This window comes from Corvus moneduloides, chromosome 5 (assembly GCF_009650955.1).
Source record: "Corvus moneduloides isolate bCorMon1 chromosome 5, bCorMon1.pri, whole genome shotgun sequence".
NCBI classification, from domain to species: domain Eukaryota; kingdom Metazoa; phylum Chordata; class Aves; order Passeriformes; family Corvidae; genus Corvus; species Corvus moneduloides.
This window is the reverse complement of record NC_045480.1, coordinates 35,702,721-35,846,899: the sequence shown is the minus strand read 5'-3', so window position 1 is coordinate 35,846,899 and position 144,179 is coordinate 35,702,721. Positions and strand designations below refer to the sequence as shown.

The 144,179-nt window shown below is 37.3% G+C and overlaps 2 protein-coding genes and 1 long non-coding RNA gene across 6 annotated transcripts; 2 read left to right on the top strand and 1 right to left on the bottom strand.

Moving 5' to 3' along the window:
* The first annotated feature begins 33,093 nt into the window (after window positions 1–33,093).
* NEIL3 (nei like DNA glycosylase 3) lies at window positions 33,094–61,763 on the top strand. 3 transcript variants are annotated; one of them, XM_032109012.1, is made up of 11 exons: window positions 33,094–33,189; window positions 36,458–36,573; window positions 38,545–38,679; window positions 39,940–40,153; window positions 41,245–41,319; window positions 43,794–43,960; window positions 46,775–46,944; window positions 49,295–49,697; window positions 51,534–51,708; window positions 52,540–52,696; window positions 60,432–61,763. In XM_032109012.1, exons 1-11 carry the CDS (start codon window positions 33,094–33,096, stop codon window positions 60,443–60,445), a joined length of 1,722 nt encoding a protein of 573 aa, XP_031964903.1. In that variant the 3' UTR covers window positions 60,446–61,763. The 3 variants fall into 3 exon arrangements, with proteins under 3 accessions (XP_031964903.1, XP_031964902.1, XP_031964904.1); XM_032109011.1 differs by lacking the exon at window positions 60,432–61,763 and having other exon boundaries at window positions 52,540–54,410; XM_032109013.1 differs by lacking the exons at window positions 33,094–33,189; window positions 60,432–61,763 and adding an exon at window positions 33,318–33,421 and having other exon boundaries at window positions 52,540–54,410.
* Window positions 61,764–66,522: 4,759 nt separating this feature from the next.
* Window positions 66,523–83,839, bottom strand: AGA (aspartylglucosaminidase). 2 transcript variants are annotated; one of them, XM_032109014.1, is made up of 9 exons: window positions 83,531–83,714; window positions 81,491–81,644; window positions 80,754–80,866; window positions 76,259–76,371; window positions 75,362–75,476; window positions 73,344–73,419; window positions 72,514–72,621; window positions 70,318–70,451; window positions 66,523–69,506 (listed from the first exon to the last, which is right to left on the bottom strand). In XM_032109014.1, the coding sequence occupies exons 1-9, from the start codon at window positions 83,673–83,675 to the stop codon at window positions 69,406–69,408; spliced, it is 1,059 nt and encodes a 352-aa protein (XP_031964905.1). In that variant the 5' UTR covers window positions 83,676–83,714; the 3' UTR covers window positions 66,523–69,405. The 2 variants fall into 2 exon arrangements, 1 of the variants encoding a protein (XP_031964905.1); XR_004240140.1 differs by lacking the exon at window positions 66,523–69,506 and adding an exon at window positions 71,751–72,022 and having other exon boundaries at window positions 70,368–70,451; window positions 83,531–83,839.
* Window positions 83,840–100,682: 16,843 nt separating this feature from the next.
* Window positions 100,683–127,828, top strand: LOC116444654. Its single transcript, XR_004240430.1, has 5 exons — window positions 100,683–100,721; window positions 120,665–120,785; window positions 122,635–122,723; window positions 123,939–124,050; window positions 127,701–127,828. It is a non-coding gene; the product is annotated as an uncharacterized LOC116444654 (long non-coding RNA).
* The last annotated feature ends 16,351 nt before the right edge of the window (window positions 127,829–144,179 follow it).

The following is a 144,179-nucleotide window of genomic DNA, read 5'->3' as shown; positions in this document are numbered from 1 at the left end:
CAGGAGCACAAAATTTGAAATAAATATGAGAGTATTTGGGTTTCTGGGTCATGTATTTCTTAAGCATGACTCCAGAAACTCTAAAATTTTTGTCACCCAGGAGGTGTCTGGGTTTTTTACTAATGATTTAAATAGTTTCCTTTAGGACTAGATGTTTATCAAATTTTCTAACCTCAGAGAAATGGAATTACCTTTCTCTTTACAAGAAAGGTATAGTCTTTATATTAATTGGCAGAGAGTAGTTATGAAATTGCTAACACTGCTGACATGTTTGTAATAAAAGATTATGTTTTCAGTTCAAAGTAGATAATTGCTATATTGAAAGTGTTTTACACGGATGAGACATATTAGTTGGTATTAAGTTTATTCCAAACTATTATTTTTACTTTTTTGAAAGGAAAATGTTTAGTGAGTAGTTTCAAAGGCTTCAACTTTGGCATTACCTAAGAAAGAAAAACTGTTAAAAGCATCTTTATATCTGGATCAGATTTGGCTGTGGTTGAATGACAAAAGACAAAGACAAAATTATTGCAAAATACCTACTTAAAAAAAATAATATTATAATAGTTATGGTATCAATATTACTTTCATTTTACCTACTACTCTGCTGGAAGGTATTATGACCTAATAATTGGTGAATGAGACTTTACTACAAAGTTTTGAGAAAATAAGAAGTACAAGTGTTAATTAAAGAGACCCACATGTAGGTTTCTTTACAATTATTAAGTGAAAGTCAAGTTAAAATAGTTTGGTTTGTAAGAGAGTAGTACATAAGATACCATAACCACAGCAGAATTCTATTGAAAATTCAGCATTATTTGGATATAATAAAAATTAACTTTTTGGTGTTTTTTATGTCATCATTGTATCCTCACGTAGAAAGGATCCCAGAAGAAAGTTGTACACTATCATAGTAAAATAGGACACATGAGAAGGCAAGAATAGGCCAGAGAAGAAAACCTGTCAAGCAAGGAAAGGTGTAAAATCATGTTGGATGTGGTGCATTTTTAACTCTACAACTTCCAGGAAACTGCAGTGGGATTCCAGACTGTAGAGGCCAGACTGGCGATCTTTCCAAAGGACATAGGCTATCCTATTTCTGTACTGAGATTCAAAAAAACCTCTTACTGTTAAATGCAAGCTATCATACTCTAATGCAGGATCAGGCAAAAATACGAGAGAAGACTTGTATTATATTTTTACATGGGAATGTTGTCAGGTACATAAAGGAGCATGGACAGCTCAACTCCATCTTTGGAGTACCTCCATGTGTGTTGCATCCATTCTGCACATCAGTTGATGCTGTAGGTCCTTACCAAATACTGTCACATGAAGTAGATGACAAACTAAGCTTCGATTAAAAATTTTTGTCATCATAAAAAAGTGACATGCAATCTTGTGGCATATTTTTCTATATTCCCCTCACATCTATAGATGTCTAAATTTGAGGATTAACTGGCTTTAAAGGCCAAGTTACTTTTTGACTAGTACCTTGACTTAATAGGAACTGCTGCTGAGTAAAATCCAGTTGTTTGTAAACTAGCACTAGCAGTTCCCTTTCAGTACTGAATGTCTGTACAATGTACATACTATTTATACTCCAAAAAGAGAAGTTTCAAAACAAAAGAATGCTGACAGAGAGAAGATTAATGATTTTTTTCCTGGAAACAGAATTCCACGTTTTTCAAACATAGTTTGAATTATTACTGTACTTTTTTTTCATATTTATATAAATTTCTATAGAGAAAAAAGAAATTCCAATGAAAAGGAATTAGACATACTGAATGAATACGTCAAAAAAAAAGAAGTCAGATATCAAATTTATATATATATGTGTATGTGATCCAGATCAGTCCACAAAAGGTATTTTCAAAGATATTAGTCTTCAGCTTCCTATAATAAGTCAGTTAAAATGGTACTTTTGAAATAAGAATTTAACAAAAAAAAAAAAAAAAAAGCCCGTATTTTTCATTTTCATTTTAAAAGAGATTTACGAAATTTGTAGGAACCATTTGAAAGAGAAACAGAAAAAGTAACTCCAAAAAAAAAGTTTAAGTGTCTAAAGAAAAAATTATTCTCATATGACAAAATAATAGGTTCTGGTTTCAGTTAGAATCACTAGAGGAATAGTGAATTTCCTGAGATATAAATGATATGGCACTCATTCAAACTTGTTATGTTCAGTAACAAGCCAGGTTTTTCCTTACATATGGTTTTGGAGAAAAGATTTACATGTTCTCATTATCTCTCAACACTCATGAGAAAGCAGAGAGCAAGCAGACTCTCCCCACAGTTTACATGGGGAAAAGGTTTCCCTTTATCATAATGATCTCTTGAATCTTTTTAATCCTCTGTTAAAAAGAGCAAGACAGCTGCATTTGAAGCCCTTCTTCCAACTGTGTATTACTCAGGGCTTGATTTTTCATGGAATTTGGGAATTGGTGTAATTAGACTGCAGGGAATTGAGTCATGCTTATCAACTAACTCTGCTAATATAGCTGTTGTGTCTAAATGCTCCTTTTGGGCATCTGTGTAAACATTTTCTCTTGGTAATTCACTGCTCTCCACTTCTCACAATAATGGATTGGAAGCTCCTTCCACTATCTATAGCCCATGTTTATCAACCTTTAAGTTAGATATATGAGAATACAATTTCTTTATTAATAAACTGAGTAAATAATAGTATGACAAGAGATGGATAAGGTGATCTCAGAAAGCAGATTATGAATTTACATTAGTGCAGACTGGACATCAACATTTGAAAGATTAAGAATTCTACACTACTAATTACTTTTATAATTGTAACTTGATTCACTTGTCAGTGAAATATAATTCAACCTTTGTATTACAGTCTTTAATTCTGATCATTTATAGTGCAGTTAGACAAGGTTCGATTGTGGAAGGAGCTAAGGCTTCATTTAGTAAAGTTAATAGAACTCAGTACTTTACACAATCTGGTCAGAGAAAGCGAATTTTTTAGTTGTTGTCAATGAGGGCAGCACAAGAAGGGCCAGAAGTTGTTAGAAGAGTGAAGTATATTTAAAAACAAATAGGCTGCTTTGCAAATAATTATAAATAAACAGTTCTATTAGAAGAAGCAACATGGAGTCATGTGCCATAAGACTAATAAGAAAACATTCTTTTTTGATCTACTACTGAAACAAGATAAGTTATTTCACTTCTCTTTTTCTTCTGCCTGATATTATGTTCTTTAGAGCTCTGTCGCTCAGCATATTTTGTATAGTGCTTAATAGGTCAGCTCCTTAATCCTAATTATAACCACCAGTTTTGAATTCTGTTTTTCTCAAGAAAGAGATATAAGCACACAGAAATAACCAAAATTAAGTCACAATAAAAACCTGTTGCTGCCAAAGACCGAAGTGCCTGATTCCCTGAGTACTGCAATGCTTCGGCTGTGCTCACAGCATTTATATGGCAGGATCTTGTTCAAATCCAGAGCTGATGTGCTGATATACTAGAGATTAACTCCTAATTTCCATATAAATCTGGTATCATTCAGAAAACAAGTGATGTGCAAATCCAGAGCCCACATCTAGCAGGACTTTTAAGGTCACACCTAGCACACACTGACAGGAGTAACCTACTTCCAAGCTCATTTGTGACTGCTTTATGTCTGTAGAGAGAAACAAGGAACACAATCACAGCCCTTATATGGAGTAAGGAAATCAGACGCTGAACTTCAATTGTCCAACTCTTGATGCTCAGATCTCCGCCTCCCACCTGACCCCTACTTTGGACCTGTCTCTGTAATACCACCAAGCTGTTCTTCATAGGGCATATATGCATTCAGGTTTTAGTTCAGACCTATAGTACACTGGTCATGTGAACCTCCTCATCAGCCCTATTTATTGTGCCTTGGATCAGATAACAGAATTGCCTTCCTTTCAGAGGATGCCCAACTGGAAAATACAGTCCAATTGTCATCAAATGTGCTTTGTGGCAGTTTCTTATATGCAGCAACTACCACTTGCAAGAGAATCACTCCTTATTCCCTTCCTGTTCCTTTCATTTTGTTCTGTAAATTTTAATTTGGCCTAGAGAAAAATCAAAGCACACAGAAAATGTCACAGCAAAATTGTTAATAGTTATTTAAATATTCAGAAAACATTACCCCATAAAATACCAACCAATCAGAGTGCATCATTTGTATCTATTAAGCATACTACCAATCATTGCTGATGGCATCAGAAACAAGAACAGCTAGCAGAGAGTTAGAGCAAATCTTCACAAAAATTATGTAGCACTAAAGAAACAGCAAGGTGTAAAATTGTCTTCATCATCATCTTCATCCTTCATCATCACTGCCTGCTGCACACTTTCTCTACTGAGTAAGCTTCCCCCATTAGAAGTGATGTGTTCCTTCAGCTACAGATCTCACTAAGGAATCTTTATACCTGCAAGTCCATGTAAGTCTTGTTAACATCTGTGCAACAGTGGGTTCTCTCCTCCTGGGAGCCCTACCTTTCACATTGCTTTCTGCTGCTTTCTTTCCACCTACTAATATACATGAGTGCACTGGTTTTAGAAAAAAAAAATAACAAGACAAATAAAAGATGAGACACCAGTGAATTCTTCTCATCCTGCTAAAGCAAAATCCCAAAATGCAACTCCATCAATGAATGCAGTTTTATATATTGATTAAAGAAAAAAAGTCTTTTCCTGCTATTTTCTCATTGTGAAGAACGCCTTTCCCACTCACAAAGTTCTTATAGTGCATGGGATTTTCTTCAACTCTTGAATCCTTCTAGACATGCTTTGAATAGCTCTTTCTCTTCATGAATGTCATAGGTTAGCAAGCATAGTCCCGGAAGGGACGTCCTTGCTAAGGGGTGCTTACAGTTTCCTCTGGGAACTGATAGAACCTATCAGCTGGCCAGTTTGAATATGGACAATTCTCTAAGCCACTTAAAGTTGTGATCACCTCTGTGATCCACATTTAAGAATAGACAAACTCCCCCTCCAAGCTCTCTCTCGTTTCCGGCGCTGGGACAGGTGGCTGCAGGGCCCCGTGTGGGGGCCAGCGGGCCCGGCCAGGCCCTGCTTGGGCCAGGCCGGGCCGGGCCACGGCCATCCTGAAGCCGATGGACCTGTTCCAGCCATGGAACCCCCCCCACTGCCTTGCCGTGGGCAGCCGGAGCGGCTCGGCTCTCCCCCCTCTCCACTGCGATAAGAAACATTCAACATTCCAGCTGCAAAGCTGCAAGGCCGAGGTGAGAGTAACCCTTTTATTGCTGTGAAGAGCTGAAAACCTGAGGGAAGAGAGAGAGGAGATGCTTAAAGCTGAAATTCTGTTGTGAAGCTATGATATATCAGAGTATCCTGTTGTCATTTCATGAAGATATGGGGGGTGGAGTGTTCAACTCGTAAGCAAAAGCACCTGCGCTGAGATAGGCAGATGCTGACGCAGCTGTAATTTCATGAGAAGTTTGGACAGGGAGAGATGGACCAGATGAGGACTTTTGCTCCAAACGGGAAAGGAGAAAACCTCAGTCCCTAGAGATGCTCCCAGAGATAGTCCTAAAGATGAAGATGATGAAGACCCTTTGCTCCCAGGGAAGGAGAAGGGCCTCTGTTTTTTGTTTCTGAACGGCTCAACCTTAAAATTGTACCCCAAAAAACTTCAAGAGTGGACCCTCGAAAGCAGTTGCGGGAAAAGCTGCAAGTCGGGGGAAAGGACTCACACGCAGGCAGAGAGACTCCTCTTCCTAAATGGACTGAACGATATTTGGAAGTGGGCGGCTGTCTCGTTGTGATACTGTTTTCATAGCATGAGCAAGAAGAGACTTCTCTTTCTAAACGGACTGAACAAGGTTATTATGGCAGTGGTAAACAGACTGAACATCTAAAGGGTTGTCTTTGAACATTGTCAGTGGGAGAAGGGAGGAAGGTGGGGGGAGGAGGAGAGTTCTGAAGGTGGTATAATTTTTTTTTCCCTCTTTTAGGTCTGTTAATAAACTTCTTTATATTCTTTCAAGTTTGGTGCCTGCTTTGTACTTCTCCTAATTCTTATCTCACAGCAGATAAACAGTAATGAGTATTTTGGACCAAACCACTACACTAAATTGGTGTTTCTGCCCGGTTAAAAACCGAACCCGCGACAATGAACTAGAGGACAGAATGGTGACATGGAAGAGGAAGATAAGGCTCCTCTGGAATAGCTCAGATTCTGTCTGCCTGGCCCATAAAAGTCTAGGAACTTTTGTATTTCCTTTCCCATGGTCATAAACTCTGGAGAGAATGTGGAACTTGTGTCAAAGGGGAAGACTACTTATTTAATGACTTATGTTGCTTATCCTTATCCTTATTTAAGAACTTGTCTGAATCAGACGATTGCTATCAGAAACATCCTCCTCTGCTAAGAACCGTGGGGGTGTTTTTGTCTGGTGAGCCTTGTTTGAGATGGGGAAAATCCTAATTTAAGACTTCCTGGACTCTTATTCTTCTTTGTCTCCTCTATACTATCCTGGCTCTTGGACAGTTATGGCAAGGGCTTACATTTTAGTGCTCAAAAGGACCACCTTCAAACTGAGCTGTGTAATGATATTTTAACTATGTTGACAAAGAGTTGTAAGTTACAGCAAAATCGAAAGGACAAGAAGAAACTCACTGCTGGACAGAAAAGACAACATAAAAGCCAACTAGAAAGTAAGGTAGCGCAATGGAGGAGTAGAGAGTTAACACTTGCTCTGACTGATGCTTCTGCCTCTGTCTCTGAAACCACAATTAGCAAGACAGTCCTTTCTCTGGGTTCATTGATTGCCACTAAACCACAATAAAATAAGAAGAAAAAGCAGTTCAACTTACCAAAGTCGGTTGTACAAACATTCTCTTCCCCTCTTTTCCTGGGAAAGAAGCTATTATGGATGGCAATGTACGGGTCACTATTCCCTTAGGGACACTGAATACTTGCAAGAGAGACTGGTTTTATACTGGCAGTATACTGGCAGTATTTAGCATTTGTCTGCATTTGGACACATTCCAGTCATTGTTCAGTTTTGAATAAGTGTTAGGGCATTGGGTATGTAACAGATTATTTTTATAATATGTTTTTTGAATATGAGCGTATTTTGGGGGGGGTTAATATATATATTTTAATTTTTTACTGACCATAAAATTAATGTACATAAATGAAAATTAAATTCAGCATATAAACCAAAATTACTACAATAAAGTTTACTAAATCCCAGCATAGGGTCAATATTTTCATGTGACTTTGTTAGATAGTTATTATTAGTTATACAAAAGTAGCTCAAATAATCACTCATCTGAAACAAGTTTAAATGACATAATTCATTCGCTATTCTGAAGAAAGGTAATAAGAAATGCTTGCTTCTTGCCCAGAATTCTTGTCAAAGTGTGATTTGTGATCTTTTCAAGACCCAGAGTTTCAACGCAACTTGATCAATAGTGATTAAAAACTATGCATCAAAACAGGCATTTTTCTTGCATGAACCTTTCTATCCTTTTCTAGACCCAGGATTGCTCTTATTTCAGTTGCCAACCCCAGTGCTAATTTCTGTTTCAAATCTTTTGGGCTTTGCTACTCTGAGGAGTATATATGTACCAAATAAAAGCATTTACCCAAATAATCTGTATAAATTACTGGAATTTTATACAAAAGGAAAGCTATACATTGGGATAATCAGAAATATCTCAGTTCAGCATTTTGTGTTTTATTCTTTACACAAACTAGTAAATTCTAGATAAAATATTCAAAAGCTGGAACAAAATTTAAGTCCAGTCAGGGCTGAATTGATACACACAAATAACTCAATGGCTAATGTAATCATCTCAAAAACAGGTATTGTAAACACAAACATTTAAATGTTTACACTGATAATGCAGAAACATTGTAACACATATAAATCTGTATGAGTAAATCCAAGACACAATTATCAGTAAGTGAATGTAGAAAAATAAGAGATCTCTTTCCCTTGGGATCAAACACTGTGGATTGCATGATTATAAAAGGTTATTACTATAGGACAGAGTGTCAGCTTTTTGATTGCTTACCCAGGCAAACCAGTGACAATTGGCTAAAGCATATGATCTCTTAGATCTTCAAGAAAACATACTTTTTGTTCCCTCCAGGAATAATGTTCCTGTTATTAGTATTATTCTCTACAAACCATTATTTCTTTATGGCAATACATAAAGTCTTCACTCAGGTAAAGTCGATTTACAGTAAACAGTAGCAAAAAACGAAGAACAGATTATAAGATTACTATATATAACCAAATCTAAAGACAAACTTGGATTTCTTTTCCAAAGTAAAAGAATTTTAGTACTGGCACTGTAGAAATGTATACATGTTAACAAGTATCTATACACATCAGAGAAGGCCTAGAAAATACACTGGCTAGAGTTCTTTAATTTTAATTGTAGTGGTATTTCGATAAAGGTTGCTTTTTTGTGGTTATTGGGGTGTTTTGACTGATCACTCACCCCATGATAACACAAAAGTTTACTGCAAATTCATCACAGAATGTAAAATACAAACCCTCTGCGTTTGGAGAACAGCATGTTTGGACTCAGCTAAACCCAGATATTTTGTATCGTTGGTTGAAATATTGCTAAACTTTTACCAACTGGGAATCTTACAATGACAATAAAAAGAGAAAAATTGCAAGAAACTTTCATTTTGTGTTACTCTCTTTGTCATCACCTTTTTCAATTTCTTAAAAAATAAATTCCATGTTCTTCCAAGGGTACCGTTTAACATGCTGCTTTTCTTACAATATTTTTCAGGGATAATATAATGTATAGAGAATGTATTACAATTGTATCCCTGGTACTTTTTCCTTTTAGTTGTTGATAAAGACTACATCCATACAATCCCTGTGGGCCTTTCTAGTATAAGTATCCTTATAAAACCTCTCCATAAAGTGTCCTTTCTGCATTCATACAGCAGACCTTCTAGGATTTGTTCCAGTTCCAACCTTCCTGTAACACAGCTATTCCACAACCTTACCGTACAGTACAATATAAGGAACTCTACCTTGTCCCACCAGTGTCTCATAACAAGAGTGGTGAAAATCTTGGGCCAGGGCAGTACCTCTGCATTAGCAGCCATCTATACCATCCTTCCAGGGCCTTTTTACATCTTGGAGATAACAGCCTTCATGAGGTAGAGTGCACTGTGTCTGTCTTCACAGGGCTGGCCTGATGGAATTTTTCCATCACACACCAGTGTTTCCTGTCCCCATCCCAGGCTGACCCCTGTCCTGCAGAAGCAGGGATGCCAGAAGTCTCACGTGCAGGCTCTCTTCATCACCTGACAGATTGTACCAGTCTGTGCCTTAAAGCCAATCTAAAACCATAACGTGGACTCTACAGAGCTTAAGAACACAGCATGTAGAGCAGGCTACCTACAAGGACCAAGTAGGAAAAAAATCCTTCTTCACCTTATGTAAGAAGGCAAGAGTAGCAGAACTTGGAAACTGAATCAGGAGACACACATTTTATTCACACTAAAAGCCAGGGATATGCTCTACTGTTTTCCAGGCCAACACACCCTTCCTCAGAACTTAGGAACAGAACCTTATAACCTCCAAAGAAATGTTTTCAAAGGGCTACAATATACTGCAGACCTTAAAAAAAAAAAACCTGACAAAACCAGCCCCAAACCAAAACAACCAAAAAACCCCCCAAACCAAACTAGATGAAGTGACTTTGTCTCCTTATCCTAGGATAATCTGAAATTAGATGGTTTAGGAGCATTGGTCTCTTGCTCCCTAAACATGAAGACACTTTCTCAGACAAGAACCATTGAAAAGAGTCTTGTCAGCTATTGCCAATCAGTGAACAGTATTTGACCTTCAACAACACTGATTTTTCAACCACTCATTCTGTTTCACTAATGCTGGTGGAACAGTTAAAGTTCCAGATTGTGTCTAGAAAAGTAAACACCAACTTGAAAACCCATAAAATATTTAAAAATATGCAAGTACACATACCTTTATTTTAAACTAAAGGAAACATGTAAAGTAGTGCCTTTACTTCCTAGGGGTTTTAAAATAATTAACTTGACAGAAAAATCTGTTTTCTGAAGTATTTCAAAATATTTTGGAACACTTTCACCTCTACAAACAAGAACTTCATTGGCTTTTCTGAGTTATCCCAGTTTATTCTAGATGTGCGTTAAATCCTTCATGATCTACAGATTTATTGGAATAACTCAGACAGGGAGAATGATAATGTGAGAGCAACTGCATCTCAAAACACAGCTAACAGAACTTACTACAGCATCCAGTCTGAGCAGCCAGGTTATTTAGTCCTTCAGGACTGACAATCTGCTAGTTCATATAAGTATTCTAGCTTATTGAGCAAAAAACCTAGCACACTGAATTGTAAAGGATGTCAAAGCCTGTAGATACTGTACCATATTATGTCACAAGCTATGCTGTATTTGGCAGGTGTAATTTTCTTAAGAAACTGCTGTGTAACTAACAGCTTTTAAAAATACTTATTTGTCTCACTTGTAGACTGTAAACAACTATAAAATGAATACAATATCATGTAGAAAATAGGTACATAACTCAGCCACATTTAGAATATCACACCCATAGGAGTATTTGTTTTGTCAGTACATGAAGCATGAGACTCTGGTTCAAGTTTCTATTTTCCTTGCATAGAACTCTATTTGCCACTCCAAGGGTCTATGAAGCATGTACTCTGACTCCCTAAGAGAAAAATAGGAAAAAAATGCTTTCCATATAAGTAACAGGGAAGGAAACCTTATTCTTTCTAGTGTTTGTTTAGCAGCTGAACTTCAAACATTCTCTGAAAAGCAAACAACTCCAGGAAAAGGAAAATTGAAACACAACAAGCACATTGATCACATGAAAGGTTTTGAACTGCAACTGCAGATTAAATAACAGGTTAACAATGATGGGAACCAAATACATAGTTACAAATCCAAGATAAAGGGAGGAACCAAACTACACAAGGTTCATGACAAGTGTTTAATTCTTCTACTGACAATTTTGTAGGGTTCCTGTTCATATTTTATACACCCTAGAAGGAGAAATTTCTTCTTTGAGCAATGGAGGATCATGAAGCATCAATTTCACACAGAGTTTATTCTTTTAACATCTTTATATGAAACAAATCGCAGGCGAAAACTTCTGCATTTTAAAGAAAATTATTTATTCTAGGTAAGATATATGAGAAAGTCAGCAAAAGACACAATTACTTGGCTTCTACTGCTTTAGGCAATACCAAATAACAAAAATGTCTCATCGCCTGGAAATATTGCATTACCGCATTGGAAAAACAAAGCAAGAGCTCCCTCTGTGTAACTCTGGATACATTGCTGTGTTGTACTGAGTTATATTTCACAATATACTGTGAATGTGAATGATGTATATTACAAATCGAAAAATTATTCAAAACAATCAGAGTTCTGAGCAGTAGACTGAACTATTTTTTTTTCCCCAATAGAAATGGACAAGAATTACAGGCTAAAACATGTAAGATTTTTATACTACATGAGTTGTTAGGAATTTCAGGCAGGAATTTCAGATGAAGCACAAGAACACTTCTGCTTGAAAGTAAGTAAAACCACACTAATACGAAACATCCCAGGAAGCTTATTATTATTGCTACAGTCAGATAACAGTAGAATTTACCATTCTCAGCTGTTTTCCATACCTCTCGGTTGAAAGCTTCTGCTCCCACAGCAGGAGCAACTCCTGAACTATCACAGATGGTTCACTATCTCACCCAGATCACCATAACAAATGATATTGACGCTGCTTAGGGTTACTTTAATATCCTGTGTAGTAAACGGCAGGCGTTCAGAACTTGTTTCATGTGTGGTTGCTCCTGTCACAGAACCAGTAATCTCCAAGAGAATGAATACCAGGCGGACAAGCAATAATTGCTTCAGCCAAATGAACTGTAATCATTTGTGTTTGCAAATTAAAATTCTGAACACAAAGGTGATTCTTTAGTGATGTAATGTAGAAATGGGAATTGTTGCGACATTTCCAGCCTATCTTTGCAAGTGTTCCTCTGCCTTATATAAACAATTCTTAGAGCTATTTGTAATTTTTCACAGAACAGCCTGCAACCAAGGAGGAAAAAATGCCTTTCTTCATGAAAAAGAATCAATAATGCATGATGGTAGTGAGCACTGTTAACATATAGTTGCTGTAGATATTACTTACTGCCTTGAAGCTGTGTAAAATAATTCTGAATGTCACTGCACTTTCTGTAATAAGAAAAAGCCATCCCTTGCTCATATTTTCCTTTCAAAAACAAAATATTTGCCAGCATATTTCAAATTTAAGTTGGAGAATTACTTTCTGTCTTGAAATTTGTGTCAGTTTTATTTTAAATTTAATGTGCTCTGGGATAGATACGATTAATGTGAAAAGTAACTAAGATGTTAACAGCATTAAAGTCTTACTGTTCATTTTGAGGTTTCCTCCTCTTCTCCTCAGCGGCCAGGTTGACAAGTATTTTGCACAGAGAAAGTAGAACAATGAGTGCTGGTAGCATACTGACTTCACAAATTCTTTTCTCATACCCTGAGGAAAGAACAAATTTTCTTTAACTTCAGAATCAGTTGTTATCTAGCAGAAATACTTATTGCCTGTCTGTCAAAACTTCCATCAGAATGTGTCACTTTGACCAGAACACTCTTTTCTTGTCAAACTATGCTGTTGAGACAATTGCAACCTAATTGCTGAAGATATCAACCAAGACAACTCTAAGAATTTTCAGACACAGGCCAGCCTAAGAAAGCTGCTTTACGAGTCTTACAATTTATTCGTAAGAATGATGGTAACCAGCCAGAATATATGATTAGAGATTTCTGCCATGGTTGCATTTTTTGTACAGTACATTCCTCTCCCAAAGAATACATTGTAAGAGGCTTGATGCCTCTAGAATTAACAACTTACTCAGATCTTCACAGCAGAATTTTACTGCTGGGGTAGTAGTGAATCTCTAATTTATACTCTGGCTTTGTGGAACTCTTTATGTTGACACGTCCCCAGCACTGGATGTTGATACTGTCCATCTGAACAACCTACTCTAAAATACCAATGGAGTGGGCTTTCTGGACAATTAGAAATGTGTCATAAGAATTCAGACTTTATGGCGTGGAAGGTACTTCTCTAGATGTTACTAATGACTCCAGAGTTTTAATACCAATGAATTAGATTTCAAATATATATGTAATGATCTGGTTATGATTACAGGGCAGGCAGGCATACTTTTGATAACTGTAATCTGCCCAGCATTACCAATTTGCTGGAAATCACAGTATCAGACCTCTGGCAATTCTTTGCATGTTTTCTGGCTTCCCCAGCCTGTATAGTAGTAACTTCACTGCCTTTGTGAGATTAACTACACTAAATTTACTTGTGATGTGATCATACAGTTATTTGGGCTGACAGACCTAGTAAAATAATATCAGTCTTCCCAACCAATGGCAGAAACAGCATGAGGAGGGACAGCCAACATAGCTGAATCTTCCTTGGCTGCCAGAATGGTGGGAGGTAGACCACTGGCACCTGCTGCCTGTTAGAGGAAGTAGCTTTTAATTTTGAGTCAAAGAATAACAATTTACTCCAGGATCTAAAAGTGTATACTGAGACATTCTATTCAATAATGAAACTTTTGGGAGAAGTCTATTGTGTTGATTTATCTCTTCTGATAAAGGACATCTTAATACTGAATTGTATCTTTTGTTAATATTTAAAGTGAATCATGCAACACCAGTGTGAATTTGCATTCATAATTCCTTTCTGAAAAGATAATTTGACATGCCCTCCTTTTTCACTTTGCTAGGTATTCAGCTTTAGTTGCAAAGATCATTTACTGTGCTAATGCCTTTCCCCTTCAAAACTGTCTGTGCTTGCCATGTCTCATGATGAATACCCATTTGTAAACAAAGTAGTGATTCATTATTATAGCTGAAGGGCATTGTTTTACCTGGATGTAAATTCATCATTTTTTAATGCATCGCAGCTTGATGCTTGATATCTCATCAAGCACTCTGAAAGCTTTGTTGACATAGATTTATGATCCAAACAATTAACTTAATAATGGCATCAGCAACTGGAGGTTAGTATTAACCAGAGAAAGAGCAGACCAAGTTCTTCCCTAGTATATGCCTAATATATCCAAATGAGATATGTTTGGGAGCTATTTATTGCAAACAATTTATTTGATCCCTTTTCTTCATTTTCTGAGCTAATTTTAAGAGTCTAGCTATACTGCACTAAGTACTCTGTGGACAACAAATGGAAGCATTTTTTTTAACAGGCTAGGTACTGTTACACATTATAAATAATTTTCCTTTCACAGAGTAGTTTCAGAAAAGCTAATAATTTGTGAATATTCTGTTAGAGCTCAGCTGGAGATAGCTACTTCCCAGCTGTTAACTACTACACCTCACCTGAGACATGGTGTATGTATGGAGATGCGCTAACTACCATGTACGTACTTCTGGTTTGCTCTAATGTATAGTAACATGACATTCAGTAAAACCTTTGTTCTTTGTTGTTTTTATAACTTGTCTAACTAGAAAAGCTTTCCTGTTTTGTTCTAGCACCATCTATCTCAATGTGTATCTCTATATGACCTGGGAATCCACTGATGAATGTATGGCATAATTTATATTCAGACTGAACAAGTAATAATTGTCTTAATGACGATCTTCTGCTATGGATTTGATGGATTCTAGAAGACTGCAACCTCAGTATTACATCCTTTGTTATCAATCTTTCTGACCACAACCTATCTGAAAACTCAGCATCTAACAGAATTCAAAGTAATAACTCTTAAAACTAGGGAACTTAGTTCTGTGGTGGTTTAACAGGGAGTCTAATGTCTTGTGCCAACTGATGTAATTGTACCTGGCAAACAGTGCATGGGAACTGCCAGTTTCAAGCTGGAGACTGACAGATGAGTAGCTTTTCTTTCTGAAGAGAGCCAGGTGCTTGGAATTAGATGTAAAGGGCTTAGGTACTGCCTTGAAGCTAAGCTTTTTCATCCTCTCTTTGATAGTAATAAATGAGAGAAATTCATGAGTCAGAGGACTATAAAAGTACCCTGGATCCAAAGATGACACCTGCCACCATCTGTCTGCCTCTTTTTTTTTTTACTTTTTTGAAGTTTTTTACACTTTTTATAGCATGGATAATTTCTACATCCTCATCACTCCCTTCCTCTACCAGAGTTTTTTAACTCAAATTTAGAACAAATTCTTCAGATATTTCACAGCAGTTGATATGTCTTTAATGGTACAGCTAGTGGTCCCATGTTAACACAAATCCTTTTCCACTTGTACATCTGGCACCACACAAAAAGTGTGAGTGCTTAGCTAAGTAATCTTCATACCTGTAAGAATTCAGGCATGACTACACACAGACAACAACTTGTATTTGCCAGGTCTGTTGCATGCATCAATGATCTTGCAGTTTTAATTTACTTGCAGAAGCAAAAAAACCTTATATGTTAGATGTGAAGGTACTTTTCACTGCCTTAAAAACCCTGATTTTAATATAGTTATTAACAAATTAAACAAGCACTGGTAACTGTTTCTTGTATTAAGGTGCCGGGTATGCTCAATATAGGCTTGTTTTTGAGAGAGGCAAAAATCAGATTAAAGTAATTCTAAAGAAACAGACTGTTAGTGATGATACAAAATGAAAATAAAAATGATGATACTCCATATAGTATGTATTTTTTTTGCTTAAGTCTAATGCATTAAAAAAAAAAAAAAGCTGAGAAACGGAGGATGGTGACCAGTAAAGACCAGGGATAAAAGAAGAGGAACTACCAGAGAGCTGCATTCAGCCAGGTAAACTGGAGGTCTAGTAGTGGACCTGAAGTATGATAAGCTGCAGGGAAAACAAGAATGCATACACAAGCTTGTATTTTGAATTAATTTTTCTGAAATCTTTCAGTTCTAGATTAAATTCTTTTCTACTGCTCATAACTTCTGAAAAGCAGTGAATCTAAGTTGAATCTGAAGAGGTAAAGGGGAACAAATCTTTATCCTCTTTTATAATCTAAGAGTAAGAATTCATTCAAGAAAACAGGCTTGAAGTTAAAAGAGAATATTTTTATGAAGCACATAATTAATGTGTTGAACTCCCCACCACAAGATAACAATGATGTGATGGCAGCAGACAGGAAAAGCATGTATTTAATGTTGTTGCACTAGACAGAATATTAAAATGTATTTTCATAGACGTAAAGCAATTAGAGAATTGCTAGTCATATCTGATGTTTTGACAAAGCAAAAAAAGCAAGGAAATGAGAGTGAAATAATACTTTATCCCCTTATTGAAACATCACTGTTATTACAACTGTTATGCAAAACAGATCGTGCACCACAGCTCAGATTCTGAGAACTTGAACTTTTATTGTGCATCTCTTAGTTAAGATCTCTCCTTCCCTTCAACTCTACTCCTTTTCTAAGACAAATGTGTACATCTTGGATTTTATCCAGTCAGATCTACTGTGTATAGTAGTCTGGTGAAGATTTGTAAATAGTGAATGGATAAGATAAAGTGGTGTCTTTGACAGGCAAAATTAATGTGATGCATGGTCTGAAATACACAACTGTTCTAAACATCAAAAAAGTACTTTCTTCAAACATTGCTCAAATTGGATTAAACAGAAGTAGGATAGCTAAATATTTTGTTCACTAGCTAAGTATTTTTTTCCACTAGCATATGCACATGAACCTTTTCCTTTAGTTTGAGGAAAATGCATAGTCCCTTTTAAAGAAGGTTAAGTGTGTACACAGGTGTGTGCCCAGCCCTCATCCAGCAGCCCAAGTACTGCCAATTGGGAAGATATGCTTTACGGCCTGTGCTGTAAAAAATCTCCTTTGTCCCTGAGATTTGTGTAGAAAACTGTAGATCATCTTAAAATGTTCTAAAGATATAGTGATGTCAAAGTCCCCCCCAAAAAAACCAAAGAAATTATCAATGCTATAACATTCTTAAGTCTGAGTATTCTAGCATTGACATTTGTAAAGAGATGTCAGGCAATGTGAAAAGTTAGTTAGTTTCAGCCTAATTGGAAAATCTTTCTTTTGATTTTTTTTAAATGGATGTGCAATTTGTTTCAACTTTGCTGGAGTATTTGATGTTGGCCACCATCAGTTCCTTTAGAATAATAGATAAATAGACTACTTATTTGGTTTGGCATAACAATTCTTGTGACAGACTAGCCTATTTTACTTCTGTAGCTTGCCTTTCTAAGATTAGTGTAGGTGGGATCATGAACTTCTCAGTAGAAGCCCATTAGGAAACCTGTCTTCATCTTGGTAGATGCTCATTAGGAAACCTACCTTCTTCATTTTATAAGTAACTAGGTCTAAACAGAGATAGATGTGTCACTTATAGATTACATATAGGTTATTTTCATACTCAGTGATTTCTATTAGCACAGAAATTGAAATTTTCAATATAGGACTACGCAGATGCAAAGCACCACATTATTTTATGCAATATATTGTTACAACTTTTAACAAGAAGTTGGAATTAAAATGTCTGCTACTAGTTTACACTGAGAACACAGAAAATACCACTAGTACAAAACATATTATGCCATTTTATAGACAGAGCTATAATGAAAACATTGCTAAAGCAGTAAGACTTGCCAACTACTGATGAGACTCAGGAGAAATTCTTTAACAGATGTTTCCCACATCAAACAGATACTTATCCCTCTCTGATTACCATGATCTTGAGAATTCATGGCTTGATTCAATGATCAACACCTCTTCATCAGTCCCATAAAAATAAAAAAAATATCTTGCAATAGGTTTTTCCTTCCACACAGCAGCTGATAAAATATATTATGGCTGTAAGTCCCTTACGGTGAAGTTGTACTACAGCATTCTTGTGCTCATGACATACTCAGGATCCTGTCAGCACATCGGTCATACACTGATGAATACACATCTCCTTTGCCATTTAAAAACCTACTATCCTAACAGTGACTAGTGACTACTGTATTACAAGCTGACATTATCATGCACACTTCTTTAAAATTTCAACTGCTGTCCTCCAGATTATTTATTATTATTTACTGCAAATTTAGTTCAACAAGCTTCCCTTGACAGCTATTATTTATTATTTTTAAATGTCCCTAACATACAACACACTGAATAACATTCCATCTGGATAGCCTCTTTCTTTAGCTGGAAGTTTCATCATTAAACAATGTTTAGACACCTATCAAGTACAGATATCAAACTCTTTCTAGAGGAGGAAGTCATCACCTAAAGAAAAAGCTTTAGCAGCTTATACCCTGACTGCAAACAGCAAGAAAACAAGCCTGGAAATATGGAGGGTCAAATGAACACTGTTTGAACACAACAGCCAGTTCTATTTGTTTCATCGTCTTTAATTTATAGAAATCTTCAAACCTAGGTCACACTAATAATATTTTTGTATCTATAACATACACTTCATTCGTAAAATAACTTGCTCAGTTCACAGAACATAGATCGTACACATAACACCAGTGTACAGTGAACTACACTCATTCTTACACACAGAATACCTTGAAATGAGCTGTAGCAAACAGACACTGAAAAGAAATTCTTGCCAAGGCAATGTGAGAGGTCCTTGATTTTCCACATAATTAGAAAGTTTTAGAATTATGTTGTAGCTTTTTGTCACATTTTATACTTTTTCAGTTTTCACTGATTTTCGTAAGGAAAATAACACAGCTCAATGTAAGTGTTCTACTGCTTTTCATTTCCTTTAATATTTATCCTGGTAGTATGAATAATAACTCAGGTACCTGGAATGGCATGATTTATTTTTGCTATATGGCCCATGCTATAGTTTCTTGTGAATGGGATGAAAGTAACCGGCATCTTGGGCCAAGACAAATTACTTCTTAAATAGAAATAAGATCTTTAAAATAATTATTTTTAATTCAATTAAAGTCTTTTGTCACTTTTCATAGGTGAGTCAGGAGTAACAATTCAATTGAAAATTGAATTTTTCAGCATAGATGTGGCATAAAAAAACCAAACCTCTTGATTATCAATAAATATTTTTTTTATAGTAAGTAATCTCTTTTAGTCTGGAACACAAGAGAGAGCAAAGCACTGAATAATCAGATAAATCCAGCTAAACTGTTTTTTATAATTACATCCTGGGCAACAGTGAAATTGAACATCTGAACTTAGCCCAGCAGCTTAAAACATACACTTCAAAAAACATCACCTTGCCTATCTCTTGCACATAAATCATAGAGTACCACCTTGCCTGTGCAGCCCTTACTTTCTCAATTGCTAAAAATTGCTGGCATCATTAACTGACTTCACATTACGCTATTTCTCTTTCTGCCGAACCTGTCATCACCTCATTTTCTCCTGCATCCCCTGGTTTGACAGATGCACTTGCAGTAATACTTTTCCAGTTTTTGACTTACTCAGATTCTGCTATATTGCCAGCTTCCTCCTGAGAGCGCTGCTGGATCAGGAGCCTGCTTCCTGTGCTTGCACATAGAACTGAAGCAGAGTTCCAAGCACCACAAGAACTGCAATCTTGTGTCCTACAGTTAGGCTGCTTATTTCCAACTTAACACATGCTGTGCAGATTTATCCATGATCTAACAGAAACAAATGACTTTTCCAAAGGAAATTCATGCAGCCCACATTACTGTGGTCTAGACATCTCTGTCTCATTGACAGGGACAGGGAACACGCCTTACCTATACACAGTCCACACAGAACATTGAAGTGCATTCATCGCTTCCGGAAAATCAAGCAGGTTTTTATTCTGTGTTGTTTGCATGTGCCTGATTTTTAGAGCTGGTGATTATAGCTATTCTTTTGGTATGTATAAAATTGGCATGTAACAAATAATGAGTTTCATTTTTCTTTTAAAAATAACTTTTAAACAGGAAACTATAGTGGTGATTGCAGCATGGATAGATTGATATGGAGCCCTATCAAAATCATGCAACTGCTGATACAACATTATTTCAGTAGGGAATTTAAGGAGAATTAATCAAAAACCACCCCACTTTTCTAGAAAATCTTATAATCAAATAAGTTTTGTGACATTGTTAGATCACACACCATTTTGTTTAAAAGCTACTCATAAAAATGTGAAGTAAATTAATCCACCTAAAAAATCTAAAAAAGTAGTCACCAGTATCAAGTTGGGGTGCCTGTAGAGGGGTCTGTCAAATGCTAGTCACCTTTTTTAACTTCAGTACTTACTATAATTACAATTACTGTACTGATAAAAGGTATACTGATATTGAAGGGAAAATGTGCAGACTTTGTGTCTGAAGAGTACTGTAGTTCACTCTTTTGCTCAAGTAAGAACCAAACCACTATTTTACTATCTTACTACCTTACCCTTTTTACTATCTTACCCTTTACCCCTGCTATAAAGGAAACTCTGTATCTCATGTAGCTGTTACTTCTCTCAAGCTGCTGAGTGTTTAATTGCAACACAAACAGTGTTTCTATGTGTGGCTCAAACAAAGCATGCGCAACCACAACCCATAAAATAACCCAAACATGGCTTCAGACAAAGAGAAACCGTTCTCACAAATTACTCTTATCTTCTTAATATTTGTCTTTATTTTTAGTCTGCTTTTATTTCTAGCCCAGCTAGGATCCTAGAGTTATTTCTGTGTAATATCTGCCAATTCAATTAATGGTCTGTCTACTCCCTCTTCCAGATCATTAATGAAGATGTTAAATAAAACCAGTTCTAACACTAATCCCAGGGTGCCTTGGCAGACATTTCTCCTCACAACATAATTCATCATACCCTTTGTTTGGAGATTGCTTGGATGATACAGCTGATGTAAAAGAATGCCGCCCACCTGCTTGGCTATGTTATCCACAGGGAACATATTACACCAATTACAAGAAAACTTCACTGACTTTATTTGCTTCTTGCTGCAATCCAGAAAATGAAGAGTGTTGAAAAGGTTCTGGAGAAGAGCTCTAAACTTTTTGATACCTGAGAGACAGTTCAGCAACCAGATCACTGGGAATGCTCTTCCTAGAAGCACATTTCTACTTTTTGAAAAGAAGACCTGATAAATTAACAGAGATAGAGATGCAAAATCTCAGGTTAAAGAAAAAAAAAAATAAGAAGGCTCAAACCCATCAATTCCTAAAAGAAAGCAACCTATTTGATGAAAGTGCTCCCAAACCAGAGTATATCAAGCTGAAAATCAGCTTCCTCTGAATCTTTGATAGCAAAATCTATTTACCTGAAGTTAAGCTTAAGTATTTAAATTACTTTGTACTTTGTACGTCTACAGATGGAGAATTCTCTGGATAATTTTGCACCCCAGATAATGATCTATGTAATGTTGTTACATGGTATCACCAACTTAGTGGTGGTTTTTTTAGTGGTTGAAACTCCTGGCGTAATCTCCTTACTCCTTACTGGCAAATCAGCATACAGATGGTCAAAGCAAGGTCTTTCCCCCTTTGAATAAATAAATAAAAATAAGACATTATGTGGTCATTGTGAGTTTCAACAGTTTTTATTCTATTTGTATAAATAGTTTATATAATCTCTATAGTGGAAGCTTCCCACTATTACAAAAAGATACCAGGGGCCCTACATTTTAAAACAGCAGTCACCTTAAACCCAAGATTACTGCAGCTGGTATTCTTAATGGGTAATTTCATGATTCAGATATTATTCATGTTGTTTGTGGATATAAATGGCTTTATTTTATGAAGTTCTTTCAGTTTTCTTCATCAGATTCTATATGGTATTAACCAACATTAATCTTTCCCTAGTTACTCCAGTGTCTAAAACCTTTTACAGTGATGACACTTTTATTCACTGATTTATACAGCCTCTTTTTTTTTTTTTTTTTTTTTTAATCAGATCTGACTTAAGATGGGCAGTAGAACAGTCTACAACTACTTATCGACAACCCTCTTTTGTCTGTGATGGGCCACACTCTAAATAAAAAAAAATCTCACCATTATCACCATAAATCTGCATGATGAAACTAAAGCCGAAGGCTGAAATATAGTAGAGAGAGTTCAAAATACCTGAAAGCAAAAGGAATAAATCATTCATAGTATTGCAGTGTTGCCAACACTTACACTGAAAAAGCGCATCCTAAAGCAAGGTTTTGTCCTTTTTGAACTTTCTGGTACTCCTGTCAAACCTTTGTCTCCTCATGTTCTATCAGGTTATACTCTGCCAAAGCAACCCTCTCTCCACTTCACAAATCACAGGAAACTTTTTTGCACAGAAGCCCACCTCTTACTGCTGTAGCAGTTTAATCAGCAACTGTTTTTGACAGTCCCCTGACAACAGCTCTTAGATACAGTATTTCATTATCAGGAGGGGAAAAAATAAATAAAGCATGAGTTGGCAGCATGTGCAGAATACAATTTGGAATTTGTTTGAGTAACAAAGAATTTCACACAGTATTCAAAACCACAGCAAGAGCAATATGGCGGATGAAGAGTGTAGATCTTAGACTCACGGGAAACAAGCAGATTGGAAGAAACCTCTGCTCAGCTAGTCCCACTCAAAGCAAGGCAATATTCAAAGTGCGATCAGGTTCCATAGGGTTTTTACCCCAAGAGGACTCTGGTAGGGTGGAGATTTCATATGCACTCTGGACAACCTACTCCTGGTTCTTAACCTCTTTTCATGAATTTATCTTTTTTTTTTTTTTTTAATATATATAGAAAAAGATGTCCATTCCTGAATGCACTGCGTTGCCTCTTGTCCTTTTGCTGTGAGCCTCTGAGAAGAGCCTCTGCATCCTTAACAAATTCCCTTTTTCTTAAGCAGGTGAAGACAAATCAGAGAAGTGTAGAAAGCCTTGCCTTTCTCTTCTGCTAAGCAAACACTACTTTCTCAGCTTCTTGCCATCCAGCTTGTTCTCCAGCCTCCTAAACATGTTGGTGGAGCTCGGCTGGACTCACTTTAGTTTGTCAACGTCTTCCTATGCTGAGAAATCCCAAGCTACACACTGGAGTCTAGGTGTGGTTTCCTATGATATAACAAAGCAGAACCCAGCACCTCCCGTGACGTAACTAAGCAGAACCCAGGGCTTCCTGTGGTATAACTTAGCAGAACGCACGGCTCCCGGTGCCGTTCTCCCGCGTGGCCACACGGGCGCGCTGCCGGCTCGCGTTCCCCGTGCCCGCGGGCCGCCTGCAGACCCATCCTGCCGCGCTGCTTCGCCGCCACCCAAAGCCCCGCCGAGCACTTGTTGCAGGGGTTATTCTACCCCAGTAGCTGCACTTTGAAAAAGAGGCATTCTCTCGCCTCTGTACAAGCCCAGAGTTCTTCGTTTCTGACTTTCCTCACGTCTACAAAATACACTGCATCTATTCACTCTGAAACCCAGCAAATCATTTACCAATTCTGCTCTTTGAGGCCTACATTTGTTTTCTTTTTTTTTTTTTTTTTTGCTTCCTTCTAACCCCTTGAGAGGAAAAAAAAAAAAAAAAAAAAAGAAATCTTGGCTGGTCCTCCTCTGCTTTCCTGTCTTGAAAGCCAGGAATGAAATGAAAACCTCAGCTGCAGTAATGATATGCTGCTTCCTTCCAGCCAGGAGGAAAAATCTTTCTCAAATCTCCACAAGGACAGGCAGAAATTCATAAAGAGCTAAAGCTTTTTATCCTACATCAAAACTCTCTCTAGCCTTTACCAAACTCAGCAAGATCTATCCTTTCCTTCCAAATTGTTACCCTTGACTAAGGCTCAAGAATAAAGTAGTGATTGTAAGCTCTTTGGGACAGTCAGGAAGATAGACATCACTTTTGGGTAAAATGAGTACTTTGGAAGACAAAAATAGAAATAAAGTTCATAAAATGGGACGTTCACATTACTTTCATTAGCCAATTTGAGTTCTGTTTTGCATTCTTTCTTGCTGATATGGTTGCAAGTAATAAATATATGTATGGAAGGCATCCAGTTTTGTTTAATTCACTGGCATTGACTGAGGAGCAATGAATCATGTCAGAGATTTAAAGGGATTACTGACAGAGAAGAGTGTAACCTTTCTTCCAATACAGCAGCTGTTCTGAAAAATTTCCATAATAACAGTTGCTTTTAATTATATAAAGAATTGCAAAGCCTTTTTAGCTTCATATCAATAATGCAGCTTTGATTCCAAAGTTGCTAAAGAGATAATCCTCGGCCTTTTTTGTCAGGGCCAGTTTGTGAATAGCAATGATTTAAATCCCAATGTCATCTTTTTTTTTTCTAAGGAAGGAAAGAATAGTCTTTATTTCCTTGGAACTTGGACTGAAAAATTACAAACAATGCTTGGAAAACATTATTCTCAGAAGAGTCCTTCAAGAAATGCTACTGATGCCTAAACAGACAGACGTAAAATAAAAGTATCAGAAGTATGGAATAGATATGAGAAGAAAAAAAAATTCTAAAATATCTAGTCAAACATTACTGATAAGAATAAATCATAAATCTCTATATCTAGAATTGGCGTGTTTTACTAAAGAAGGATTATTTTTAGTAATTTTCAGGGCCCTTCCAAGTCAGTAAAAATTGCATTTCTTTATCTTCCACTCTTCCTGCTTCTCTCTGTGATTAAGTACTGGCCTCTGACTGCTTAATGCTTATTCATTCCTCATTTTCTGGGCAGATCACTAGTTTGTGAACGTAATTAGAGACCCCTGCTATCCCTTCTAAGCCTTGAATCTTCAGGCTAATTAAAATGGAGTGCTGCACATATACACACAGCTGATAAAGGCTTATAGCAAGGTACTAGGAGTCATTCTATTTGTGTCACAAAAAAAGTAAAAACTCATTGCAACTGCTAGGACAGAGCAACATTTTTGCTATGGTCCTCTTTTGTGGTTTAAGAATGGTATCCTCCAATCAAGTCTTCTCACTGAGACATTCCAAACCATGTACTACTCCCTTGCTTCTCCTTTCCCTCCCCTCCCACTCTGCAGAGAGCTGGAGAGGAGAACTGGAGGCACAAAAGGCAAAGATCATGCAGTGACTGAGATAACAATTTACTGGAAACAGTAATGAGATAAGAAAACAAACAGTAACAGCAACAATATTAAAAGCAAAAGTGTACAAGAGAGAAAGGGATTCACATGCAAAAATGCTCACCGTGGGGCTCAACCTGACCGAAGCCATGTCACCCCAACCACTCTCTCTGACTTGGCACTGGCACCATGCTTATGTGAGCAGTAGGAGCCCTTCTCCCTGGAAGAGTCCTTTTCCCTCACCCCTGTCGATGACCTGAGGTGGTACAGAACAACCTGTGGGTCCCAGCCATGCCCCCTCCCAGCTACTGCAAAAATTAACCCTGTCCTGGCCAGAATCAGGACACTTTCATTGTATTTTGCCCAGCAAATACCATTTATTTTGTTCTTAGAACTTCATAAATCTTCTAATACTATCTATGCTTTTGAACGAATATTATCTTAATATTTTCCAGTACAGCATTAAAGTATAACATTTAAAGTTGAAGAAAATATGGTAAATTCTTCATCAAGATCACATTCTCCTAATTCCTCTTGTTTTTCCTTGAGGTGTTAATCTTTAACGTAAAACTTCCAGGATAAGTGAATATACCTCAAAGCAGTGCACATATAAATGCAATATAGACAAGAAGGCTACAAAGAATTTTTCTGCCTCTCTCCAGGTACCATATTTCTCCTTTCATCTGTTTTAGTATGTAGATAGCCTAGAGGCGCTGCTAGACACTTTATCTTAAAGATCTTCCAGACTTTACCATTTGTATAAACTACTGCATAATTTAAATGTTTTCATTTCTCCTCCAGACAAGTTTAGTAACTTTTACTTAATTTGTGAGGAGCCAAAATCCATCAACAAAACAAGGAAAACTACTGGCCCTGAACTGTGTCTCAAGATACAGTCAAGTTATGAGCAGTGTTCATAAATGGCCAAGAAGGTTGTCTGTACTTACTCCATGAATATCCAGCTTCAGTAAGATCTGCTGTCCCCATCCTGAGGCAGTTGCACTTTGCTGTCATATTGTTTCTTCAAATAAAGTTAAACTATGACTGTAAATTAGATTATGCCGTTCTGAATGGGTACAGGCATCTCTGCTGACTGATTCGAATATCTAAAAGCAGAGTGTGTACCTGGAAAGGGAATAAGAACTTTTAAGGAGTTATAGTTTTCAGTACAAACTTATAAAGTACCTTTTTATTTTTTTCAAGTATCTTCCAAACATTTTATTTCTGAATTTAAGTACGGTCTAAGTCAGTTCTACTCCAATACTAATCTATAATTTAAGAATTGCAAAGGATCTTTTCTCCTTTGGGTATAATATTTTGAGAAAAAGATTCAGGAAAGAAATTTGAAATGCATCATTTTGTACTACAGTGAACATTTCTGAACAAATTAATATAATTTTTGATCTTTCTTTTTTTCCAGTTTTGCTTTCTAACACAAGAAACCCTCACTTAACTAAACTCCCAGCTTCACATCAACAGTGAACTTGCTGAGGAGACATTCTAATCTTTCTGCCAAGTCTTTTCCTAAGAAGCTAAGTTTCTGCTGTAGCCAATTATCTCCACCTAGAATGTGCTCATAAATCAAGACTTGATACCAGTTTCTTTATACCTCATATGTAGATAGAATTGTTTAACTATCTCTACATATCTTGTGTTTGGAGTATGCTCCAAGACATGTAGTTTCTTGTAATGTTTACATGGTCAACTCAAACAAAAACATGGTGAGGAGTGTTGTCTCACTTGGGAGTGGTCTCCGCAATTCCTTCTCCTGCTGGCTTAAAATAGTCACACAAGCAGGAACATATCTAGGTTCAAAGCACTCCATACGATTTGAAGCAGCATGTGGACTCGATCTTGTGTCACCAAAGGAACTGACATTTTCACTGGGTTACTAGATACTCTGATGGAGAAAAGAAGAGGAATCTTTCAGTAAAAAATCACAATTAAAAAAAAAAAGGTAGATGGATACTGAATACTTGAGAACATAACTTATTAATGACACCATTGTGACACAGATTCACTTCCAACAAGCCAAAATTAAATTCATAATCTCTAAAGCCCTTGTCACTATTAATTGCAAAATCACAGCTGTAGATCAGAATATTCTTCCAGAGGTAATTCTACTACAAAACATAAAGTTTGAGGTGGCTATGTTCAGCAGTCATATGTTGAAAATTATATTTGATAATTCCAAGCTAATCTAAATGACCTTGGTGATAGCCATAGCTCTAGTGAAACACAAAGTATGTTATGCAAAGAAAAAGCATTCTGATAAGGGGAATGGCTCAGAAAGGTGTCTTTTCTAGTCTACTGCATACTTTCTCAGGAAAGCTCTAGGATCAATTTTCTCCACTTCCCAGGGGAAGGATGCACCACTGATTGGATTGCTACAGCAGCTTAAAGAAGCTGCCACATTCTCTTTTTTGAAAAAACTGCTTTGCTTGGATTTCTAACCAAAGCAGCTGTTTCACTGCTATGAGTCCAGACTGCAGAGAAGCATCTAGGAAACTCCATTGGCACTTCCAGACAGTACCTGGCTCAGCACGCAACTGCATCATGTTCTCTGACATAACTCTCCCCTTACACTGCATAAGGGAAGCAGGGTGACTGCTTGAACGTTCGCAGCAGGGTATCCAATAGAAGGAACTACCATTGTTCCCTGTGTGGCTAATGGAGAGAGAGACCTAATGAGGCCCCTGCTCTAAATCACTGCCTGGTGAGGTGCCTACCTATTGCCACTGATTACATAGAGAATTCAGAGTTTCCAACACCTTAGGTATATAGTATACTTGATGGACCTCAATTATTACTGAATTGTAGGGAATGTGAACAGCTTGCCTGTCTCTTTTTAATCCTGACTCCTTCTTGTGGATTTAATCCTTTGGTCTGAGCAGCAGAAAACTTCAAATTTAAGAGAGATTATTTCCACTTCCCCACCCCACTCCCCCCTACCTGAGCAAAGTCCAAGAAATTAACACAGTATGAAGGTCTCTTTGGAAAGAAGCAGGGTCTTCGGTGTTTGAAAGCAATCTGTATCTAATTCCTGATTGAAAATAGCCAAACTACTCTGCTGAAAACGAACATGTCAAACTAGCCAAGGTTTTCAAAGGTGTTGCATTTTTCATCTCTAGGGAAATCAAGGATTGCTATAGAGATAAAAAGCTATCTTTTCTAAAAGAGTGGTATCTTGTTTACAGCCGACCAGTCACTGAGAGGTGAACTATCATACTCTTAATCACTACGCAGGGAAATTCTGGTAATATTGTGACAATATTGAAAAAACAGTAATTTTTAAAAATAGAGTTGCACACATAATTAAGCAGTTTAGGGTTTTTTGCATTCTCTGTCTGTCTAGTTCTAAAGCATGTCCTCATTGGAAACTTCAAGTACAATATGTACTTGTATAAGTATTTTTCTTTCTTCTTTAGTATATGAGTTGGAACCCTAAGAATATGCTTATCTGTGACTAGCTTTCAATAGGTAGAAATTAGGAGAGAACTATTAAATCTCAACTATCTCTTTTACCTCCAAACCATTAATCCATTAATTACTCCATTTTGAACACATACTCCATGTTCAGTGAGAATGGTATGTAAGTTGTAGCATTTTAGTATGGCTGCAACAACGAAATAAATGCAAGAAACTCTCATACTAAAGCTGTTATTCACAACTTGGTTAAATATTTTTATATTGATACTTCACTGCACTTTCCAAAGAACCTCCTTGATTTCTGTCTTTACAATAACTGCAGCTGTAAAAACAAAGCCACAATAGTATGGGCTTTTTTGTAAAAGAAAGCAAGACCTCTCTACCAATAAAAGAATCCAAACACTCAGGGCATTATTTATTTTCAGATAACTGACAAAAAATAATTTAACTATGTGTCCGTATCAACTATTGCATGACCCTCAAAAATCACTGACAGATCAGGAATTTATAACCAGAACACATTCCCTGGACAGTGACTATTTGGATTAATTGCATTAAGAGACTTAATTTTGAAGGATTTGGGAATGTTTTTACAAGGTTTAGGAAGGATTTCATTGGGATTACATGATGAGCAATTCTGAGTGTGCTTAACTGTTCACATTAACTCTCTAGGCAACCATGAAACAGACCAGTCATCTACTGATTATTAATTATTATCCAAGATTTTGCCACCATAAAGGGCACACCTTTGCAGTTCAGTGTACACTTCAACCAGCCAGTAGGAAAAAAACCCCGATGCCTCAGCAAGGATCTCAGTGCTGATGTTCTTTGGACTGCTGGATTTGAACAGGGTGTGCTTGTACTCTGCATATTTCTCTTCTCTTGTGTTGCCTTCAGAAAAGTGTAATTTTACAATTTGATCTAAAATTATATTTGTTGGTCTATATTTAAATTGACCTATATTTGCTGTATGATAATATTCCTTGCCAACTCCATTTTCAAAACTCTAATAATTGCAAATTCAACATAGGTATTTAAATTGAGCACCAATGTCCTAAGATTAAGATATTAATTCAAGGGAGAAAATATGCATAAACTAAAAAGTTTTAGCAGTTGGATGTCGGTAGCTCTACTTGCACAAATTAGCTACATCAATTTTATGCCAAATGTCCTGTTACATGAACTGGGACAACAAGGCAGAGAATCAGGGCTTCTATACAAATTCTGGAAATCTGAATAAAAAAAGAATTGCATCCTTTTCATAATTCTGAGAAGCCTGAAGTTTTAGAAAGAAATGTATTTTTCTGGTTTAAATTTTTTTCTCTAATGAGATCACAACTGCAGTAATATACAAAAAACATGAGTGTCCAATTCTAAGCACACTGTTCTGTTTTATGCTGCTATCTGAAGATAAATATGCAAATGCACAAACAAATCAAGAAATGATGCCTGCAAACACCACTGGGAAAAATAGCAGCAGGAGCTGTGCACAGAGCTCCAAGAACGGGGGACAAATTTATGAACATATGTAGATTTATTCAATTTTTGTTTTAAAAATAGATTTTACCTTTCACTGCAGATAACGTGTCTTACTTGCTGTATCAATTATTGTACAGTAGAATAATCTGATTTTGTCAATGCAAAGGCAGACAGGAAGTAAAAAAATGTTATACTTGAGTGAGATTTATTTGCTTGTTTGTTTTCTGAAATTTGCACTTTTAATTACCTGTGGGAGAGATTCTTGTGGATATTGGATTTTTCAAAATCAAAATAAGGTGTGAACAACTATTCATGGAATTAACTGCCAAGAAATGTTAAATTCTAATACAGAACTCTGAAAGAAATTTAACGAAGTTTTTAATTTTTTATGTTTAAAACTTGCCTTGTAGCCTGGGAACTTCAGTGTTGAAACTGGATGGCAGCAACTGAGATTTCCTGACTCAAGGAAATACTTCCGCAAAAGCAGCTAAGACTATTCTATTTGGAATGCTGTAAAACGTAGTAATATATTTCTCAGTTGGCTACGCTATTAGATCACTAAAAAACTGTATCAGCAATAATATTGCCCAACAACTGTACTTAATTCGGCTGCTATCATTTAGGTACTTCTACCTAAACCCCATCCTGACTTAGAGTTCAGCACTGGTCATTTGCTTCAGAATATAGAACAGTCAGACTGGTATATTGTAGGAGCCTGGGTGTGGGTCGGTCGGGACCGGGCGTAGACGGACGGTGACGAGAGATCTCTGAAGTCAGATCTTGGAACATGCAGTTTATTGCAAAGGGTGTGGGTACAGGGGTACTGCTTAGAGCTGCAGCTGCAGCTCGGAGCAGGCCCAGGAGAGCAAGAGAGTAAGCGGGTAAGTAAAGAGAGAGAGAGAGTGAGAGGAATGAGAGTGAAGAAGAAGTGATGAAGTCCTGGTTACAATACAATAAATCATCTTCTGTACTGAATATTCTAATTGTCACTAACCAATCTAATACAAGATACAAATCCTATAGCATTTACATACAGCCTATAAGAGTTCTTATATTACCATAGAGTGTTACATCTTAACTTCTAAAAACTACTCTTTGGACCCCTTCTGCTGAGCTAGTAGGGTCTGCTCTGACCCTTGGACCTGCCTGCAAGCAGAGGGTATTGTTCCATCAAGAGGGGATTACCTTCAGTCGGCCACACCATTGTTTTCCAGTTGTTCAGTAACTAAGACTCATTTCGATGTCGCCTACAGTTTTCATATTCCCAAAATCTTTTGTCAGGCAATCATATTTATAAGGCTTTCCTGTTTCATCTTCCCCAACAGTATATTACAGTGCTATTATCTCTCTTCCCTTTGTTGCAAATATATTATTAAATGTTTTTATTAAAGCAAAGAAACTCCCAAATGTTTGTCGACCACCAAACACTTTAATATGAATCTCACCAACAACGGATTGTACAAAGTGCATGAAAAAGGTGAGTTAATGCAGAGTCTCTGGTTAACATTCATGTACATAAGTGGAAAAATGGTTAGAGAGCCTAATTAATGGTTACTATTGGAACTTCTGATTCTGCAGAATTAGACTTGGAATTGAAACCCCAATCTGCTGTTACACACTGCACAAACCATCTACTGAAAAATATCCAGCTATGAAATCCCTTATTATGAAAAACATTTTATTTGACTGCTGTTGGGGAAGATGAAACAGGAAAGCCTTATAAATATGATTGCCTGACAACTGCCAAGTGACAGTAACAATTGTTTATACTTTGAAGGTACTTAGATACGAATATAGAAACCTGAGTTATGTGTCAATTTCTAATTGCTTGAAAGAACAGTAAGGCAGAATTCTAGAGCAGCAGAAAAATCACTTTCACATGCCATTTTTGAACACTTCTGATTTCTGACTGGTGAGCTTAATTCTCTGGCTAAAAATTGCTTTATTGTCTTGATACTAAAAGATCACAGCAAAAAACACCACTAAGAAAAAGAAAAAAGGCATTTGCAGCAAGGGTAGTACACCCTATCTTCAGCAAAAAATGTGAATTATATTTTACTTCAGCAAACATCATTTAGCCTGCTTTATCCACTTCCCTTCATGTAAAAAAAATATTATTCTTTTACGAAAAACACATATTGATTGAACCCAGATAGAAGAGTGGATGTGGGCTGTGTATATAAGAAATAACATTGAGAGTTTTCAACCAGTGTATTGCCTCACAAGCTGGCCCTTAGGAAATAATGTCCAGTGCTCTACCTTGCAACGCAATTTCCCTCAATTTTCTTAGAGCTCGTGGACTTATTATGCCTGTTCGTACTTCAAATGGGGCAGGGAAAGGAGCATTTTACTTCTGTAAACCTAGACTTACTGCAAAAACCTGTTAAATACCTGTGGGAGACAGAGGAGTAGAAACTCCTGCAATTAAAGGAGGCTTTGATTTACAACCCTGGAAGAGACTAGGTCTGGCTTAATTGACAAAAGGATTACAAGCTTGTATTCCTATAGTTATAAGTTAAATTGTACACTGGGTGTTTTGGTGGAGGGTTTTAAAATATAATAGTGTGATTTTATACAGTTTAAGTTAAGAATGTAGATGGTATAATAGAGACATCTGTGTGTACGTGACATGAGAAGTTATTGGTCAAGACGCAGCTGCATTGCAGTGAGCAGTGCCACAGGTGATAGGTCATAAATCCAAAACAAAGTGTCGTTTTAAGTGTCTATTGGATTAGAAAGTTATAAATTAAGATGTAACCCTAAATCTTGTGACTAGTCGCCATTACTCGGAGGTGTTGTAAAATCTCACGCCTCGGCTGATGCGTTATTTTAAACAATAAATTCGTGTAATTGCATAGTCCCATCCCTTAAAGTTATTTTCCTCCGACACGTGAAAGCGCGGAAACGGACAAATACCGACTTTTTAAAAGCTGAAACTAATTTCTAATTGCGGATTAAGTTTTGAAAGAAGACGCATTTGCGAGTGTTTTAGACAATAACAGGGAGCTACCAGGAGCCCAGAGACTCTCATGGTAGCCCCGTTATTGTCCAAAACGACGGCCAGCAGCTACCACAGAGCAGAGCACACACAGCAGCAGCGTGCCGGCCGTGTGGGGCGGGGCCCGCGCGGCAGCACCGCCCTCAGGCGCGCGGGACATTCGAAGGGCGGGCGGAGGCGGCGCGGGGCGCTCGCGGCCATGGTGGAGGGTCCGGGCTGCGCGCTCTGCGCCGAGCGCCTGCGGGCGCGCCTGCGCCGGGGACAGCGCGTGCGGGCCGCGCGGGGCGGCGGCGCGGTGAGGGCGCGGGCACGGGGGCGCGGAGCTTGGGACAGGGCCGGGGACAGGGCCGGGGCGGGGGAGCGGCACGGCCCGGCGGCCGGGCCAGGGCGGGGCAGCCGCCTCGCGCAGCGGGGGCCCAGCCCTTTTGCGCCGGGGTGCCCGCAGTGGTGAACGCCGGCAGGTTTGAGTGAGAGCAAGCGAGCGGGCAGGAGCCCCTGGGCTGCGAGGACACGGAGCTCAGAGCAGGGTGGGTGGTGCCTCCTGTGCCGCAGCTGCCGTCGTCTGTGGGTGGTGGTGGTGGGTGTCGTCCGTCAGTACTGTTCTCATTCTTCAAGTTATGAAATATTCCTGTTATCAGTATAATAGTTCTCAGCAGGTCGCATGTGTAAAGGCGATTCTGAAGCTGTAGAAACAGGAGCTTTGAGGAATGATGAGGAAAAGCTTTTAGAATCACTCGTGTTCGCTTAGGATAAATTTCAAAATACCACGTTGCTTGATGAAATGTTAAATATAAGGAAAATTTTTACTAATTTTATTTGTTCATAATCTCCTCAGTGTTTGCATGTGCTAGATGATCTTTAAGGTCCCTTCCAAACCAAGCCACGCTATGATTCTAATCTATGTGGTACATGAGAAAGGTACATGTTGACCTGCAGAAAGGGGGCTTTTATTTCTATAATTACTTTTTAAAGCAATTTTAATTAGACCAAGTATTTAAATAAAGAGTGTGACATCTGCTTTCAGTGTACACAGTATGTCATTTTCCTGCTAGTTTTTATCCTTTCATTTGACAGCATAAAATAGTACACTAGTACAAAGCTGCTGGGACTCGTGAGACCTCGTAGCAGGCAGAGAAATCAGGGTGACAGTAAGCAGGCCTTGGCTGATGAACATGGAGGTACACTCCTCTGGTTTTGAATACAGAGCTAGATAAGGGATCTTTTTTCCATGCCTGGTTTTGCGCATCTGTAAGACACTGTGTGTTGCTTGTGTCCCAGGTAAGTACATTGCATGCCTCCAGGCAGAAAGTTGGGGAATTTTTACCCACTTGCAGCATGTATAAAGCAGTGTAGGAGTTTGTAATTAAGGCACAGTAAGATAGTACTTCAGTGAAACAATTTAGGAAAGAATGTGGTTGAAGATATCTCTGTCGAAGATAATGTCTTAAGTTTAGTCTTTATAGGTTAATATCTTTCAGGACAGATTTTTGAAGGAGTTAAGCTCCTAAGGTTTCAAAAAGAAATCTCACTCTGTCAAATTGATTGGTGTTCATCACTTTATGCAGTAGAAGTCACCTCAGGGCAGACTCTAGTAATTGGAAAATCACCATCCTAAGGGTCTTGGACTTTTTAGATTTCACAGGGGCTGCTAACCATGGCCAAAGCCTTGGCCACTGCTGAAGATTACACTGTTACGGAGAGTTTGTACTATGATGGCTGTAGGGGTTTGCTTGATACCAAAGTGGTATGAATTTAACTTCAAATATTTGAAAAGGCAAGTTTTCCATCTCAGTCATTTCTTGTTCTGGTTTATTTTTGACAAACCTGAATGGCTTGGAGTTAAAATAAACTTTGTTGCACAGCGACAGACTCCAGCTGGAAAGCATGAACTGTTTATATGGGAGCAAAATTTTTCTTTCTTTGTATTTTGATAACAGACAAAGAAAGTGATGTTATGCAAGAAATATTTTTATTTTCCTACTTGACAGAATAATAGCCATAAAACTCTCTAAATGTATATCATTTCAAGGTAATAATACAGTGGGAGATTGCATAGAGAGTAGCTCTGAAATATCACTAACTAGCAGAAGCCTTGCTGATTTGCCAGAAATGTATGTTTCATACATATTTGCATTGAAATTGAGTGCTGTGATTGAAGCAGTGATATGTGTATCTGCCTTGCAGTTAGGGCTATGCTGAAAGTGAATCTGCTGCTCGCAGTTTTCAGCAGGGTCTGAATGGACATTGGGGTGCTAGTCAGGGGGACCTTCACAGGTTGGGAAAAATGGGCTGGTAGAAACTCAAGTTCAGCATTTGCAGGACTTGCAGAATCCTGTGGTTGGAACAGAAGAGTGTCATGGAACAGCACAGTCCTGGCTGCTGCTCAGATGGAAAATGGCTCTGCATCAAAAAAGGACCTAGGGTCCTGCAAATGCCGAGTCAACTAGCATGCCCTTCCAAGGAAGAGGGACAGCCCCATGCTGGGCTCTGCAGGTTGAGGAGAGTGATTCTTACTTCTGATGAGCACTTGCAAGGCTGCACCTGGGTTTCCAACTCCCCAGTAATAACGAGATAATAACAACATAATAGTGAGTACTCTGGTATGATTAGCAGGCTGAAGCACATGGTGCACAAGGAGAAGCTGACAGAACTGGGATTTTATTGCTCTCCTCAGCTACCTGTAAGGAGGATATGGAGGAGACAGAGCTAGACTCCTGTTGGAGGTGCGCAGTGGGTGAGAAGCAGCAGATGCAGGTGGCAATAGGAGAAATTCTCATTATGTATTAGGAAAAATTTTCCACCTCAACAATAGTCAAGCCATAGAAAAAGGGCCCAAAGAGACTGGAGTATCCCTCTCTGGAGCTGCTCTGAATTTGACTGGACAAGGCCTTGGGCTCCCTGTGCTAAGTGTATTCTGCTTTGACCAGGTGTTTGGATGAGATAATCTGTAGACATCCCTTACAATTTCAGTGTATTTTCATGTGCTAAGCAAAAAAATGCCACTGCTTCAATCTCACAATTATCTTGTCCTCTAGTAGTGTCATACCTGCTGCTCACCTGCTTCTGAGATTAGACTTTAAACTAGTAGGAGGAGAGAGATATCTCTGTGGGCTCAGCAGAGGCTTTTCTGTAATACACAATGCACCATGCAAAACGCTGAAAGCTTATTACTAACATTTGGAGAAGAGTATAGATCTGCAAATGGCAGAACTGACACTCTGACATGTTTTTAATATTCAAACGGTACCTGTTTATTTTACACCAGTCTGAAACTCTTATAAATTCATGACTCAAAGGAAAAGGCATAAAATTCCCTGATAAAAAAAGATGTATTGTTTCAATTAGGAAAAAAATTGAGCTAAGTTATGATAGCATTAGCAATAGTGACTGCTTCCTGGGTTAATAGTCCCATTGTTTTTGGTAGAATGCTTAAGGAGGAAATAGTTAATGTTGTCCAAGTTGGAAAATTAGTTCATACAGCTGCTTGCTGAATGTGTACTGATGCTAGAATCAAAGCAGTACAAATTCTCTTTAATCCTTGTGTGTGTGTACTTGTTTTTCAGACTGCTGCAAGTAAAGAGAGAATCACTGGTCATGATTTTCTTGTTGGACATGTTTACAGAGGTGTGGAGACATTGGGAAAGGAACTTTTTATGTATTTTGATGAGAAAGCTTTGAGGTAAGAAATGAGAAAAGGGCTTCCTATGCATTCAAACTGAGTGTATTTTGGGGGTCATCTTGTTCTTGCTAATTGCACTTCAGAGGTTTGAAAGTGTTACAGAGAAATTTCTCATCAGCCTCTCTGCAGTACAGGAGTACTAGATATAGTCACATGTTCAGATAATTTACTGCTTTACTCCAAGATTCCATATAAAGGTATCTGAAAAGGACAGTTACTTTTTGACATGCTTTGTTTCAAATAGGAAATTGCATTTTCTAGAGACAAAACAGATCCAGTGCATGCAGATCCCTGCAATATTGTGTAGCACTAAATAATTCTAAAGTCTCACCTTTTTACTTTAAAACAAGAAATCAACAACTTCTTACTACTAATTCTCATTGAATAACAGATACTAGGTTTAATTAGCATGCTTTTTCTATTTGTAATTAAAATGAGAAGATTTCTATTTTGCCCTATTTCAGGACATCTGAGGTAATGAAACACTTTAGAATGAAATTTTATAGATTTCTTAGGGCTTTTGAATGTAAATGTGTAGTGATGATGCATTTTTTTCTAGTCATGAACTGAGAAGGCAGTAAGATAGCTAAATAGTTGTGATTCTTAAAGTTCCTTTAAAACAGTATACTGGAGCTTGGTAAATGAAAGCATCATCTATTAAATTGAATTAAAAATAACTTTCTGGAAGCATTTAGTGCATTATCATTTGTTAGCAAGATGCAAGAGTTTGGTTTAAAAAGAAATTTGTCTAGGTTTAAAAATAAGTTTGGCTAGTTAAGCCTGTGCAGTACTACTCACGGCACTTCAGAATTGAAAGTGGTTATTGAAGATAAAAGTGACTGAAGCAACTATATCACCTGAACTGACTTGTAAGAAGAGTTTTGGAAAGACAGAGGCTTGTAAGTAACTCGTAGCATTAATTTTTTTTCAAATTTTAAAGAGTTAACTTTAAGAATATGCTTAATGACATGTTGTCTTAGCCCATCTGTAAATACTTAAAATGCCTGTCTTTCCTGAAATGTAAGAAAGCTGGGCTTAAAGGAAATACAGACCTGATACTGCATTTCTTTGGTCATTTATGTAGTTTAATCTGTTAAATCTTCTTGTAACTACAAAATAATCCACTTTTTCTGATATACAGTGTATAGTAATAGGACGTTCCTTCTATCTTATGGTTTTTAGGACTTGATTGTACCAGGTGAATTTGTAATAAATAAAATGTATGAGATAATAGCCAGACTTGCCCTTTGCTCAAGCAAAGCTCCTGGCAGAATATTTTATAAAATGTAAGACTTAAAGCATTACTAATCTGTAAAATGAATGCTTGAAAGAGTCTGTTCTTCTACTTTGCCATCTGTGCATTTTTCAGTTTATTTCTTTTATTAATTTTTAATTGACCTGCAGGTTTTGCCTTGGTTGTAGGCAAAGAAAAGCCGAAAACAACATATGGCAAATACTAATTACTTTGTTTATGGCATTCCTGGATGTAGCTGCGATGTGATAACAGTGGTGGCAATATGGGGACTAAAGCCTTTCTTTCCATATCAGGTGCTTTCTGCCTGATTTAACAGAAAATTTTCTGGTCAAGTAGCCTCATTTCTTTCAGCCTGCCTGAAGGTTTAAGAATCTATGTTGGAAGATCAGCATGTCAAGTGAAAAAAATTCTAAGTGCACCAGAAAATGGTGCTACTTAATGATCAGGTTTGAGTTCTGTATAATGAATTATGAAGACTACTTAAAACCAGCTGTATTTTGGAGGGGTTTTTCCTTGGGGAGCATTCTTTCTTCTCTGGGAATTAAGCGCTGTGTAAGCAAATAGTTTGTTGCTGTGTTACTGGTAATGACTAGAATTAATGTACATACATACTGACTTGGTTAGATAAGGTTCACAGCTTCTGAAAATAGACTGGTGTAATGCTTGGAAACCATAGTGAAGTTAAAATACCTATAAAAACTCTCTTTCTTTCCGAGGATTCACTTTGGTATGAACGGTTCCATGCGCATTAATCCTGATGGAAGCAAAGACAGAAATGGAGCACAGCCAGTTTTGGAGATACAGCTTACAGAGGATACCATTTGTTTTTGCGATGTGACAGTAGAGTACAGGTAAAGCAGAAACTAACAAAAGAGTGTCTTTCTTTTTATAACATTCTTCTAAGGAAAATGAAAAATCATGTACAAATTGTTAAGTGCGTGGATGCTATCAAGACAAAACTTCCTAAACATACCAGATTTATTTAAGTTTGTTAGTTTTGTATCAGAGCTTACATACAGTTAAAGTAGTTCCACGCCATAGTGTCATTAGGTAGTGTCAAGACTGGGAATGAAAGTTTGATTTAATTCTACCCCTAAATCTGTATGCTGAAACCCATTGCTCTGTTAATTTCCATGAAAGTCTCACTTCTTAACAAGGGTAACAAACAACCTGTCATGATTACTGGTTTCAAATTTTTATTCTCCCAAGGCTGGGTTTTTATTTTTTTCCTTTTGGAAGCAAACTTTTATAATTGTTCTAATTTACATCAAGCAGATGTTTATGCCCATTAGCATTGTACTTCACACTGCTAATAAAAATACCAGTGAGCTTGATTTTAAAGTGATTGAGGCTCTTGAGTGGAAAGGGGCATGTAAATTCATGTAACATATATAAGCATACTTAAAATTACAAAACACAAAATCTGATGTAAGCCCAAGACTTCTTGTACTGTATTATTTTCAATGATTATGCTTAACCTAATAAAATGTATATCTTAAAATCTGAATTTTTTTTTGTAACTACTATTAATAATCTACTACTACTTATATCTTTTACATAAGTATAATTAGCTCAGTTGGTTAGAGCATGGTGTTAATAATGCCAAGATTGTGGGTTTGATCCCCATATGGGCCACTCACTTAAGAGTTGGACTTCATGATCCTTGTGGGATCCTTCCAACTTAGAATATTCTGTAATTACTTGAAATGTAATATATAAATATATTTTATATATATCTATATATATACGCATAAATGTCATGTTGTAACTAATGGACCATATAACCATACGGTTAGTTATGTTCAAGGGTCTGAACACATGGGCTTTCCATCTTGGAAACAGTTTTAAAGCAAGGAGCTGGCAAGTATTTTTCAAGCTAATAGGAACAAAATGAGATGACTTCTTGTATGTTGGACTAGATGTGTGTATCATTGTTTTTGGAAGAGGTGCTTAATGGAATTTCTGTGCCTCTTCCTGTCACTGGTATTTTCATGGTTTCTGTTATCTGCATATAATGTTGTACTATAATTTGTTGTGTTGTTTTTAAAACCACACTGCTACATAAGAATATATTTAAAATAAAAATGAATCAGTGTATTTTTCTCGTCCAGAAATGCAGCTGAGTGTGAGCAGAAAGTGAGGATGATGGAAAGCTTGGATGTCTGTTCTCCAAAGTTTAGCTTCTCAAGAGCAGAACATGAGATTAAGCAGCAGAACACCCGCATGTTGTGTGATGTGTTACTGGATCAAGCAGTATTACCTGGAGTGGGAAATATCATAAAAAATGAAGCACTGTTTGATAGTGGTCTTCATCCAGCTCTCAAGGTGAATGTCTCAAGATGGTTTTAAAGGACACCAAAGTATTAAGAATGTAAATACATATTAATATAATATTTTGCTATCTTCTTACTTTTGTTTTGTCATCTGTCATTTCTTAAATTATTCTTAGACACTAAATTAATGTTCTATCATTATAACAGGAGGTTTTTGTCATGGCACTCTTGGGAGCTGATTAACTTTCATATTCTGACTATGTCTAGCATCCTGTTATGCTACCATTAAACTGACAATCCATAAATAAGGGAAAGTGAAAAGTGCTCAGGTTTTCTTTGTTCAGTTACTACCCAAAATAGTTTATGTGGTAGAGTTGATTATTTTTGCTGCTTCTTCTTCCACTTCTTGTCCTGCTAGCTGGCATCAATTGTTTTTTCGACCACTGTTTATCATACTTTTTCTGTTTTAAGATCCTTAAGTGTGTGTCTCCAAACTCTGGTTGAGAAGATATTTGCAAAACAGATTGAGATTACATAGAATGTAAATGGAAGCAGGTGAAGATTAGTAATTTAAAAGTTTTTTAAACATAGTATTTTGAAAATTGTTCATGGGATTAATCTGGATTTTAATTTTATCTTCAATGTGGCAGAAAAAAAGAAAAATGTGATTTAAAGTTTTGAGTTCTTAAAAAATACTTGGTTGATACATCTCTCTAATAGTGATGCCTTTGGGTCACATATTCTTCTTGAATATCTCTCAGAGGAAAGAGTCTCAGGATGATAGGTCGTATTATGATCCATGAGGAAATTAGGAGGTATGTGAGACTTGCTAACTGTGATTCATGTGATCATGAACTCTTTGGTCAATACAGGGGAAGACAACTTAATTTTCTGCCACATGTTTTGCTTGGTTGAGGCAAAGCATGTTCTTTGGTGTGCAAGCAGTGAGTTTTTGTAGCATAGAATGTGAACATGTGATGTTTTACTGAGATTATACATATAATATGAAGTCAGGGAATTATCACAACATGAAGAAAAGCAACTCCACATCAGTGTTCAAATCGCACCTACCTCAGAAGTCTTTTTTTGCCATTGTCCCTTAGCACCATAATGTTTTAAAAATCATTCTTGTCTTTCTTACAGGTTTGCCAGCTGACAGATGAGCATATACGTTACTTGGTGAAAATGACACGTGATTTTACCCTGCTTTTTTATAAGGTATTGGCACATATTTCTGGAAAACTTCCAAAATGTTTCTCTGGTGTGTTAGCTGTTTGTGATCATCTGGTGAAAACAGTATAAAGATGCAACAAATCAAGTGCTTCCATTAATAGGAATGTTGGTTTGTGTGCTCTTTATTACTTGTGAATTTTCAGATGATGGAAAGGTAGGAGGAATCAAGATTGTCAAAATATGCACAGCTTGGCCCAAAAGTCTTTCACAGATGCTGCCTGAGGGTCAGTTCAGTTTTTCTGTACGTGTGCTGTTATGCCACTCTGAACACGTCAGAATTGATGTAGGTGAAGCACAAAGTTACATATAAGGTAACATAAAGATTACTCTTCAAACTGGAAACTAGAGATTGTCCCAGGGAAGTATGAACATAGTTAATGTGGCTTCCTTTATAAAACTTGAAATAGCAATTATATTTGTTTGACTAAAGAGTTTGCAACTTCTACCAACTTTTTTTTTTCCTAACCGAAATAATGGTTTTGGTTGCTAAAGTGAAATATGTAACAATTTCTCCCTACTGCTACAACTTCAGTAGGACTTAATTTCTTCTCCTGTAAATTCCGTAATTCCTGGTGCTCTTTAACTTTCCATAATAGAAGAAGAGAGAATTTGACCTAATTCTTATATGTTTTGTTTCTTTAAGCTGCATGCAAAGAAATGAACAGTAGTTGTGACATTTTTGTCTGTTTCTCTTCATGTCCGTGAAAGGCAAGGAGCTAGCAGTGCTAAAAAGAATTTTTTTGGTAGGTGAGGGGGAGGGCACCTAACATTCCTAAAATCATAAAGGCTAAAACTGTAATTTGTTTAATAGTCTGCTTAAATGTCTCCTTTCCTTCAACCCACTAAAGAGTACTTTAGTTTGTTGGCTAGGGAAATGGTTTATTTTCTCCAAACTTCATAGTGAAGTCTACCAGTAAAGAGACACCATCTAGTTCTGCAACAACTATAATACTCAGAAATTTAAAGGCTTTTAGACTCATAATAAACAAGTTAAACTTTCTGTTTAGCCGTTTGGAAAACTTGTGTAATCCACACTTAGCAAGGATTCACCAGGCAAGTACTTTTAAGAAGGCTAGCCTCTCTTCCCATTTTAAAAGACATAACCAAAATATGTTATTACAAGGGATAGTGCTTGAAATTTTTTTTATAGACTGTTACAGATTGTTTGCAGTAATCATACTGTATCATTACAGATGCAAAGATGAAGAATCTTTGTGTAAAAAGCTGTTACTTTTATTTGGTTTTTACATAACTGAATGGGAAAAAAAAGTCTCATAAGGAACTGACTGAAAACGTTGAAGAGGCAGCTGTGAATGTTCATGCAAATATAGATTAGTAGTTCCTTCTGATTGAATTACTAGTTTGCACTGGTACAAGAATTCTCTTTCAGCAAGACTGATGAATAAGAGCACAGAAGCAAATATACTATGCTCAAAGACACCTGTGTTTTGGGAACTCCAAGGGTCCTCATACATTATGGAGCTAGAGCTGTTGAACTCTGCCAGAGCTGTGCTGGTATTGCTGGGCCAGCTGTGGTATCATTTGAACTGGGCCCAAGCATTTGTGATTGTAGTGCAGAAACTCATGTGGCTCTGCAGAGTTGGCTGCATCTCTACTGGGCACTTGTTTGGCTTTTTTTTTTTTGCCACTTTTCGCTGTAGTGTGTCTATGCTGACTTCATGGGTATTTTGTGAATTGTCTCATGAAATGTGCCTCTCTGTCAGCTGTCTGGAGGCTCTTTAAGTCACTGGGCTCTTGGGATTGTACTCTGCTTAATTTAATATGACTTTCTGCCAGGATCTGGGGAGCTCATCGTAGTGCCAAGTGGCTTTTCCTGAGCCAGGTTGTCTGGCATGGCCAGGGCCAAGATGAAGTTGAGCAACTGTACTGGGCACTACCCAACATTTACAGAATCTCGGGAATATTTCTGCATTGCACAGTTCTTTAGGTTTTGGGAAGGCTTATTAAGCCAGATTGTAGCATCAGGTCCGAGATGGTGCTGTGCTGTTTTTGGCTCTTTTGGGGGTGAGACAAGGTGGTGTTTTTGTGGTTTATGTTTGTTTTGTTTCCTATGCTACATTGATTGGTGCTCATTAGCTCTTCAAGAGGACACCTGCAGGTGCCAGGTCAAAGACAACTGATGCTGAATCAGACCTAGCTGGTCCAGCTGAACTCAGAGAGTTCCTAGCATGTATTTGCTTGTTGCTTGCTAGTAGGTCTTTTTTTTTTCCTTCTGTCTTTCGTTTCATTATGTGGAGAATTACAGACATTGTTGTACTTGATTTGTCAATTCTCTGCATAAAATAATGTGAAATACAGCTATAGCCTTTATTAGTGTCTCTCTTAAATATCTTCCTCTAGTCATTGATTTGATGGTTTATGTAGGGTTTTTTATTTTCAGACTCACATAAAATTTATACGGAGTCTCTAACTTGGATTTCAAACCCGTTGTGTTTTAGTGCCGCAAAACTGGGTCTCCACTCTACAAGCACTACAGAGTGTACAAGCGCCCAGCCTGCAGGGAGTGCAGTGGCAGCATCACTGTGTGCCGTCTGGGAGACAACAACAGGATGACTTACTTCTGCTCTCGCTGTCAAAAGGCAGACCCCCAGCTTGTCAATCTTAGGTATGATGGTAACATCATAATTTTTAAGCACCTCAAAGTGCTGTTACAGTAAGAGGACGCACCCTTTGAAACAGAATGGATCTGTGTGCATTTTATAACATTTTATAAATTAACTATGCCAGACAAAACCCAGAATATCTTGCAAAAAAAAAAAAAAGTTTTGGCTGTTGGTATTTGAAAATGGTTAGAAGCTTTGATTCTTTGATACTATTCCTTTCAAAGGCATCATCTATTATGAAGTAGCTATTACTCTAATCAAATGTAGGAATTATAAAACAATTCAGAGTACTCAGATTTGTTCACTGAAACTAAGCCACTGGAGAAGTTGCCCTTTGTTCTTGGTGTCATCAATATAAAGGGCTTGGATGTTTCCACACAACTGAGTTGAATATCATGAATATAATATCTTTTTGCAGGATAGCCCCATCAGTCCTGGCATATCTAGACAGCTGAGCATCTATGCACTTTTCTTCTGGATACAGAGTTACATTGAGGATAACTAAAACTTCAGTAAATTCAGAGTGCAGCAAATATTTTAGGGGTTTTGTACTTTTTTTTTTCCTCCTTATTGGATTTTAAAAGCTTTTGCTATAGGTGTGCCATAGAGACACTTTCACTTCCACATAAATTGTGCTAGCAGCAGCTTCTCTCCTTTTATTTCAGGAAAGCAGAAAATGCATTTGATATTACAAAGGGTCAAAAGGTAAAAGTTCCAAAAGCATCTTACTCAGACTTGGGCATCTGTTATTCTTGAAAATTTTCATCTGAGGCTTCAGAATTTTGCCTTTATACTCTCTGTCAATCTAATATAAAATGCTGTTTCACTTTGCGACTTTGCCTCGTTAGTGTGTGTGTGCATATATATGTATTTTTTTTTTTTTTTAGATAAGATTTATAAAATGCAGAAATCCCTCTCCTACCTCCAAGCTTCTTTCAAGACTCAGATGGCTGAAGGGATTTTGGTTAAAGCTTAAAAATTGCCTTTGAGTACAGATCAAATATAGAAAATTCCAGCATGGAAGATAAATATTTCACAAGCTGATAACCCCAATCTGTTGTATTTTCAGAAAGTAATAATGAGAAATATTTAGTAGAAGTAAGGAAGACAGCAGTGTTCTGTGGAGTCAGATAACTAGAAAACAATGTAAGGAAAAAATCTCTTTCTGTGTTGTAGAACAAGTAGTGATTTGGGCTTTTGTTGTACTTCTAATAAATAATTAAAGAGTGCTGTATTTAAGTGAAAAACATGGTAGTGATAGCTATAAAATAAAAAGGTGGTTTCTTGTCTTATCCTAATGGTCAGCTCTTAGTGTTCTACTGCTCTCTTTTCAATTATGCAATAACTGCAATACCCATTAGAAACTTACCCCATCAAATTCAAATGTACCATGAACTTTAAAAATAGACCTTTCTCCACATATCTCATAAAATGGGAAAGGGTGTGGGGGGTAATGACAGGGCAGATGAACCAGGGTAACAACATGGAATTAAACTCCCAGACATGATGCACTGAATATATATTCAGTCTAGTAATGCATTTTTGATAGCTGACTAGAACAACTGATCTAATAATGTGAAAATACCCATTTTAACACTTACAGTTCAGCTGTTTTGGTGAATGTTACTGCAATGTCTGTTCTACCTCTTAACAGCACAGGCTCTTTGGTACATCAGCAGTTCTCATTATCCTCCTTAGTTTTCCTGTTGTGGACGATGTGGTAGGTAGTGGATATCTCTGCCATTATCCTACAAGTCTAGCCTGTTACAGAAAGTGATCAATTATGGAAAAAGTGATAGGTCAAAGGTGTGTCACAACAGTGCCCAACTACAGCATTTGCATTATTAATTGAAGTGCTTAAATTCTTAGGATTGATAAAAGTCTCCAAAAAGTGCACAATTCCTCAAGAAGTATGAAGGAAATGCTTGACAGCTTATCAACCATAAGTTGGTTGATGTAGTACTTAAAAATATACATAAATAACTTACTGAACAGGTAAGTTCAAGTTACATTTAACATGCTGTCAGTGTTTGGATACTATGACAAGAGTAGTCCCTGGTAACAGGAAATGACTGTAAAGGAGTAACTGATTCTAAATCAGTCTGTCAACATAGGAGGTATTATAATTTACAGGAAAATAAGTAAAACTAAATCTATAGTGGTGTCTGGTGTATAGCTTTGGCTCACAAGTCACAGCTAGGTTCCTTAATTCTGAACAGGTTCCTACATTTTAAAAGGCTTCCCAGCAAATGGTGACACACAAGAGACTTTCTAACTTTTAAGGCTTTCAGTGCTTTTGGCTGTTATGATAACAAAGTGGACTTACGGGTAGCATTTAAATGAGAACAAAGAAAATGTATTTGCTAGACTGTATGATTTTCTGCCGTTCATCTTCTAAACAGTTCTTCATCCAGTAAGGCATTTGTTAGCAAGTGTTGTGTACAAGGGATGGGGGGAAAGCCCTGAAACAGTCTCCCTTTCTCACCATGCTTTTTGCTGCAGTACTTGAAAATGGTAGGGAATCTGAGAGGCTGAGGCATTGTACTGGAGAGCACATCGGTTGATTATTAACTTTCTGTCAATTTCTTGTTTAAATATTTTTATTTGTATTACTTCTGCAGCACCTGGAAAGATTTGCCCTTGAGGTAAAGAAAGGAAAAATCAAACTTGAACAGTGACATGCTGTCCAAGCTCTGATAGGAGGCATAACACTGTGTGCTGCTTGTTCTCTAGCCCCATGCCTCCCTGCACAGTGGTGTAAGGCAATTTGTAGAGGGAACGTCACAAAACACTAACATCGTTCTTTTGTTTCACAGCAAACTGCCAGCTAGAAATAGCCTAATTGGCTGGGCATATGGCAGGGGGTCATGTTCTAATGAACATATAGCTCAGAAATCTGAAGAGGAGTGGACGTGTATGCACTGCACCCTAATAAACAAGCCTTCTGCTGAAATTTGTGATGCCTGTTTGACTTCAAGACCTGAAGGTAGTAAAGGGTTGTCTGGCACCTGTATTGGGAAAGAGGGGAGGTCTATGATTTTGATGTAGTTTTTATGTAGGAGTGTCTCATTGTGAGTCATATATATATATATATATATAACTAGCTAACTTGAAGTCAGATTTTGAGGAAATCTTACACAGACTCTGTGGCAACTGTCTTGTCTTAAACCCTAAAAGTGTCATCTTCCAACTTGGTGTGCAGGTGGGATTCTATTGATAAGTGCCTTCAGTGATGCTTTGTTTTTATTGGGGCAAGGAGTGAGAAAAATCACCATTTGTTCAACTCTCCTTAAGATCATTCAAAGTTTGCAGCGTAAGTCTAAATTAAAAATCATCAAGGGTCAGAAAATGAACTGTCATTCTTTCATGTGAACAAAAGTGGTATATTTTAGTACCATTTCCTAAAAGGATGTCATGTTTCTCAGGGGCTACTTTCTTTCCCTCCAAGTTCAGAGTAAAAATGATTCTGAACTTCTTACCTAAATTTGTTGTTTGTCTCTTGCTGGAACCTTTAATTCTGTTATCTGCATGAAATATTGCTTCATTGCTTCATTGCATTCATTTTATGAATGGAGTGATGTGTGGAAAACCCTTATCTTGCCCTAGGCATAGTCCATTTTCTCAGGTCAGGAATCAATAAAAGTATGTCTTCATGCCTTACATGACAGCTGTTGCCAACACAGGCAGATCTTGCCTAATTCTTCTGCCAGATCAGCACCCTGAGGCCTGAAGATTTTAATCTGTTCACAGAATAAGATTTACCAACTAACATTTATCCTGGAATTAATGCTGTCAGCTGGACTTTATAATATATTATGCCATGTGGACAAATGCTTTATTTTAAGCTTTGAAACAAAGTTTTGTTCCTTCTCCTGTACTTCTAAGTTTCACTTGTTTAGTTATATGCAATTACTAAAATCAGGCCTGGAATTTGAGGATGTGTTAGACTTGATGGAATACTGTTAGGAAATTTTTTTTTTTAAGTAGGACTTATTTTTGCATCATAGGAGTAGTATTTGAGTTGTTGGTTTTTTTTTTTTTTTTTCCAAATACGGTTTTGCTTACCTCTCTTTTTGCAATCCTTAAGATTCTTTCCCTTCTCACTTGGTTCAGTGTTTTTTTGTTACGTTGTTTCTAAAATTAACTACTGTCAGCAGAAATGTTTGAATTTTTCAGGACAGAATACTTGGTATGCAAAATTAGCTGCTGGCCCTACAGCTGAAATGATTCAGTCTGTAGTCAGATAAATATTTACCTTTACATTGCAATTTCCATGCTCCTTTGTGAAGTACAAAGCTGAGTTACTACTATTCTTAAAATGTCTGAATGCACTGGAACCAGTACGTTTCACTACTGTAACATACTGTAGTGGCAAAATGGAAGGCGCTTGGAAACAAGTAATGTTCCGAGACAACTGTAGAGATTCTTCCTTTGTTTCTGAGAGTGTGCCTTTGTGTATGTCTCATCTACCCATTGTTCTTCTGCTTAATTTCCTTTTCTTTGTATGGAGGGAAGATAGAGGGAGACACTCACTGGATATAGTAGAAAAGGAAGGACTCTGAACACTATGGCTTCACAGCTACCTAAAAAGCTTCACAGCTGCTTTAACAAGATTACACACAGGGATGCTATAAAGTTCTTTTCACCCTTTTCTCGGGAAAGGGACTACTTACAGACTCCTTATGCATTAAATGGGCATTAATAAATTATGCCCATTCTTTTGAAGTTATTATTGCCCACTAGGAGGGCCTCTGATTCTGTGAAGAAACTGTTATTTATGCCACAAAGCAAATGTCTGAACTGCTTTCTTCCGAAAAGCTTCTTACAGTAAGTAAGTTTGGATGAACACAAAGTTTGGAAAGGATGGGAACCGTGAAAACACTAGAAACCCCAAAATCCAAATATTCTTTTTTTGTGTCAATAGTAAAGTAATACTTTAAAAATGGATAATGTATTGCTGCTTGGAGGTACCATACTCTGTGATCTCCCATTGGTGGGGTTATAAAAGGTTATTTTGAAAAATTTAAATACTTTAATCCTTGTGATTGGGCCAAATTCAATTTTTTATGGTTAATTGTCCAGTAGCTTTCTTTTATATAGTACTATTAACTGATCCTATTCAAACCATAGTAATGTTATCTTGAAACACGTTTTACATTACTCCAAAAGTGCATGATGGTAAGAAATTTTGTACTCGATATAATCTGTGCCAGGTTTTGAGATGGTGCTGTAAATTTTACTCTTTCATTCTCCTTATGATGACTTATGAATACAGATCAGAAATACAATGTAGCATTCTATGCAGATGGATTATAACTAATAAATTTTTTCCTTAGTTCCAAAGATGGAGAGTTTTGAAGATTCTACAGCCTTTAACGCCAACTTAATGAAGTACCCTTGTAATGAATTCAGAAAACCAAGCACAGAAATAAAGATCAATAGGAAAACTGCATTTGGAACTACAACTCTTGTCTTAACAGATCTTGGTAACAAAACTGTTTCGAGAAATGATACCCAGATATCTGATGGACACTCTCAGTGTGTTGTTCCAAAAAGCACGTGTAAACAGATGGAAAGCAATGCCTGCCAGTCAGGGGGAAGCAAAGGCAAGGACTGCTCAACACACGTAACTGCTCTGGCATTGTCCTCCTGTCAGCAGCCTGGGTCTTTCAAACATATACAGAAAAAACAGAAAACTGATCATACACCTTTGGTTCACCCACATAATACAGCAATCAGGTATGTATTCTATGCATTCTAAAATGAAAACAAATCTTTATAATCCCATAAACCAACTTTAATCCTTAAAGATTAATTGAATACTGTGCTGTTGGGCTCAGACAGTGCTGTCTTTGGATTTCTGCCAGGGGTAACTTATTTTAGGCTAACTATAATTCAGATTTCAAAAGCACTGAATGACCTAGGCTGTCACTAGAAAGTCCTGATTCTGGTATCTGGCCAGTACTGCTGTAAGATAAACAGCTCTTCATAGTTCAGCTATTCCTATTGAATAGGACAGTCTAGACAACTCCTCAGGTAGAACTGTGCTTGACATATTAAAGCTAATCTTAGCACTGTAGTTGCTATCTGCTCAGAGAGATTTTGAAGTCAGTGTGAAAGATTACAAAAGCTGTCTGGATGAATATATTCTAATTAAAGTTATTTGTTAACTACCAGTTTTCCACATTCTTCCATGACAGGAAGCTCAGTACAGTTACCTTGATGAACTTCCCATCACTGCTTTTACTCTTAACTTCCCTCCCCATTCTGTATACAACCACTTCAGTGCTCTACCTGTCCTGAACTTTTACTTACAGGGCCCTGTTCAGACACATTCATTGCCTAGTTAAGAGGAAATGTGAGAATCTATGAGGGTTGTCAAGGAAAAGCTGGGCAGATATTCACAACAGTAATGGCAGTGCGAGGTAGATGTCACTTAAAATGGTAAATTATGCAGGCTGAATGTGAAATATTGATGATGTGCTACAAAATTCTTGGTCATGTGTCTGTTCTGAAATACAGAAATTACTTTTTGCATTGTTGAAGCACCAGTTTTGAAACAATCTCACTGACTAGCCAGGCTAGACTGCATGAATACAATTTCTCCTTGCACTCTCAATAGGGACTGAAGAACAGAAGCTGTAGGCAGGATAATTGAGAATACAGAGGACTGCAAACAAGAAATGAGACAGTATCAATCACAATAACAGGTGGTTGTAGCAAGTCATCAACTGAAATTCTTTTTTATAGTATTTTTTTAAACAAAACCAACAAGAAATCTGTTGGTTATTTTTATCTCCTTGTGTTTTAATGAGGTGTTGGAATAAAACTGCTGGTGTCTGCAGGACTGCAATCTTCCAGACATACAAGACAACATAAAATTTCTAAGCTGATAACTTGACCAGAATGAATTAATATTTTCTGTTTACACTAAGGTTCCACTACTGCTTTTCTGCTCTATAAGTATACATTTCAGAGCATTAATCTTTTTCATGTCACTATTTTTAAATGAAACCTTGTGTATTGCAGATAGTCAGAAATTATCTCAATCACAAGGAAGAAGAACTTTATCCCATTCAGAGAATTATATTCCATCCTATCAGCCTGATTACTTCTTGTCCAAATATGATTTGGAACATTACTGTAACTTTTTAATAAAGAGGGTGAGAGTCTTTTCTGTGAAGCATACAAATGCCTTCAGCCTGGTGTAATTACTGGTATTGGTCTTTTTCTCACTGAGTGAAGAATACTCTTTTAGAACATGTCAGAATTTGAGGTGGGCAGTATAGCATCGTGGTAAAATTTTATTTTGTAGATGAATTTGAGTACTTCAAAATAATTTGAAACATGGTGGGGAAAACTGGTATAGTACCTCAAGAAAAGCACACAGTCCTGTCTATTCACTACTTGCAATCATTCAGCTTTAAAGGCGCAATAGGGTGCATTAGAGAAACAAGTCTCTGTCACTGGGTGCAAAAGTACACTGGGTGAGCTATTGTAATGGTAGAAGAGAGTTCTTTGGCTGGTAGTCCCTTTAAAATTATGCCAAAGTCATTTTGTAACCTGTCATTACAGCGCATCTCAAACTAATGTGACAGATGATACTCGTATGTTAAGCATGGAGCATCCTTGCTGCAGTAAACACAGTCGTCTCTGCAGCCTCAGAGTTGTGAGAAAGGATGGAGAAAACAAGGGAAGGCAATTTTATTGCTGCCCTCTACCCAGGGAAACTCGGTGTGACTACTTTCAAGTATGTATAAGACTTCGGGACCTGTTTTATAATCAGCACTTGTTCTTGTAGCCTCCTTGGCCCAGTGATCTGTCAGTTGTGGACAGATACAATACATTTAAAGTTTGACATAATTTTAAATACTCTTGCACACTGAATTGAGACTAAACATAATAATAGTTATGAACTTACAGTTTTAGTTGCTTCCCTTACTGTTGAGAAGGCACCTGCTTGTGCAAATGGTCTTAATCTACTTCTGTGTGATGTCAAACAGATGTGTAAGAGAAATACTGGTTTGAAGGGACGTGTACAAGTTGTTCAGATCAGCTTCTTCCTGAAAGAAAGACTATAGCAAACTAGATCTAATTGTCACCCATGTTTCTGGCTAGCTAAAATCCTGGCAGCCTCTTAAAACGACGATTCTGTAATCTGCCTGGGCAAACCCTCCCACTGCTGCACTAATAACCTAACATGACCTTCCCAGCTGCAATTGGTGGCCTCTGCTCCTTGCTATGAATGTATGTGTCTGAGAAGAGTTTGACCTGAAAAGTGATCTGACAGTCATACTATCAGGTAGTTAACAGATGAATTGAAGACAGTAATGACCACAACGCCTAAATTTGAAAAAAGCTATGTGTTAACATCATTTCAAGTTACACCAGTCAAAGTGCATGCAGTTGCAGTTGATGTTAAAGAAAAAAAAATCTAAAAAGTGTTCACAAAAGAGATAAAATCGTAACTACTAGGAAGAATTTCTTCTGTGGCATTCCCTGTAGATGTGCTTCTGTTGTCAATTTTACAATAAGGAATTCACAGCCATCACATGTGCTTGAAACCTTTTCTCTTTGGCAGTGGGCTGACTTGGATTTTCCATTTTGTAACCATGGCAAGCGATGTGTTATGAAGACTGTGTTGAAGATTGGTCCCAATAATGGAAAGAACTTTTTTGTGTGCCCTCTTGGGAAGGAAAAACAGTGTGGCTTCTTCCAGTGGGCAGAAAATGGGCCAGGTATGCAGATTCTTCCATGACGCTCATGTTACAGTTACGTGTTCTTCAGGATGTCTTAATACACACAACTTTCATAGTAATTTCTGTTTTGTTCTGTCTTCTTCCCTGTTCGCTTGTTAACTAGTAAAAGAGCTCCAACGTAAATGACAGATCCAGAAAGGGTCATTTTACATAGTCCTATAAAAATTGAACTCTGCTTGTTTGCTGCCTACAATTTTGAAATAAACATTTAGCTTGCAACATCTTGTGACATACTGTTGTATTCCTAATAAAAAATTGCACTGTTTCCTTTTTTCATATATTGTTTTAAATTGGTAAACTTTCTTAAGTGTAAAACATGTATTTACCAGAAGTGAATAAAAAAGTATACTTTGTTAAATACCACTTTGTGCTTTCTCAGAGCTTAAAAAGAAACAGTAACAGACTGTACAATTCAAATGTTACAATAGTTGATTGACCTTGCTTAGATTTGGAAAATGAAGACAAAAACCTGCCCTAAAACAAATAACATGACTCTTCAGTTTTATAAATTATATATTCTAAATCCACATCTTAATGTTTTCTTCTAGCTGCTACTGAACATTTTTCCCCCAATCCATATGTAATGCATAATAAAATTGTACTCTGAGGTGGTTAAAACTCAGTTTATGTTGGTCTTACCACTATTTGCTGAAGCAAGGGGTAAAGTAAATAGAATATGCTAAGATATCAAATCAGAAACAGAATGCTTCAAATCTTTAGATACTACCAAGGAAAATGAGGCTAATGAAGAAATAGCCATAGCTTCATACATCATTTAATCACAAATCAGTTTTTAATTGAAAATAATGGGAAATAGTGTTGCTTCCCTCCAAAATATGTAGGATGAAGCAGGTTTAAAAGCACCTTGCAAATGGTTCTTTGGTCTAGGAAAATGCTTGTTTGTTTTTGGTTTTTTTTAATGGGGATTGTTTGGTTTTGTTTTTTTTTTAATGGGGAAGGACTACTTGATTTTCTTGAGGAAAATTGTTTAACTTCAGTCCAGTTTAAATATCTTCCATTCCAACTGTTTAATTCTTTTCCTAAGCAGCACAAATTCAGACACTTTTTTTCTTCCTCTTTTCAGTAGCCTTTGATACCTTTGAAACCTTCTAAAACTTTCCTTACATGTACAAAATCTTTTCTAATCAGATTGTAGAAACTATAATCTTTATGTTGCTCAATGGCCTCTTTCCAAATAATATATCTCTTTCATGAGGTACAGAACTCCACCTGAGAACAAAACAAGCAACTTCACATGGTGAAGACTGATTTTTTTTCCATTGCCATCTTTTCTATGATGCTTCTTGTTACAATGATATGTTGCTGCTAGCTTGTACTTGTACATCTAAATCTTTAAAATTGCTATCTAACTGGTTCCTCACTTGTATTTGTACAATTCATTATGGTGATAAAATGTGTGGTTATTTTTAAATTGTACATGTTTTTGGATGTCTGGCACAGGGATAAATCTTGAGTAGTTCAGTTAAACTTGAAAAATCATAAAGAAATACAACCATTTTTGATTACTTGCCTTCTATGAATGTTAAGATTTCTCTGAAGCTGGAAGTTAAATGACTTTTTCAGACTTTAACACATGAAAAAGAATGGGTGGGCTCTTACATCCTTTTTCAGCTTAATAGCCAGACAAACTGTGAGTATCTGTTTAAATAAAATGCATATGAGTTTTAAAGTATTAACTGCTTTTATTAGCTACTGCAATCACTTTACTTCTTCTGTTCTTGTATTTCTTGAATATGTTGTATGTTTTTTAAACCAAAATCTGTTTTGAAGGTGGTATATTTGTATCAGCCTAATTTTGCTATATACATTAGTTGTGTAATGTCAGAAGGTGAGAGAAGGCAGACAGGGAAATCACAAAGGGCTTTATCACAGTGAACGAGCATGTGAAGGAATCTCACATGTTTACACTCAAAGTAGGAAACTAAACGAGACAGCGAATTCTAATTCACTAGATGCCTCTGCAGAGGCATCTTGATGTTACTGCTTTTGCCAACACTGCTTTCTAAATTTTTTTTTTTTCTTGGAGAGGATAGCACTTTTTTGTACTTGTTTAACAATGTCTGGCTGATAGTTGGTCATAAAAACTTTTGACCAAAAAAAGCTGGCAACAAAACTTAGCTTGGAATAGATCCCCCCCCACTCAACCTTTCAAAAAGAAACTGCAACCAAGGGTGCAAAACCAGATAAAAGTCCTGATTTTCAGCTTTTGTTCTAATAGTTTACAAATGTGTTTTTATTTTTTCACATTGATTCATCTATCACAGTGCAAGTGATGGAACACGCTTCTTTCAGATTAGTATCTGGCTTACACATTTTAATGGCTTGTGTTGCACACAATCCACTGTGAAGGCTAAAAAGAGTAACAAGACCAAAGTTAAAAGGGGGAACTGTTTTTCATAAAGATTTTCTGTAATTTATATTCCTAATGAAAGCAAATATAAATCTTTTAGAAAAGAAATGTAAAGCTTTTAGAAGAATACAGCCCTTTTTAAAGGTCTTAGGGTTCTTACACAGTGTTGTTACTTTGGCCTTTACGCAAACACAACCAAGAGAAATGGGATTATTACCAGTGCCTACAGGAGGCTGTTAGGAATGACATGCTCACATAAGCTCCTTTGACTGGATGATTTCTGAAGGTGGTGATGACACTTCTGTACTAAAAAGGAGACTTCCAGTAAAGCTGACTTCTAAGTACTCTTGTGTACAACTTCTAGAGAGCTTTTTTAGACATTAATACTATAACCTGATAGCATGATTCATAATAGAAACCTGTCTTTTACCTTAAGCTGAAAACACATTTTATATACCACAAAACTAACCTCAAAAAGCCCCTGAACTCATTTGAGATACTATACAAAACAGTTTTTAGAGGATCAAATCAAGGTCACACGAATTGTGGAGTAAAACTTTTAAACTCAGAAAATACTAATGCCATATGCCATGACCAGTTTCTGCTTTATTGGTAGCACTTTTGTTACTATTACAGTTTAAGTAAGTTTAGGCAGAGTATACCTTTCAGACTGAAATGAATGTTTATTTTCCAATTTTTGCCATTCAGCTTAGCATCAACAGTTTTTATGCCTGGTTTCATGCCTTTATACCCTTATTTAAAATAATTTTTTAACCAGCTATTTGTTAAAGACAGACAGGCATTTTTCTTAGCCTGTGCATGCCATTTGATGTCAATGCGAACTCAGCAAATAGATGAATAGAATACTACTTATTAATTCACTGAGGGACAGCTAAATTTACACTAAAAATATGCACTCACGTCACAACTGTGACTACAGACCTTTACAATTATACAGCTATTCTGTATCCACCTTCCTTTATAAAAAGGTGTTAGTTCTCACTTGTTTTTCTGGAATGGAAAACATAAGTAAGAGTCTTTTAGCCTGATGGTGGAAAGGGACTTTCAGAGAAGCAGAAGATGTCTTCCTTAACATCTCTATGAATGTTGATCATTAGTGGCTAAGTATCTTGCACATGAAATCAAAAGGTATTGTAAGGTCTCTAACAGACTTCACAGCAGCTGCGAACATCTCTAGATGCTTTAAAATTATTTTTAATGTCTTTTCTTGCACCTTTCTGCATTTTCTGCAATTCAGCTTGCTGATGACATGCAGGGTTCAGTATCTAGTGTAACTTAATACTCTGCATGTCTGTTTTTTATTTCTCTGATGCCTGAAAGGTTGTTGATGTCCAATTTTTACTTGAATATTCAAAACATACATTCAAAATTAATTTAGAAAAGTGTGGGAATGTGCTATAATTTATCTTAGGAACATATCTTAGGAACAACAAAACCCAATCTAAGGAGAGAACCCAACAAATTATTTTCCATATGAAAGCTTATTAAAAATGCATCAAGCACACTTAGGGATGAGCAGAATTCAGAGTGTACACAGTATTGTCTAAACATAGTGCTTTAGTTATTTAACTTCCTGAATTGCCACTGCTGTAGAAAGTGCAGGTCCCTGCAGAGTTTGTATGCTTTATGATTTTTTATTAAAAAAATCAACTCTCTTTCAGTGATTAGTCATGTGATACAATCATACTGTGAAAAGGTGCTAACACTACTCATCTTTTAATACTAAAGTTTTGGGTGAACCTTCTTAACAGAGATGACAGAGTAAAGAGAGACCTCTCAGAAGGCACCAAGCAGCAGAGCCTGACTTAAAGGTGGGATGAAACTGTGTAGTTAGGAACACTTAAGGGAAAAGTGAAGCAAGAGTTCCTCTCTTTTGGCAGGAGAAGGCCCATTTGACTGGTTCAGCTACATATGGAGCTGAAATCTAAGTCAGACACCAAATGCCTGTGTGGTCTTTCACTCCAACCTGTATTACCTCCATCTGCATTTTAGATCATCTAACAATTTAACTGCAATCCAACTTCTCTGTGCTCAGATTAAACAGGCTTTAATCTCAGGTTATGAGTAAATCCAACTGCAAATTTCACTAGACTATAAAATGACCTGTGTATAAGTGCTGCTGACTGGTTTGTGCTTCCTGTGGATTCCAGACAGCTCCAAAGATACAGTACTCAAATTGCCTTCCCATAGAAGTTTGAGCATCACATATTCCTCAGAGGTATTTATCCACATACCCTTGAATCTAGAAAGGATTAAATGATCATCTACCCTACCTGTCTGTAGAAAACATGGATTCAGATTTTTTTTCTGGCTATTTTCTTTATACATAATTTCTTTTACTCTATCACAGGAATCATGACAACAGTGACAGTAATGATTTGATGTGCAAAAAGTCCTTCATAATTTGTTACAGACTAGGACACTGCAGTATAGAAAAGGAAAAGACCACCCGAAATGGGGAAAACTGGGAAACGCATTTTAAGCTTTATTCAAAAAACAATTCAGCACAACACAGAGGTCATCACCCCGGTTAAGTAGCATTTGCAAGATGCTTTTGCTCCACCTAGTTGACTTTTGAAGAGCACAGTATTGGCTTAGGCAAACATTATTTCAGACCTAAGGCAATATCCATTAAGAGCAACTAGAGAAAACAACAATGCCTAACCTCTCATAAAAATAATTCCGATTACATTTCTCAAACTATAAATAATTCTGTACCAGCAAAACCCCAAAGGTTTTAATAAAAAAGAAACACATTAAAATCTAAGCATCTATTAATTTATTAAATATGTTCTAGAACTTTAGGATAATCTTAAACATAAATATGAAAATTTTGAAATGTCTTCAGAAAAACACTCAAGTTACAAGATACAAACAGAAGCTAAAATTTAAATTTCAATTTTAAATCAAGACTACATTTGAAGAGCAACTTTGCAATATAAAAGTTAAACTCATTACTGTAGTAATACTGCTGAGCCTATGAAAGTGAAAAATACATTTAACCAAAGTTCTGCTCAAGGCAAAGATGGTGGGCTGCTGGGAAATTTCTTAAGGATGGTACTTTCCCATGAAGTGGTCTTGATTATAACTGAGAAATAACATTTAAGTCAATACTTGGCCTTGAAGAGGATAAAAGTAAAAAAAGCAACTAACACCAGAATGCACAAACAAGCTTAAAATCCATTTGTATGAACAAGACATTAGAAAAACAGTGCACTTACTGTACACATAGAATATATAATTTATCATTTGCTTCTCTGGCAGCTCATGTTAGTTGCACTGTATTTCCCACTTCTCAGCTTCTTTCCAAAGTTCAGTCATCACTTAGTATTTCAATGCCATAGTTTCACCTAGAAATCCATGCAATGTCTCATGTTATACTTCACTAGAAAAACAGAATATACATATTTTTAATCAGTCTAAAGTAATCTAATAGGACAAGGCTTTACAGTACAAAATAAAAACCCTTCTATAAAGTAGTCTTTCAGCAAATGCATTTCTTGAAAACATGAACTGACTTCAAGTAGACCAGAACAAATATATCTAATATTATCATATCTCATTCTTTTCCTATAAATTACTCAGGATTACTATAGGTAATTTAAACCAGTGTCAGATGCTAAAAGTAGCAGCAATGTTACACAAGAAGTTCACAACAGAGAGAACGTTTCAGAAAGTTACCATTGGAACTTTTATATCTTTGTGAGACATGGAAACACTGAAAAGGAATTTAAAAAACCTACATAAACACACCAGAAAATATGTTTTCCTTTTGCAGGGGAAATGTACTAAACATGTAGTCTTGACATTGGCTACTAAAGGTTCTTGGATTCCCACAGAGCCCAACACTGACAAAGATCAGGTGATCAAAGCAAGGTGTAACCATACAAAGCATCACTCTATAGCCTGACTTGGCATGTTTGGACACAGCTATGCAGTATAAGACATAAGCATAGAAGAAAATTTTGCCATAAAACTATTCAGATATGCAGAAATTACAGTACCTACAGAAGTTTCAACTGTTTATATTTTGCTAATTATAACTCGTTTTGATAAATCAGAATAGGAATTATTTAGTTACAGATTGAAATAGAAGGAGAAAAGCAGTTATGGGACAAAACAGAAGGTGGAATTTGGGTGGAGAATAAAACCCTGAAACTATAGTGCATATAAGGAGGCCCCCCTGCCCCCCCCCCCCCCAAAAAAAAAAGGTGGCATGATTATTAACCTAAAACTTCATTTAGCAAATCTCAGGTGATTTTTTTAATGTAATACATTAGGTACTACTGAACTCAGTCCCTGATAACAATTATCAACTGCAATTCAAACATTTTTTTTCCTTTTCATTGCTCTACACAATCTACATTTGGGTGCTACCAAGAACACATTACTTTCAAATTCAGTTTAAAGTCTTCTTCATTGCACATGACTTCATTTAATTTATTGTTATACCATGAAGGACACGAAAAAGTTCAAACACTTGAACTTTGTTCCTCAAATCTCTAGAAGGTAGATAAAGCCTATTTTTCATACATCCTGTATCTGTTGTGAAGTCTTAAAAATTAATATGGTATGCAGGACTGACAGCTTTAATGATAATAAATATTGGAAAAGACCATTCCTAAGATAGCACTACTAATCAAGTTACACTCTTCTATTTTGTCAAAAATGCTAGTGGTGTTAATTGCAAGGTTTCAGGTGACAATCAGCTAGCAGGCTCTGCTGATTGAGACGAGTCTTTTAATGACAGTTTAGGTGATTATATTCAAGCTATATTTAGAGCTTGTTTGGGCTGCTTGATTGAAAAAATAACAGAAAAAAACCGCTTGTAACTGAGGTTGGGATTGTTTCCTAGGAACGACTGTGACACACACAAAATCTGCAGCTCTTGGATTCCACTCCTTCAGTGGCAGAACTGCGGGCTCAGCCACCAACTGGCAGCAGGCTGCATCTGCTCACGATGAGTGAGTCAAGAACCAGCCATACTCAGTGTTAAGTTGTGCTAAAAAAGCACAACTACATCAACTTTGAAAATGAAAGTATACCCAACTGAAATTATACCCAACTTAAACTAAGTATTTAAAATCAAGGGTATCTGCAATTACCTTGCTTTGCTGAAAGCTGCTGTTAGAGAATAATGTGCATATCCACTGAAAATACTGTTTCCTAGATGTTGTAAATAATAAAAGGATTTTGCATTGCAAACAGACAGTAAGGTCAAAAGAAATGACCTTCAATTCTCCTTTATGTCCATTCACATATAATTGTGCCACCATGATAAATACATTATAGTAATGGTAATTAACTATAATTTCTTTGCAGGCCCTACCAGATGACCCTGACTCTCTTCTCTGGTACAAAAGCAAGCCCAGCAATTTGGTGGGGTCAGCTAGAACTTTAATTTTTCCAGAAGTTTTGCAAGACTCTTCATAAAGGTGTGAGTTTAAGGACGTCAAGATTCAGGAAAATATGTACTCAGATTGCAGAAGAAAACAAAACGATTCCCACTTATTCCCTGCAATAAGAATGAATGAATGTAGCTGTTTCAGTTATACAATATCCTGAAACATAAATTTCCTGTACTTGGCCATATGATTAACACAGATGGCAGTTAACAGTCTCTCACCTAAATCAGCGTGCAGTACATCATCCACTTTTCTCTTCAGGCTGTAACACTGCTTTACCAGATAGCTCACCCTGAAACATCATTTCCGAACACATGCTTCTGTAACCCTGTTAAGTAAGGCTAAAGTAAACATTCTTGAATGTAAGAAAGATTTACTGATCATTAATTAATTACTGAGATTACAATTATATCTGTTAAATTGTTCTCCTGTGGACAGGCTGCTAACATTGCCAGAACATCATTACAAATATTGAAATTTGTTAACAGTGTAAATTCCACACACAGTATGGCAGACCTGAAACTGCAACTGCATAAAGAAAAGGGTCGTGCCTAGGCTGGTAATCTCACATATTTGGTTTGAGAATAAAATTTACTCATTCCATAACAAAAGAATGTCTAGCTTGTAATTCTGTGGCATGAGATATGTATGCTGTTAGTCATTCACTATTAAGTCATAAGACTATCAGGAACAGACAGTTGTTAAAATGAAAATGTCAAATGGGAAGTTTAAGAACCACACTGACAGAAAATTCTTTTTGTCAGAAATCTACATTTATTCTTTACTCACCAGAAAGTTGCAATATAAAATTATTAATGCCTTATTAGTGAACCACTCAGGAACTTGGACCGTTTTCTGAGCTCTGCTGGTATTCAAGGAATGCTTACCAGATGCTTACCACACACTACCTGTTGGGAGGAAAGGGTTAAAACCAGCAGATTTGGTGAGGAGGGGGGAATAGTTTGTGACCTTGAAGCTGGGATTGCTAAAAACATAAGTGTGGGAAAAAATATGTCCATTAATATTATGTCTCGTGTGGTTTATCCTCTGCCTATTTAAGTGGAATTGCTGTGGAGACACAACACACTCTCGCAGATGTGCACAAAGCCTTTTGCAGCAGTGAGGCAGGCAGAGACCCTCCTGCTGCCCACTAGGATGAGCTAAGCCCAACAGAGCCTGTGTCCCTGTGTGTCTCTGCTGCTCTGCATTGTGAACAAGGTAATTAAATAAATCTCCTCTTTGCATTTTACCTGTGGCTTGGTTGTTGCCTTGGTTACCCGTATGTGTTGATTCACACATTACCTAACCAGCACTGACAGGAACAGACATGGGTCAGGACATGTATCCTTGCGCAGTCTTCCATCTTCCTAAAGAAGCAGATCTTCACATGCTATTTTCCTCATCATCTCATGTTTCTTACTGAAACTGTTCCACCTAGTATAAATGAAGTGCTACTTATTAAAGGAAAACGGGGAAGAAAAGATTCTTTGGCCTCAGTGTTCTAGGATAATTAGGCAGGTTACTATTTGAACATGGATTTTCATGTGCCACACACAACAGCACAGTCATTAGAAGAAATGCAACAAGCCACAGATACACAAACTTCCTGCCTGCTGAGCAGCACTCAGTATGCCAGCAGGTCTGTCCAACAAGGTCCTGGGCTTAAAAGAGACTGACAAGAGCTTGAGGGCCTGTTATTGTACTAGCACTGGGAGCTAATGGTTTCATGCAATCCCACTAACAAAATCACATACAGATGTGGGATAGCTACAAAGATAGAAAATAGCACCTCTTACAAGTACTGAGGTTGTCATAAAGCTTTAAATGTTGGACTCCGGTATCTAGGTTGCTTTTGGAATTTCCCAAGAAAAGGCAACTTTTGCCTTTCTGGAGCACTCTAAACTGAGACTAAAGGCTTCAGTAGTACTGTATTGTCCATGGATTTTGTTATTTGCTGTGAGAAATACTTTTACTTATGTGAGATGGTCTGTTGGATAACCACATTGCCTCAACTTCCAGTATGCATTTGAAATTTTTCCCAAAAGCCAAACCTGAAAAAATCACAGCTACAATGCAGAACATAATGGTTAAGTTCAACACTGATTGGCATAATATGAATAGCTGCCTGACCAAAGTGCAAAAATGATAATTATAAATGACAGTTGGAATATTTATCTGGCATTAGCACTTACATTTCTCATAGTGAGGCACTACATTATTGTTATAAAAGTACAACTTTATGCAAGATCAAACTTCTATTCCCAAGTCTGATAGAGTCTTGATTTTTCAAATTAAGTTACAGGGTTATGGCTCTATTGTTGAGTGTGCCTGCAGATGTTATCTTAGCTCCACTGAGCATACTGGTGATTGTCTCTTCCCTAAAACTCTTTGTGATTCAGTAACCAGACATCCCTGTGACAGAACTCCCCAAGAATCCAATCTCATAGTCTGTCCAAACACAGCGGTGTTAACACAAAGCACATCTCACAGTGACTTTCAATTAAATAGCCAGTCAAGGAGACTGAATTCATAGTGCTCACATTTTCATAAGGCATTGTAGTAGCAGCAGCTGTTCTGAAGTATAATATTAAGTTGTAAAGCCTCCTCAGTCAGCAGAAATTCAAATTCGCATTTTAACAAAGAGAAGGTGATCTGAAAGTTATGTGGGGACTCTGTACTTTCCCATCCTGAAAATGGGAAACCTATGGTAGATAATGAAGTATTTACATGACAGAAAAGAGAATAAGGGAAACATGACAATAACCTGTTGATAAAAAAGCTCTCTCAAATAGTTAGAATCCTGGATTCCAATTCCGATTTTTCATACCTTATTACTGAATTTTACTGGGGGAAAAACAGTAGATGGGCCTCTAGCCTGAGGGGTGAATCATGAAACCTGCAGAGAGAGAGGCACCTTACTTCAGTCTGAAGGAAAATTTTGAAGAGTCTTCTTTTGCCAAACTAAGAATGTGCTGTCACCAGCTGAATTATTTCCTGTGCTCCTCAGTGCCTTACTATGTATTCCTGCATTCTACCTTTTGTTGGTATTAGCAGTTGTGTGGCCCTAAAGTAAAACCGAACAGCTCGCTTACATTCTGAAAAAGAAAAAAACTACCTGTTTTTAGCCAGACAGCAAGCTGATCCATTTTGTGGAGCTGCACAGTTACCAGAACCAACTGCAAAACCAAAGAGAGAACACATACTGCAGGATGTGGGTAGTACCACCACCCCTTTTGAGTAGCAAAATCTTTCTCCAGCTGAAACCATCCTTGAGAGATGGACAAATCTTAAAATATAACCTTGTCTTCAGCCCTTCACTACTAATTGTTATTAACACACTATTGTTCCTCATCCAATACAGCTGCTTTTGGTGGATTTTATTAGCACTGCTGTTAACTATGATTCTTGGAGCTCAAATGCTTACAAGAATGATGATGGTATGATATGCATACCTGATGCATGCTCCTGCAGCAAGCCCTGGAGCCTTTTGTTGCTGCTCTTAGATGACTTATGAACCCCACAGCAGAGGCAATGGAATGGGGTGCAGACAACTGCTATTCTCAGTGCAAAGTGCAGATGGAGGTCAGAGAGGCTAAACTGTTGGATCTGGCAAAGCATGCACCAGTCTGCCGGTCCTGGTCCAGGAACAGTAACCTGCAGCAAAGAGACACAGCAGGCAGGGAGATGTACCACTGCAGAAATGAGCTAAAGGCTGGTAACACCCTTAAGCTCATGCGGCAAAGGGATGTTACCGCTAAAGACCTATTTTTGGGGGTAGCACTTTCACTAAGCACGAACAAAAACTGTCATAACTGTGCTACAACAGCTGAAAAGTGAGATCACAGGACTTTTCATGTTGGCAGATTTGTAAGAATGGGTACAGTTGGAATGTCAATAGCTACAGTTCATTAACACTGCAGCTACTCCAACGTAATTTATTTTTACTCTATAACACAAATTAGTCTTCAGTAACAACCAGATTAGCAAAACACACTTGACTGCATATGAATTAAACTTGTTTATAATATAGTTTAAAAGAGTGGATGGAAGAAGTAATATTTTGCTGCATCTATTACTGTAAATCCTTCAGAAAAAAACCCACATAGCTAAAGAAATGATTACACAAGTAGGAAACTGTCAGTTCTACAGTGCTACTCAATGCTCAGGAAAAATGTTGCAGATAAAAATACTAATTTATGGGATGTTTCAGTTACTTTATACTTCTCTATGTATCAGCCTGCCAACCCAACCACAAATCTCACAGATGATCCATGATAATTTGTCTTGGAATTTTTCTTGTAACAATGTCTATCCAGACGTTGCATTGAGCTAGCAGCATAATCGTTTTTATTTTCAAATAGCCTGTCACACTGTATTTAATAAATAACCACATATACCACCAAGCATCTACTTATGAACAATAAGCATTCATGATCTCGCTAAGTATAATTCTAAATCTGTACTACTGCGATACTGTAATCTACTGCTTCAGTAATCATGCTACCTTTAAAAGGTCATATAGCATATAGAACTGAATCCTCCCTGCCAAAGACTACTTGACAAAGTAATAATACAACACAGTCTACATCAGGCAGGAAGTACACTTCAAAAAGAAAATAAAGCAACAGTTGAAATTGGATGGGTATAGTGTCAAGAAAGCTTGTTATGACAGGTCTGCTGACAGCAAAAAAAGTAAAATTAACATAAAGAAAACATTTATAAACTGACAAATTACACATTTGAAGAAAACAAAGTAGCATTAATGGTGGCAGAACAGGAAAAACACCACTGGGATTCTTCTGATTATAGAGGAAAAAGCCTTTGGGAGGTCTATAACAATCTCTCTATAATTGTATCAGAAAAATAAGAAGTTTGAGTTCTTCACATCTGTACATAAGAATATTCAAAAAAACAAGGCCACTGGATTTCTTGCTAAATTGAATTTCTTATTTTTCTGGATCTTTAAATGATAAATGTTTAGAAATTATATCAAAATAATAACATAGCAACAAACAGAATTAGAGTCAAAATGTATTTCAGAGTCCATCTGGCAAGTATGCAAACAGTGAAAACATGAAACGTCCTGTTCATCTAACATGACAGGTTTTTTTTCTATCCAGAGCACCAGAATCACCATTTCTAACCAATAAAACCCCCTGACATTTACAATACAATTGCTTTTGTAAACCTCTACCTGGAAAAACTATAATCAAAATTTCTTGTAAATATTTTTCCCAATCTTATTAGGAAAAAGGAAAAAAAGTCACCAGTAACAGGGATTCCCTGAACTGGCACCCTTTGAAGTTGCTATTGCTTTTATTTCACAGACCACCACCTGTCACTGTAAAGGTATGAACTAATCACACCAAGACAGCACTGCACCAACAGCTGTATTTACTTACATTGATTCCAACCATCAGGGGAAAAAAGAAAATAAAAACACAGCTAAGGTTGTTAAATGCACAAACATAAATGTTTGCTCCTGACTTAGCAGCTTAAACAATAATAACAGTATTAGACACAAAATCCTGAGATTCAGTCACTTCTGTTCCATGAACATTTCAGGTTTTGCTGTAAATTTAATGGAATTTATGTGGAGGAATGAACAGACTCCCCAGTGAAAACATTTGTACTTCAGTGCTTAATATATACCATACCTGCTGTATATTAGAGCTGGAGTAAATTTAATTGTATAATTGATGTTTCTTCATGCACACAGACTAGGTAATAGCACAGAAATTCTGCACACAGTCTGTTTTAAAACAAGAATGAACAGCACTGTTAATGAGTTACAACAGTCATGTGATAAACAACAAATGCTGACAGATTCACTTCAGTTTATACAGTATTACTTGTAGATTCCATCTAAAAATCAGTCTTGAATTCTTTAACACTCTGAATTATTCCTGACTGAGGCAGCTACAAATGAAAGAATGTGTTTCAGTGGTAACCTACAAATGGTGAAATGACAGGGAAGCCATCTTCAGTAAGTGCATATGAAACATTGCCAGGGTAAACACAGATTGCTTTATTAAAAAACAATTTGATACCATGCAAAAAGCAGAGCATAGTTCACTTTTAGTCAGACCATTGAGCTAAGATTCTTTTTATGTCTACGTTACATGAAAAATTAATCTGGTAAGAAGTTTTAGAAACAGAAAAAAACCCAGCTAAACAGAAGCTAATGAACTTAAAAAAGTTCCACAGCTTTACCAGACAGGATGCATTCAATTTTACCACTAAATCACAAATACGCATATTCTGTGTAGTAGAAGTTGAATAGTAAAAACTGAAATAGAAAACAGTGAGATAGCTTTTTGCAACCCCAGCAGAAATTGTCATAGTTTTTGCTTACTTTTGACAGGAGTTTGTACTTGATACTTATCTTTCTTAAAAAAATTCATGTGTCTGCACACCATTAACAAACTTTATAGAAATATTTTAAGACAAGATATCAAGCACGTTGTTTTTCTAATTCTGAATTCTGTTCATAACATCAGAATGGTAAATTCTTAATATTATGATTTAAAATATTGTCGAGTTAATAACGTATCAAAATAATTTACATAAACTCTTTTATTTATAACTAGTTCATCATCACAAAGCAACCCACATTATCAAACCACATGTTATTAGTACCTATGTCTCATGGAGACAAGTAATTTTCATAGAATAATAGAATCAATAAAGTTGGAAAAGACCTCCAAGATCACCAAGTCCAACCTTTCACCAAACATGACCATGCCAACAAAACCGTATCACTAAGTGCTGCATCCAGTCTTTTATGGAACACTTCCAGAGATAGTGACTCCACCGTCTATCTTCCTGGGCAGCCTATTCCAATGCTTGACCACACTTCCAGTGAAGAAACTCCTCCTGATGTCCAACTTCCCTTGGCACAGCTTGAGGCTGTTTCCCCTTGTCCCATCACTGGTTGCCTGGGTAAAGAGGCCGCCCCCTACCTTGCTACAACCTCTTTTCAGGCAGTTGTAGAGAGCAATATGGGCCCCCAAGCCTCCTTTTCTCCAGGCTGCACAACCCCAGCTCCCTCAGCCGCTCCTAGGATTTACTCTTTAGACCCTTCACTCACTCTGTTGCTCTTCTCTGGACACGCTCCAGCCCCTCAATGTCTTTCTTGTACTGAGGGGCCCAGAACTGGACACAGCACTCGAGGTGTGGCCTCACCACTGCTGAGTACAGGGGAACAATCACTGCCCTGGTCCTACTGCCAACACTGTTCCTGATAAAAGCCAGGATGCCATTGGCCTTCTTGGCCACCTGGGCACTGCTGGATCATGTCCAGCTGGCTGTCAACCAGCACAGACAAGCTGACTATGCAGGAAGTTAGCAGTGTAACAGTGACTGCACGGTGTACTGTTATAGGGCAATCACAACCTTTACTGGCGTACGCTAGCTGGTACAGTGACATAAGCACTCTAGAAAGCAAGCTATGGACGTTCCCAAACCTCTTTCAGAAATGAATCCTGGAGGATTCAGCTGCAGCAATTTGAGACATTACCACTCAGCTCCCAGGACTGAACCTTCTACGTTCATAATCCACAATGCAACCTTCAAAGTAACAATCACCTGGATTTTACCAATCTTCGTGTGATTGACTGCCTGAGTTATCTGAAGATAGAGCAGCCATGGCAGAAGGCTTGTAGGTAGGACAGGTAGAAAACTTACCTTAAGCCATTAGAGATATATTCAGTAGGAGTTTCTCTGACAAAAGCTTGCTGTGGCCTGCAGTGAACACTGTGCTACAACATGCTCTGAGGATCCAGTGACAGAAGTGAATAAATCATTTTCTTGATGCAGTTCAATAGCAGGCCATTACAGATAGCTATTCTAGTTTGAATGGTTTATTTCCATCTTTTAAAGATATCAATTTGAAACAGAAAGCAACAATCAATGTAAGGCACAGTACACAAGCATCTAAACAACTTTACTAATGCATTAAGGTGTGCTTTTATTACCCAATGATTTTATTTAAGTGGACAGAGAATTAAAGTGACAAGACATACTCTTTTTACTTCCTCCCCCCTTTTGCCATTTCCTAGCTCAAGTTTAGCAAAGATTCCATCAAATGATCAGCAAGCTGTCAATTTAAGAGAATGAGCAAACAGATCTTCAAATACCTGTGGAATAATCCTCATGATGCTAAAGTTCTGTTACAAATGAATTCCGGTGTTTCTAGACACAAAGTGACAAAACCCAAAGCTGTAGATACTGTCACACTCTAGGCATTCAACTGCTCCTTTGCAGAGGTAAATGTGCTATAGGACAGGGTGAGTGCACAGCATATTGGTGACAAGGAAATCACTGTGATTATGATTCATAACTTATCTTCCCCTACAAAAAACAGATGACAGGAAGATCTCCAATTGTCTTCACATCCAGTCAGAGTTAATCAAAATTCCTTGAAGGTCTGTACTACCAGGGATGCTTGCATGTACTCTCAATTCTCAGATGTTGTGGAACAAGTTAGAATGGTCCATAAGGACTTCTTACCTCTTCATTAAAGGCTCTCTACTACTCTTTAACCCCCCTTCCTTGCTTGCCAACATCTTCATGCAATTTTCTTTTCAAGAGAAAAGAAAACTTGGACTAAATCTTAGAAAGACAATTAAATATTCTCAATGTAAGTCTTGTGTAGAGTCATAGTTCCACTTCCAGCCTGTTATTCCAGATGTCAGACAAATATATTTTTAAATGGCAATGCGAAGGGCCTGTTCAATGGTTACTATTCATCACTTCTGGCTACTCAGTTCTTAGGAAAACAAGCAGACCATAAGAGCCATTAGATGCTTGAAACAACCATTTTAAGAAGTAAGTGTGCCCTAAGGACAAGTGTCCTCTTCTAGGTTGAGATGTTAATAGGACAAAAGAAATTAAATGCAATCTACTACTTGCTCAGTTGGTCGACTTAGCAAGGGGCTTGAAACCATGAAGTGAAACTGAGTGAATCCTGGAATTTTATTACATGCCGCACCTAGGAAAGAAAGAAAGAAAAAAAAAATTCTAATCTGTTACATTTGGGATTAGTGTATCTGTCATTGTATTTTATCATCTAAAGATCCAGTTACTGATTCTACTACAGTGGTATAATTATTCTTTTACAATCTGTTTAACCCAAGACATCTTGAAAGTATTTAATTTTTAGGTTAAAATACAGTACTACTGACTGCTGTAGTGCAATTAATGTCCTTATACTACAATTCAAAACAGTAACACAAGTCAGGAAAATCTCTCTTTCAATCCTCATTAATTTAATGAGTTCCTTCAACACTAATCTCTTAAACACAGAACTATAGGAAGTAAGAGATCAAAGAATAAGGAAAGCAGTCTACCTAAATAATCCACATTGATTAGCAAATTGTACTTCCTACTGATCTAAGAGTTTACTAATGAGATGCCAGGTGCAATGACTACCCTTAGATTGCTTTGAAGCTATGCTTAACATTCAAATACTCCCTCCATTATGCCATATCTAGGGAAGGCAAAGCAGTCTTTTTTTAAAACCTTCAAATTAATCATATACAGTCCAGGAAAAAAAATGAAGGTTGTAAATATTTTTAGGTTTTGCCAAGACTTCCATAAATTTTGTGAAAGTCTAAGACATAAAAATGCAAAATTAAATTATCTCCAGTTTGCACTAGGACACAGCTGCCCTGCTAACCAGCATTCCATACTATGAATGGTCAGTACTTCTGCAGTCTTCTTCTTTAAAATCTACATACAGTTTTGTACATCTGTGATCTCGTAGGAGTCAAGCACCTTTGTCTGAAGAACAAAATACATACCATAACTTCCAGTTGTATTTGCACAAATGATAGCACCAAAGAACTTTGGAGCATACTTCTGGATTCTGGAAATAACTTTCTGACAGGCTACTGTTGGGTCTGTTCCCATCCTCATATATTCCACAGCTTGATAACTAAAGAAAAGACAACCCCATACCCAGAAAATAGGCATACTCAGGTTATATAATTTAAAATCCCACTGAAGAGACCCTGTTTCTTTGAGCAGTGGAAACACATGATAAATAATTTTTAGGCCAACTTCATATGGGCAATTATTACTCAAGTTCTACATAAAAAGCAATTAAAAACAAGACTAAAAAGGACTACAAGATGTCATCTATACCATCTATCATTCTATGGCAGGTCAAGTCAAGACGGAATGGTGATCATTTGCAGTAGAAGCAGCTAAGCAAAAGATCAGTTAAAGAACTGTAAGGAGCAGCAGCTTAGAGGACTCAGTAGCTTCTATTTTTCATTATATTATTAAGTTTGACATTAGAAGTAATTGCTAGTTTTCAAAAAGTCTAAAGCCAAGATAATTTTTTGAGAAAACTGAGTATTACATTATTGATAAATTACTGATTTCAGTAAGCATTAAAAAAATCTTTCAGAAAAAAATTAAGTTTCTGAAAACATAAAAATTGACATATTTTCTTTATTTTATGAATACAAAGGCACCATGTTTTGATCAGGAATTCGAGCCGCTTTCAAACTTTTTACAGTGATGAAAAAAACTCTTATTCTAAGAGTAATCAAAATGAATTTCCTTTATATCTAAAGGAATTGCTTGAGATGAACTGTTTGCATTTCCAAAATGTCCTGAGAGGTAAAAAATTACTTATGTTGCCATTTTCTTTCAGAACCTGAAGATTAAATAATAACTCATGACATAACTTATAAGCAAACAACATTCAATCACTTTGATGAAAGATGCATATACCGAGACCAACTCTTTCTTACACTAAGACATCTACAGATTGCATCAATTACAAATGTTACCAAAGTACCACAGAAAAGAACATATCTTCTATTTTCAGACTCCCTATTATCTTTGATTTATTCTAACAATCAAATAGGTTCAGATTATCTAAAGATAACTATCTGCATTTAAAGCTATATTTCACAGGGGTCTCTTCACTATCAAAAACTCAACAAGAAGTTACCTCTTCAAAGAAGGCATACAGAAAATATTAGTAATTTTTCCCCTTTCTTTGACACTTCCTTCACTTCTGGGAGGTTATTTCTAGTCTTTGATTTTTTCATGTGAGAGTATCTAAATATCATGGAACTAGTAAAAATCTTTATCTATGAGAAATCAGTAATTAACCACCTAGTCTGGTGGTTAACCCACTGGTGCCGACGTGAAATGTTGTAAGCATTACAGACAAACACTTCAGGCTGCTTAAGAGCAATCTAAGCTTTTACTGACTAACCTTATAGTGGAGATAAATTCACTACTAGTCTTGGTATGTTATATGATGAGACAGATAATTCATGAAGTTGTCAACTGCCCTGTATTTGAAAGACTGGCTTGGAACAGCTTGAAATTCACTGACGACATCTGTAATAAATATGCAACAGCTACCAGGCTTTCTTGGCTGCCAGAGTTTCAGAAAAGTCGCCTGAGCAATATGAAGGCCACTTCTTTATTATCCTTCAAGCATCAGTGCCCATTATGTTCAGCATGGATTTCCATAATTCATTCCTGCTGAGATCGACACACAAAGATGCTCATGAAGAGAACCATGTCTTACAGAGTTTATGCAACCACAGTGACAACACTAAAGCACCTCTTTCAGTTTCAAATTACATGCAATTACAAAGGATTGCTGCAGTGACACCTCCTGAGTGAGCTGAGACCCACGCCTCATCCTTTCTACAATTTATGATACTTTCCCACAACAAAATTCTTTGGAGAAGAAAGCTAACTAGTTCTGCTAAAAAGCATACAGGTTGGAAATATACTCATTACATGCTGCCTGTTTGCTCACAGCTTGGCAGTATTAAGGGAGCTGTCATCAAGATATTTAAGTCCCTTCTTTTAAGACAGATCATAAGAATAACTTGATTCTGCTACTGTTCTTTCCCCTTCCAATCCTTCCACTGCCACTTCAGCAGCCACTAAGTCAGACCATATTTTTAATCAATTTCTTCATTTGCTGCAGAAATCTAGCAAAGTCTGCCTTAAGGACAAACCTGGGCAAGAAGCGCATCATGATGTCACCATCCCCCGTGGCTGCAGCTCCTCCAGCTGTACTATCTGCATAGGATCCCGCTCCAGCTATCGGAGAATCTCCAACACGTCTGTGGTGAACAATGAAAAATAAAAACCAAACTTTGTCATCCTTACTGCCTCCAGCTGGCTTAGTATTAAACCCACAGGAGAGCAGAACAGGTAAAAAGGTCAACCCACTGCAGTCAAAAGTATTGTCTTTAAACTACCAGTAAAAGTGATCTGTGATAACCTGACTGACCTGAGGCTTAATCCACCTCCAATGCACAACTGTCTGTTATTATACTGACTATAGTTAAGCCAGTGAGGTTTACCCTGTGGGCAACACTAAGCAGCTGGGGACATTAATATGTTCAGTAACTTGTTGCTAAATCCAGAAGTTGTCTCACTTGGTTGACAGACAGTAATCCTAACTGTGTAGAAACAGTAGCTCAAAGGCGAAACACAAACCTGGGGCTCTGATTTTATGTACATTTCTTAGGAGACTGTGCACCTCTCCAAAATGCTTATTTGTCTCTGGTGCCTTGCCTTTCAAGCTGTCTCACAACTGTGCCAGTTGTTTGTGTCTCTGTATGGTGAATTAAGCAAGCTGAAAAACAAGCATTTCCTCAAATAAGCACACATAGTCTTGCAACTAAATCAGCTTCTCAGTATTAGGATCTATGGCAAGTGCACAAAAACAAGCAAAGCCATTTTGTGATCTAAAGGTTAATGTTTTACACCCCAATGACAAGTTTAACGTAGGAAACAAGGTGGAGAAAAGAGCTTTTTTGTAAAATCAAGAGATACTAACCCTGGAATTTTGTGGATTGCACCATTAGTAGACGTCCCAGAAGCAACGGTTCCACTCACACCGATTACAACCATACCTACGATTTTCAACAGGGAAAAATCACATTCAGAAATACTACTAACGAATTTATTTAATTGGCACTATGCTTATCAAACAGAACCACAATGCCCAGACTATTCAAACTACTGATATCCTGAAGTACAAGAGTGGTACTCTTTAGGAAAACAAGTTCTTTTTAAAAGAGATTTGGAAACTTTTAGGATATATTACAAGAGCTCAAAAAGGAATGTGAAACAGTAAGTGCCACACTGTTCAGAGCTATATGTTGCTGCTGCCCAAGCAGCCACTGCCTCCTGATACACACCTTTGCTAACCAGTAGAGAACAAGTACCTGGTGTCACCACACCAAGCACCAATATCATCAGAACAACAAAGTTTGGAAATTATAAACAATGCTTGAAGGAAATTTAAAAAAAAGTCAGATGCATGAGCTTATATTTGGCAGAAGATGACACACTGCCTACCACAGTAACTAGAATTATATGACAGGCAACCAAATGTATGGATGTGTCTACCCCTTGCTAATTTTGTGTGTAAGAAAGCCACTGCCTCATACTAAAGAAGTTTAGATTGTCACTTGGAATCAGATTTGGGATCAGCTGCTTCTCCATTGAGCAACACTTTACCTCCATAGAGCAGGAGAGGGCATGAATTGCTGCTAGCATAAAAGTCCAGTACAAACTGAGAGCCAAGAAGCAGAATTTGATGAGCTGAATTCTGTTTCTCTGACCTCACTAAGCACAGAAAAGACCTCTTCCCACAGGAAAGCTTCCTGACCAGCAAAAAGACTGGAAGGGCATTAGTTCCTACCAATGTCCTAAATGCATGCTGAATGAAGACTCCTAAAATGTGCTACTCACAGAGATATTTCATATGTAAAACAGTGGGGTGGGAGAACTTGAAATACTAATACAAAATACCATCATTTACTACAAAACAGCTTAGGACTACTTAATGGTAGATGAGTTCTTGAATTGTATTTAGCAGATTCCTCTCTCCTGACACTCCACATTTCTGAGTTTTCCAGCACTTACCGAAGACTGTTTACCCCAGTAAGTAAGCTAGCTATCAACTTAAGAATTTGGTAGGTCACCTGACTTTTGTAGACCATTAATTGATTATTAGTAGGATGAACTAGAAACAAAGGAAAAAGAGTCACACTTGAAACAAGTTGTTAATTCTTGGTATTGTAAAGACCATCAGACAGAAAGTTCTGGATTGCTAAACTGAGAAAAAACCAAACTAAACCAAAAAGTGCAAGTTTCAAGACTACAAAATATAAAGCTTTGAAAGACATGAATCTGTAACTGCTCTAGTCCTTTGTCTGATCTGCTCATTAATCAACTTATAGGCTTAGCAATTAACTGTCCTCAATTAGTAAACTCTCAGAAGTTTTTGGGACTACTACTGCTAACCTGTTTTAAGCATATTAGTTTCTGTAGAAATTTACTGATCTAGAAAAAAGCCAGAATAAATGAAAAATGAAAGCAAACTTTGTTTTATAAGCTTAAGGAGTGTGACAAATACTGCTTTTAGTTGGCAACAGGACTAATGGTTTACTCATTTCTCCTACCACTGCAAGGCCTTTTAAGTTGGTCTGACAGCAACAACATAATCAAGATAAACATAATTATTTTTAACTTAATCAGTTTTTAAAGCATCCACAGCTGCCCAAGCAATTACACCAAGGTATCTGTGGGAAAAGCAGTAGGACAATGAACAACAGCTAAGGGCAAAAAATGAAGCAAGTGGCTGTACAGTCAGTGAACTGGAAAAAAACCAAAAACAAATCCTGCTTTTAGGCACTCCATCCTAACACATAAGTAACAGAATCTTGAAACCACTACAAACAGGAAATAATTCCTATATGAAATACTTTCTTTTAAATCAGAATGACTTAGTCATTAGAGGAATGAGAGAAAACAAAGATCAGCATCAGAGTTACCAAAAGTTGTTACCAATAGTATCATGGTTACGAATGCTTCTTTTTGAACTGGTCTGTTCTTCTTTGTAAGTTACTTCTTCAGGCCGTTTATATGGTCCACAGGATTTTGAAGAGTCCGGCACCACATTCTGTAATTAGTTTGTGATTTGAATGAATAATATAGCATGTTCAATACAGATAAATTTAAAAATACTCCAATCAATACCTATGATCTACCATACAGGCATAAGATGCCCAGTACTTAAACCACAGAGATGTACTGAGATCCCACAAATTGTTTTGCTTAATGAATAAAGACTGATACTTGGTATTATACAGCAAAAATATTTTCCTACTGGAAAAGTTATGTTGTTCAAATTAAAGACTCTCCTTTTCTCAACTGACTGGTCACAAAAACCCCAAAACCAGTGCACAAACATGTAAAAATCTGTAACACCCGAAGCAAAAAAAAAACCCCCATCCAAACAAGCCAAACAGGTAAGTTTAATGGACATCTGCACTAACCTGATGTATTCACAGGTCTGCAAAAAGCCTCTCAGCTAACTATTTAAAGACCTTAATTGCTACTGTAAGGTTTTCTTTCAGAAATTTATACATGCATCAAAAAATACATGCCCTGCTTTGTTTATTTTGGTAAGTCCTGTCCCAATTAAGAACTAAAAAATACCTCCCACACCAAAATACTACTGCAGCAAGGTCAAAACCAGCAGGATCTAAGAAATAAGAACCAGACACACACACTCCCAAGTCTAGCAAGTGCTTAGTAATACCAAGTTTTTCTGTTTAATAAGCAAAACTTCTTTTTCTTCACATGTAAAGTGTAACTTCAATATAAGCTGAAAGGAAGAGGCAGTGCTGCATTACTGACTTTCTAAACCCCCCCCCTTTCACAGCCATCAATTCACTGTACCTTCCAGTAGTTTGGCTGACAGCTTTGATTAAGCCACTCTGAATACAGTGAAAGGGATTTCTGGGTAGTTAAATCTTCATATGGAAACCCCATTCTTACAGCAAACAGGGAAGCTTGAAAAGCAAGAATAAAAAAGAAACATTGATTTATTCACAATTTCACGTATTTTATGATAATGCATTCATGTTGTTTTTTTTAGAAATCAAGAAATTCTACATCCTTTGTGGAGATGAGAAATACATCTTCAGGGAGCAGTATCAGCCATTAGAGTGATGTAGAACTGCAGTAGCCAGCTCTCACTTCACAGGCATTAACATAAAAGTTTTCCCATTGAAAGAGAAACAAATTCAACTCTGTAAATCAACTGGACGCAAATAAAAGTGTGGAGCAAGAATGGCCTAGGCTGTGTGGGTCACAGAAATAAGTAAGTCATATAAATATATTTTCCTTAAAAAGCTAGTTTTCTTATTAAATATAAGTAACATAGAAGCACAAAGTTTGCCATTAAAACTCTGATAATTGAAAACAATCCACCAGCTTACATAACATTTCACTTCTTCCTTGCAGCTTTAAAAGCAACTGCATCCTTGTTTTGAAAATTAATGTAGTACATGCCAAGAGAAAAAGAAATGTGAAAGAAATACCAACACAAGCAATGAAAGAATGCTACATCTCTAAGAATGACTTTTATCATTAGGCAAAGGGAAAAGAAAAAAGATCAACTCTTCTTTCATCTTTTAGCTGTAGATACCTTTGATATTACCCAGTAACAGATAGTGTTGCTAGGTTCAGATGCTTGAATTTTTATTATCAACTCTTGATAATAATGTCACTATAATACACAGCTGAACAAACTTATTGAGTCCAAGAATTAAGAGAAGCCTTCAAATATTTCTGGACTGCTTTTCTATGTTTTTCTTAAAAACTGACACAATTAAAGTACCTTAGCACTCAGAGGAAAAGAAAACTGACAGCTTCAATAAATAGATACTTTTTTTCCCCCTTACAGAACAAGCAGGCATGATTTGGGGTTTTTTTTTGTTTGCATTTTTTTTGCAAGATAAGACTGTGCTTGTGCATGTTTGTCAGGAATACTTCTATAATTTTTGAAACATTGTTTCTATTTCAAGAAGCAGAGTTCCTCATTTTTACACTCTGAACTGTTTACTTGGATTATTGGTCTATTACAAGAACAAGAAGAGAAAAAGGTCACCATGATTATGAAGCTTTCCCATCTGTTAGAGACAAACAAGAAAATTTCTTGGCAATAACCAAAACAGGTTTTTTCCTTCACTTGTAATCATCCTGCACTGAATATTCCTCACCAGACTCTCTACACTAAGATATGTATCCTTTATTGCTAGTTTTCTAAGACTTCCCCAAAAAAATTAAGGCAACAAATGGAGAAAGCAGTTCTTTTAACAATGCAAGAACTGATGAGTGTGGTTATCTGTATCTGTTCAACAAAAGCTACACCACTGTCAAGAAGAAGACCCAGGGAACTGGGTCAGCTGGTCAGCCTCACCTTGATCGCTGAGAAAATGGAACAAATAACCCTGGAAATAATTTCTGAGCACATGAAGGACAAGTACGTGATTAGGAATAGTCATCATGGCTTTGCAAAAGGGAAGTCCTGCTTCATCACCCTGATAACCCTCTATGATGAAACAGTTCAGTAGATGAGAGGAGAGCAGTGGCCATTGTGTACCTTGACTTCTGTAAAGCTCTTGACACTGGCTCCTATAAGATGCCCAAAGAGCAAGTTGATGAAGTATGGACTGGATGAGCAGACAGTGAGGACTGAAAACCGGCTTAAGGGCTTAGCTCAGAGGGTTGTGATCAGTGGTAGGAAGTGCAGTTGGAGCCAGTAACTAGCAGTGTCTCACTGGGGTTAATACAGTGTCCATAAAACAACCTGGCCGGACAAGGTTTGGCTCTGACGGGCAGCAAGGTTGAGTGACAGCCAGCAACATGCCCTTGCATCAAAGGCAGGTAACAGTGCAAGCTGGGCTCCAGCATTATGAAAGTGCTGCCAGAAGGTCAAAGGAGTCATCTTTTCCTTTACTCAGCCCTGGCAAGGCCACACAATGGAGTACTGGGTCGAGTTCTGGGCTTCTCACTACAGGAGAAACATGGACACGCTGGAGACAGCCTAGCAAAGGACCACAAAGATGACTAAGGGACTGGAACATCTCTCCAACGAGGAAAGGCTGAGAGAGCTGGGACTGTTCAGCCTGGAGAAAAGAAGGCTCAGGGGGGATGTCATCACTGTATATAAATAACTCAAAGGAAGGTGCAAAGAGAACAGTCAGTCTGGTTTCAGTGCTGCTCAGTGACAGAACCAAAGGCAATGGACACAGACTGAAACATGAGGTTCCCTCTGAAAAACAAGAAACACCTTGAGTGTGATCAGTGGCACAGGTTGTAGAGTCTCCATCTCTGGAGATATTCAAAAACATCTGGACAGAGTCCTGGGCATCCAGATGTAGGTGGCCCTACTGGAGCAGGGGGGCTGAACCAGAAGACCTCAAGTCCTTACCAACATCAACTATTCTGTGATTCTGTAATACATCCTCTTCTTTAAGTTGTCTATGTACCAAAGGTTTTAAAATACCTAAATTTCAATTTTTTGAGTCAGAATAAACAGAACTGTTAAGGCTATTCAGGTGTAATTGCATTCTAACAGGTTGAAAAATTGTTTTTAACATCAGAAACAAAATTTTTATATTACTTTCACTAAAGTTTTACACATAGGAACGATGTACAGGACATAAATTTTAAAATTATCAACTCGTTGAAATTAATGCATGCCACAGCTTGTCTCTTCTTTTCTAATGTCAACCACTCATAAAAATGCAACTTTAGAAGACATGCAGACTTCCCTGGATTATATCTCTAAGTATATTCAAATAAAAGTGTAGTTTAGTTATTGGGAGAAAAATATGGAATAACCTCAGCAATTTTGCATCTTGAATAAAAAATGCCTGCAGAGATTCCATGCATTTATATGAAAAGGTTCTACTATTCTAGCTAGCTTTTCTTGTAAATATTTCTATTTAGAAAATAAACTGTTTGTTCTCTCACGTGCCAGTTTGAAGGTTTAAATGTATTTCTTTTTATTCACCATTTCTTTCACCCAAGTTCCAATTTCCCAAAAAAATACATTTCTTCAAAAGAGATAGTTTTTCTCAATTTCTCCACTGCTTTCATTAATTCATTAACATTAAACACCATCTCCAAATTTTATTCAGATAAATCTTCAGCTTTCCCATCTTTCTTTTGCTATTAGTGCCAGACATTTTCTTCTGAGGAAGCTATCACTGACAGTAAGGACTCAGCATAACAACCTTGTCCACGTGCCTCCACTAGGCAAGGAGATGTCTACTTAGGTTGGAAGACATATTTTAAATCAGCACTTTAATCCTTCTGTTTCTTCATTTTCCTTATCTTTTCTGCTCATTCTACTGATTAAAATTTCAAAATACTGTGGTAACTAGCAATGACAGGCAAATGAGTATTAGGAGTATCTCTCCCTCCACTATTTAACACCTGACCAATTTCCTTTTCTGCACTACCTGTGAAGTATCTCTAAGCAAAGCCACTTGTAATCACGGTCAACTGCCTTAAATTAAACAGAATCTGCAGGTTTCTCTGTTCAGACCTTCTGTCAAACTGTATCCTCACCTCCCAAAATTGTTCCCTTTTACTCCACCAAAAAATTGCTCTTGCACTTACTTCTGTACATGCTAATTCCTTCAAGAATCTTCTACCTTTTCTCATCAATTTCAAAGCACTTGAATCACCATTAATGCTCAGATGTCATTTTCCACACTTATCTCCATATTTCTTTCTGAGCAGGTACAGGCTCAGAGCAGGCTTCTTAAAAGACAAGAAGCCTGTTCACCACTCACATACCTCTGGGGAATGTACATCTCTTTTTGAAACTGGTTTAATTTTACTAACAGCAGCCTGTATTCAAAAAGCTCAACTAAGCCTCCAATTTGTTATTGCTCTTTTGTTGTGCCTGGGAGTACAGCCTTTAATGGGCTTTTTTACATTTAAGTTCTCACTAATACTTTTAGACTATGAAAAACACTAATCATGCCCAATATATACTAAAATATTAAAATTTAACTCTAGTGTCTATTAATTCTGCAATTCCTTTGAAAAAATTACTTCATGGATTTAAATGCTACATTCACATCTAACAGTTTCTATAGTGTCTTTTAATAAATCATCTTTGATAACTTGGATATCAGTAATATTAGCAAAGCCTTAGGATTACAAGTCAATATTTGCAGTTAAGCTGGTCTAAAAATAAACCTATTTCATACACACAGAATGACAGAATAAACACTTTTGAACTATTTGAGTAGATTGATTTGATTGTCAAGGAATTCTTCCACCCATATTACCCAGATTAAAACATGGTAATTCTAACAGGAAGTGTTTTAAAATGAGGGTTTGACTCGGAAACAGTTAAAGGAGTAATTACCTGACTCTCCCACTAGTAATGTATGCTTAGTGTACTCAATGACCTTTCGTGCTACACCAATTGCATTTTTCACACGCCTGAGATCTGCAACAGCCCCGACTTCCATAGTGTTGCTGGAAACAAGGAATATTTAAAACTTATTAAAACTATGAGAATAACTGCACATTTTTTACTAGACAAAATCTGTTCTCACCTAAATCAAAAAGCTTGCTCCTTCAACATAATGCTTTAATTGGTCTGTGCCACAGACAGATGGCATCACACTAGTAGGGAAAGACTGCCTACATATATTGTTTCCTTTCACAGGCATGGAGATGTTGCTCAAGAAACAATACCTCCATTCACAGTAATATTTTCAGTAGAGTCACTATGTTATTACATAAACTCATAACATGAACCACACACTTGCAATTACTTTTTAATCAGGACAGCTTTAAACAGCAAATAAATTATTGAAAACAATTGCTCCAAAAGTGAAATATTTATGGACTGAATGTAAAGGGAAAGCTAACAATGCTGAAAACCATCTGTTTTGCAACTGCTATACCTAGAATTGGATTACTGCACTACAAGTGAAGAGCCATTTCCTATTCTTCCACCAATCAGGTATGTTATTTTTCCTAGTTCCACAAGTTAGCTTGTCCCATAGTCAGCCCCAAAGCAACAAGATCTTGTAACAACCCTTAGGTGCGCTAAAAATTACAGGGATCATTTTTATCTCTGTGCAGTTTCCTTACCCATCCATAATCATTGCATCCAGAGTTGTTTCTCCACTTTCATCTGGGCTTCCTCCGTATCCCACACTCCCATCACACTGATCGATCTCACACTGACCACAGCCTCTCTCGACTGCGTCCAGCTCTGAACCTCCCAACTCTAATACTCTCCAAGCTGTAATCAACACAAATAATTAAATGTCACCAGGGAAAAGAGTTTTCACTACTGTTTTAAAGATGGACGTGATGCAGGTGCACTACATAAGTGGATAAAAACCAGCAAACTATAACTTACTGATTATAGCCAAAATATAAATATAACCAAAAGAATGTAAAGCATTACTTTTCTAAATATTCTTTTTCTTGCATACCTGATTAGTGTTTCTGACTGAGAAACAGAGCTTTTCTTCTGACTGAGATATTATTTACTAACAATCATCACAAGTTCTCTGTATCAAATAACCTTCTCTGCCCAGAACCAATCATTACTTGGTAACTGCTTTTTTAAAGCCTTCTGGGAGAACAAAGAGGGAAAACCAAATCTTTCATCTCAAAAAAAAAGCAAAAAAAAAGGCCAAAAAAAAAGATGCCCTCAAAAGCTTTTATGAGAAAATTGTGTCCAACTGCAGAATAAAAAGGTCTAAACCTACATCAACAACTAAGTAAGCACAAAACCAAAGTGAAAATTATATATAAGAAATTAGATCTCCACGTTCCCCTGTTCAACCCTTAGTTTTCTATCCCTCAGGATCTAGATCATGGTGCAGTTTTGTAAGACAATGTCAAACGACATGCCTTGAATATACTGAGTCTGAAGGCATTGCACATACGACATTTCACAAGGTTGGACCTCAGACAAGATCTTCTGAGGTGCCTGAGCTTGCTGGCAGTCTCAGTCCTCCTTATCCTATTTGTGCTGGCTCTGGCACTCTGTCACCTGACAGACCCAGCACATGGGAGGCAGCAGTTGCACACAGCCCAGCTCTTTCTGGCTGAAGTAAATCAGCTCAAGAAGTAAACCACTGTCTCAACCACCTCAAGAAGCCTCATCATCACAGATGATGCGTGCAACTGCACGAAGTTACTTGCAATAAAGACTTAATACCATGCATCCAACTCCACACATGCTTGCCTCTATTACAAACTTCAGTGTGAGGAGTACTACTCTAATTCCTATTACCTTTATTGCCTTGAGTAGTTTTAGCACAGGCTTTCAGAAGCTGCAAAGCAAGAGCCTTGCAATTTTCATGAGTGTATTTCACTTATGACCAATAGAAGGCTTTACTGATAACTCATTTCACAAGCAAGAATTCTGTAGTAAGGAATTATTTACAACTCAGCTTCAATAAAATAATCTGCAAGTCTTTTAAAATTACTATTCACAGCTAATTTACGTTGCCATAGGAAAATCTGCTTTGACTGTCAACAATGCATCACAAAACATGAGTTTCAAAAAAATAATTTAACTACTTAAATCTTTAGGGGGAAAGAAGGAATCTCAAAAAAAAAACACCTTTAAAAAACACTGCAAAAAACCACAGGAGTGCAAACCACATTACTAGCAAAACTATGTCTTCAATCTAGCTTTCCCACAGTTAATAACTCCACTCTTTAGTTTTAGGGGGTTTTGGTTGTTTTTTTTAACGTTATCTCCCAACGTGGGAAGTTAAACCACTTGCTTGCAGGCTCTCAGAGGCAGAGAGAAGGAAGGGCGAGCTCCGGGGCTTGGCCCTTCCCATAGGAAAGGTAACCCTTTCCAAGCAGGCCGAGGCACCTCCCGGTGTCTCCCCGCCGGCAGCGGGGCTGGCTCTGAGCCGTGACGGGGGAGCAGCAGCCCGGGCCCTCCACAGCCAGAGCCGCTTGGCACCCGGGTCACAGCCCGCTCCTTCTGCCCACACATCAGCCCGGTCACGCCTGACAGACTCATTTTTCCTAAAGCAGCACCAACACCCAGATCCACCTGGCGGCCCCTCAGCAGCAGGGCACTGCCGGAGGGCACCGAGCCGCGCGGCACAGCACCGCCCCACCCGCCCCGCTCCAGCTCGGGGCCCGCCGGGACACCTGTCTCTGCGGCCGTCCTAAACGCCCAGGTGTTGATGACTACAGGCAGGGCGGCCGCTGAGGCGGCGCCCGCCGGCGTCAACACGGCGAATGAAAAGAGCGCGACCACCGCCCAGTGCCGGCCCCCGTCCCGTCCTGCCGCCATCGCCGCCCGGGCCGGCCCCGCTCGGCCGCCTCCAACCAGGCGGCTCTGGCGGCGCAGGCGCGCTCGGCCTGGCCGTGACTGCGCTGCCCGCGGGCGGTGCGAACGTGGCCGGGCCCGCGGCTGAGCGCGGTCGGGGGTGGAGCTTTGCAGCCCCGTGTCGTGGCAAGGAAAGCTACGCCGTCAGCAAAGGCTGAGGCCCACGCCTACAAATAGGATTTGAGTTTCACAGAATCCTAGAATGATTTGGGTTAGAAGGGTCCTTAAAGATCACCTAGTTCCAACCCCCCTGCCATAGGCAGGGACACCTTCCAGTAGACCAAATTGTTCAGAGACCCATCCAACCTCGTCTTGAACACTTCCAGGAATGAGGCATCAACAGCTTCCCTGAGCGGCCTGTTCCACCCTCGCAGTAACGAATTCTTTCCTAATATGTAATCTAAACCTGCTCGCTTTCAAATTGAACGCGTTCCCCTTGTCCTGTCACTACGTGCAATTCTAAACAGTCTTGCCTCATCTTTCCAGTAAGTTTCCTTCAGCTACTGGAAAGCTGCAATTAGGTCACCCGGAAGCCTTTGCTTTTCCAGGCTGAACAACCCCAATTATCTCAACTTTTCCTCATAGGAGAGGTGCTCCATCCCTCTGATCAAGTTAGTGTGGCCTTGCTCTGACAGGTCAATGTCCTTCCTCTGTTGGGGTCCCAGAGAGGTGGATGCAGTGCTTGAGGTGGGATCTCACCAGAGCACAGCAGAGGGGCAGAATCACCTCCCTTGACCTGCTGGCCATGCTGTTTTTGATGCAGCTTTTTTATTGAGTCTGGGTGTCTGTTACATCCAGCCTGCTTGTGCGGGGCCCCCAGCTGCCGATGAGATTGCCAGCAGTGCTGAGTGCAGGAGCTGAGCTGTGGTGGTGTGAGGGGGCTGTGCAGCAAGCAGGGCTGTAGGATGGGGATAATCTCCACCTAAACTTATGAGATCCACTTCACGTGCTACCTTGCTAACATGGATGTCTTTCTCAAAAGTGCCTTATGGCACAGGGACATTTCTGTGAAGGGCATGTTTTGGGACCTACTACAGCCAAATAGTTTATGGGAAAATTTGTGAAAAGCCTTGCTTTACAGAAATCATAAAATGTATAACAAGTCATTTCTTAATTCTGCCCCTGGCATCCAAGGTTTTCATTATAAACAATTACCAATAGTTTAAAGCCATTTGACCCTTGTCGTAGCAGTCTGACAGTTTCCAGGTCCAAAGGCTCACCTGCTGTAAGTGCAATTTACTGGCTTGTGTTCAGGGCTGATTATGTTCAAGGACTCTCTGATCATCAACCAGCTATTATATCTGAGCAACATGATAAAAAGGTGACTTTTGTTTCTATGCGGATATAAAATCTACTCTTTTTTTTTTTTTTTTTTTTTCAAATACTCTTTTGGCTTGTCCTCATTACTGCTTTTCAATATATAATGGGCCAAACTCAATTACAGTTTACCAGCAATTTTGTTGGTCTTGTATTTGTACTAAGAGGGGTTACTTGGACCTCATGTGTGACAACCTCAGGTTTGTAGGCACATATAAATTGTGAGTGCACCCAAGCTGGTTTAAGAAGCCCAAAGCAATATTATTTTTATTACAACAAAACGTTGCACAGCCTTTGGAATTAAATGATTGCCATGAAAGAAATGTATTATCCTTTATTACAGAAGTCACAAAATAATAAAATACAGTATTGGGTTTGACTTCAGTAATAGCATGGCCTTGGTTTCAGCCATTTCTCAAAAGCAAAACTACAAGTAGTCTAGAGAAACCTTTACTCAGGTAAATGCTGTTAGCTGATTTATTTCTGCTATTACTGTTCTTACTTCTGTTACATATTTCTGTGTAAAGCGGTTAGGCAAGGGAGATGGGGCAAAATACAGATCCGAATTAATGTTAGCTGAAGGGAAAAAGAGCAAAATATTTTCAGGAAATAAATTTAGTAATAAGTAAAAAGAAAAATATAATCCAACACATTCATAAAGTGGACACATTAATGATATTTTTCAATACAGTTTTCTTTTAGCGAGATAAAATGGACTGTTATGAAAGAAAACCACTTTAATATGGGTGTCAATCAAGTAAAAGTATTGACTGTGATGGTTTCATCTGCAGGCTGAACCTGCACAGCTGTGGAGAGAATGTTTTGTATGACTTGAAACAGCATAACATTATGCTTTGAGGCTCATGCAGAAATTCAGTTGGTTTGATTTCTGTGTCATGCTTTCTAACTGGCGCTCAAATGTGAATGACTTCCTGCTAGAAATAAATGCAATTTTGAATCCATGCTTTACTGCATACAATGCTATTTAGTATATTTTTATACTGCGTGTGAACAAACCCACAAAGCAAATACTAGTTTCAGATACACTGTGTAAAACCAACAGCAAGATCAATAAATCTCTCTTCCTACATGTTGAACGCTGAGGAGAATTTGAGCAGAGTCTGTCCAAAACAGCTCTGCAAGTCTGTTCTGGCTACATTCATGGGCTCTTGATTTATGTTCCGTCTCTCACATAAAGTATTTTAAAATTGGTCTTGGGATTTAAAACTTCTGTGTATTTTCTTAAAAATTCCCTTTTTAAAAATTACTAACAAAAAATTGTTTTATATCAGGCCTTCCTACATCAGCAGTGGAAATGCCCCTTCATCTGTTTGTCCCCAATACTTACTGTTATCTTAGAGACTGTAGCTAAGGTAAATGGTGATACTAGTAAGCTTTTGCCTCTGCTGCTAAAAAGCAAATCAATGTTTCTGCAAGGAGAATTTTTGTTCAAATGTATATTATTGAAAGAATATTCTAGAGAAAGACTTGTATGGACAAGGGATTACTGAGAGGATCTACAGCAGACAACACTGACTGGATGGCACTGAGTAATTAATGAAAACACAGGAGGAAGTTCACCTCTTTCACTGAGAGGGTCTGTTCCTGCAGTGGCCAAATTCTAACCTCAATTATATCTGTGTGACCTAATCTAGCACCATCTGTTAAAAAATGCGTGCCTAGCTCCTTTTTGCTGTCTCAAATTTTCTCTAAGTGTGCTTTGAAAGCTAATTAAGTATTGTAGTTATATAGTTATGTAATTTGTTTACATTTTAATCTTAATTTTACTTAAATTTTCTAATATTAACATAAACACATGAGAAGAAAACATTAGAATAATTCCCTTAATAAAAGTAATCAAGTTTGATTAGCACTTGCTAATTAAAATGTAGTTTTAAATAACTATGTGTTGTGGTTTTCTATTTTGAGTAGATTTGTAGAGGCACTGTACTCTTGGGTCTTAAAATTCTTTTTTTTTCTCTTTCAGTCCTTTTTTTTTTTCTTCTAGGAGTACATGTGTTCACTTATTCACTGAACAACACTGGAAAGAATTAACAGATTTAGATTTATTCATAGTGAGTATCTTTATCAACTACCTCTCAAATCTGTTAGGAAAGACCCTTATGCCTTGTCTCATGCTTGAGAAGAGCTATGTTTAAACATTTTCAAAGCTACTTAGTTATCCTCACCTGAATTCCCCATAAAACTCATCATCAGTGTATGATCTGTCAAAGTGTATAAAATTTGAATCACATGATTACCCAGACCTCTGCTTCCCATACTGTTTCATGTCTTCCCCAACAATCTTTTTCCATGCGTTACATGTTGTCTTTCACTTCTACTGTGAGGTCTTTTGGGTATGGGTTGTCATTTCTTTTTAAGTTTGTACAGCGTATAGCACCAGTGTGATACTTTAGCACTCTCTGATCCTTGGCAATATGTTAATGAGCACTAATATCAATAACGAGAAAAAAATACAGATGCTAATTACAAAAAACAAACAGCCATCAATGATAACTAAAAAATAATTCCAATGCTTCCATTGCCAAATTTCCTTTTATCACTTTTTTTTTAAAATCAGATTCTAAGTTATAGTAGCTTCCTTTATTCCTTTGTAACCTCAAAATAATTATTGTCACATCATGTCACAGAGTAATATGTTCTTACAGTATTATTTTGCTCTATTGTTGCATTCTGTCTCAAGACAAGTTATGGGTAATATATTTCCTTTTCATAATTTCTATACTGGTCCACTGCTGTAATAAAGTTGTCATATGGAACATGTAATTGACCACATTACGTTTTTGGAACTGCTTTTGTTTATTACAACTCTTTGTAACTTTCTGATATCTTCATAAATGTAATCCATGGCAATAGTAAACTTCTTGGACAAATACAGCCAGTTACTGTTTGCTTCACCCAAGTCTGAGAGTTACCTTGACATTGTTAAAGTTTACAGTATTGGAAGGAAGCTAACGACAACCTTTTATTATGCAAATATTAATATAGGTATATGGCAACTTATGATGTCTATATCTGTTTCAAATGGTTTGAATATGCTTACTAAGATTTTAAACAGGATTCTCACTGAATTAGGGTTATCCTACACTACAGTGTGTATCAGCACATTCAACACTGCGATATTTTCATGGTTAGAACATGGCAAAGCAATAAATAGTTGCTTTAGGAGATAATTTACTACGTGTAAGACCCAGCTTTGAAAAGAAAACTGTGTTGTCTGTGCATAGTGCTTTCTCCAAAGTGTTTCTCTGTAGTCTTTTTTAGGACTAATAACACTAAGGACACTAATAATGTCATTCTGTGTGTTTGCCATGTATTCCATTGTACAAACCATCCCCCTTGTTTTATACTGGCTTCCATGTCTCCTACTTAAGTTCAGCCACATAAAGCTTGCTCTAAGTTATCACATCCCCATAATGTTCAGCATAAACTGAAACTTCAGTTCAACTATTGTAAAACTTTGAAGACAGGTTTTAAGAATGCATCTAAGAAGAAGTAAAGAGCCAGTTCCTACTCCATGATGTCTGAACTGGATATATCCATAGCACCGCACTGTTTCCTAACCACTCAAGAAATGCACAAATCAGGTCAAAGTTATTTTGAGGCTCTGTTTCAGCAATGTACCTGCTATTCAATTACTGTCCTTTGCAAGTTCCACTGAAGTCTGATACCAATCACAGGGGTTATTAAGTAGGAAATGTGTCTTTTTTGGCTTTGGACTGACAAACTAGGATCTTGAACAAAAATCCTCTTGGTAACTTTTTGCCAGCTATATTTTAAGATAAGATGGCTGAGATACAAAACACAAAAATACAAAGTTATGACCTACCACTACATTTTAAAGTTCATTTTTGTGCCAGAAATTGGTCTTCTCTACTGATTAAATCATAAGATATAATGTCTAGAGACAAGAGGGCAAGCCAGTGGTTAAGCAGCAGGTGTGAGTCTGAATTTACTTACTTTGTGAGGCTTTAGTCTGGTTATATGAGTATAATAATCTCAGCCTTTCCTGGTCACACAAGTGCATCAACACAGAATGTAAAAGACACTATGTAGGTTGGAACAAGGGCAGAATTTTGCTTCAGATTTTGTGTTTTCATTCTATATAAGTGTTTCTCAAATTCTAAAAACTTTTACTTGAGAGAAAGGAGTTGTTTTATACATTTGCTGTCATCTTTGATTTTCACTTTTGGAATATTGTTATGACTTAGACTCATAACATATCCTACATAAAAGTCAATAAAATGTATCTCTTCCTAGTTTTCTTCTATGCAGGGTTGTGATTTTACAATTACTTTTTAGACTTGAAAGGAGAGGCTGCGTTGCTTTTGTAGCATAAATATGAATTCAGATTTGAATAAGTAACAGTTAAACTGACCTTTCAGACCCTTACTGCTATGGGTGGCACTATTAGGTTCATTGGGGAAGTATCTGGTAAATGACTACTCCCTCAGCAGCAGCAGCACTTGTTAAGTTACGAGGCACGTAGGGCACTTGCTTGGAGCTCTATGCTGTGCAGGGGCATGGCCATTTGAGAAAAAAGGGATGCATATCTAACCTTCTGACCTGCAACTCCCTTAGTCTCTAATAACACATGTAACGGTGTGTGAGACACCATTTCAGAATTCATGAATTACAATAGTCTGTGGTCATCGTTACATTGTCTTGACTTTCATGAAAACATTAACATACACCTTTACAGAAAGAAAAATCTTAAAATATTAAACCAAAATATCACAAAATAGAATTACTAAAATTGGTCAAGACCAGTGTCTTTATGGCCTGTCAATTTTCCCAGTATTCTGTAGCTGCTCTTTATTTAGAAGAAAATCTAGATTTGCACCAAAATTTGAAATTTAGCAACCTTGTCAATCACTATAGCAATAACATCACTTAGGCTTTAAAGGAGCTGTAAGACTTGATAAAGAGCTGGATGTGTTGTACTGAATCTATGGTGTTACTGTAGACTTCCATTCAAACAGAACTTAATTTTCAGCTGCTTTGGTACCAAACACCTTTTTTGTGACTTGATAAAAATTATCAAGCTTTTAAAAAAATTAATAGTGTTTGGGTTTGGGATGTAAAGAGAATTTCCAGAATTTTTATTTAAAATATATATGTGCATAAACACTACACATTTCTTATTAAGGTGAACTATGTTACCATCTTTCCCTCTATTTATCTGAACTTATTTGTTGTGTTGTGTGTTCTACCATGTGCTCTTTTCTTCATGTGTTTGAGGGACAGCTGTGTAGGTTGGGGGAATATCTGTTGAGCTGGCTCTAGCTGCCTGTATTTCGCTTGGAGATTCCAATTCATAATCACAAGCAATACAAATATAGGGGTGACTAATACTTTGCTGGAATTACTCTATGAGCTTGTTTACATGAAATCTGTGTTAAGACTAATAGATGTATTTTTGCTTGGATTAACATCTGTACTGACAATTAATTCACCAGAAAATACCCAGGATTTTCATGCTTATTGTGCTTTACATAATAGGACTAATTTATCATGACTGATTCTCCTGTAAGCAGAATTACCAGAGATGTAGTATGAAAAGACATCATTTATATTTGCAAATATGTATTTGTACCATATGACATTTCAAATATATGACAGTTCAGTCATGGTCTTAGCCTAGATCCACAAAATTATTTTAAGCCCCCGAATCATGTTTTTATTCCCAAACTACCAACTATGTGGAAAGTACAGACAGAATAGGAAGAAGAACCCAAATCCCTTTGTAAGTGTGGCCTGGCCTATGGCTAGTTTCTGAACAACTGACTTAAGTCAAAGATGTATCTTTGAAATATTATCCCCTGAACAGACAGCAGTGGATTAATTGACGTGGTTCTTAGGGATATGGTTTAGTGGTGGACTTGGCAGTGCTGGGTTAATGGCTGGACTTGGTGATCTGAAGGGTCGTTTCCATCCTAAATAATTCTGTTATTCTGTTAGTCTAAACAGAACACCCTGAACTTAAACAGAGGACAGGCTGACACACTGTCCCTAGATCTGTGTCTTCTGCATTTGACAGATGTGCAGAACAGCCTGAGCCCGTGTCTCTTTCACATCAGTAAGATCCATGGATAAGTACATTCAGAGGACTCTATCTCCAGGTATGCACCAGTGCCTGCACCAGTGCCTGCACAGCAACAGAGCATCTCTAGAGAAGACAAATGAAAACTTGAGATTTAGTGTGGCTGTGAGATTCACTAAGGAAGAGCAGCACACATTAGAGAAGAGAGAGGATGAAAAATGTATCTAGAATGAGGTATGGAAGACTCAAGCACCTCCACCCTGCTTCTTAAGAGCCTAGCATTCTTCATTTCTACTACCAAAGTCACCTTACATGAACTTCTTTGAAATACTTTTCTCTTCTATTGTGCCTTTCTTTTCTATGTCTATTTTAAAACATATTGTCTCTGTGCAAAAAATGTGTCTAAAAATCTTTTGTACACCATTAAAGAATTGTATGCATATAATAATAATAATAATAACAATAGAAACATAACAGATAAAGCATGGTATCTTCAGAAAAAAAACAGATGACAGCTAAAATGTTTTCGAAAGTGTACCCATTTAATGTATTTTCATCAAACCACAAGGTACTGTGTGTATGACAGCAGGGAGGACAAGTGTGGGATCCTGAGGCGTTGCCCTTGCCCTGTGTTATAACAAATTGAACAAAATGTGGCTGATTTTTCCATATAATTATTTTTTTAAATTTAAGTTTTGATTTAATCCATAAGTGATGCATTATTTAATTAAATTTTGTCCAGAAGGCTTATCCCAGCAAATATTACTTCAGATGAAACTACTTACAGACTTTGAGAGAAAATTTATTTAAGAATCTCTTCTAACATTTGCTAATTTCACTAATCCTTGTATTGGAATCATGATCATGGCTAAATGTTGTACTACCTGGTTGCCACTTAAATCAGTAAAACCATTCTGGGGACAAAGATGCTTGTTGTCATTTGAGTGCTGTCACTTTTCTAACTCAATTTCTAAAATTGCATATTATGTTTTATTCATTGTTATTATCAGAGTTTGCTCTGATCAAATATGCATTCTAATAGTGTATCACTCCCTATCAGTATGAATTTTGTTTACTATACACAGAAAAATGTGTAGAGGATGGGGGACTGCATTATTTTTTAATACCAGAAATACCCTCCAGTGCTTTGTTAAAAATGACTCCATCAAGGCATGATAGGAATGGGCTGTTCTTTCAGATGTTTATTGAAAACAAAGGCTTCACCCCCTTTAAAACATAACTGGTGTCAATTCAATTTATGATGTTTATCACCTCATCAGTTTCAGTTTTCTTTATTGTACGTTTTCTAAGTTAAACTGCTACTATTTTTATCACTGCAGTTTTTCTAAAGATATGTGGACTGCTATACTGCTGTATGTTCTGTGACATGTCTATTAAGTATGTGTGGTAAGTAAGTATGTAAAATACATAGAGACTAAGTCTGTGCAGTAATTTGATAAAAAATCTGGACTATGAATCAGGCATTAAATGGATGAAATGATGTCTAATAAGTCTGTAATTTTAGAAGTATGACCTTCTTTTTCCCTGCAATTAATTTGTGTTTGTTAAAATATATACCAACAAAAGTGTCACCTTTGGCTAGTGTTTACTCCTAGAACTATACAAGCTTTAGTTATAAGCAATCCTTTGCTTGTGTTTAAAGAACTTACATTCATTAACTTTGCACGTATTTGGCTTTGAAGTAGCAAATATAGACTCCTGCTAGTCTACAGATAGTATGAAGTAATGATTCTGTCTACAGTCTGTAAGAACTAGCAGATGAAAGAGCATTTTATTTCAGTGTCTCACTCATAAAACCAGGTTTCAGTCAAGGAGAAAAACAGATTACAGATCAATCCATGTAATAAATGTAATACCCAGAAGCTGAAATATGTGTCTAAAATTTGTAATAAAATTCTCTTGGAAACCAGATGTGACATGGAACTTCCTCTCCATTTGGCATTGGAAGATATGTGTGGACTTTCAAGCAGCATTTTTAATTGCTTAACTTGAGAAACAGAAGCAGCATCTTGTTCCATACAGTGTATGTATTTGACTGTGTTCTGATTATTTTACAAAAAGAAAAATTAATCCAGACTAGAAGGTATGCCTCTGAAAATGACTCTTGATCAGCAAATGACTTAGTAATTAGGTATATGGCTGGATCAGCTGCCTTTGGCTCTATTGTCCTCTACTGCTTGAGAGGACAATAAAGATTGTAAATATATATGTGCATGCAGACAAACAGGCTTTGAGGACAAAACATTATAAATTGTATCTTACACTTAATTGCACCCTGATGCCTGTGTATATCCACTTAAAACGAAGGACGTAATTGCAAGGAACTTCTTCCATTTCCAGCTGCTAGTGAAGCATACCTTGCTTTTTTACTACTCCAGTAATGTGAAATCCCAGTTAAAACCCCAACAGTACTAGGAAAAACATCTGGGCTAACATATATGCTATTAGTAATTTTCATTTGTGTCATGTTTATTAGGCATTATATTTTTGTATGGATGTATCCTTCTATATAGACTCAGTTACAAAATAATGCCAACAGCTATTTCTCTGTAACAATGCAGAGTTTTCCAAAGAGACAACCTCTGTCATGTAAGTAATTTTGTCATCTTTTGCTTAGGAACTGAATGTTTCCTGCTAGAATAAATAAAGAAAAATCGGTCATTGAGCTTCTCAGGTCATGACCTTGCCTGCTTGGTGGAAAGTGCTGGTGAGGAAGATGGTTTCTGAAACAAGTCTCTTGGCAGTCAGGGTGATTGAGTACATTCAAAAATTTTCAGTGCAACACTGCCTTATGCCTTCATAATTTCTGATTAGCACAGTTTCATGTAGTCTCCTCGTCTGGCATTGCTGTGTCGCAGTGTAAGTTCTTAAACGGCATTAAGCGTGACATAAAAGCTCATATGGTTGCTGTCAAGATATCACCGGCAATTTGTCAGTCCAGGAACTTTACCACAGATTTTTTTATCCCTGCAGTCTATCTTAGAAATCATGGAAAATCTTCTGGTAGGCCAGCTTGTTGGCAGCATAATCCAAGTTAACACAACAGTCTGATGAGTGCTACGTGTTTAAGCAGAATTTGGACTGCCTCATCGCTCTTAACAAATCAGATTTAATGATACCTAGGCATAGGTGGTTTGATGGCAATCATGACAGACTGCACCACATAAGGTTTCTCTGCTTCCTTGCCACTGGTGGCAGCACACAAATATTTTACAGGGTAAAACTGTTGTCCAGCCATTATGCAGGTGTACATAGTGATCAGTCAGGGCAGTGCACACATGCACAAACACAGAGACACGAGGTGTCATGGTCAGTGAACACCTGATTATACACCACATGACGATCCCAAGGGAACTATAGATGGGAATTTTTAAGGCTATCTGTATCGTAAAACTACTGCTGTGTACTCAATTTTTTTTAAGTTGAATTTCCGAATTTATTCACTAGGTGGCAATGTAGTATGTCATTTGTCTAAAATTTATAGCAGAGTGGAACTGATCAGAAATAACTGCACTGCATAAATGTTTTACACTGGATTGCAATAAAGAAATGTTCATTAATTCCTAGTCTATTTTTTAAAAAAAAAGCTCACAAAAATTTATACTTTATTTACACTCTAAGTAGAAAATACATGAGGTTGTTGTAGATTGCAAAGCCCATAAGAGTCACAGGGACCCAGTGGACCCCATCATCTCTAGTACTTAGTTCTGAAGTGTCAGGGCAGGGATGGAGTGTGATGTAAAAAGGAGCACCTGCAGCTCAGTTACCTCAGGGGAAAGAGTTTGTTTCAGTCAGTGAGAGAAACCTGATTACAGGCAGGAATTAGAAATATTTTATTAGAATGAGTTGCTGAAGTATATCTGGTCATATCAGAGCTCTAAGCATTGATGTGAAGACTGATTCAGAGCAGAAGAAAAATGTGTATAGCTTTGTCTATGAGTTTCTTGCATTTCTCTCTTTTCTTGTAATACTGATGCTTTAGAAAATGCCCCGAGGAGTCTCAAAGATGTGGGATAGGGGTAGTAGCTGCACCAACCTAGTGACACTAGTTAAAGTTGTCTACTAGAGACCTGTGGCAGAATGAGGTCTGCACTGTGGGGCCAGAAGAAGACACTGCAGAGCTGGAGACCACCATTAGGATCAGTTGCAATCCCTCTTTTAAGAATCACTGTGCATGGAATGGATAGGCTGCCTGGGGATAGGATAGCCTATGGCACTGTCTGTGGAATGGATAGGCTTCATTTCAATATTAAATCTTCCTTTTATAACACAGATGTGAAGAGTTAAAATAAAAAGATTGAAAGATTGTGTTTTATACAACCAAGTTGTTATTTTTCTCATTTGTCTTGTGAATTAATGAGTACTTTATGTCAGTCACGTTCAGTCTTTGTTGGTTTTCAGGATGTCCTCATGCAAGTCTGTTTGCCTTGTTCTCTGTAGGCAGCCTTTTGCTTTCCCCAGTTTCATTATGTGACTTGACCAGTTAATTTTTTGTCTTATTAGCTGTCCATACTTTTGACTCTAGTAAAATTGGCAAATTTTTTATTTAGAAGGTTTTGCTACTGTGATGCTTTATAACCCTGATGGTTTAGTCTGACCCAGAAATCTTTTGTTCTGAGCACTTGCTCCTGAGTCAAATTGTCTCAATTATACCTCCATTCATTTGATAGATGGTACCCCTGCTGTAATTCTCAAATAGACAATAATTATTTGGGACATTTAATTATTCTTGGACTAAGTGTGTTATATAGCTCAGAATTTCCACTGCTTTTGATTCGTGTATTTTATGGGACCAGCTAAGAAATTAGTTATTGTTAAAATGCATGTTGCAAATTTAAAAGAATTTGGAATTTGTACTATATTTTGCGTTTCTTTTTGCTGTCCATATTAAAAGTAAACAAATCCCCAAAATGTCAAAAAATGCCAAAATTTGTTTCTTGTAACCAAAAGTGGCTCTCATTTTGGGGATAGTGGGGTCCAACCCCACCAGAACTTTATAAACCCTGCTAAAATATTTCTTTGTCATTCTGTTTTAATAGGGAAGTCCACTGACAATGTGATGTAGCAGAAATTTAAGAGCTATGTTTGTTTTGAATTATTAGGGTAAAACTGATGATTTGATTTAAATATTTTTTTTTTCTCTGTTGTCCCTTGTTTTCAATTATGTTCCTGTGCCTGCTGTTAAGTTTACTGCCTATTGTCATCTTCCTTTTCATTTCTTCTGTACACGGGTGAAGTGGGGACACTAATCTACACTGTGACGTGATCCATCATTACTGCATTGTGAGGCTTGCAATACTTGTTGTTTCTCTTAAAAGCTCACTTTGTCAATCAAGCCACCAAGAAAGAATCTTAGCTTTCAGGTAAACAAAAATATAAAGTTTTATCTTCCTAACAGGAGACAAATTTTGGTCATATGACTTGAATATACTAAAAGGCTTTTAAAGACAGTAGGCTACAGATAAAGATAGAATTATTTAAAAGTCATTATGGTGTGTAAGAAAAGTTTTGGGCTCAGGTTGATTGCTGAATTCTGGACATTCAGGAGACAAACAAAAGAGCTTTTAAGCAAAGGAAAAGCATTCAAAAATACTAGCAGGCAAAATTATCCTGTGCATTGTTGATTTCAATGAAGCTGACTTTCTGAGTTGCAGATAAGAAAACAGCTGCTTTTTGGTAATAATAGAATTAGTGCCATGCTTGAACATAATGTATGCCCCTTAGAAAGTCTAGCACTCCTAGGATATAGAAGCCAGTGGTATTTACATTATGTATACTGGGGATTGAAACTGTTCAGAGGCTTCTTGCAGGATGCACAGTGCTTTTGAGCATTGATAACAGAAGATCTTGATGAAGCATGTAAATGGTAATAGCAAACAATAGCAACTGCTTGGTTTTTTATACATTTGAATCCATATTTATTGAGCTGAGCAGAGCTGTTGTTACCTTTTACCAACTTTATAACTTTACAGAATGGATGAAGTAGGATGGAAAAAAAACCTAACCCTGACTTAAGTCAAAGATTCAGAAGGTAAAAGGAAGCTACAAAATTAACATTTTTTACTTTAACTAGTTCTGTCAGAGGAAAATATATTATGCTGTATCTGACAGCCCAACGGAGGAGAGGCTCCTGTAGTGTCCCCAGGTCCAACAGGTAGCAAGTCTGAAAATGTTTTCACAGTATGCAGAAGCACATGGAGCGCCGGGATACACCACACACCTGTACATACAGGGCCTGCCACTCAGAGTACAGACAGACATGAACACAAACAGCACCAATGGCTTCATCCTGTTCCCCTCTCTGGCTGAGCAGTGTAGAGGTCGTCTCTAGTAGTATAAATATTATATATAAGGACTGTGATTCCTTCCAGTAGCAAGGCACACGTGCTTAGTCTGCCCAGCAGCTGCTCCAGGATCTCATTCTCACCAGTTATGAGGACCTGGGCATAGAAACCCCAAGGCTGCAGCTCTGCTCCAATTCAGGGAATCACAGAATGGTTGAGGTAGGGAGGGACCTCTGGGGGGCATCTGTTCTAATCCCCTTGCTTAAGCAGGGACGCTTCAATCCATCTGCACAGGACCATGTCCAGATGACATTTTATTATCTCCAGAGGGGGAGACTCCACAAGCTCTCTGTACACAACCTGTTGTTAATGCTCCATCAGCCTCAGAATGAACAAATGTTTGCTGTTGTTCAAAGAGAACCTCCTGTGTTGTCTTCTGGTCCTGTCACTGAGCAGCACTGAAACCACACTGAATCTGTTCTCTGCATATTCCCTTGAGATATTTATATACAGTGATGACATCCCCCCTGAGCCTTTCTCCAGGCTGAACAGTCCCAGCTCTCTCAGCCTTTCCTCATTGGAGAGATGTTCCAGTCCCTTAGTCATCTTTGTGGTCCCTTGCTAGGCTGTCTCCAGCATGTCCATGTAGCTCCTGTAGTGAGAAGCCCAGAACTTGACCCAGTACTCCATTGTGTGGCCTTGTCAGGGCTGAGTAAAGGAAAAGATGACTTCATTCGATCTTCTGGAAGCACTCCTCATAATGCTGGAGCCCAGCATGTACTGTTTGCCACCTTCACTGCAAGGTCACATTATTGGCTGATGTTCAGCTTGCTGGGCAAAGGAACCAAGTCTTTTGCTGCAAAGCTGCTTTTAAAATGTTCTGCTTGCATCTCATAGTGTGCCACACACCCTTAAACAGTGACCCCCCACAAGTCTGAAATGTGATCCAGAGAGCTGCTCCCAATGTCTAGCTTTGATGGATTTCGTGGGTGGATGCTGGCACCAAGGATTTCCTGGGAGAGAGCACCGTCGGTCCCTTTTACCTGGGATGTTCTGATGAAGAGAAATAAAAAGTGTGCACTTATTTTTAGCTTTGTCAGAGAAGCCTGTTGACTAGTGACTGCAGCTCTGAATATAGGGTATATACAGTAAACAGCACCAAGATATTTGCAAAGCATAGGCTTTATAAAATGGCAAGATGTATTAGAGGTATTTTAGTATTAATACTATCTCTTCTAGCCAAAGTAATTTATGAAGCAGAAGTTTTTGTTTATTTTAGTGACAGACTTGAAGTGGTGTTATGTAGCATATTGGATTTCCTGGAATATATGCCAGTAATGTAGGTACAGAACTGTTGAGTTTATAAAATAGCAGAGAGAATTTTCACTCTTCTGAATGCTTATGAAAACATGGCCCAATATGCTTGCAAGAAATTCTAAGCGGAGGTCCAAAGGGGGCAAATCTTGAGGACCCTACTCTGCTTTTATTTGGGCTTGACTCTGATAAAAGTCTTAGTTGCTCCTGTGCGGGTTTTGCCTGAACAAGCACTGTGCAAGGCTTACAATGCCAAGACTTAGCCCACAAAAATTATTAGCTCAGGTCACAGTCTAGGCTTTTGTATGTAATTTATCTGTCACTTACTTATGTTATAAAAGTGCAGAGGTGATAAAGAAGTCATCTCTCAGGTCATATAGCAGTTTAAACTGCTGTGTCTCTGATGAAGCATTGTAGACAAAAGGGGATAATAAGATCCAGGGGAAGATAGAAGAGTAGAAGTAAAAAGCTTGCACAGCTATTGAAAAGAAGACATACATTATTTTGCTATAGACTCCATAGGAGCATCTGATCCCCATTTCTTATGAAATGTAGTTCTGACTGCCCCAAAATTGCTTTAAACATGAAAAAGATGAGACCACTGTGCTTAATAATGCTGTTAACACAATGTCTGAAGATTTGTCCCTTCTCTGTACTGCACATAAATACTGCTTGGTCTTCATCTGTGCAAAATGTAGAGGTAAACTTTAATTGAGGGCTTTTCTTTGGGGATCATGTGCATTCAGGGGGAACAAAACTCCTATTATCAACTGAGAAATATAACAAGTTTAAGAGCGTTGTCGCATAGAGATACTGAAACGTTAATTCATGCTTCTGTGACATCGTCTGGATTACTGTAATTCCCTGCCTGCAGGTCTCACTCAGCCCTCCTTTCACAAAATAAGAACTTGTACAATAATGTGACCACTGAGATTTCAGGCATATACAATACCTGGTCATCATGTGTCTCTGTACTGAGATCTCAGTGTTGCCTGCCATTAGGTACCCGATCAATTTGAAGATCCTGGTGATGTGTTTTAAAACACCACATGTATCCAAATGAGTTTTTGGTTCCCTATTGTCCAGGTCCAATTTTGCTGAAGTGTAAAAATGTTTTGCTTTCATTTGTTCAGAGACTTACAAACCACTGTGTCCCATACCTTCTTCATGCAGCTATGGAATGCACTTTGTCACAACAGATTTGGAGTGTCAGTCTTGTCATTGACTTGAGGTCAAGACTGTGGTGGGTTGCTTAATTTTTTTTTCTTTCACCAGAATCTCTGGTTGTGTCAGGACATATTTAATAGAACATTCTAGGGTTTCCTTTTCTCAAAACTGTGTCAGAATACAAGCATCTTTACCAGAGGACTTCTCAAGTGCCAGTAATAGTGTTGGCATTTCTGATTTTTTGAGAGGCACAAGAAAATTTTTGATACAAGGAAACTTAAGAAAGTAACTAAAGGGTTTCTAATACAGATGTTGTTCTCTGTCAAAGGGATGCACCTACCTTACCTACACTTTTTGTATATCCCAGGTAGGACATGAAAGACTGTCTTGGGGTGACGTTATGATGTGTATCCCATATTGCTGCCTATGCCCAGAAATTAATTTTTGTGCCTTTCTATGCCTCTAAACTGAGCCTGAGAGGGGGAAGAGAAAAAAAACTGAGCAAAACTTTCTCAAAGCAGTTTGCAGCTCGTTCAAGGTCATATAAAGATAGCAGGGTTTTTTTCCCCCCAGCTGCGGCAGGGGAGTGAGGAAGCACCCGGCTTGCTGTTTTCCAGTCAGATTTTGGCCAGTTGTTTTCAGTTTCTCATTCTCCGGAGAGAGACTGAGAGTTGGACTTTGCTTTTTTCCTTCTCTGGAATTCCGGATTTTCTCCCTTTCCTACTGGACTGCTTTCAACCTCAGAGCACATCGGGAGGACTTTCCACCGGGCACAGAGGGCCTGGCCCTGGGCCAAGCCCCAGCTCCGAGGAGACCAAAGGGAGGACTCTAACGCTTTCCCAGGTTTTTCCTCCACAGTGAAAGATTTTACCATTTAACATTATTTTCCTTTCCCGGGTGTTTGTTAAATAAATAGTTTTATCTTCTTCACTTTCCTTCGAGGAAAATTTATTTTTTCCCGAACCTGGTGGGGGGAGGGGTGGTTGTGCCTTCTCTCAGAGGATATATTTCTAAATTTGGCCAAACCGGAACAAAGACTTTAATTAAAACCTTTAGAAAGATCTTCAGTTATGCAGTTGTGCTGTTCCTTCCTTCGATATTTTGGAATAGGATAAAAACCAATTTGCTTATATTGATTGTGTACTTCACACAGATGCCTACAGAATTTGCTGTGCAAACAAGACCTTTTTCTCTAGAACAGATTATAAAAACAGTTTTCCTTTGAAAATTATTACGCAGGTTTATTGGCTGCTACAGTTTCATCTTTTTTCTATTCCTCTTTTGACCATTAAATGTTGCTCATAGTAAACACTGACTACAATTTGAAACATAACGTTCCTAAGCATGATTACTAAGCTAGAGTAGTTGAAAACATAATCCCAGATTTTGGTTACAATAAAAAAGGCATGATAAGAGGAAAGGGAAAGGGAAAGGGAAAGGGAAAGGGAAAGGGAAAGGGAAAGGGAAAGGGGAAGGGGAAGGGGAAGGGGAGGGGAGGGGAGGGGAGGGGAGAGGAGGGCAGGGGAGGGGAGGGGAGGGGAGGGGAGGGGGAGGGGAGAGATTTCCATTGCAATGAATTAATATTGGCAGATTGTCACCTTAATAACCTTATGTATTGACCCCTAAGTGCTTTATCATTGTCATCCTTGCTCACACCAGGTTACTGTATATTATCTTTTCTGTCATTTTCTAGCACTTAGCTTTCAATATAGATATTCTATTACGTGTGTATATAACATTCCTTTCAAAGCCAGGATACCCTTTCTATTTAGCCCAACCTCTAGTTTCTTCTTGTCAATTGCAGTTTTGATGACTGGGACAGGATAAAATGTGTTATCCTCCAACATAGCATGTATCATCTACAGTAGATGAAGAAAGGCCAGAGTATTAAACTTCTGCACAAGTTCAGTATACTGGTAGCAGACCTGCTAAAGTTTCCAAGTGTTGCAGCTTCCAAGTGTAAAGTGCTTAGTTAAGAAACAGGGATGTCTTAAAATGCTAGGCCATATGTTATGTCCCAAAAGACTAAGAAGCTTATACTTCTATAGAAGTTTTTATGTCAAAAAAAATATCCTTATCATCATTATAGACTTAAAGGTTTTCTGTGTCATGGATTTTTGTGCTTTACATCTCCAGTGGTACTAAGCAGGGTTGGATTTCACAAGGTGTTAGGTCCTGATGTCATTCGGAGACATTTTACTGCTCATAGTCCTGTTCAATCTTAAGCGCTTTGTGAAATGTTTTATTCCACATAAAGTGTAATGTCTTTCTTTACTGATATTCTTGTTTGACCCTGAATGTAAGGGAGGATGTATCATCTTCCCTGCTGTGCATGTTCATTTCTGCACTTTTACATTTAAAGTATCTCCAGCAGTTAAATCTTTCTGTGTTTGCCCCTGTGTCTGTATTCAAGGCCAAATTCAGACGTGGTGTGTGTTACTCAGAGCAATTCAAAAGGTCCCCTTAGATTCTGCCAGATCTATTTATACCACCTCTATCAACATGTAACATAATCTGCAATTTACATACCAAGGAATTGCAAGATCATTTCAATTTAAATAACAGACTCTTCTTTCATTTACACCTACTCATGGGCCCTTATTATGAAAGCTGTAGCGAGCTGGATTGACATCCGATGAACAAAGGGCACTTGTTTTCAGTGGAAAAGAACAATGGTGCTCCAGTAGTTTTTTGAAGTATCTTTTCACTCTTATCATTGTGATTTTCATCTTCCTGGGTTTGGTGAACACTTCCAGCGTTTTGTCCAGTGAATTGATATTGATCCCTGCCAGTCAGTATTTTGCAGCTGTGTGGGGGAAAAAGGAAATATACCTTCTTCATTTTTTACTCTTGTAGTGTTGTCTGAATATATTTCTGTCCAGCTGTTTTGTGAATTTTGAATGGGTTTTTGACCGTCTCTCATTTAGTGGGTTCCAGATTTTTCTCCTGCTGGTTTGCTTTGCTTCATGTAATGCTGTGGTGTATGCAGAAATATCCCTGGTCAGGGCAAGTCTGGGAGTTAAGGTGTGTGGACATCCAAGAAGCTTAGCCAGCTTGTTAGAATCATGACCTGGATTTTACTTTGTATTTTAGAGATAGGATAGAACCTAGCAAAATTTAAGGCTTTGTGTGCTAAACATCTTTCACACTTTTTTCAGAGAAGACGTAACTGCAATGTGAGAGAGTAGTTAGAATAGCCTTGTGTTGGGCTGCATTACCTATGTTTTTTTCCAGCCAGTCTAAGCAGATATCCCTTCTGAGAGGCAAAGTATGAGGCAGTAGGTTTACAGGCTGAGGAAGATAGAGGGGATGGAGAAAGGAAAGGGAAACTCAGATGATCTTATTTCCCCTAGTCAACAGCTGGAAATCAGTACTAATAGTACGTTCTGTCTGCTCCTCACCTCCCAGCCTATATATGTGTGTTTGAACAGTTGTTTAAAGGGCAAGACCATCTGGCATTAGATCCTGTCAATTAGAGAGGAAAGGATTTCCACTCATTTCCCTCAGCTTTGTGGGCTTCTGTCCTTCTTGCTGTATGTTATACCACTTCTCATCTGAAGATTAGATGTGTTAGAAGAGTATTAGCGATCACAAATGTTGTTCTACTCAAACTGTATGTTAACTGGAGCTGTTCTTCTGATATTTGACTTAGCAATTTTCAGCTCTGTTCTGCTGACTCTGTTCTCTGACCTGAGAACAGATCTGTATTATGGCTGCTGAGAGTATTAAGGCTTCTCAGTAACACAGGTAGGCTCTGGCTAACCAAAACATTTTGTTCATATTTATGGACTTGAGAGTGTCTATAAAAGAAAGAATTATCATTTTTATAGAATCATTTATGCCGTTTCAACCTGTCAGTTTGTCTCAAACAAGTTAGAGTCTTATTTTGGTACTTTATCCTTTTAAAACAAGTATCTTGCAATTTTTCTTTTTTCTTCTGAAAAACACTATTTTTGTATCATTGATGTTTCATGTCAGAAATTTGCATCCTGCATTTGAATGATATACTTTGGCATCTCTGCTAGCTGTCTGAGTTTTTAGATAACTGTTAGCGCTCTACATGCCCTCTGTTATGCAAAACTGAAAATTAAATATTCCTGTGAAACACTCTATGAAAAGCCCTAATCATAACAAAGATCCTCCAGGAAAGCTATATATTCCTTTCAAACTTTTCACTGGATGCTGAAGCAAAGGCAAAATCTCAAACATCTATATTTCAGATGTTAAAAACAATTGCATTTCTGCAAGTTCAGGCAAGCTTGTGATACTACTGAGATTTTTCCCCACACCTCCTTGTCTTACTAGGTTGATTGAATGGGCTTGCACTGCAGTGGCCATCCTGCTGCATTAAAGTGGGTATCTTCTGAGTTTATTAGATATATGGTTACATATGCCACAAGAAGGAAAGAAAGAAGGTGAATGCCTGATTAGTTCTTTGGTCATGTAGAAATAGATTTCTTGTGCAGAATTAGGGTTTTAATGTTACTCAAAACACATACTGCCTTTTTAAATCACTCTGAGCCCAGATTTGCATCCGGCAGGGTGTCTTTTGCAGTATGCCAAACAAACTCACTGCCCGTTAATTTTGAAGGGAGCTAAAAGCACTTATTACCATGCAGTATCAGGTCCTTTATGTTTAGAAATAATAATAAAAAAATGTGTCTTACCTTTAGGTAATGCCTTAAAAAATGAAAGGGATAAACTCACCATGAAGCTACTTTTATGCTCCTAATGACTGTGTAAAAAAATTCCACAGGGATAAAAGGAAAATGAAGTAAATACAGCAGTGCCCCACTACATTTCAAAGGAAATATCAAATCATCCATAAAATTCTGTGAAAACAATATCCACCTAATCCACAAGTGAAAGAGCTGAGATTATCTGTTAAAAAAAATAATTAATAGACCTGTGCTTATTTGGATGATAAGCATGAAAGATTTTCTCCAATAATTAAGGGTTGGGGTTTTGCTGTTCTCTTGGAACTAAACCTTTTAAATAACTTCCCAGTTTCCAGACTACTGAATCTTTGAAAAGTTAATTTTTTGTTATCTCCAAATACAGTAAGCTTAGCACAACAATGGCAGTTCAAAGTCTCCCAGGTAAAGAGCCTTCAAAGAGTAATTCGCAATACAAATTCATAAAAGTCAACAGTTTAGACTACTCAATTGCTTTTAAGATTTTCATCAAATGCATCTCAGCAGTTGAAACTTGCCACTGATGCCTCCCAACTGAGTTAAAGTCAGAAAACACTGACAATGTTACCTTTCTTTTTCTGTGGATTTTAGACAGTGAGAGATAGCAACTGAACTTTGCCACAATTTACGTTGTATCTTATCTTTACAGATCTGACTGAAAATAAATGCACGTTACATTTCATGCTATTATCGAAGTTTTAAAATAGTAATTAAAACAAGTGAATTGCTGAAATCAGAGTATACAAATGTCTGCTCTGTGTAATTAAAATTCTTTTAAATATAGGTAGGTGCTCCCAAGATTCTTTCTGATGTAATAGAGATATCTATTCTAAGATCAAGTTTATTTTAGAAGACATTTAGCACTTTGGGGAACATTCTAGGCTTTTGAAGAAAGATGAACAATCTCTTCATCAGTGTGAAATTAGTATGATTTTTCCATAAAGTGTAGCAGAATTTTTCCTTTAAATGGTACAGAATTGCAGCCCAGTTTTACTGCTTCAGTGTGCATTATTCTGGCAGAATCATAAATTAACTGTATTACCAGAGAAGTGAAGTTTACTACTGTGTCTGGACTTCCTTCTCTGTCTATTGGACAAGACTCAAAACAGAGGTTAGTGAGACAACTTTAGGAGAATTTTTTTTCTTAATTTGAAAAGTTACAAATATTATTATTTAATAATGTTCCTTTTTTCTCATCCTCATGGCAGTGATGTGGTTGCTGTGTTAAGAATTTTGTGCTGTGTTGAAAAGCTGTATCCAAATACGTTTATATGTATGTCTGTATCTGTTTGGAAGCATGTATACATATGTCTGGAGAAATTTGTAGCTTTGTCTGAAATAAAAGCTTCTGCATTAATTAAAGTCCTTCTTTATTATTGTTTCAACATTTTCTGGTACTATGCTTTCAAACATATCCAAATAACTCAATAATTTGTACAATAGTATAATCTGCTGCTGTGAGATGCTTAGACTTGCTAAGTAACTTGTATGTCTTGCCTTGGAATATCAATATAATAATATGTATTAATTATAATAGCAGCAGGGTGGTCATGGAATAAAAATAAGATAGCTTTATTTTCATTTCTGTTTACAAAAGAGTAAAAATATCAGTCTTTATCTAAACCTTTGAAGCCCTTGGTTATAGAAGACTACAGTATGAGAAAAGGTTTTCTCATGAGCTCTTGCTCTTTCTCTTTCCATCAGAAAAAGAAGTCACCACAAAACTTTAAAATATCGCTTTAAAAAAAAATTCGCTCCTTCTGGGCGAGTCAGATATCTAATGGTATAATTAACAGTCAGTCATGAGGTTCAACTTGGGTTCAGGTCCTTTTCTGTTTAGTCTTTAGGAGAGAATGAATTTTCTGTGTGACTCCATAATCCACAGCAAAAATGATGCAATGATGCAGAGGAGATCATTTACATGGAGCTTTCTTCATCTTGTAGAAATGGCAATGAAGGTTTCTTTTCAGGTGTGATTCTTCCTAGCACGTTTCTAAATGATTAGTGTTCCAGGGGTGCCTTGGTGAATTGACTGGAAAAAGCTGATTTCCCCATTGGGTAAAATATAGAGTATAATTACTATTTTGTTGTTATTGTTGGTTTCTTTGGTTGGTTGTGGGTTTTTTGTGGGGTGATAGTGTGTTGACAAAAAGAGTTCTTATTATTATGCTTTGCTGGCCACCCTGGAATCCGGTTTCCTGCTGAACTGAACCTTTCTCATGCTGGCTCACTGCAATTCCTTTGTCAAGTGAAATCTGTAGCTGCTGCTTCATCTCTAACAATATCCCAGCCATATCATGATGACTTTCATTGCTCAATCATTTCATCATGGGATTTTTACTAGAAAAAAACATAGCTCCTTGCAGTTATGTAATTCAACCAGTCTGCCAGTTAAATAACAATATCTTTAATATTAGAACCTGAATAATTTACCAACCAAAAGTCCAACCCTGCAAACACACTGGAATGAGTCTTTGCTGTGTGTATAGTTGGACCTGTAAAACTCATAAGAATATTTGCATTAGTGTGGACAAAGCAAGATACAGAGCTGGTCAAGTAGTCATTAAAAGATAGAAATCATAATGAAATCACTTGAGGTTTGTGTGAGAGAAAGAAAGATTTAGAAAGTAAATAAACATAAGATTTCAATTAGGGTTTCAGCTGCCAGGAGTGAAAAGAACAATGTGCTAGGATATACAAGGGATTTGCTCTCAGGGATTCCTGCTGAACTTATATACACTATAGTAATGAAAAGCTGTATATCAGAACATGAAATGACTCCCTGTCAGTCAAAATATTACCTTTAGCTATCACTGCAAATAAAAGAGGAATTTGGTCTTCATATATGTTGTATTAAAATTCTTATCAGAAAGTATCTATATGAAGTCAAAACCAGTATTGTTTTAGGATTTTTCTTCTGGTTTTTTTTTTTTTTTGGTGGGGGGGGATGGATGGATTTTTCCCCTCTCCCAACCCTATCCCTGTACTCACAGTATACACCCCACATGTCACAGAATGACAGAGTCACAGAGTCACAGAGTGGGTTAGGTTGGAAGGGACCACAGGGGGTCATCGGGTTCAACTTCCCTGCTCAAGCAGGGTCATCCTAGAGCACATTCTTGAATATATCTAGTGAGGGAGACTCCACAACCTCTCTGGTCAATCTGTTCCAGTCACAATCTCTTCCAGTCACTTAGACAATAGAGAAGTTCTTAATCCTGTTCAGGTGGAACTTCCTGTGCATCAGTTTCTGCCCATTGCCTCTTGTTCTAGTGGTTGGCACCACCAAGCAGAGCCTGGCTCCATCTTCTTGACACCCTCCCTTCAGATACTTACAGACATTGATGAAGTCTCCTCTCAGTCATTTCTTCTCAAGGCTGAAGAGGCACAGCCTTTCCCCATAAAAGAGATAGTCCAGACACCTAATCATCTTTGCTGCCCTCAGGAGGATGTGCTCTAGGAGCTCCATGTCTCTCTTGTACTGAGGAGCCCAGAACTGGACACAACATTCCAGATGTGGCCTCACCAGGGCTGAGTAAGGGGTGGGATCACTTCCCCCAACTCAGTTTGACTTGACCTGTGGCTCTATCAGTCTGGTAAAGAACCAGAGCTTTTAAAACTCTGAAACAAAAAGGTACATAACAGAAATTTTTCAGAATTACCTTATTATTTAGTGCTTGATGGGAAATTCTTGAAAAGCAGAAGTACTACTGGGCCCTCCTCTGAATCACTGGGCATGCAGATACTTCCTAGATATGCCCCTTTCTGAAGCTGGTGTCCAAAACTGACTCAGGAGTAAATGTACCACTGGAAAGTGTTGGAAAAACAAACCAATTGTGCTGTAAGTGGGGAAGGCAGCGAGGCACAATGAGATTCTCGGAATTCAGATAGAAACTGAGAAAAGTTTGGATTAAGCACATGAGAGGAAAAGAAAACCCCAAACTCAAACCCCTTCTTTATGCAATTTCACTGCAGCCCTCCTTGCTTTTGCTATCAATGGTAAAAACCTTCTCTTTCCTAAGGTTATTGCTTAGGACAAATCGATCTCTATTATTCCACACAATTACTTTTGAACATACCTGGTCTTTTTGACTCCGTTTCTGAGATTCATATCTCATAGACAATTGCTCCATTTATCCTGAGTACTTCTTCTCTCCCCATTTCCTCAAAGCCTTGTCTCATGCTAGTTCTGCCTCCACTCCAGCTATCTGCCTATTTCTCCAGAGCCCTGGCTGGGAAAGAAAGGGAGAAAAGAAGGCAATTTTGTCCTTTTTAGCCACAACTACAAAATAAGCTCCACCTACATAAAAAGATGCTTTTGGGTATTTCAAATATTCAAATATGATGGCATATAAGTTCTCTGTGCTGCTTAAAACAGAAAATAAAATGTCTAACATTCAGAATTCAGAATGCTGTTTTGCTATTCCATGGTCTTGAAACAATGTGTGGAGTCAGGCATTAATTATAAATTGAGATATCATTACAGTAAATGATGTGTACAAGGCTTAGTTTCCAGACTTGCATTAGAAAACCCCAGGTAAAACTTGTGTGCTTAACACACACTCTTTTATATTTTTAAATACATATATATGCATATATGTACATGTAAGTGTACAGCCCATCTATGTATATGCTATTTTTCTTGGAAATCTGTGTTTTCCAGCTACCATAACTTTGTTGCTATTCTAGACAGTGCCAATAAACAATGCATTTGGAGATACTCAGTGTTCTTGTCCTTGAGAGCCAAACATTTTGCATGTTCTACTCAAATGTGTCATTCTAAGCCTGACAAGGTCATGCACATTGTACAGAGACCCAAAACAAAGAATGCAAGATTAACAGTAGACAGTTTTAAATAATAGGAGAGTAATTTCTTTACCCTGAATACCACTGTCACTTGCAATTAATTTTAACTCTGAGCTCAGAAGAGTATGTACCAGATACTTTGAAAATGAAAAGCTGAATTCAGCAGCAAGTAGGAGCTGCTATTTCTACTTTTATACTCTATATTAAATTACATTACGTTATATTGGATTCTGAGTTTTGTAAGTACTATATGTCACAGAAGCTAGATAGATTAGAAGGCTAGAGGGGTCCCTCTAGTAGATGTACTTTAACATTACTGTTCCTTATTACTTTGCTTTCACCATCACAAAAAACTTTGCATTTGTACCTATTATGTTAGTAACTGTAGAAAAGTTATTTTGTGTGGTTCTTCAGCATTCATTTTTTTAATACCTTCTTTCCCCGAGTCCTTTGATTGGAAGTGATTTTCCTTACTATGTACTACTAAAGTAAGGACTACATTTTTTTTCTAAATTCCTCCTTTTAAACATCTATACCTCCCTCAACAGTTGTTCTCATTGAAGACTCTTCTCAATTGTCAATTTCTTGAAGGCCAAAAACTAATAAACCAGCCATTTGTATGTTTTCTGATGAACTGAAATCCTTAGGTGCATCTGTCTCTTCTATATTCACTTACATCCTTCAGAATATTCTCCATCTATTGCATTAAGGGCAGATGGAGACATTTTTCTCTTTTGCCACCTGGTAAGCAAAGGTTAGAGTTCAACTTGTCCCAAATCAGCTTATCATTCTACAGGGTAGTCAAAGCCCACTTACAAACACTCTAACGCAGTTTTACATTTTTGCCTCCCACCAGCATTCAAACCTGGGTAAATGTCTTTCTCTGTCAAAGCAGCAGTGGGAGGTGAAAATGAAAGTCCTTTTCTTCTTTCCCTGAGAAATTGGACTGTAAAAAGCTGTCAGTTTAAAAATGACATAGTGGCACAGCATTTCTATAAGGTGGCTCCTTTCATTTTTGACTCCTGCTGTCTCTCTGACAGTTGAAGTTGCAGCAGGAGGTAAAAACTAAAATGAGCACTGCTGGCATTTGCCCTCAAGCACAAAATTAATAATGGAAGAAACAGGGCAACATCCAAAACCGCCTCATATCAGATGTCAGCCAATGAGGTTTCACCACTTCCATAATAAGGTGACCAGAATGATGCCCATTATTCCAAATGTGATCTTATTCTCTATTACTTTCCTAGTGCTGGATCTATTTTCTCCATTTTAGATTTGATTCCCTGCTTTGTGGGTTATAGAAAAATTTAAATTCTATTAAGCTGTATACTATGACTTTATAAGTTTTCCCTCTCTGCAGTGTAACTCTGGTCAAAATTTTATGGGTGTTGTCTTTTCTCGAGCTTTATACATCTCAACCTTTCTACATAAATGTTTTACTTCTAAATCACTGTTTAAAGTATCCTACTATATCATATCCTTAAATATGAACAAAACTCACAACTTTTTATATGGATAGCTTTTAATGTAAACAGCCACAGGATAAAAAAACCGACATGGTTTTTAGTCCTGTAAACTCAAGAGCGGAAGGTTTTCTGCCAAAATGAAGAAAAAAATGAGTCACTATTAGGTGGCTGAGAGACAGAGGACCCAAAATTCTTCAAGCAGGACAGGGGTCTTTTTTCTTTCTTGAAAGACTCAGTGGTATGTCCAAGTCTTATCAAAATTAACATAGGTAGGCACAAAAAGTCTGCTAGAAACTGAGTACAAGTGTGGCTCTTTCTTTCCGAGATATTTCAACCGTTTTCTGATTTTAGCACCATTTTGGTGGTATTTAGTATCTTGCTTTTGACTATTCTGGACAGGTAGTATTTCAGGGTTCATGTACTGGAATATTGCATTCTTACACCACACCATATCATTCAATTCATCTGCCAAGCTTGGCTTCGAGGGTAACCAGTGTATGCAGCATGCCAAACCTTTCTTAACATAAATTTTTACACTCTTCTGTATTATGTGCATTTGCTGCTGCCTTCTCACTTCCACATTTGCTACTGCTTTTATTGGCATGCACTTTCGTTTTGCAGAGATGAAGGAGGAAAACTCTCAGCAAACCAGTGATGTGGGTAATTCTCAAGTGCTGACAAATACACAAAATAAGCACATTGTAAAATAAAGCATTTTATTTCTTCATGTGCTATTGCTTTCAGGCTTTACACCAGTCATCTAGCCCACAGCTTAAGACATCTTTTATCTATTATAGGAGAATAAGAGTGACTCAAATGCTTCAGCTGAACCCATTGATTTCATTGATTTCAACGTGTTAATGACAAAGAGAAGTTGGACTGGATAAACACTTGTAGTTTGTTACAATTACTTTCTTCAGCTTCTAAAAAATCTTTTATTGTATGTTTTAACCTCTTGTGCAATTTAACTTTCATTCTTGTCTTCTGATTTTTTCCTTGAGTCTTGTTTGCAGACTTTATTCTATAATCCTTCTTTAGCAAACTTAATTCTATAATCCTTCTTTAGGATTCTTTTTTGATTGTTAGTACTTCTTGCGCTTGCTTGCTCATCAGTTTAATATTCTCTAAAAGTTCATTCATTGTGGGAAGAGCCACACAGCATTTGGGCATACATTTATTTTGCATTCTCAATTCTCTCCACTGTAGCTCCCCACTCTATAGCTCTATCCCATGCACTTCTCCTCGTGTTTTCCATGTGCCTCCAAGATTTATTCCGATTGGTTATAGTCTATGTCCACCTATATATGTTCACAATCCTATTTTCAAATACAAATTTTTTGTGATTACTATTGTTCGGCTCCTCCTCCACCTTTGCTCTACATCCTTAAGCATGTCTCTGCTTTTCAAAATACAAGAATGTATTACTCCCTTCCCAATTTCCTCTTTCCTGGTTTGTGTGTGTTGTATTACTATTTTGATATTTTATCCCAGTTAGTTTTCCCTGATTTTGCCTTCTGCTTAATGTTGTTCACTTCATGAATTGGGTAGCTACTTGAAATCTTAATGGCCTGTAGGGATTTTCCTTTTTAACAATCCATGTTTTTAAAATGTTATACATGTTTTAGCAACATGTATTTTATATTGCCCTATCTTGTTACTTGTCTATTAATATTTGTCTTCCTTTTTCAAAACTGAATTTTGGGCCATGATTTTTCATACAGATATAATCTTTTTCTCTGTTGTAGCATTGTTCACTTGAATTACTCATTTCAGATCTCAATTTGCATCCATCAGTGGGAAGAAAGTAGGACTACCATCTTAGATCAAATTATTCTAGTTTTGTTCATACAGTTTCCTTCATCTTGATGCTGAACTTGGGTAAAAAAAACCCTGATTTGGTTCTCTATCATTATGTACAATTGCTTCTTGCTTTATTTTCTTTTGTGTAAACTGCTAAATAACCACACCATACTTCTGTCTTTTGTCAAATTTTGAATTAATCCACTACCTAAATATTCTCTTTTCATATGTACATCCATAGTTCCAATTTTTGAGATGTTCTTTTGCACATATCTTAAAATGTTCATCCTCTGGACTTATTCCAATGTAGCAGTTTGCTTCTGTATAAGTAGGAGATGTTTCCAAAGTTTCTGCTGTCAGCTTTCATACAGTTTGTAGAAATATTTTATCAGTATGTAAAGGAAATAATTTCCCTGAATTCAGTGTAAAAGAAACAGACTAGTTAGAAAAGATTTATTCTTTTCCCTTTTCCTCACCTCTTTTCCCTTTAATAGTACACTATTCATGTGTACAGGGATCTATTGTCTTCTTTACTATTTTAAATCATTTTAGTATTACTTTATATTCCATGATAGGCATGTGGAATGCAGTGAGGGGGATTATCCCAGTTAAGCTAAGATGGATGATAACACAGCTGAGTCTTTTTAGACCATGTATTGTCCGGGGTCTGCTGATAACAAATCTACTTTTTTTTTTCCTTGTTCTGCAGGGTTGGCTTCTAGAACAATTTTTTTATTTTTTTTTCTTTTTCACTATATGACACAGGGAAGAAAAATAATTTGGTGCAAAGGGAGCTGAGAGTTGATCTCCTCTCTGTGGTTCAAAGTTTGTGGTTTTCTGAACACTATCTGCACCTTTTCCCAACTGGTATGTTGCTAGTAGACACAACAGTTCCTTGTGGATAGGGGACTTGAGGGGATGGTGTTCCTCCCTTCTCACTCTAAAGGGCAGAGAATGCTGCTGTCCATCGGGAACCGGCCCATCTCCTCAAACTGCAGAGCTCCTTGACCTGTATAATCCTGTTTGGATGGATGAGCTGCTGGTGCCTTGTTCTCAAGAGCAAATAGACAGGACCTCAGTGAAAGATGAGACAAACCCCCCCAACAATAGAGAGAGATGTATAGTTCATAGGTCTTGTAAGTGCAGAACATCTGTGGAAGAAACTGACTCTCTTCCTCTTGAAAATATCTGTTTCCCTGACAACTCTGCAGAGGTACACACACAACGAAACCATCTGGTTGATTATTTCCCTGGAAAAGCAGCTCAAATTCAATGAGTTATGCTTCAGAGTCTGACAACCCAATACCCAGTTTACAGGATAGGAAACAGAACCGGTGCTCATCAACAGTGAAATATACTGATTTAATGTAATTGGATTTTAATGCTTGCCCCACATTACTTTTCCCTATTGTACCTTCTTTGCTTGCCAGTAACTCATGTACACACTTAAAAAATCCCTAATGTACAGTTACACCAGATCCCTCAACAGACCTGAAACACAAACAGCAGGGCACCAACTCCATTTATAGCATATGATCGATTAGCTGAAGATTTCCCCAAGTGATTAATAACACTGGAGTCTGAAGTGCCTGTCCAACAAGACTTTAAATAAAATGTCTCCCCTGAATATCTGGAAAACTGAAGTACCTAGAATAATTTCTGAAGGTATTTCTGAAAAATCCTGCCCGGTTCTCATGTTAGGTATACAAAATACACTGTAAATTCCCACTCTGCTTTTAATGAGTAACTGTAACATAGAATAAACATCTGTTAGCTGAGAAGACGACTGATGGCAGCAGTTTCTCTGAAACAATCCTATTTAGAATAAAGGTTAAATGACCTGTAAAATCTAAATTTTAGTATAAATATATCTATGAATGTATTTTAAGTTATTATTGTATTCTAAAAAAAAATTAACATATAAGAAGAGGTCTGTGGGGAGAATAATGTACTATGGTTCATCATAAAAACTGATGCCCTGGCAGTTGTCCCTTACATGAATAGGCTGCCCTGCTTCTTGAACTGTCCTATTGAACTAATGAGCCTGGGTATATTAAAAGTTAAGTGTCACTCATAATTCTGAATATATCAAAATGCTGCTATTAAATGTTTCTATTGCCAGACTCTTTCAAAGTTACCATCACAAAGCTCCAAGTACATTGATAATGTTCCATTACCAATTCTCTGGTTTCAGATTATTATTATTCCTGGTTGATAATATGCTTTTCAGGGGTATACTGAGATTAACACCAGTTGAGCATAATTACTATGTGATAAATTTTCATAGGTATGTGAGCTTTAGTGGAGTACTGTATAGAACTAATTGTATTTTCAAATGCAGCCTTTCTTACGTATGTCATTTGACACTGCATAAATTTTCTTTAGTGGAAAATTCTGGGAAGATAACATCTAAAATAAGTGTGGGGTTTTTTTACATAATAGGTTGTTTTTTACTTACAAAAGGATGAAAGGGGGAGATTAGTAGTTTAAAAAGAAGGACAAAGATACTTCTGAACTTCAAAAAAGTTGTACTATATTTGCACTTACAAATCAGTCACTTTGCAGATTCAGGGCATCGATGTATTCACACTGAAAGAAGTGTACCTTAAGAAGTGGCTATTACACTTCACCTTAAGAGATACGCACTTTCTTGTTGGTAATTATAATACATGTATTCAGAAGGCAACTCCTGTCCTTTGTAGTGCTGCTAAAAGAATATTTCCAAATAAACCTCTCATTGAACTGAGCAGCTGTAGTAACCTATTCTTGAGGACTTTGTAAGAATGCTTCTTTTTTCCTCTCTTGAATGGCACCTTTTCTCACCTTTGTTGCAAATGGAAGACAAAGTCTCATTTCTTTTTAGGTTATGTAATTTCATCTCACAGACTTTCTCTTCTTTCTTTCCAGTCTTACTTTGAAGTTTGGAAGTTTGTTTGTTTGTTGGTTTTAATTTTTTTTTTTTGCCTTCAGACTTTACAATGCTAAAGTCCATGGGGATAATTTAAGCACTCTGCCCCTACTTTCAATTTTAACACCTTGTTGCAAAACCCCACAGGTTTCTTAGGGAAGATGGAGCTCACAAGAAGTACTTACCTGGTGAAGTCACAAGTGTTAGCTGCGACAAAGCTCTGTCAGGGCATCTTTCATCTTGCTGCCTGAAGGCAGCATAGCCTGGTGCTGTGGACTCTCCCTGTGCTTGACAGACTGCTCACCTCCATCCAAGAGACCAAAGTATGCTTCAGGAAGGGGATGGCCACAGGAAGGAAAGTCACCACTGAAGGAGCTACATATGACAGATTCTCTAATATGTGTTAAAGCAGTATAATTTCAGCTGCTGGTCATTGTTACTGAGAAGAGAGGAGAGAAGGGAAAAAGTAAAAAAGCAAAAGTGTGCTACAAGAAGAGCATGATGAGGTGCTCCACAGTGAGAGCTGACTGTCTCTCCACCCCCTTTTCTCCTGAAATTGCTGAATCTAGAGTAAGGCCCAGGACTTGGGAGGGATTAATATCCTGTGATTTCTCATCCCCTGCCAGCAGCTGGAGAGACCTGCAGCTCTCTGAAAGCTTCACATATCAGGACTCAGCTTCTGAGATGCATACTTTCAGATCCTGATATCTAGGATTTAAACTCTCAATAAGCTTTTGAAGACACTCTGCTGTCAAAACCCCACAGAGCAGAACATAACCTGCAGCAGAGAGGCTGTATTCACTCAGCCAAGACATGGCAATAGCAGCTGTGATGGAGCAAGCCACTATGCACACAGCAGCTGCATTTGAAGTGGTGAGAACCAGGATGAAATGAGACACAAAAGCAACCACACTTTGGTTTTAGCTGATGCCTGAAGAAATTGGAAATTTCAGATTTGGTACTGAGCAAGCTGGAAAATCAATGACTTCCCAGAGCAATCATTCATCCATTCTTGTCAGGTTTTGTAAATTCATTTTGTGATTTCAAGAGGTCTTTTTCCCTTCTCACATAAAAAAAATGTGGTATAGACACTACAGTTCTGCAGAGCCTTGGTGTCTGAATAGATTGAGGTTGCTATGCCAGTCTGTCATGGGCTAACAAACTTAAAAAGTAAGTCACCATAAGCAATTCAGCTGGTGGTAGGTGGATTCTCTGCAGATTCTCTGAGGCAATATTGGAAAAGAGTCTACCTGTTGATATTGCTAATAGCAGATCTGAAAGAAGTTATTTCAAGAACAATGCCCCAGTGATAAGTTTTTAGTTGGTGGTGTTAAATGTAGCATGTACCTTAGTTCAATGAGTTCTGTCATGATGTAGGAGTTGGTCAAATTCTGTGGCTTGTACAATAAAGGAGGCTGATGTGACTAAATGATGATCATAGTTCATTCTGACCTTAGAATTTATGCACTTAGGAAACTTCTTTTCCAGCCTGAGAGATACAGGTCTGTATTTTTAAAAAGAAACTGCAAGGCTATGTATGCCATTCTGAAAGCATCTTGTCATTTTTAATTTTCTCCCTGTTAAACAGGCTGATTATAATTCCATTATAATTTCTACTTTGTTACTATTAACGTTAAGAGTCTGGTTTTGGTATATTAGATACATTTGTCTATTATGTTTTATATATAGCTGTATGCCTGTCAAACCCTGAGTGTAACAGACAAAGCTACACTCAGAGAAAAGAATAAAAGTAAAGAAAGTAAAGTAAAGAAAGAATTCTATCCTTTCTTTTGTTATTCCTGGTAACACTGATGGGTATTTTGGAGACTCAGAAACCTAAAATAGACATTCTTTACAGATTGTGCTGCCCAGTTTTTTGGCTTGATTCCCCAGAACCTCAGTTCAGTAGACTTTCTTCCATTGATTCTTTGCTCTTTGCATCAGCCCCATACTACATTTTATGACTGCCAGATAACTAAAGTTGGGGTACACTGTGATCCAAAAGAATAGATAGGTGTTCAAATGGGGCCAAACAAAGGAAGAAAAGTTTGCTTCAGAGGATAAGGACAGTAAGACTGACTCCTTTTTGGGGATTAGTACCTAGCTGTTTATAAATTCGCTTGCATCAGCCAAGTACAGCACAAAATAAACTGCACAGAAGAGCAGCTATTATGTACAGTAGCCACTTCACTGATTGCAATCAATGTCACAAATTAGAGTGATTTCCTGGCTTGAGATATGTCAGAACTAAACTTTGTGTCATGAGTCATGCTGTCTGGACATCCAGCTTTGAGGCACTGTCTCACCCTCTGGGAATTTTCACTTTTTGTCTTTCATGTTATTGCAAATGGATCTGTGCTCACTTTTAGTAAGTATGGACTGCTCATAGATGCATTCAAATGCATTCAATATTAAAAAGAAGCTCCCATCAGGGCTTCTATTACTAATATTGAAATATATCCATCTTTTATTTTTCACCATCAGAGTTTCTGTTTAGAAATGGCAGATTTTTGTCAATATTTTCTAGGATTTTGATCTGAAATATTAATACCTCCTTGTGCTTTTCTCTTGTTGCCTTATGCCTTTTTCAAATGCCTGATGATGGCTTTTTCATTCCAGTAAAATGTCATCCTAATATTCATGCTGTACTCTGAACACCCATTCTGCTGCATCCATGTGATTAAATCCGGTTGTAAAAGCAATGTTTTTCACACTGTTTCGTGTATAGTTTTTATATTTTTCCAGGTGAAACTTCAGCATATGCTCAAGGACAAACACATTTCTCTCTGCAACAAAGAAGTGCAGTGGAATTAGAAACAGTTAGTCTATACAGAGAGATTAGTGGGGAGCTGTTTCCTTGTACCTTGCAGCAATGCACTGTTTCAGTGGATTAAGAGCATCCACAGCCGTAGCAGTAATTAAGAGCACCTGGTACACAGTGATTTCATGCTTCAGCCGACCTGTTACTCAGTGTTTTGTGGAAGACGCTCCTGACATTGCTTACTGGGGAACAAACAATTAAATGAACAGTAACTAAACCTTTGCATCAATAGGCAACAAAGGGAAATTAAGCACAATTATTGCTATGAATGAAAGGGTCAACACTTTTGTGCTGGATTGATTGTTACTGGAGTAAGTGAAGATTGGAGAGATACATAAGTTATGTAATTATTTTCCTAATAATTTATGAATTGTTGGGTGTGGGTTTGTCTGCACTGCAGTTGAGTTGAATGCTTGCTTGCCTTAGCTTTTCTCCAGAGTCACTTCTTCCACTTTTAAGGATGTTTAGAGTAATGTGTAAGAATATTTTCTTGGCATCTTCTACCATCCTTTTTGTTAGATTATTTTATCAAGAACTGTAATCAAATATAATGAGAAGATACAATCATGATGTGGCTCCTATGAAGTGGAGTTAACCAGTCATCAACAAAATTTCTAGCTTGAATGCTGTGTTAGGAAATCAGAGGCCAAACAGGGAAAAATATTTCACTATGGGAGCAGTAGCCAAGTAGAAGAAAATGTTTAAACTAGGAAAAGATGTGCCCCAATTCAAAAGGAAATCACAGTTTTATACAAAAAGATGGGAAAGTGTGGTGAAAAGGAAAAACATTTCTAATTTACTTTCTGATGACAGATGAAAGCAATGTTATATGATATAAGACCATAAAGATAGCATGACTTTATACCCCCAATGGAGTTCATAGACAGTTCTGTGCTTTAAAATATGCAGCTTGGGTCTGCCCATCTAATTTCTGACTGCAGTGGGATAGCTTTGATTTCTTTTGTATTACCATTTTAGTTTGCTTTCCCTTTTTGTTTCAGTCACTTGTATTTAAATTATTGCTGAAAGATATTCTGGCATAAAATCTCCATTTATTTAGTTGGGGCAGGCATAATAATTTCTATAAAAAGTCTCAGGAATCGAAGTCCCACTTTGATTTTGATCTTTGCCTCATTCTTTCTGCTTAATATTTGTGTGTGTGTGTATATATATAAATATATATATGATTATTCCTTGATCCATTTAGTGAATAAAGTGAGCATTCTCTTGTATCAGAGGAACATTTTTGACTTTTAGAAATGTGAAATTAGAAGAATCTAGGTAAATATAGCATGTAAATATAATGAATAATACTGCAAAGAGTTAGTGAATATCTTCATGACTTTTGTACCTCTATCAAGAAAATTCCAAACTGAGGTCATGGCTGAAACATTCACAAACACAGAATATGTAGTGCTCAGAGGTTTTTAAATACCTGCTTTAGATCTCTGCCATGTGTTTGGTTTATACACATGATGGGATTTATTTAAAGGGACACAATCAACTTGAAAATAACAGTGCTATCTAAAAAATTCTTACTGAATGTAATTATAGCTAACAACTAAGGTTATTATAAATGAAAAAAGTTAATGAAATAAATATCCACTTTTTTGATTGGTTTACTTTTTGTGCTTGACAATTCTGTGTAATGATTCCAATACCTACCTTTTATGCAGTACTTTTCATCAGGAGGCCACAGCAGTTTTACTAAAATGTAGTCCATATCGCTCTATGTATAGATAGTTTCACTGTTTCCTCCAAACTCAGTCAATTTCTTCCTGTCTGAAAGTCTTTTATAAACATCAGCTCAGAATCAATAAAAGATCCAAAGCATTTTGTGAAATGACAGATCTACTATTTTAAAAAAGATCACTATCAGCTGGGTTTAATTAGCCACATTATAAAGAAAGGGTTTAAAATATCTTTGAGATTGTAAAATTGGAACAAGAAGTTGATCATTTAGTATCTTAATAATTTAAAATCTGTCTCAGATTTTGGATGTTCTAAAGTTATTTTCTGAATTCCATTAAACTCGTTTAGCCTTATATTAGGTATTCAAGAAGAGAACATCACAAAGTATTACCAAAATTATCATATGCTTATTAGAAATTAATAGTCTGGGCATCCTTTATGCTTGTAAAGATGACACCTAGAAACAAATTCTTTTCTTTCCTTATTTCATGAAAACCAATGTTTTCTCTCTTCTTTTACACCATACTTCCTAATTTAGAATCTTACGTTCTTGATTGTTGGCTGTTATTGAGTTCATAACCCTGTATTTCTAACTGCAGTGAGAAAATGTCTTGACTCTGGAATGTGAAGTCTGTGAAGAATGTTGCCTTTGTGGAAGAACGTACATTAGATGCCTCCGAGCTGCTCAAGTGGTGAAATAAATATGTGGAACAATGTTTGGTACCTTTTGCTTTTCAAAAGACCTTAGATCTCATAACTATACCCTCTTAAAAGCTTTTGCCATACACTCAGCAGCATGTTCTGCTTTTTTGTTAGATTCATCTTTTGGCCTACTTTTCAAACTATGTTTTAACTGGAACTCAAACTCTTTTCCCTTTCCTACTATTTGCTGAGGCTAGCAATCCCATGCTGAGTAAATAATCTATAGTCCATGATCTACTATCCTATCAGCCTTGTTATCCTGGCTCCAAACCCCAAAATGTTGAATATCTAGCTGGTAAGTATTCCCAGGAAGGCTTCCTAATGACCTTCCCCACTGGTTACTATCATCATTGCTTATACACGGATAGAACTACCTTGTAATACACTGACTATATTTGGAAAAATTAATTGGGAGTTCTTATGGTGTTTTTGTTAGGAAAAGTGACATTTTAGAAGTTAAGAAAAATATCCCAATTCATGTCTTTCATTAGGTATAACAAAACATTGCTAGAGAAAATATATTCCTAGATCTAATGGTACTTCATTCTCTTGTGGTAAAAGCAGATTGGGATCCAAGTCAATCAGCAGATGAGATTATTGCAGTAATTTGGCTGCCCTGCCATTTTAAAAGTGGTTTTGACTGCATTTATAAAACATTTAATATATACTTAAATGTAGTTAAAACATACGGTTACTTATTAAATTATAGAATGTAATAAAAAAAGGTTTATGTGTACATTAAAAATCAAGATGATGGAAATGAATCTACAATTGATAAAATTTTATTTCATCTCAGCTGGGAAACCTACGTATAAATTTTACACCTTAGCAATCTTATTGTAAAACATTGTGAACTCTTAAAGGAAAGAGCCTTTATCTGCACTATCTAGAAGAGTTTATGATTTGGCCACTGAGGGTTTAACAAAATGTCTTTCTTCAAGTACATGCATGGGCAGTACAATTCTTTTAGTATATTTTCTTGTCTCTGGCTAAATGCAAAATCAGCAAGACCCTTAATATGAAGGAGGACATGTAGAAAACCAAATTGTTTTGCATTGCTGACTCTCCATGCATGCAAGCGCAGACAACGTCTTTCCATCCGTATGTCTTTGAAAGTGACCCATCCAAAATGAGTGCACACTTATGTCTAGGTCAGTCATAGGGCTGGAACTTAAGTGTGACCTTAATGATGCAAAGGATTCAAGTGTGGTTTCTGGCTTTTATGAAGAGTTCATATTTTTACTCCTCTGAAAATAAATATTTCAGCTCTTTCTGTTGTCATCTATCAGGTTGCCCTTTCATGGGAGCCAGGAGGATAGAAAACACTAGACAAGGTCTTTTATACCCAAATTGTCTAACTAATTACACTGCCAACTATGCAACTATGGCAACTAATAGATTGATTTTACCTGAGAGTTATGAATTCCATGTTTAAATCTGGAAACTGGGATAGATGAAAAACCTAAGGAAAGATAAACATCTCAGTATAATTTGCTGAAAGAAATCCCCAAAAGGGCTACCCTGGTACACTGGTAGGAGTTTCCTGAGTGCCAGAACTAAGGTTGAAGTGGCACACTGCGGTGCCATCTGGCATGCTTCGCTTGCAGTGTGGATGCAGAGTCCTACAGCAATGAGCTTTTCACCTGCGTGTGATGGACGCTTCGGACCATGAAATGCTGCAATCTAGTAGTGACAAAAGGGCAACGTGCATGTATGGCTGTAGAATAGCCACATCTCTGTGAATTAGATGGCTGCCCTTCCCTCTTTGCACTGCCTTGTTCCATAATTTGAGAACTGCTTGTCTCATGGGGGAGAATGGCAAAAAATCCTGACCACACCAACATCTATCTGTCTTTGACTCTTTCAGACATGTATCCTTTATGGAAGCACAAGAAAGGAGCAAGAACTGAGCCACTAGTAAAGCTGGAGGGACTTTCTTTGTTCAAGATTGTTATGGTAAGGACTCATTAATTCTCATATACAGGAAAGCTGATCAGGATATGACCATAACCTTGACCTTACCTGTGAGAGGTGCAGTGCAGAGGACAATGCATGAGTCTCAGCAATCAGCTCAGTCAGAGTAGACCTATAAAATAAATGTTATAATCAATAGGGAAACATGTCCTTGTGAAATTCTCTTTTTGTAATGCTGGACTGAAATGAGCTGCAATTATTTTGGCAGGATGTTCAGAGAAATCCTTTCAAAGAAATCATTTGCTGAATGTGATGAGATTTTTTTAAGAGAGCTCTTCAGATTTTTTTTTTTTTTTTTTTACATTCCTGAAAAGACACACTGAAGCAAATGAATAATTGGTAGAACATGGAATATGTAACATGCTGTGTGAGAACTGTATTCTTTCAAATCATCACTTGTCAGAAATTAATTCCTATGCTACGGGCCTTACAATTGAGAGCGTAATGACTTAAATATAACCAGGTTAACTTGGGTTCTCTGCGTTGTGTATCTGAGGAGAAATGGCACATTTTAAGTTATTCAATTGCTCAGATGAGCTTTCATTTGCTCTGATTTAAGTGTTCTTAAGAAGCTGTCGTGTACTGAGGTTGTAAATATGATTTGAGGTACTGTATGTTTTCAGGGCTAGTCTCCAAGGTTATCACCTCTTAGACTCTTGTCTTTAAGAGTTCAAGGAACTCAGAATGATAATTTAAAGAAAACTGTTAACCTCTTCTGGAAACACAACATATGAAATACGTAAAAATAGCTACATATCATTAAAATAATCACCTAATTATAATAATGTGTAGTGGAATGTTTTCACACAGTTTGTTCTTAATAGAAATTATGCTAGATCACAGACTCCTAACAGCTACTGCAAAACTTATTCTTTTAAACTGAGAAAACTGATTTCCAAACTAAGTTCTCTGATAAAGAGTTGGTGTTGCAGATGAGAACAAAACTCAAGAGTGTGAAGGCTCTATTGCCTTGCAGCTGCCAAACAAAAAAGGCAGATGAAATACTACAGGTCAGGCCAGTATCAATTCACAGTCTCTTTACAGGGGATTTTGCTGCTTCACTAGGTTAGAGGCATCAGAAAATCTGCTTTTCTCTTTCTCTGAGTCTTCATTCATTGTTTTTGCTTCATGAAGGCTTATTTTGAGCCCTGAATACAAAGCCCAGATAAGGAAATTTTTTTTGTTCTTTTTTTCTAGGATTGTTTCTGTCTGACAGAATATTGGTTCCAATTAATGATTTCTGATTCACAAAAGAGGGGGTATGGCTTTACTACTATCTTTATATGTCTGAAGTGGACAGCATCAGCAGGTAACAAACTTGGACAAACATATATTTGGAAAAGAGCACTGTGAGCAATTTTTTCCCCTCAAATCCATTGCAAATAGAAGAAAAACATTTTTTTAAATCTCTGAGAAATAAGTAAATTTTCTGTTTAATCTCACTGCTCTGTAGAGATATTTTGGTAATTTGAGGTTTGGTGTTAATATGGACTTTTCTGTTCTGCCCTACACTTGCTCTAGCAAAGCCTTTCATAATGTTTAATCATTATTTCATGTGTAAGATAGACTTCTACCGTAGATACTGTCATGACTACCATTAATATTGACAAGAATTTTCAAAGTAGTTGGAAATAATGCTCTGTACAGGATTTTCATTGTATTTAGGTAAAAATAAAAATAAATTTCTATCTGAAAGAACTATATTTATTTGATGCAACTCATTTGATAACTAGAAAAGCCTAATGTAAGAAAAAAAATTAATGTTTCTTAAGACTCATTAACATTTCCAAATGTGAGACTGCAAATAAATGATATATTTCAGTAAGAGAGTTTTGATCCTCAAGAAAAGAAAGAATAATTTAATCTTTTACCTCAAGGTGCCATTCTTTTACATTCACCATTTAGTATTCATATATCTAGCTTCAGGGTCATCCGTTTAAAAAGGTTTTTCTAGCATATCTTCTGATAGGCAAACCTTTAAATTTTCAAGAGATGACTAGGGGAAGTATAGCAGTGATCTACTATACATTTTCTTACTTTATTTTCCTCCTTTCTAGGGTGTAAATTCCTCCAAGATTTTCCTTTTATCACAATAATGTACTTATGAAGATTATGTGTGTTTCTATGCAAGGAGAAAGTATCACAACAGGACAGCAGGAAGTGGGGGTTTCAAATTTTACTAGTTTTAGAACTAGTAATTATTTCAATAGGATATGAAATTTCCTATTTTTTTTATTGTCAGAGAGGCAGGGAGACCTGGATGTAATGCATGAAAGAAAGTTCTGTGGGAGCTCTGTTGGCATCAGTGTGTATAAACTGTCAATGTTCTCAGAGTTAAGAAAAAAAATCAGTATAATAAATCAAAAAACAGTGGCTGGTGAATGGTGACAATGACTAATGTGTGGATATTTTGATTAATAGAATCTCAGTCTATGTACACATGCTCTTACACACACTCATGCACTTTTCAGGTATGAGAAATGTTTTCCCATCTTTTCTCTCAGCCTGAACCAATGTGCATAAGTTATACAGTCATCTATTTTTATGCTCTCATCTATGGAGTTCATGAATGTTATGAATATGGGTAATAAAGTGAGGACTCCTTGTTTTAAGGTAACACTTGATGAGGTGTTTTAGCTGTTACTGATTGCATCTATCATGCAGATGAAGATGTCCATTATAAATGCAGATAATCAGATCTTAGATATCTAAACTGCTTGAATGTGTAAAGGGTGGACAACTTTTTTATAAAACTTTTTTTTTTTAACAGCTGGGATTTATAATAAGTATGATGGTCAATGTATGATATGATAATTTAATACTTTTTAGTGAATAGTGAGATTCATTAAACTTAGTTTAACAGTTAAAGAACATACTATTCTTTCTGTGACAAAGCTGACTGTAAGGACCAATGAAGTGTCAATTTCTTTTAACAAAAGGTGAGCAACTTTAGAGATACTGTTTGTAAAATTCATGGGTTGAGATAAAGACACTTTATAGGACAAAAAAGAAAAGGATAATAATAGTAGGAGTAGGAGTAGGAAGGAGAAGGAGAAGGAGAAGGAGAAGGAGAAGGAGGAGGAGGAGAAGAAGGAGAAGGAGAAGGTGAAGGTGAAGAAGAAGGAGAAGGAGAAGGTGAAGGTGAAGAAGAAGGAGAAGGAGAAGGAGAAGGAGAAGGAGAAGGAGAAGGAGAAGGTGAAGGAGAAGGAGAAGGAGAAGGAGAAGACTATGCAAAACAAATGAAGAAGAGTGTAGTTGCTCACCACCTGACAACCAATGACCAGACATATTCTGAGTAGTGGTGTCCAGACAGCTTTTCTCTGAATTTTGTGTCACAGATGGAAAGAATAGTAAGGGTTTCTACAGGTAAGTACATCGAAAAGGAACACCAAAGAAGGTGTACTCCTCCTGATAAATAATGCTGGTAAACTGGGAACAATGGATGAGGAGAAGGCTGAGGTACTCAACAACTTTTTTGCATCAGTCTTCAATGGCAACCTCTCTTCCCACACCTCTTGAGTGGATGGACAGCAGGATGAGGACTCGGGAAGCAAAGTGCTTCCCACTGTAGGTAGAGACCAGGTTCCTGACCACCTGAGGGATCTGAACATACAAATCTATGGGACCTGATGAGATTCATCCTGAGGTCCTGAGAGAATTGGCTGATGTAGTTGCTGAGGCAATCTTCATGATATGTGAAAAGTCATGGCAGTCAGGTGAAGTCCCAGGTGACTGGAAAAAGAAATATTCTACCTCTCTTTAAAAAGGGTAGAAAGGAGGACCCTGGGAACAAATAACCTGTCAGCCTCACCTCTGTACCTGGAAAAATCAGTGAACAGATCCTCCTAGAAGCTACGCCAAGGCACTTAGAGACAGGGACGTGATATGAAACGGCCATCATGGCTTCATCAAGGGCAAGTCCTACCTGCCCAGCCAAGTGGTCTTCTATGATGGCTTGACTTCATCAGTGGATAAGGGAAGGGCTACAGATGTCATTGAACTGGATTTCTTTAAAGTCTTTGACATTACCTCTAAATTGGACAGAGATGGATCCCATGGGTGGACTGTTAGGTGGATATGGAATTGGTTGGATGGTTACATCTGGAAGGTAGTGGTCAGTGGCTTAAATGTTGGTGGACATCAGTGACAAGTGTTGTCCCTCAGGAGTCCATATTGGGACTAGTGCTATTTAATATCTTCATTAATGACATAAATGAAGGGATCAAGTGCACCCTCAGCAATTTGCAGATGACACCAAGATGAGTGGTGCTGTTGCCACACCTGCAGGATGGAATGCCATCCAGAGGTACCTGGATAAGCTCCAGAAGTAGGTCCATGGGAATCTCACGATGTTTAACAAGACCAAGGACAAGGTGCTGCACCTGGGTTAGGATAACCCCTGGTATCATTATAGTCTGGGGGATGAAGAGATTGAGAGCAGCCCTGCTGAGAAGGACTTGGGGGTGCTGTGGATGAGAGGCTGGACATGAGAAGGCAATTGTATCCTGCTTGAAATGTAATACCCATTGTACTAGTAGAATTCAATTCAGAAGACCTGAATTTTTGGATTGTGATAAGTTTTTCGTCTTGTAAACTTTAAAGCACTATCAGTCATTTGGTAGTAAAAGGGTGATAAAACGTGACTCAGTTGGATGACTCTTCCCAGGGCAACCTATGCAAGGTAATCAGCAGCCTAAAGAGACAGATGTTAGTTCAGACAATCACTCAGGTCTTTGCAGACAAACCACTTATCGAGAAAATCCACAATGGATTCTATAATTCTGGTTTTGGTTTGGTTTTTTTTTTTTTTTCTATTTATCTTCTTGTTCTGCAGAAGTTGAAATTCATGTCATGCCATTATTTTGTTGTCATGTGATAACTTCACTATCAATTTGGTGGTTCCTTCTAAGTTTCTTGCTTTGTCAGTCTTTATTACAAAATTAACTTTTTTTTTCTCAGTAAGCAGGGATGAGGCTTATAGAGTCTATAGCTTCTTCAGGAGGAACAGAACTTCTCTTGCAAGAAAGAACACGTGTTTCACACTGGCACGTGGGAGAACCAGGCAAGTGCAATGTCAGTGCAGTGAAATGCAGATCGTTTGTCATAGTTCTTTAACAATATCAATTTGTTAGGGTAGAATTAATTTGGATTCTGTGCATTTCCTCTCTGTTCAGATAAGGCTCACCCTAATCTACAGTTACACTAGATCCTGCTGTATTCATAGCTCCCATTCATATAGAGCCTGTTAACTTAATTCCCACCAATTTGCATGAGAACAACAGGCAGTCCTATGTCTTCAGAATCACCAGAGCTGTGTTGAATTTTAAGGTAGAGGTTATTCATAGTCCTTACTCATATGTGAGAGGGAAAACTCCCTGCTATAGTCAAGGTTCCTTTAAAAAAACATTTAGCAAAAATGACATTTGCTTCTGTAGAGACTTGTTGATGCTGGCATTAAAGAGTGAACACAAGTCAAAACCAGCAGAAAGCAAGCTTCAGTTCTGCTCCATACAATAGTCCACTGAAGAATCAGAAGGTCATGATAAAATTGAAGTCATTCACCAAAAGAGTGTGGTGTGATGTCGTTTTCCACAGTACTCAGTGCTATAAAAAAAAAAGTAAAAAACAAAAAGCAAAAGTTGCAGTGTAAGTCCCATGAAGTAATTGATCTACTTTGATATGAGCAAGAGTACCATGAATTTCCACAAATAAATTCTATGGAAACAGGGAAATACAGCAGTAGAATCTCCTCATTGCGTTAGGAAAGAGAATGAAAGTTCAACTAGCAGAGTAGTGATCTGAGACCATTTTTCTCATGATGAAGACAAAGAAGCTGTTTTATGTTGTGGTGAAACCATTTGTTCCCCATTTCTATCCTTCCCTAATTGAAGTCATTAGTATTGACTTCAGTCAAAAAGGAAAAATACAAAAACTGTCTATTTTAGAAAGACAGCAAAATTCAGGATAACTTTATTCCAAATATAACCTGAAGATGGCACAATAGGCACATGTTGCTTCTGGTTTGCTTAAGGTCATACTGTAAAATGAGAGAATTTTTTGCTAAAATATGACTCCTTTGGAGGAGCTCTTTAAAAAATAGAAGCAAAAGAGAAATTTAAACCTTTTAAAGCACAGCCTATCAATAAAATTATTTTACAAGTGGAACACAGGCTGTTAATTTCATGCTGCCTAAAAGATTAATATAAACAGGTGGGCAGACAGGGACTCATCATGGCTGGGTGTTATTGGCAAAAATAAGTTTAATTTGTGTTGTTTAGTTTTTATTGATACATTTCTTTTGAAATTGTAAAACAACTGATAACCTCATCTGTTATCTTCAGCATAATGTATAATCTACACCTAAATGCCAATTTTTATGAGGCCCATTTTGACTTTGGGAGAGACAAGACTACTTGCATAATCTCTATTTTATTAAAAGATAAGAAATATTATGGGAAGTTTTTATTAAAAAAGAAAATAGTGTCAAGTTGTATTAGTGAATGAATAAATCTGCATTATAGATGAATTAACCATAAATACAGTCTCCACAACACACTCAGACACCCTGAAAATCTGGAGTTTATAAAACATAGAAGCAATTTCACAGATGTGCTGTAGCTAAGGGTGATTCAGCTTGCTCTATCCAAGTATATACACTGTGCTTGGATTTTCAAAATGTGTTTAACAAAGTCCTTTTGCAGAATGCTTGTATGGAATCAAAGCTGTCCCTATGGCAAGAAGGAAGAGTCCCTTTGTGAATTGCCACCTTAAAGACAGAGAAACAAGAGGGTGGGACTAAATGAGCTGTTCTACAGTGATAGAAGGTTATCAGTGGAGACCCACAGAGGCCTTTACTAACACCTTTGCTATTTCACATGTCCATAAACAATGAAGAAAAAAGGGAGTTGATAAAATTTACTGTCAAGACTACAATATGTAAGGCAGTAAAAAAGAAAGTCAGTGACAGTGAGCTGCAGAGGGATCCCCCTGTATTAAGTGACCGAACAGTACAAGAATAGTTGAAGTCCTATATGGTGTAATTATATTCAATGTGATTTACATGGGGAAAACCAAGTGTAACTGTATGTGCCCAGTAATATTGTGTTTTACAACAGCTGTTACCACTCAGAAAGGATATGGAGTCAGCACTCCAGTGGTGTACCACTATTGCAAAACACTGATTTTTACCAACACTTTCATTAGAAGTTGATAATAAGCAAGACTGGGGCTGTATACACAAAGGATAAAGGCACGTGAAGGAAGAGGGACTATCCTGAAAACAAGCTTGGCACAACCGTTTTCTCAGCTGCCATCTACTGTGGCTGTTGGTGAATTCCTAGGAGGTGGAATCATCTAACTTCAGTAATACAAATATCGAATGTCTAGTTTAAACAGTTTTATTTTGTCTCCTTTCATAGCTGTGTAGACGGCCATGCTCTTCTAGAGGGGGATTCATTCCATCCTGAACAGATATCTAAGGCAGATGAATTGAAATGCTCGTGTCTCCATAAACTCTGTAGGCATACTGTAACTTATCATCACAATGAGCATCTAACAATTATGCAGCTACAAGTGAAGTGTGGTTGTTGTTCTTTTTGTGCGGTAATGATTTAATTGACTGTTTTATAGCTGCGTGGTCTCAAAGTAACATTGCCCCATACCTGAATGTGGGAGAGAATGAGGGAGGGAAGAGAGCATGGGAACTTTTTCGGTTGGGTTCCTCTCTGAAGCCAGTGTACTGCAGACTCTTGACAGCAATGAGCAGTGCCTAAGTGCCTTTCTGCTGCTTACTCCCAAACAGGGCATTCTCAGTGGAGTCTCTTTTAATCTCGCCTCTAGGAGCTTTTTCTCTTTGTGTAAATATTCATGGGAGCACTGACTGAAATGCGGGTGTCCCAGGAGAACGTAGTACCCACAAGAGTCTCAAATCCTTCTCACTCTGCAGGCTCATATATTCTTTTCTGTATTTTAAATGTAGTGAAATGGCTTCAGAAAGGGAAGTTGAGGGATTTCTTTACAGGACATTTTGTCTCAGAGAAAGGAAGATGTGGATCTTCTTTCTCACCCATGTCAGTGATCTCCCCACTCATTGCAGAAGGGTTGGGCTAGATGAACTTTTAAAATCTCTTTGAACCCAAACCATTCTATGATTCTATTTCAATATATGTTTTTTATAGCCTATATGAATGCTGTAAGCTTCAGTCATTGGATGGTAGTGCCTGTACTGCACTTATATCTAAATTTTTGTGAGAACAATTTCTTAGGACATTTGATCCAAGAATAATTCCTGGCAGTGGAAAGTAAATGAGACAAAAATTTTTATTGCACTGGATTTTTTTTAGAACGTGTCCTCCTTCCCTAGCTGCTATACATTTCCGGTGAGCTGGTAGGAGGAGCTCTTTTTCCAGTGTAAAAGTTCTGTTAAGCCCCTTTCCATAGGGCTAATCTTCTCTTTGTTTTATGCTTTTCTGTACCTGGCTGAAGGCTGTGAACTTTCCCAGACAGTAAGCTTTTGAAAAAAATTCACAAGTTTCTCTGACAGGAGGGGGCCCAGGCTGTAGGTATAGTGCTCGTCTGTGTTCCCTTACAACAGTTCTGCAGGCCAGATTCATCCTTGACTAGGATTTTTAGGGTTTTGGGATGGTTATCACAATTTTTGGATATAAACGTGGACATGAGTCACCATCCCTGAAGGAGGTTAAGAGACGTAGTTGTAGCACTGGTGACATGGTTTAGTGGTGGATTTGGCAGCACTAGATTAGTGTGTGGACTCAGTGGTCTTAGAGGTCTTTTCCAGCCTAAATGATTCTATGATTCCTTACCAACAGCAGAGCTCAGGCAAGGACAAAGGCTTTGGCTAAATACAGCTCCTGAACAAAGGAGGGAAAGCCAGGCTCCTCTTTGTTTCCAACAAAATTTGATAGTTCCTTTTCCTGTTCCATTATTTTACCATCTCCACATTAATCTATCCCAGTGCCAGGATTTCTTCTGTTCCTCTGAAGGTGACTGAGGCATAGCTGTCTGATTTTCGTGGAAACTAACTATAACTGCCCATATGGACAATTAGGGTGCTCCAGCTGTGTGTGGGGCATAATTTCCAGCTGCAGGGTGGCAGTAAACAGCTGGGGGTGTTAATTTCTCAAAGTGCTCCAGCTACAATCACAACATATGCCTATGCCCTAAGGATTTTCAGTAAACTAACCGTATTTGTTAGCAGTATTTAAAACATTTCTTATTTCAAATGTACAAAGTAAAAGCCAATACTGCAAATTTTGAGGTAACTTAATCTTACTAAAAGTGAAAATGCCAAGTATTTAAGGACAACAGCTGTGGCTACTCTGCTTGAAGGAACTTCTATTACCATCTGGGAAAAGAGAAAACAAAATATTATGAACATTTATACAGATCTATAGCTTGCTTCCTGCGTCCACTTAAACTCAGCCACTCAATTTTCCTAATCAATCAATTCTGTTAATAGTGATGTTAAGATTTACAATATAGACTGGGTGCAGTGCAAATCTGACAGAGGTGAAGCTGCTCTGAAAGTTTTCCTGAGTATTACTGTGTGTGCTTATAAAACTTTCACCATCCAAAATTAATGGATTTACTACACATATTGAGTTTTAAACCTCTATAGACTAATTTTGTGGTCCGCTCATTTATGGATATACTTCCTCTGGAAAAATAAAAGGTAATATACAAAATATAATTGTAATATAATGCATATAACAGTCTGCCTCTTACAGTAATTGTAGGTAGGATGTTATGAAGCTGATATCCTGCTACTAAGATATAAATAGCAAGTCCTAGTCAGCTGTGGAAACTGATTGCAGTGCTGTTCTACACACCTGTGGCCACACAGGATTCAGGGCTCCAGAGGATGACAATGGCAGCATGCAAATATATAAGGCGTTTAGTGGTGGCACTTCTGCCGTGATGAGATTGCTTATGGCATGTAGGGCAACTAGCAATGCTAAGTATCTGTGAAATAAGGCCCCTGAATTACAGTCCTAAATATAGCTTTTGTGATTTGCTTCAGGCTCTTAAATTTTACTATTTTGACTTAGCTGCTTGCAGAACCATAGTTTATAATTTCTGGTGCAATATTCAGCCAACTTATAAGAGTTCATGCAAAAAGAATTGTTTCAGAAATTCTAATAGACCCCAAACTGTCATACACGTGCACTGTATAATAGATAGTGGTATTATTATCAAGAATTCTCCAGAGGAATCATGGTTATGTTGCCTGCTTTCAGTGTCTAAAGTTTTTCATATAGTTAAGAAAAAGACTTACTCATTACTTCAGAAAATTCTGGCCCTTTTGAACCAAGCATCAGTTATAAAGATTTTACATGTTGTGTAAATTATGATAAAATATATGTATACTGTATGATAAAATGGATTTGTTTGATAGCTTCAACACAGTAATATTCAAAAGGATTTAACAACCAATGCTTTCAAAAGACCATCTTTTGCTGGTTCTTTTATTGTTTCAAAATATTTTTGAAATGGAACAGTAATAACAATAATGATAACAATTTGTGTGTATGTTTCCTTTAAATTCTGAATCTAAGAGTACATGCATTAATAAATTAAGCCTCACAGCAACTCTTTAATTTAAGAATATTTTTATCCATATTTGACAGATGGAGAAACAGAGGTACCGAGAATTATAAATGCATTTGCAAAAGTGTGATTAGGCTGTACAGAAGAGAATATGAATACAGCATCTAGGATACTCCAGAACAATGGAGAATTTTCAAGAATAGAAAGGATGTTCTTTTGAAAATGTGGTCCTACTCAGGATGTGCAGGCTGATGGCCTGAACTGGCATCATCAGCATGGCACAGCATTTCTCTTTGAAATATATTGATTTGACTCTGTGCTAGTTAAAGGATCTCACTGCTGCTGCTCTTTCCCTGTTATAGATCAGCATTCTGAAACCCCTGTCAACAGCAGATCGATATTTCGACCCTTCACTATAAACCAGTCCCCATACTTGAATTCATGTAAGGTGGTGTTTTTCAAGGTTATGAATTGTCTGCATGGTGCCAATAACACTGCAAACATGCACAGAGCAAGTGACAACTGCTCATCTGCAGCTAGTCAGTGATTTTAATACAGAGTGAGCTGCTCCTGACTCCATTTTTTGGGATACCAGCACTGGAGATGGAAGCAGCTCCTGTTTTGTGCCAGGCAACTTATGCACACCAGCTGACACTTTGAGCAACACTCAGGGACAACTGAAAAGCATCTTGTGTACTGCTGAAGATGTGGCTGGGAAAACCTGCTCTGCTTCAGGTCAAGTGAATATTGACAGCTGTGACACCCTGTGAGTTTCCTGGGTCTGTGCAGACTTGTTGTGTGTCCCAGTAGATGAAGATTCTTCTCGTGTTCCAGATCTGAGCCAGCTTACTGACTCTTGGAAATTATTTGGAATAAGTGAACACGTCAACACCAGGGCAGCATTAAGTGCTATGACAGCTTCCTTCTGAGAATCCTGGTATCAGTCTTCAAGGCAGATCAGAAGACAAACAACCTTTTTGTAGTCTCCTTGACTGTTTGCAGATATAAGGAAAGCATTCCATTCTTTCTGTTCTTCCTTAATACAGAACCAGGACATTATGTAAAACCTCAAATGGTAGAACATTCATCATCAAAAAATTACTACAATGGCTCTTTAGTCTTTGATAAAGTATCAATTACCACCCAGCTGAGATAGATAGATAGATAGATAGATAGATAGAAATGATCAAATTCAACAGCACTTGTCGCTTAGCACTTTTCTTATTCTCAGTTTGAACCTTATTTTAATGCATATGTAGAAATGAACAAGCTTTGGTTTATCAGAAATCCAGAATTATTTCTTGAAATTATTCTATGAATGACTAAAGACATCATTAAAAAAAATTACTCTAAATGATTTAGATTTATTTGAATATTCATTTTGTTCTTAAGGGTTCATAGCAATAAGCAGTGGAAGAAGTGCTGTAAATAAATTCCCCTTCATACTTTACATGCAAATTTCAATCATAACAAGAAGAGTTCTACAATTTTTAATGTTTTATATAGGGGTATATATATGATATATGTTATATGTTAATAAATTATGAATGTATGTGGTACAAATATATTTATGGATAGAGATTCTTTATGTTCTTATTGGACATATTTTGCTCAGGTTTACTGTTTTGCTTTTTATTTTCTAACTGTGAGGATTAGCAATTTCTTGGAAAAAAGTGACTAAATTCTCACTGGTCCAATTGACCTTAATTAACTCTACTCTGTCTGAAACTAAAAGAAATAACTGTTGTGACATTTCTTAAAGATATGAATAATAGCACAGAAATTTAAGCATAGTATATTTTAAAAAAAGACAGTTTAATAATTATTCTTGTATAAAGTCATGTGATTTAATGTTAAATCTTACGGTGTGCTTTTTTCCCACCCAGGTAATAGAGGAAATTTTCATTTCTATGTTTAGATTGTCTTTGGAATGTTTCTGGAAGGTATACAACTGAATCATCTTGGATTGATGGGAAAAGATGTGGATGGTAGAAAGGAAAGCGTTGTTTTCTATTCACTACCTCCTTACTCAGTTGTAAGGTGTCAGGGCTGTGATTTACAGTGATCTCAGTTCAGCTGGCTGGGGCTTTGCCAGGTAAGTTACTGCAGCAAGAATAGCACTACAGTCAACCTCCTCCCCCACATTCCCAGAGTGGTTCTTTCTTCCCTCTTCATTTTCCACATGCAATGGTTTAAAGTAGGAAATATAAACTGGTTCCCCTACCTTTATGCTGTTCGAGATCTCCCTGCTCTGAGAAACTCTCAGCTGCTTGTTTAAAGCATTGTTAAGTGCTCATTGTGCTATGGGAGTTAAAACACATTTAAGTAGGTCTGAGGCTCTTGCCCATTGTTTTAATTTAAAAAATATTTAGGCTATTGATTAGCTGGATTAGCTCTTGTCTATTTCGTTATTTAGAAGATCTCTTTGAGTTTCCCTGGTGTGAGGGATTCTTTTCCCCATGTAAGTGCTGTAGATAGAAATAAAGGCACATCAATTATGTGAGAAGCAGGATTATGAAGAATGCAAATAATATGAAAATGAACTCAAACCACGAGAAACACGGTGTTTATAATGACATTAATTAAAATGCATGATGTTTTCAAGACAATATATTGGAGTAAATTTCTTTGCAATTATGTGAGAAATACAGTTTTAGCCCTACTTTGGTATGTCCAGAGTGTGGAGTTACAGAAATGTAGCTTCCAATTCCTTTTTCCCTTTGCTTTTCTGCACCATCTGTTTGATGAATGAGCTACTAACTACCTTTTCCCATTGCTTTTCCCAAAGCATTCCTTTGTCATTAAGATCCCACACTTGAGAGAAAGATTTTTTCACTGTTTGCCTTTTCAGTCTTTGTATGAAACAGAATTACAAAGCTGTCAATCGAGTTTATGGAAACCTCTTTGGTGTCAGTGAACAGATGAAATTCTCTTTTCTGCTTTTGACATGGCACATCCTCCTACTTGAGTTTCTTGCAAGGTTTGTCCACCATCAGGGCTTCATCCTCCTTGTGTGTTCTTAATTTTTTCAGGTTTCTCAGTATCCTTCACCTTACAACTTTAGTCATATCCAACTAATTTGTCTTTGCTATTCATTCTTCATGTCTGGTTTATCTACAAATTCTTTCTATCCAAAGCAGTGCTGAAGATTCAATAATTTTTTTATTTGCTGGTGGAGCTAAAACTTTTCCAAACTTCAATTTTCTTGCTGGCTGTGAGCTCTTTGGAAAATCGCATTCTATATCATCTCATCCTTCCTCAAGCCCCTACCTAATGCTTTATTCAGATCACTGCTGTTGAAACTTAGCCCACTGTTGTCATATTTAATTCCTATTTTTGCTGTTCTAATGTCTTTTATTTTTTGTGTCTTTTGTTTTGGTTTTTAAGAATTTAAGAAATTTGATCCCTGCTCTCTTGGCTTTGTGTTTCACAATCATCTTGTTTCCCCTCTACTCTTCTCTACCAGTGGTCCTTGCATTTTTCCTATTTCTGTTTGTACTTTTTAATTATTTCCTAATATTCCCTTGGTTTGAAACATTCTTCTTTATCTCAAATGTAAGGTGTCCACCTTTCTGCTTCAAGTTTCTGTTACTCAGACTGTGCTGGTATTAGACATGGCATACATTGCTTTTTCTGTGGTTCTTTCACAGGTCACAGTCATGGAGTGTCAGGTTTATTAAAGGCAGAAATAAGGAGTTAATTTCATTCTCTAATGAGCAGACTGATTTCTAAAACACAAACCCTTCTCTAATTCATCTTGTGTTCCCTGTATTCTGAATATAGCAGATAGGAATCTTTATACTCATCTCTAATGGGCTTAACACTATGGCAGGTTTGGACAAGCACATGACAATAACTTTCATTTCAGAAAGAATGGATATTGAAAAAGCAGGATAAGAGAAGAAAATAATGTTCATATATATCCTTGAACATAACTGTGGCTGATTACAACATGTTTTTGTATATGGGTTTTATCCTAGCAGAAAATATGGTTTGAAAATAAACTCAGACCCTTAGCACTAGAGGTTACTAAACACAACAGTTTCAGAGGGTCTCTCAACAGTGCTGAAACTTTTTTTTCAACTGAACACTTCATTTACATGACTACAGTTAAAACCCTCAAGAGACAGCAGTAGGTGAGGAGCCATCTGCTCCTGTGTGTAAATGGGGAAGGTGTCAACAGTGAAACTGCTCAGCTGAGACCATCCCTCATGATGCAGGAGCCTGTGCCTCACTGATGAGTGATAAATAGAACAGGGAAAGGATATATTGTTTTATTTCATTTTTACTCCAACTTGCCTTTATAATCCAGGCATGACAAAAGGAAATGTTAGTTTTCAGACAAATAGGTGATTAGACCCTTGTAAGACAGGATGAGTTGCAAAAATTATATTACCTTAGAAAAATAAGCTTTAATTCAGAGACCAACAGGTTAAATTGAAGAGGGAAGGTCAGATATTAATGCAGAATGATTACTTGAATCTTAACAGGTGTATCTTTTTCAGAGACGTTCTGTCTTTGGCGGAAAATGTTTCATAAGACTTACTAGTACAAAAAACCCCCAACTTAACAAAGGGACAAATGTAATGAAGTTCTCAGCCAAGATACAAAAAGAAATGAAAGAACTTTTGGCTATCTGGCTTTGGATCTGTTGGAAAAACTAATGTATTGTTAGTTATGGTTGATTTAAATGTCTTTCCCTGAACATTTTGAGGGCCTTATGATGTTATCTTTCACATCTATAATATGACGTTCCCGCAAGACAGAATGGATTCAGCACAAGAAAAGCTGGATAAGAAAAGATGGATAAGAAAAGATGGAGAAGAGATTGGATAGGGAGAGGTTTGTATCACTCTTTTGGGAGAAGAAGGATACAGACAAAATGGTCATCTTTCACAATGAACATATTGCCCTGCACAGTCTGTAGAGGAGCTTAAGATTCCCACTTCATGCCGTTCCCCTGATACCTGCAAGAACCTATGAGTTTCACCTAATGTCCTGGTTCATCCTGCTGCTGGTCCACACAGGAGCTGATGAATTATTAGTGTTGTCAGCCACTCTTTCAGCTCAAGTAGCACAAAGCTTTCTCATCCTGATACAAACCATTGTTACTCTCAGTTTCCTACCATGTTATAGAACTAGATTTTTTTACCTGAAATTTTATATAATTTCAAAAAAGCTCCCTTATTAGAATCAAGAAGGAAAATAATTTAATACTCAGGGAATTTAAAAATTTTCTTTACTTTTCTAATCATACTCCTGCCTTCTGCAAATGTACTATACTGTGAGATTTAATTGTATACTCTATGTATGTTTTTAATAAAGGGTCTGTGTCATTGTACAGGACGAAAGAAATATGCACTAAAGGAGATTATTGTCTACAGATGAGAAATTAGTAGACCTTCTTGACCTTAATTTCTTTGCTCTTCAGTTCTCTATATTCTTGTAGGAGTGTTGTGAACACTGGTTAATTAATATTTTTAATTGTTTACGTACTGTGGTGATAAGCATGAGAGAAACTTATGAGAAAATTAACAATTCTGTCTTGAGAGAAGGGTTTGACTAGTGTGCAGTAAATAAGGCCTTGGGTCACACACTGAAAAATGAGGAGATAACAAAATATTGAGTAGTTGCTCATTATATGAACATTTTGTGCAGTGAGCAAAGCAGAGGTCCTGTGAAAGAGAAAAGTGGTCACATAAATAGGTTTTGTCAAAAAGCTTATTCACAAAAAGGATGCACAAAGAATGAAGGATGGACAGGAAAATTAAAGGTGGGCATTTCTTAACATTTAAAGCATTCTTCAATAGTCTTATGATATGCTTTCCATATAATTTGGGGGTTTATGTGTGTATTTGCCTTATGTGTGTATGCAAAAGAAATTTTCCATGGCTTTGAAATGCATAAACTATTGAAAGCTGACATGATAAATCTTGAATGAACATTCAGTCTTAAATCTGTTGTATCTGGCCTTTCCAAGGAGAATTTTAACAATAAATAATGAGATGAAAAACACATTGTATCTTTCCAAGTAGTTCACTCCCTTTTCCTTCAGCTTGTTTCCTTCAGTACTTTGTGGCTCTTGGATTAATGTTATTATTCTGAAAATGCCAATTTAAAAAGAACTGTTCCCCATCAAAGATTACTTGTCAAGTAAACTGTTAGGTGTGTTCACAAAAAGAAAAGAATTCCTAACAAGCAGATAGACTTAATTTCTATCAGATGATAAAAGATTTATAATGCATAGTCACACCTCTATTTGTGATACTAGCTTAACAAATTTCTGTAGACTGCTTTTTTTGAATCCCTTGAAATACTTACTGGCTTCTCTGTCAATAGGTCTAGGGGAGAGGTTATCAGATAACATCTTTGCAAGTGTGGTGAAGGAATGGATACAAGTTTTTGAGCTTTTATTTGACAATGGATGTTTTAAAGGGACTTGGAAGATGGTGAATTGTGAAGTATTTGCTTGGATTTTAAATTGAAACTCAAATTTTGGAATATGTATCTTTGTTGAAGAAATGTGTGCTCAGTTTTTGCATGTAAATGAATAGAAGATGCCACTGAAATATGTGATGCCACTAATACACAGGTAAAGAATTGAAGCTAAACAATCGATGTAGTGGTTTGGTCCAAAATACTCATTACTGTTTATCTGCTGTGAGATAAGAATTAGGAGAAATGCAAAACAGGCACCAAACTTGAAAGAATATAAAGAAGTTTATTAACAAACCTAAAAGAAGAAAAAAAAAAATTATACCACTTTCAGAACTCTCCTCCTCCCCCCACCTTCCTCCCTTCTCCCACTGACAATGAAAAAAGACAACCCTTTAGATGTTCAGTCTGTTTACCACTGCCATAATAACCTTGTTCAGTCCATTTAGAAAGAGAAGTCTCTTCTTGCTCATGCTATGAAAACAGTATCACAACGAGACAGCCGCCCACTTCCAAATATTGTTCAGTCCATTTAGGAAGAGGAGTCTCTCTGCCTGCGTGTGAGTCCTTTCCCCCGACTTGCAGCTTTTCCCACAACTGCTTTCGAGGGTCCACTCTTGAAGTTTTTTGGGGTATAATTTTAAGGTTGAGCCGTTCAGAAACAAAAACAGAGGCCCTTCTCCTTCCCTGGGAGCAAAGGGTCTTCATCATCTTCATCGTTAGGACTATCTCTGGGAGCATCTCTAGGGACTGAGGTTTCTCCTTTCCCGTTTGGAGCAAAAGTCCTCATCTGGTTCATCTCTAGGGACTGAGGTTTTCTCCTTTCCCGTTTGGAGCAAAAGTCCTCATCTGGTTCATCTCTCCCTGTCCAAACTTCTCATGAAATTACAGCTGCGTCAGCATCTGCCTATCTCAGTGCAGGTGCTTTTGCTCACGAGCTGAACACTCCACCCCCCATATCTTCATGAAATTACAACAGGATACTCTGATATATCATAGCTTCACAACAGACTTTCAGCTTTAAGCATCTCCTCTCTCTCTTCCCTCAGGTTTTCAGCTCTTCACAGCAATAAAAAGGGTTAATCTCACCTCGGCCTTGCAGCTTTGCAGCTGGAATGTTGAACTTTTCTTATCGCAGTGGAGAGGGGGGAGAGCCGAGCTGCTCCGGCTGCCCACGGCAAGGCAGTGGGGGGGGGTTCCACGGCTGGAACAGGTCCATCGGCTCCAGGATGGCCGTGGCCCGGCCCGGCCTGGCCCAAGCAGGGCCTGGCCGGGCCCGCTGGCCTCCACACGGGGCCCTGCAGCCACCTGTGCCAGTGCCGGAAACGAGAGAGAGCTTGGAGGGGGAGTTTGTCTATTCTTAAATGTGGATCACAGAGGTGATCACAACTTTAAGTGGCTTAGAGAATTGTCCATATTCAAACTGGCCAGCTGATAGGTTCTATCAGTTCCCAGAGGAAACTGTAAGCACCCCTTAGCAAGGACGTCCCTTCCGGGACTATGCTTGCTAACCCATGACAATAGATTATTTGTATATATTTTTGAAATGCTAAGTAAACAATAGGAGATGCTTTATGTGCTAAATAAGTTGAGATACTTATTATAAAAAATTTTTAGATTTGAGGCAGTTTTAGTGTACATTTTGTTCTTAATTGCCAATCAGAGTCTCCACTTATAAATTTTAAGCACGCACACACCTTTAGCTGGCCACTGCAAAGAAGAACTAAGAGTATTTTTGTTGTTGTTGTTGAAGAGTCATGGCCATGGAAAGCAAAAGACTGAGCTGTAGTAAAGCAATTATCTGTAGTAGTTTCAGACATCAAAATCTGTTTTGAAAAATAATAGGCCTTATCCAAGCCTTCCTATCAATATCTTTACTTAGTTTTTATGACTTATGCATTTGTATTTGATATTGTTCACTCAGCAATATATTTAAATACCTTCACAATAGTTTTCACCCATGAATATGCTCAGAAAAATTACTTAGCAGTCTTTCAATGTAAAATTGTCTTACTAATATTACCCATGATTTGGCAATTGGCTTCACTGCGTAGTATTTCATAGAGCTATAGGGTTTCTTCTTTACTCATAATGTTTTCTTCAAAAACCAGAAAATAAATTTTTATGCTTTGTGATTTCAAAATACGATCTATCTTAAAAAATGGAGCTATTTTCTTCCCAGGGAATTTAACAGATTATATGGAGCAGAAGACTATATCTTTAGTAACACTTTCCACTGTGTTTCAAGACCAGATCTGAATGTGTGGGGATTTCTGTCACATGTTATTACTGGGGAACAATTTGATTTTCTAGATTATTTTGGCAGTAACTGTAACAATGGCTATATTTCTTTTGATGTTTTTTCCCAGATAGTTTATTTTTATCTTGACATTTTGCCCATCCTGTGAATCTCATCATGGGAAAGAAACAGCAGTTTGTCTCAGAGCAGTTCAATTTCAATCTCTAGGTGACAAGTTGATATTTCTTTCCTCTTGAAGAAGCTTTTAATATGATGTGTTAAATGTCAAGGAAACTCTTCAATATATATTGAACTTTACTAACCTTATTTCTCTTAATATTAATGACATATTGACAGCATGTTTTGAAAAATGAGCACTTCTCACAGATGTCAGGATCCTTCACTCGCATTATTCCTAGAAGAATCCAACATTCCAGTTGTTATTGTTCAGAATTGTAGTAACTTTTACTTTACAAAGACTTTTACAGACTTTTAAAAATGCATTTTTAAGTTTTATGCATATTTATATAAAAATGCATTTTAAGTTTTGCTTCATTACTGGATGCTGGCAGTGCTGATCTAATAGATTAGAGATCACAAGTTGGTGAGTAATTTTGTAAGGAAGCTTTGAATGATAATTTTAATTTGGGACCTGAAGTTTCTGAAGCTATTTCTCCTGAGCTGATCTATTGATCTTATAAATCTAGGTGACTAAGTGAAGGTATCCCATAAGGGCTATTAGCTGTGAGAACAAAATGGAATTTTTGTCCTGGAAAGCAGCAAGTATTTGTATTGGAGTCAAGGTCTCAGTTCACGATGAGCAGTGCTGAAGGTCCACAGGAGAAAATAGCTCTATGGAGACATTCAAAAAGGAGAATCAATAATTTCTCAAACAAATCTCAAAAAGTGCACCCTAAAATAGGGGTTCACTGAGCTGCCTAAACATTGGCACCTGGAGCCATTTGCAGTGCCGCAGTCTGCGACACCTCTGTCAGGTGCGAGGTCTGATAGAGGGAGACCTTCTGCAGCTCCATCTAACATGTGGAAAGGGTGCCCGTGGATATCTGCAAGAGTACCAGCTGTGTGTGTCTAGACAGCTGAGGTGAATGCCTAAGGACAGCTGAATATTTCTCTGGGCCCCAGAGGTGCTGTGTCCTCCAGTGAGCGCAATGAGATTTCAATCCCTTAACTCAATGTTGCTGTCTGTACATAGACACATTGTCCTATATACACCTGAAACTTAGTCCTAAAGTTTCCTTCTAAAGCAGATCATATACAGCTTCTTCTAGCTTCTCATACTCTTTCTCTTTGTTGCACATTAATACATATTAGTGTATTCTTCCAGACATATTAGAAAAAAACCCACTCAATATCATCCTATTTGGACAAAATTCACCTGAGTATGTGTTTGGAAGAAGTTCTACTTTGAGCACATTAAATCCAGTTTAAGGATTTTGTTGCAGTGACAGAGAATATTTGCATAGTGTTAACAATTTTTAGTAGTGGCTCAAAATTCATTATTTTTGGGAAATTTCTTCTGTGTTTGCATGCAAACATGGGAGGTTCCAAGAACTCAGAAAACAGAATTGATTAAAATTTGGGCTTACTCTAAAATACCTGTAACATTTGGCAAGAAACATGGTGGTTCTCAAATGCCAATTTCTGATTTACTGTTACAATTCCATCTCAATAATATTTATATACACTGTTAAAATACATGAACTACAGAACTTAACCATGGAACTTAAGCATATACTGCCTTTTGTCAATCATTTATTTTCTTATTCCTTGTTTCTGTTTCTGCCTTTGCTAAGTTTGCCAAATATGTTATCCAGGATTTTGCATTGACTGTCTCTCATTGAAGAAAAAGTGTAATTATGGAACTTGAATTCTGCTGAATAGTTTTGTGCACAACTTACTTTCTCTTTAATACCAGATAATATGGTGTTAAATGCAGTTTATGTCCAATACAGTCAAACATATAATCTGTATTACTAGGAAGTATAATTTAATACAGTTGCGGTGATTTAAATATATTTGTGACGTTCTTAAGTTACACTGAAGTACAAACAACTACAAATGATTTGGTATGTTTTTTCCCTTGTAATTAAAAAAATTCTGAGCTACAGACCCAGAGATATATTCATTTAGTTTGGGTCATTAGAGTGTTTTTTAATAATTTTTCTAATGTACAAGAA

Coding starts and splice junctions, on each gene's coding strand:
- NEIL3 (XM_032109011.1), top strand. CDS start 33,094: ATGGTGGAGGGTCCGGGCTGCGCGCTCTGCGCCGAGCGCCTGCGGGCG. Junction 41,320..43,793: donor TTACCCTGCTTTTTTATAAG/GTATTGGCACAT, acceptor GTTGTGTTTTAG/TGCCGCAAAACTGGGTCTCC. Junction 51,709..52,539: donor CTCGGTGTGACTACTTTCAA/GTATGTATAAGA, acceptor TCTCTTTGGCAG/TGGGCTGACTTGGATTTTCC.
- AGA (XM_032109014.1), bottom strand. CDS start 83,675: ATGGCGGCAGGACGGGACGGGGGCCGGCACTGGGCGGTGGTCGCGCTC. Junction 80,867..81,490: donor GATGCAATGATTATGGATGG/GTAAGGAAACTG, acceptor CCTTGTTTCCAG/CAACACTATGGAAGTCGGGG. Junction 73,420..75,361: donor TCGTAACCATGATACTATTG/GTAACAACTTTT, acceptor TGAAAATCGTAG/GTATGGTTGTAATCGGTGTG.